The following is a 115,952-nucleotide window of genomic DNA, read 5'->3' as shown; positions in this document are numbered from 1 at the left end:
CTTATGCTGGGTTACGATCACACGAACTTAAACTCATCCAGGCAGCGTGCTCTTCTGTGAATCACAGCTCTGTAGATCATCCAGGACACAGGGGACTCGTGGGGACCTGCTGTCCTGCTTGAGTCTGGCCCTGATTCCTGTCTGAACACATCCAGCAAATGAATGCCATCAGGAACATTGCAGTTTTAGAGCAATATGCGTTAGATTAGGACCTAAGGTCAACTCTGCAGGAGAGAATCATACCGTTAGGAGGAAGGTTGGAGATACCTGGTATACACTACATTAAACTGGCAGTGGCTAGTTCTTGTGTGTCAGACTGTGTTCATTCGGTTACTGTGTAGTATACTGTTACTCTGTTACTGAAACTATATGTTGGAGGCACAAAGACAAATTCAAAATTCGTTATGATTTTATGTACAAACATTGTTTATCTTGAGTACTTCGAGGGTCAGCTGATTCGGCAGGGTTCGTGGGTTAGGCTTCACCAGTGTTCCTAAACCGCAGCCCTGCACCCACATTTTACAGGGCTGCCTCTGTTGAGGGGGGCGTCGGCAGGTCTCTAAATCAAGTGCACAGGCAGCAGATGCTGTTTAGTTGCCTCCCTGCAGCAGTAACACAGGCAGAGATGCTTTTTCCAGCTGTCACAGTTGTTCAGAAGTTACATTTTCGGAGCTGCTGTTTAGCGCTGGGCCACGTTGCACAGATTTCCTTCACACTATGCACTAATCATTTTAGCACAAGTTACTTTCTCATCTCTGAATGGCCTCGGAAGGTCAGACGTTGCTGCTACGTTGGAAAAATTGGCCCCATGGTTTTTAAGTTGCACGGTTAAAGTTAGCATGGCAACCAGCAGAGATGCCAGGAATACCTCAAGCTCCACCATGCTAAAAGCAGCAGAAACAATGACAAATCCCATTTATTTATCCTGGATCAACTCAAAGGGGAGAATGCGTATACAAATAATTAAGCCAAGCACTTTCTTCTTATTTTGTGCCTGGAGACCAAACAAATCTGCTAATTCTTTCCACATGTATGACCGAGGGAGGTGAAGCAACCATATGTGTACCATATTACCCACCTCAGGCCTGGTCTGGGCTCAGTTCTCCCTGTTAGAGTTATAATGTTTATTAGTATGTGAAAAGTAAAAGCTGACAGTAGATCAGTGGTTTATTCAGAGGGGTTTCTGCTTCACAGGTTTCAGATCTGCCACAAACCCAATGAAGTTTAAGTACGTAATTTTCTACACGTAATATTCCAGTTGAGTGTTTACTGGACAGGAAATGGAATATGCGCAAGTAACAGTCACGAGTTTTTTCCCCACAGCGGCCAACAAGGATTACAACACACAAATAAACCTTAACGCATCAGTACCTCAGACCCCAAACCATGAACCCCATGTCGCCAACCCTAGAGCAGATTATTAAACAGTGTGGATGGATGAATAAGCAGACCGTGAAACACACAAACATAAATGACTTGTTTTCTATACATTGTCTGGTGTGAGGTTTAATGTATTCTGGAGTATTTGGAAAACTTGAATATTTTTGAAAATACAGATTTTTGTCATCTTTTGATATTTATAGGATCTACTAACATTATATTGGATTGGTTTATTAGTGCAGTATTAAAGTTTTTTTTTTAAACTGCTGCAACACATTTCTGAAAATGTGCCCCCCCCCTTTTTTTTTTTTTGCAAAAACACAAATTCAAAAACTCAGACTCAATTCACCAAAATACATCTACGTGGCAAAAGCAAATGACCGACCCAAAAGCATGTGAACTCATCTCACAATAAAAACTATGCCTTCAAAACACACAAACGTATCAAATGCAGCCACTACTGACCATTAACCAGGCACTACTGCAATCTCATCAATGCAGATGAGTTGATAACTGCACGAAGGGGGTATAAATATGCATGTTATATCCATATAAAATGTGAATACAGCCAGGCTAGTGCAATACAAAAAAGACAGCCACACTGTAAACTGTTATTTATTTAGATGCAAATGAGCTTTTGAGACAAAAATACAAATCAAACACGGAAGTTCCATAGGAACCTTTTGACAGAAAGAAAAAATGTTGATTAATGAATTTATTTTTTGCCACAATATGCCATGTGTGGACTGGGGCAGCCCGAATAATTTCATCTACATCACAAACAGGCATCCATTCATGCTCGTGAATACTACGATGATGCGAGCACGGCACTCTGGCTCCCTCTGTACTCGTTTAATCCCAAAGACTCCTGAGAAACAGCTGTCATGCTGGCCGTTTTCTCAACAACCTAGATGCTTGACTGTTGGTTGCCATGTCACCAAACACACCAAGATCACTGGAGTCATGGATATCGAAGGACAAACACAATATAAAGTGTCCAGCTGCCAGGCACACTAGTCTGCCATGGTAATGAACCCTCTTTCAAAGTCATTTAGTTCTTTTTCTCTTTCTAGCTGGCCCTGCTAAAGTGCCTGATAAGTGTCTGTTACGAGTCAAAGGAATCTGATCCCGGATCATCCCTCTGATCCCATATGTGCTGCCTTACGCCCTGAGGTGGCTTTAGCATTTTACATGCCACTACACTGCCTGTACCATACACAACACCTCCACCCGACTGTATGTTGTATGAATCAGGTCAATATTGTCTAAAGTTTGGCCCCCAAAAATCCTTTTGGAAATGTTTGGAAATGAAGAAAATGAAGGAAATATTTGTTGAATTGTGTTCAAATTGTGTGTGTGGGGGGGGGATCTGTAACCCAAGGCCATGTGAACCCTGCCATCTAGTGGTTAAGGTTGTCCACTACATGAGAGCTAAGAGTGGGAGACCATGTCCAGTGTCACAAGGGCCCAATATATTTCTGCAAGGACTAGCAGAAGGGGCATTAGAGTGATTTAATAGTGAGTGCCTGAGTGCTCCTATGCTGTTGGTGTGTGCTGGAAGGCGGGTGAGCATGGTCCATGCACTCAGGTCACTGACCTCTAGTGACCTTGTGGCTGGGTGGCTGAATAGTGTATATCTCTGGTCTGACATGGGAAAGCAATAATCAGAGATATTAGGGAGCATATTGAAACAGTCAGTGTATATGAGCCATGTCCGTGCTCTCTATCTCTCTCACATCCCCACACGGGAACTACATTTGCTAAACTTGGACACATTACTGTCTCACGGGCAAACCCAGAACTCAGTGACCCTGCCACTGTTTGAGATAATATGGCCTTAGTCAAAACTGTGTGTGAGAGAGAGAGAGAGAATTTGTGTGAATCAGCAGACATATCCTTGTGGAAAAGTGGAAGTTTTCCTGGTATGTATTAGCTATCTGTAGATGGTCTAATAATACTCTAATATTTTTGGAATATTACGGGAAAATCGGCATCGAAGACATCCAGAGAAGAAGCAGTGGGGAAGTTCTTCTGGGAAATATGAAGTGTCCAAATCATCATCTTCCAGTCTGAAATAAGAGATAATGTGATTCAGATGATAAACTAAACGATACACCATTACAACTATAAATACTTCCACATTGTTCTTTTCCTGAAGTAATTACAGGTTTATCTGCTTTTCTCAATAACAATGAAGAAAAAAGACTTCATAAAATAAAACCATACAGATAGATAATGACAGATAATGATATCTAATATTCATATGTTAGGGGAATACAATAAACATTCTTTCAGTCAATCCACAATCACATGTCTAAAGAAACGGAATACTTTATTTCAGTGTACTTGATTGTGTGACAGTGTGTTTCCCTAGGGCATGAATATGACAAAACACATCTTCGTGGGAGAGGCCAGAGAACTAACAGCAGAATTGGGGCAAGCTATCATTGACTCTCCAGAATCAAAAAAGGCTTTCAGAACCCTATACACCATCAAATATGTGGTTGACAGGAAGAAGGTGCTGCCATCCAGACAGAGCAAGCCTTGAACATAGCTGTAAAAAGAAATGCATATTAAAACCAGAGCATCATAAGGCCCCTAAACTACTTCAGTGTGTTTTTGAGGCACAGGAGCTGATCTGGTGTCAGTGCTCCTGAGACACTGGCGAAGATCATGGGCTTGTTTAGGCCAGCAATCCAAGAGGCCGCACACTGCCTGTCAACGGACTGATCTAGTCCCATCTCAGTGGCCTGACTTAAGCCCTAAATGCCATGTGTGGTCCGGAGGAAGGAAGGGTCCTGGAGGAAGGAAGCTGATCATCTCCCTCATAAGATGTTTGACAGATCCGTAACGCGTTACAGGAAGGCATCCGCTGCTGTTACTCCCTCACACGTAGGAGGCAGCAGGAATGAAGCTGCCAGTAAGCGTGTTGCATTTTCCACCGTGTCAATATGAATAATACTAAAACACAAACAAAAACAAGTGTCCTGTCCCTTGTGTGTTGTCTCCGGCATCTCTCCCAGCAGGATCGCTTCGGTACGTCTGGACATGATCAACTCCTAGAAATGTTGGATCCACTTAATCATAAGGATAATGATTTAGAATAATACATCCCTTATACCAAAATATATATTTCAGCACTTAATTAACTCATTGTTTTAGATTTATTTTTTGATATATTTTAAGGGGGCCAAAAAATGTATATGTTCCACTGTACTGAACTTTGTTCCATGAGTTATTAATCTACAGGATTCACTAATAAATTTGCCAATTTAGACTTCAGTGTTCACTGGGAGACTTAGCCGGAGGTCTGTGTGCCCGTGTGTGTGTGTACGCATGTGGACGTGCGTGTAAATGACACTTGTGGATGAACAGTTTTGATGTGGTTTTTTTTTCTTCTTCAAACAGGCTCCTGTCATGTGTCATGTGTTTGTGTAAATTCCCCCACCCCCCTTGGCCAATAGGAATGCAGATGGAGGGCTTCCAGACAGTGGTCTCTGTTCCCAGAGGCCCACAGCTTCTGCTAAGTGCTCTCCGGACGTGGAGATATGAATTGGTTTTCCCATATCTTTACATGCTGTGACACTGTAGTTTGGGGATGGGATGCTTTCTTGCTACTAAATGGGGGCTCCTTTTAGAGGCAGAGTGCTACACAATGCTGGTGCCATGGCAGACTCCGCATTCTGGGATACCACCCTACCCACTACCCCCTGCTCCCTGGCCCAAATGCTGCCAATTTGAGCTGAAAGAATCACACACAAACAAGAACACAAAGAATAGGAGCGACGAGAGGACAGAGGGGACGTTTCCAGGGCAACCTGCTTAATCCCACTGAAGTCCCATGTTGCATAGCTATTGATCTGTCTCTCTTTCTCTCTCTCCCTCTCTATCTCTCTCCATCTCACCTCCTCTTCCTCTGTGTCTCCCTCTGTTTCTCTGAACTTTGTTGGTTGGCTTGTTTTTGTACATGCCCTGGGCACTATGAGTGCCAGTCTGTGCCAAACGGGCACCAGCCCATCCCCCAACAGCACAGCCTCTGTGCGGGACCCGGGCAACGTCAAGACCAGCGCCAAAACCGGTGAGTTCAGTCTTCTGTTGCTGTTCACCTACCAATGCTTGAAGAACAGCGTAAAGATAAAGCGTGCTTGGCTGGCCTGCCACTAGGGGGCACTAGCAGCAGGTAGGGGGTTCTGCCCCGGTCCTGAATCGACCGAGGAAGAACCCCGTAGCAGCGCCCAGGGCCTGCTGTGTTAAGGTCTCTGATGGTACTGCCTCTTCCCTATCAGTCATACTAAATAAACTTCAGTTAGAGGGGGTGTGGCACTTATACTACAGGGAAAAAGCTATTTCAAAGTTTATTTAAGTATTTAATGAATAAAAACTCCTTTGTTAATTAATATCTGTGTATTCTTTACTTTCTTTTGCTATTTAGGTTGTTTACCTCAACTTCTATTTGATGAATCTTGAAGCAAACTACAGTGTATTAAGGCATTCTGAAACACGTTCTAGATGTTAGGGCAGCACGACTGGGATACTGAAAAAAAGTCTTCTTGAAATGCATTTTTTTATGTTTAATATTTGTCTGTAAGATTTTCACACTTTTAAGAATGCCTGTGAGAGACAGACTGGTCAGATTTAGCCCCGCCCTCTCTCCTGCTGTGTAGGGTTCAGCGTGTTTATATCGCCATCCTCTCATTGGCCTCCTGCATCCTAGCAGCAGTAGCCGTCATCTGCTGCAACCTCAGGAGGCAAGGCAGCATATATGGGATCAGAGGGCTGATCTGCGATCAAATTCCTTTGACTCGTAACACACACTTATCAGGCACTTTAGAACTGGAGTGCTGATGCGAGATCAGCTTCCTCTGGCCTATGTTGTTTGTATCCGTAGGGATTTAAAAGACAAAACCAGTGCTGGTCTCAGCTATGTTTGATCTCATTGTTTATGTTATGTTGTTTCCCTGTACCACTGCCTCCGTGTGTGTGTGTGTGTGTGTGTGGGTGTGTGTGTGGACTGAGATTGATGTTGACATGGCTGGGATCTGTTGGAGCCACTCCTCCTGCTTTACGGGTCACGGCCCCAGGTTCCCCCTCATCACCACTGGGACATCCATGGCGTTAACCTTCCACAATCTCTCCATTTCTTCCTTCAGTCCCAGGTGCTTATTCCAAATTCTCATATTCCTTTAGACATTTCCAGCTGCTGCCACATCCGTATCCATTACCTGCATCTGTGTTCTGCATCTTGCCCACTATCACGACATCCAGCTGCTTCTACACTGTTTGTTTATCTGTCCGGGTCTGGAGGTCCCACAGGATCCCAGCTTTGTTGTTCTCCACCACTCTCTGGGGTTCCTCCCATTCAGACTCAGGAGTCTCTGTCCAGCTCAAATGTCTTGTACATGTTCCTGCGTATGACCGGTGATGCTTGAATGCATCCCTCAGGGTTTGGTTTGCCTGCCAGCATCTTGCGTCCTGTTACTAGGTCGGACAGTGGATCGTACACTTTGGAGGCTCCTTCGCCCTCATTCTGGCTGGCGTAGAGCCTCGGGTGGTGGGTCCCGGGTGGAGCGTCCCACGTGTGGTTTATTTTATGCAGTGCTTATTACTAAATGCATTCTGTCTTTTAAAGCAGATGTGTGTGAATATTTATTTTGTACACGTGCAGTATGTGTGCAGTAAGCAGTGGGTGTTGTTGCCTCATGTCACGTCTCCTGTAGGTGGCGTGAACATGCGGTCGTGTACGAGAGTGCTGTGGCGGGCGGAGTGGGGGAGGAGCTAGTGGTGGTGAGGAGGCCGCGGAGCATCTGGAATATACTGATGTTGCTACGGTGACAGGAGCCACCCGGAGACGTCGCCAGCATCTACTACAACTACAGCAATCCCCTGCCTGTTGGGTGGGAGGAGGACATCGCCTCCGCCCCTCATGCTCTGCCCAGGCTGCCAGATTCCCCCGATGATCCTGACAGTGGCGTTATCCTGGACCCACCCGCATTCTGCATGCAGCTGTAGAGTCAGTTTGGAAGGTTCTATCTGAGACAGGACAGGGATGGGGGGGTGGGGTTGTAAACAATGGCAAAAAGCTCATTTCATTATTCACCTTTGTTTTATTGGATCATAAAAGAAGTGATGTGGATCTGCTTTACAAAGTAAGCATCAAGAGAAGTATACTGATTAGAGAACCAGAAAAAGGGAGAGCGAGAGAAAGAAAAAGAGTGAGAGAAGGAGAGAACCTCATAAGACAATGACAAAAAAGTCACTTTACTGCAAAGATTAGGACTGGGTTAAATTAAAAAACAAAACAAAACAAAAAAAACCACCACCAACTACACTTTCACATGATTGGCTGGGTTTCCCTAATCAGCCAATCCAGTGCCTCCTTCCTGCCCTGCCGCTCCAGCTCTGCTCCAATTATCTCTTGGCATTTTCTGTGGTAATCATTCAGCCAATCCCGCTGGAGGAGAAGAAAAAGGAGAAGTGTTTTTAACTCACTAAACAGGTATTTATCCTTTAGATTAAAACAAGTCATTTTACATGTGAAGAGTTTCTGATCCTACTAGAAATCTAAATGAAGGTGAATGGAATTCACATAAGTGTTAATCTTAAAATTGTTTTAATTATTAAATCATGAACTACAGCTCTTTATAGGTATATCCCAGTTTATACAGCTATAAGCTATTTTATATCTGTACTAATAAAGTGACTAGCTGTAAGCATATAACAGTGAATCAGATTTTTGCAAATAAAGCAGTTTGCTGTACTGTTGTGTTGGGAGGGTGACTACTAGTATGCTGTATTTATAGGGAGGAAGAAGGTTTTGTTGGTTTAGTGTGTTGTACTTAGGAAAATGTATTGGTGTGTGTTTGGGCGAGTGTGTTGGTGTGTGTTTCCACCTCTTTCTGTGTAAGCAACTCAGATCTGATCATCTTCAGCTGTATGGGGACCAGGGTGATAGGCTCAAATGTTAGACTGCCCCTGTTCCTGTAGTTATACTGAGCGGAGGAGGGGAAGGATAACGACACTCTTTTAATGACAAACCAAAGACATTCCCAAAAACATTCCCTGCAACTGGAAATGTGCTTTCCTAACCACAACATGATGGAATCCTAAAAAATGCCAAACTCCATTTTTGTTTGTGGATACAAATGACACAGATGTTGCTATATAGAGTTCTTACTTTAGGCTTTGTGGGAACAACCAGAACAACGTTTTCCAGTCGAATGCCAAAGGAGCCGTCCTCGTAATACCCAGGCTCTAAACACAGTTCACAAAAGAGTAAGATCACGAAATCTTCCCATCATCTTCAAATCAATGCAGTGAATGGGTATTGTTATAATGCCACCTAGTGATGTAAAATGATAACAGCAAGAAACGTTTAATCCCAACTTTGTATATATAATGACAAAAGGTACAAAAGCTGTGGCCAGCTGTGTGTGTGTGTGTGTGTGTGTGTGTGTGTGTGTGTGTAAGTGTATGGTTGTCTCCATACCATCACTCAGTATCATGCCGGCCTCCAGTGGTTCGTCGGCAAAGGTCTTGTAGCTGATTCCACACGGGCCCTCGTGCACATTGAGGAAACAGCCCACACCGTGACCCGTACCGTGCAAGTAGTCCAGCCCAGAGTCCCACAGGGCGGCCCGGGCGAAGGAGTCGAGCAGGTGTCCTACACACGCACGCGCACACGCACAGTTGAGATTAAGACCAAAGAGGGCAGTGCTGTGACCCTCTAGCCAGTCGAGGCTAGTCCAGACTACAGTTACAACCATGTTCGGCTCTTGGAAAGCAGATCAAACAACTGTCTGAAGGCCTGTGGCGATCACGTACCTTTGGTTCCATTAGGAAAAACTGCAGCGCTGACGGCGATGTGGCCCTTCAGAACATACGTGAAGCACTCCTGAAACAAAGCGCAGGAAGTGGAGAGGCCTTAGGAAAAAAAACAAAAACAATGCTCTTGCTGCAATACCTTTATGTTACTGCAGAGGGAGCCAGAGGACAGGGAGCCTTCTAGTGAACGGTCGGTAACTGTTTCTCTGGTTGGAGGGGGTAAGTCTCAGAGTAAAGAGAGCTAATATACTGTTCCTCCATTAGAATCCTTTCATTGATTTCAATGGCAATAACTGATCTTGGATCAGCAATTTTGTTGTTAAAGCGCAACACATGCTACCTCTAGTCTTTTGGTTTATCTATGGTGAGGAATATGTTCACTTGTCCCTAATTAAGTGGAAAAGGAAGTTTCGAAATTGAACTTGTGTGATCTTACAGAAGGGAGAGATCACCACCCACTGTGTCCATCACCCACTCCAGGGGTGGGGCACACAACAGCCCGATTACCTTCTCATAGTCCGTGGGAGTCCCGAAGTGCATGGTGCGGGTCACGTCTGTCGTCCCGTCCCTGTGAACAAGACATGGCAGCGGTCGAACGGACCTCAACAGGCAAAAGACGTCTCTCGGCCCAGCGGTTCTAGAAGCCGTACGCTCTTCTGAGCAAGTGTTCATAAGCACTAAATTATCACCCGGTGTATTATTAAGCGCAAGGACGCTGAAAAAAAAACCTGCTGATGACCTGTTGGCACACAACTGATGGTTTCATTTGGCAAATCACTAACGTATTAACCAAGTGTGAACGCCGTGCCAACACTTAACAGGTGTCTGGAGAATTCAGCACCATCGTGTTGAGTGTCCGTACCATACCAAGCTAATCAGACTCTTCGGAGGATTAAGAGGCCTTACTATGTAGTGCTACATGCTAATAAATGTTTGATAAAATGTGCCCGCGGAGTGGGTGAAGTGGCGTGGGCATACCTGTACTGTGCCCCGGAGTCAATAAGGTAAAGTTCGGTAAGAGACAGAGTCCGGTTGGTCTCCGGAAGAGGCCTAAAATGACAGGGAAGAAGACAATTACCATATAAACAGCATTACAATATAACACTGTATAAGGGCACAGTGGTCCTATAATTTGGCAGGATCGGTTAATCATTTATGACCATTGTTAAGGCTGTAATCCTAGTTTAGATCCTTCAAATATAAGTGCCTCTTGTGGATTAAGGCCAGATTAAGTCTTGGACTGCGTACTAATGCTGAAGTGATTTGGGCTAGGACTAGGATTAGCCTATGTGGGTAGAATTAGTATTACGAGAGCTCACCGATAGTGGATGATGGCACCGTTTGGGCCAACGCTGGAGATGGTAGGAAAACTGAGGCCAACAAAGTCCTTTTGCTGACTGGAGGCAAAAAGGAGTGAAAGGGTTATTTTATCAGAGGGTTTGATTTTGTTTCTGCTTTGACATGGCGAACAGAACCTAACTAACTCTAGATCCTTCTAGATTAGGTTTTCACATCGTTCTCTACATTTATGGACAGTATACATCTTGGTGTGTAAAGAGCAAGTATTTCCTAAATTATTTGCAGAATTCAAAGCATCTCAAACTAAAAATCTCAAATTTAGCCTTAAAATCCAGAGTAAAAATTGCTAACACTGCCTTTAAAGTTCAAAGGTCCCAATGTCTTAGGTTCACTTTTAAACATTTTAGTATTTTGAGGTGGATTATTCCATCTTAATTAAAGCAGGCAAGATACCAAGGGCACTCAGGTGTCATACTGACTATGACCTCTCTAAAAGTCACAGTCCAGCTGAAGTCTGAGTGGTATTGTCCCCTTAAATGAAAACACACCCTCACGTATGACAGCAGCCGTGGTGATTCACCATTGTTTTTAGAGAAAGAGTAACACATGGGCCTTAGCCAGCATGTGACACACCACTCAGATGTGAGTTCACCAGTGTGTGCCACACAACCCAGGTGACGGGCATCCTGCGAGGACACCCGTATGTGATGCACAGCTGAGTTGTGACAGCTCACCTGCGGAGTTCCTCTGCTCTATCTGCAGCCGATATCTCTGTGACTGTGCCTTTTGGAATCTATAAAACAATAAACAAGTACGGGTTCTCAACAGAGTCTACACATGTGCGCACGCATCCCAACACACACCAACATGAACTTTTTAAAATGGTTGATTTTAGATGTGAATGTAATGGTGCTGTTAGAGAGTAGTTATATTAAACCCCTCCCAGCCATCTGCAGTGAATCTAAAACACAGATACTCAACTGCTGTGCACCCAAACTATGGGATTAAGCCCCTGCCCTGATATTTCCCCAGCATTTCAGGACACCGACTGTTAATCTCAAGACACAATCCATTTCGTAAGATACGCTGGTTGTCTTGCCAGTAACCGAGTAAGATTTAGTCTTGCTGATCCCATCATTGTACATTTTGGTGTTTTAACGTCGACTTTTGTGTGCTACGTGTCTTCAATACATGTTTACTCAGATTCGCTGATTACAGCAGTTTGTGTATCTAGAAGCACTTTTCTTGCAATGATGTCCAAAGGTTTCTCTGGGAACCTTGTGTAATACACTATCACTTTATTACCTCTTACTACAGTTATTACCTCTTACTATAGTACACAGCATTTATATATATGTATATATATATATATATATATATATATATATATATATATATATATATATATATATATATAAAAATGAATGAATGAAATACAATAGTTATTATTATAAGTACATGGGTAACTAACTGTTGAGGGTACGGAGATTGGTGTCTAATGTACCTCTTTTTCCAGCCAGGTGAAGAGCTCACAGAGCGCCACAGCATCTTTGATCTGAAACAGGAGTCAGCACAGGACAGAGCACACATGAATGTCACGTTACAGAACACGTGAACGTCAGTCCGCTCAAGTCAATACGCAAACAGCTTGTGCCAGGAAAATCCGCTGGAAGTTGGAATAACAAAGCAGTGGTAGTAATCGCATGCGTGCGGGGGCGTGTGCATGTGGCTGCTTACGTGTGCCATCCGCATGCCCTGTATCTCTGTGGGGTTTTTGACTGCTTTCGCCAAGCACAGAGGAGTGTAGGGGATGGGAGCTCTGTGCATCTGAAAGAGACGGCAAGCACAGGCAAGATGAAGAAGCAGGCTCCTCAAAACCCTTTCCCTGTTTTTAAAAGACCAGTTCTTAATGTTACTGCAACTAAATTAAGTTTAATAAAATATGCCTACTGTGGAAAGTCCTAGCTACTAGAAGAATGGCCATGACGTATGTAAATAAAAGAATCTGAATACACAAAATCTGTTGTTATATTTCATATGGATATGTTGAAATTGAACAGGCTCTAAATAAAGAATTCATAATCATAGCCAGAGTTCAGTCAAGCATAGTCTGGAGCAGGTGAGTTAGTGTAGGAATTAAATATGCCCATCCTATATATCCTATATGTTAAATGTTCTTCTATGATTAAAATTGTTAAATGTTAATGTTGACAGATTTGCTCCTGAGGTTTATGCTCATCTCTTCAATAATTCTTCTGAACGCCTCTGTGATTCTGTTCCATGCTATGGTGCTGAATTTGATGGCGAGTCTCCTGAATCATCATAACACAGTTTCTAACAACTTGGTGCCGTGACCCGGATGGCACACTGAAACCTCTCTGGAGGGTAAACCCATTATTCTGAATCAAGACAAATGTCAGCCACAGAGACAGAGTCAGTATAGGGATTCTCTGGGACTGAGAGAAGACCGGTTGCTTCACGATTTTGTTGTTATAGTTTGGCTTGTTTTCCTGTTACTTCATCATGACTAATGAAGGCTGAGATACAGTGAATTCTGGGAATGATTCCTTTAAACCTTTAAGTACAAAACCAGCAGTTTGGCTGAGAGACAGACAGACAGGTGAATTAGAGGCGAGTTCAATTCAAATGAGGTTATTTAAAAAAAAAAAAAAAAAAGCACCTGCATGAGAGAACTTGCTATTTTTCCTCTGAAGTTCTTTAGCACTGATGGCACATGGAATCTAGATGAGGGTAAAAGACTTAAGTATGCTGTCAAGTGAGAGGCCTCAGAGACTCAGCCTAGACTGTATGCAGATTTGGCTGTATGTGCCTCAACTGAAGCAGAACACTGTCTGAAGCAGAACACTGGTCAGCTGTATTATATCAGAGGGGGATGAATGTGACCATGAATCAGAGGACACTAAAATGATGCTCTCTCAGATGTGACTAGTGAGGTGCACAGTAACAAAGATGGCACTGAGGTAGTAAAATGATATTGTAAGCAGAAAAGTTTGGATGGCTTAAAATAAACTGGGTTCAGTAGAAAAAGGCCTCTGGGCTTCAGTGTGAGGCCTCACAGGGCCTCTGTGTCAAAAGCCTCAGTCTAAGGCTGGGACATCACAGTCTGGCACTGCAAGAAACAATGTTATCACCATGGGCACCAGGTAGTTTGAATGAGATCACTTTAAAAAAAAAAAAAAAAAAAAAACAACTGGTGAGCGTGTTTGATATCAATTTGTATATGTTAAATAATGTATTATTTGGACATAATAGTGGAAATCTGGAACAGTACCATGAAAAAAGAAAAGTGGTTATGTAACTGCCCTTGAAGAAAGTGTATAAAAGTTTATGCCCACCTGAGACCGTTAGACATATTCTGGACTGTAATTTGTGTGCAACATTGAGCTCAACAATAAAATATTGAATTCTCTTCAATTAATTCCTGAGTCTGCATCTTTATTTCTATTTAGTGTGTACTGAGTAAACTGTTGGAAACTTGGGGAAAAAATTAAGGAACCACATTAATTGGTGGCCTGTACCACGGGGATCAATTGGCAGCGGACTCACGCCGTCAGCAGGACAAAACACCAGCTGACAGACAACCCAGAGCTGCATTGTTCTGTGACCGGGGTCCGAATCCACACGCGCACACTATGAAAAGGTAAGCAGAATACCTGTTAAAAAACTCTGCATAGGTGGTATTCAGACCTTGTCCACAGAGTATTGTAGTTGGGTACTGGGGGTCTTAAGGGTGCAGACTGGGAGCTGAGGGAGTGAGAATTGGCTGATAAAAAAAAATATATATATATATAAACAAAAAAACAATCAAAAATAGTTTCACAAAAACTTACTATAAAAGGAAATAGTGAGCAAAAACTGGTTTAATAACAAATGATAAACTAAAGGGTATAAGGGTATGACTGGGTATGTAGATCCATCTAGACATGATTAATAGCATCTAATCATAAAAGCGTACACAAAAATACTAACGTTTCAGAGATCAAAAATAAATGATAGATACGATGTATAAATTCAAAGGGTAAGATTAATTATAAAACTTTGACGGAGACAGTTATGGCAATGGGGTGCGTACAAACTACAGCAGTAGCAAAAGGAGAAGGTAAGGAGGAAATATTACAGGTTTATAAATGTAACCTGTATGAGTGGTGGTTAAAAGAAATGTTAGAAGGGTGAATATGTAATTTACTCAAATAAGCCCTGGCTAAGTCAGCAAGTTAATAGATGGTCAGGTTTAATGAAGGGACTTGGGTTTGAGGGAATAGATTTGTGGTTAAAGTAATCGTGGGTAGTGATTTGTGTGAGACACGGAGTTCAAACTCATTTTTAGCTTGAGAAAATATATAGAAACTTGGCAGGTGTGGAGTGTTGGCGATCGCTAGAGTTAATAAATCTTAAATTATATCAACTGACTGAGTGGCATAACTTGGATGAGGTGGAGGCTGTTTCTCCTCATCTTAAATTATGGAAAAGAATAAGGAGGGTCTGGAAACAGGATCTGCTGTCCGCAGTGCTCAATTAGTTGTTGTCCAGCCCAGTGCCGATAAGAGCAGCAGTCGGACTGGAACAACTGGCAGTGCCTGATGATGGGAGACAGTGTAGAGAACTAGAAATATATGTAGCAACTGACAAGCCAGGTGTATTGGGAACAGGAGCTGGACACCCTGTTGGTGGACAGAGTTAATTCATCGAGTGCTAGACACGGTCACCTGTAAAGAAAGCAGGAGTCTACTGAGAGAAGTAGCTCCAGGTACATACAGAGTTGGGCTGGAATAAAGAGCTGGTTTGTGAATAGGCAACTGCTAAATGATACAATGTCTTGATTTCTTGGCATGTGAACAACTGACGATATAATGCGATTTTGCTCAATATTTGTGTTTCCGAAAGAAAAGAAATTGCGGACATGAGAGAGCGCAAAAGGCATCTGGCTGGTCAGAGACGTGAGACGCTGTGAGGATGAGCTGATAGAAACGCTGAAAGCCGATCCTAATTTGGAGGCAGTTATGCTGCATCATTTCAAACAGGCTGGGTCACGGTGGGAAGTAGAGTCGAGAATACGGCACTTTTTCACCTGGCCTGATACTGGTGATGGTGAAGGAAGATTGTTTCAAATATGGTGTGATGGTGAACTAGTGAAAGATACCAAAAGATGGCTTGTTACCATGGGAGTGTGGTGCAGGTTTATCATAGTACAGAGACGCTATGGTATAGAGTGAAAGGAGAAGCTTCTGTATGGTCCTTTGAGGATCGACATGTGCTTAGAAAAAGGGATTTTTCGCTATGCTGGGAAAAAAGAACCATTACACGATACACTGAGACCTAATCGAGAACTAGAAGTTCTCATGCACATGCAATACTTATGATGTAATTAATGAACATGAACACTGATTGTGTAGCACTCAACATACAATGCATCACGCTTACACTTGTCCCACAACTAACAGGATCAGATTAGAAGTTTATACAAACTGGATCCCATGCAGAGATGCAGCAGATGATGCACATGAATAAATGTTGTATATACACAGCAAATGTAAAGTTGTGTGATTGTAAGTAGAAACTAAAAACTGTTTTTAGTTTTACCAGGGGACCGCAGTAAGCATTTTCTTGATACACAGAGGAGTGAGAGAGAGCACAAGCTGGAGTGGGAACAGTAGTCACACAACCTGCTCTAGTTCTGAACACTACTCCACAGATTGTGCACGCAGCTCCAGTTTCTGTCCCAGCTACAGCTTTGTTGGTGCCTCCAATTACCTTTATGTGAACGGAGGAGGAAGAGGCAGAGGATGAGGAGGACTGCAAAGACTGCTTGGTGTCCCAAATGTAGGTGCCCATCAAGATGGAAGCAACAAAGACCAACAGGTATCAGAAGTACAACAGGGTCAGAGAATAATACACTGCTGGCCATATGGACAAGCGGGACACGCAAGCCGTGACTGCCCGAATAGGGAAAGGTTCTGAGGAGGCCCAGAGGATCCAAGGTGGGAGCATTTGCAATTGGTACCCTCAACCTCAGCTGTAGGGGAGCCCAAAGTGCAAGTTTCAATTAACGGTCAGCAGAATCTTTCCTGGTAGACGCAGGAGCCACCCACTCAGAAATCAGACAAGAAGGTACTCACCTACCCCTCTCAGTGCAAAAAATGCAAACAAACAAGGGTTCTTTGGGAAAACAAACAGTGAAATTTACAGAACCATTAGAGCTGACCATAGGGACACAAAAGATAACAATGCCGTTGTTGTACTCAGAGTCCTGCATTGTGTAAATTAAAAGCAGCTATTAAATGTACTCTGGATGGTAGATAGTACATTTCCCAACTAAAGCATGTCAAATGATATTGACTGCAGTAAAGGAAGATTCAAAGTTACCCAGTCCAACAGTGTATTGGCTGAAACTAAAGGAACCAAACTTACAGAATGACATCACTACACGGAAACGATGGAGACAGGGTATAAGACCAGAGAGCGAAGAAGTGACTGACAACGTGCACTGTACACTACTCTATGATCCAAACGGTATTCATGAAGAGTATGAAGTGACCTGGGAAGAGTGCATGGAGGGAAAATCGATTCTGCCGCCATGCTATCAGAGTGCAGCAGCCTATGCTTATAAGAAAGCAACATCTATAACTACGGGACAAAGTTGAATTATTTATTAGCCATGCGCTACATGCATTAATAACGTCCCCTTCATTTGTCATCACCAGTGCTAGACAGACAGGGTATGATGTTATTTTATCAGCACCTGAGGTAACAATATGTAGATGTACAAGAGTGAATCAAGCAGAAAGAATGATTACTCCAGATGAGGGCACAGCACATAATTGTGAAACTGAAACTAGTGGTTCTTTGAAACCAAGGCAGGACTTGATTAGTGAACCATTACCATATAATGATCAGGTTGTGTGTAGATGGTTATTGCTTCAAAGGACCAGAGGGTAATTTAGCGGAATATTCAGTAATTTTATATTACTTTTATTATATATATATATATATATATATATATATATATATATATATATATATATATATATATATATATATATATATATATATATATAGTAAACCTGATAGTGATCCTGATGAGACTATTTTTAAGACAACTGTCCCACAGTCCTGCTCAGCGCAGCTAGCAGAGATAAAAGCATTAACAACTGCTTGTCACTTAGCAAACAAGTAACTATGTAGCTCCATTAACTTTAATAAACATACTGATACATGATGCTCATGGACCAACACACGTACACAGGAAGGAGGTGATGAAGAAAGTTAAAGATCGGTGGATTTAGTCCCAATGATGGACCATTGTTTAAATAACTGTACAGTATGCATTGAATATAATTAAAGAAAGCCATTAACTGCACCATTAGGGCATATTCCCGTCCCAGATGGTCTGTTTAGACACAGTGATGGACTATAGTAGACACTGTAAAACCTACTGGGAAGTTCAGATATATTTTTGCAGTAGTAGATGTATTCAGCCATTGGGTAGAAGTACAAGCAACAGCGAAAGAAGACTCAATATCAGCAGCTAAGGTTCTAATACAAGAGGTCATACCCAGATTTGGTATTCCTGATAAAATTAGCTCAGACAATGGTCAACACTGTTAATAGAGTGATCAATATTATAACACAAACACTTAGTGTAAGGCGTAGGCTAGGATGTGTCCATCATCCTTAATAATGGTGTAGTTGAATGGCAAAATGGCATTTTAAAAATTAAATTTATGTTAAAAAGTTATGTGCAGATAGCAATTAATTGGTTAAATGCCTTGCCCTTAGCTTTAATGAGTATGAGAATGACCACTAATCATAATAATCTCAGGCCACATGAGATGCAAACGGGACACCCCATGCCTGTTACTTATTTAAAGGGGACCAACTAAAGGACCTAACCTAGAACAACTGCAAGGTGAACTGGGGGAATATGTTAAGTGTGTAACAAAAATGCACAAGGAAATCTTTACACAAGTAAATGGTGCAACTGAGGGATGTAATTAAGAAATTGCAGAAAGACTGAAAGAAACACTACCAGGTGACTGTGTATGTGAAAACTTTCAAAAAAGTTGGCAGGAACCCAGACGTGAAGGACCTTATAAAGTGGTTTTAGCAACACCCACTGCTGTCAAAGTGGAGGGACGTAAAGTGTGGATTCATCTGAATCGTCTCTGGATTTATTGAAGCCAGCGCAGCAGACAGACACACCACAAGCTCCTGCAACTGCCAGTGGACTAGACGATCAAGCTGCTGAGGCAGGAACTTCCAGGCCATGGACTCAGTGGCACGCTACAGACACCACCTGAGAGGCCACCTAAAGACAGCGAGGATTCTGATCAAGAGTCTTGACCACGGCTGGTAAACAGTCATTAAGACTCCAGCGCAGATGACATAGTAAGGGCGTGAGCCAAGTGCCACCTACACTGTCCCTGTTGGATATCCAGTTGTTATTGCATGACTGGATCATCCAGAACTGCGAGTCAACTATGTGGAGTCCTGTAAACATTCCTGGACTGCATGGGCAAAGGGGTATGAACTTTATACTGTGTTTATTTGTTCTTTTTTTGTACTGTTAGTACTATTTGGTTTTCACATAGATGGAACTCAGTTGATTGTGATATCATGCTAATGCACAAATGCAGAGGGCTTGAATCACACAGATGCTCTACATCAACCATACGCAAGGTGCGTATGTCGCAAACGTAGTGTCGCCTCAGTAATGCAAAACCTGCTTGCAACTTTGCGAGAACAGAAGGTGTATACTGCGTCCAAACATTCAGATAATGTGTGGTTGTCTCATGTTAGTTGTACTGCCCGTACCATTACAAAAGACAGCTGCATAGTGTGTGCTAATGGGAAGATTAAACCGACCATAAGGCCTTTTCCTTTCAACTCCACTACATGTGTTAGAGGGCAACCGTGTGCCTTCTGGTGTCTGATGTGCAAAGGCTGCGTCCGTTATGCTTCAATATGTAGGGCAGAATGTAAGCACTTCTTAAATAGCTATAATAGTATCTTTTTGCCCATCCCACATCATTACCTGTAGGGGGTAATGAAACTGAGATAAAGTCAGTGTAGCTTAACACTACAATATTTCCAGATTGATTTTACTGTAAAGGGGGAATTGGTCCAAAAATGTGACATTTTTCAGGGATGTGTGGAAGAATTTGGATTGTGGATCATGCCCACAGTCTTGGTTCTGGTTATTATGTTTCACAGTTCCGATGGCAGTTTTGTATACTTGACGTTGCCCAACCATGCCCAAGCCACCCAGAGCTATGACGGCATAGCTATGCCAGACGTTTATGGGGTATGCGGGCGGAAAAGACTGTTTTCTTGGCAGCCAAATGGACAGACTTATGTGCCCGAGTCATGTTAATTGTGCCAGTCTCCATGGTTCCAGTACCAGAGTCCGCATTAACAGAACCCTGTCATTATATTCATCATAACCATCATCGCATTTAAAAACGTGCCATGGTACCAGGAACTTTCGATGATTAAAAAGTGCACCATGATGCCATTGGAGTTCCTAGGGGGGGTTTCCAGATTAATTTAAGGCTAGAAATCAAGTTGTTGCAGGATCTGAATTCATGCATTTCTGGTGGGTTACTATAAACAAAAATGTTGATTGGATAAATGAAATATTATAACCAACAACGTTTTATTGATTACACTCATGATGCATTATCAGCTGTAGCTGAAGAACTACAGGCTACTTCATTAATGACCTGGCAGAATCGGGGGGTGTTAGATAAGTTAGAAAAGGGAGGTGTTTGTGGTGTTTGGTGAATCCTGCTGTGCATTCATTCCAAATAACACAGCCCCCAATAGCTTCATAACGACAGCTTTATCCAAATAGGAATCCCTGAGACATAAATTAGCTGAGAACTCAGGTGTTGACAAGTGTCACTGGATGGTTTGACTCATTGTTTGGCAGATGGAAACAACCCTAATTATGTCCGCCCCTGACCAGTGTAGTAGTGGGAGTTGCTTTGCTGGCATTATGCGGATGTTGGGTTGTTCCTTGTGTTAGGGGTTTGATCGTTAGGGCAGTTGATCAATCCATATCGTCTCGGATGTATACTGGATATCCAAAACTAACCATCTCAGCTTCATTGCCTTGGGAAGTAGTATCTGCAGCTACACGCGAGACACAGACTGAAACATTTTGATGTTACTAACTGTGTTTAGTTCGTAATTTTAGCCTTGTATGTGATATTATATCTTTATTTGTGAAAGGCTTCCTAGCTCTATAGGGTTGTGGGCACATCTTTTATACATTTTCTTCAAGGACCCTTACAGAACCATTTTTATTTTTTCATAATACTTTTCCAGGTTTCCACTATTGTGTCCGAATCATACATTATTCAATGTATGCAAATTTACATTCAATACTTACACCAACCGGTTCTTGGTACCTGTAACAGGACACCGGCCCGGTCCATATGGACAAACAGTAGAGCCGAATATTAGAGGGATAACGCGGACAATATAGGGAGTTGAAAGACTTATTTTAATTACACCGCAATTAGAGGGAACAAACTTGCCGGTTGCTGGAGTTTTGCAAAGTTATTGTAATTGTCTTACATTGTTCGGGGTGGCCAAATGACTGTGTAGATAACTACTAGAGTTAATGTATATGTGTAGATATAGATAGATTTATTGTGATAAGGTAACAGGAGTTTGGGTTCAAAGCATGTACCTCTGTTTTGTTTAGGGGTTGCAAGGGGACGAGTTAAGAGTCGTGCCCAGAATTGAGGGAGTTGTAGTTTTGGTTCATGTTATTGGAGGTAATTTTCCAAAAAGAAAGGGGGAGGATAAAATTGTGATTAATGGCTCTGTGTTTGAATGTGTGTAGTAATAAACTGTGTTTGAATATGTGTAGTTATAAACATTGGGAAAATGTTTTAAAATGATGGCCTTTTTTTGGAATTATAAGGGAGATAAATTTAATAAATTAGATATCTAGAATGGTTTGGTCTAAGGGGCGAAGATTAAATATAAGGAGGGGCGTTGGAATGCAAGTAGAGAGACACATTGAATGCCATAATTGGGAGCACGTCAAGATGCTTAATTTCCCTTATTGGCATAATTACTATCGGAATCGTCCTCCGTTTGATCTCCCCTCGCTATCCTATTACAGTACTATTATGTTCGATCTGAACTACTACTTTTTTTTTTTTTTTTTTTTTTTTTTTTTTTAAAGGCGGTACTATTTCATACCTCCAGATGCCCATATTGGTTCTTCCGTTCTTCGTTTGTGTGTAACATTGAGCTAAACAATAAAATACTGGACATGCTATTCTCTTCAATTAATTCCTGAGTCTGCATCTTTATTTCTACTTACGGTGTATTAAACAACATATTTGTATACTGGGAAATATTAAGGAACCACAGCATCAAGGAAACCAAGTTGGAAAATGTTCCCTTAAATGCCAACACTTTTGATAAAATATTCAATGTATTCAACCATCTCAGAGAAACCGGCCTTGGTTTGCTTGATCTCATGCAAAGAATAAAACAACTGTACTGGCTATATACTACGAATGCCGTTGCCATAGCAAGACCTGTACTTGATGTTTTAGACAGCAGGGAGCTAACAGAGTACTGGAAGGTTTTTGTGGTAATAGTACAGATACTGATAAAGGACAGAGAGCTTTTAATACATGGATTAGACACAAATGTCACCAAGTTACTGATTGGAAGCAGATCACAAAATATCTACAGAAATGTTTATTTTGGGGACAGTTTGCGCAAACCGTTCTGTGACACTAGTGACAATATTCATCCTTCATTTTGGGCATGTTATAGAGTCTGAGACTAGGTTTTAGGCTACACTTGCAAATAAACATAGAGAATTTGAAGATCAATACAGTCTCCTGACTCATGAGGTAATAAAATGATACTGTAAGCAGAAAAATATGGATGGTTTAAAATAAACAGGTTGCACGCAGGAAAGGCCTCTATAGGTGTCAGTGTAAATCCTCAGGAGGTCTCTTTGACAAGCCTCTAGGGGCCTCAGTCAAGGGGGAGCTTGGGTTCAAGGATGGGACATTCTGGCTTAGCACCAGAAGAACCAATATGGGCATCCGGTGATATAGAATAGGATCGCCTTTTAAAAAAAAAAACAGTAGTTCAGGTTGAACATAACTGGTACCAAGAACCGGTTGGTGTAAGTCTTGAATATCAATTTGCATACATTGAATAATGTATGATTTGGAGAGCAAGAGTGGAACCTGGACAAGTATTATGAAAAAATAAAATGGTTATGAAAGTCTCCTTGAAGAAAATGTATAAAAAAGGTGAGCCCACCTGACACTGTTGGACATTCTCCAGACAATGCCTGGTTTGTAACATTGAGCTCAGAATAAAGACGGGACCAGCTATTCTCTTCACTTAATTCCAGAGTCTGCATCTTTATCTCTATTTAGTGTGTATTAAGTAAACAGTCTTGAACTTGGGAAGATCTAGGAACGACACTCATTGTTGCCAAACCTCTTTCAGTAGATCAGCAGAACCTGGTGTTTTTTTGTTGTTTTTTTTTTTAAATCACACTCATGGAAAATGTAGTTTTCCTCTCTCAATTTAGAAATGGAATGTGGCTGTATGACCTACCTTCGCTCACAACTTTCCCCGCCCCTTCCAGTAGGCGGGCACCCCTCCCACTCACCTTGGGGATGGCCTGGGTGAGGGCGCAGCTGGCTTTGTCGCAGATCCACACCTTGTCTTTGGGCCCGAGTGTGGAGCAGACGGCCTGCAGCTCGTCGTGCACACGCTGGTAGGGGAGGCACTCCACATGCAGCTCCGCCTTGCTGGGTTCAGTCAGCACCAGGTGGTCCCGCACCACCGGGTCCGCCGTGCGTTTCTCGTCCAAAAACAACCTGAGTAATCACCATGGAAACCAGCAACAGCCATCCTTAGGCCATTTCATTACCAAAAAGCCATTTCTAATAATGATCATCATCATCAGGTATGTTTATACAATACAGCAAAGTCACCACCAGTGCATTTATAAGCAGACATCAGATTTAGCTTTTCACCGTAAACAACTGGGTTATGGATGTCATTTATTTATCTTTTCGGCGCCACTGAATACAATTTTAAAGAGACAGAAACACAGTACAGGACACCAGATTCTAACATACAGGAACATACAAGTATGGGGAAAAGGCAACTAGAATAGGATCCACATGTTTAAAATCATGTTCTGAATTTCATGCAATCAATATTGACCTCCATGTTAAATTGGATTTATCACCCTGTGAATGATTAACTTTAACCTCAACGCTAATGCTTACTAAGTGCAAAGTTTTGAAGTTTTATTATTCATTATAATTTATGATTTGATATAGCCGGGGGGGGGCGTTACCGTATGCTGTTCATGCCAATGATGGCGTAGGCGAAGAACACAGGGTTGTACTCGATATCAGAGCCTCGCAGATTAAAAAGCCCTACAGAGAAGGAAAGATCGAAACTTTTACAAAGTTTAAACCAATGGCACAGCAGAAAATCGAGTGCTTCATGATAAACCCTTCCTCTATGAAGACTGACCCCTCCCCCAGTTGAAGCATAACTTATCATTATCTTGCCCACTGGAAATGAAAAGAAAAAAAATAAATGTTGACCCAGTAACACCATCAAAATAACACACATGCTAATCTACCATAAGAGCTTTTAACTGCATGTAATTAGCAGGTAATAGGAACTAAGAGATGGGTCATGTACGCACACACACACACACACACACACACAAAGTGAAGACTCCTGATACACACATGCGACCTCGTCCAGGGCCGTCACCACAAACCAGGAGATCTTCCTTTCTGCCATCTTGGCCCTCAGCTGCATGACTTTATCCTGCCAGCGCAGACCTGCGCGTCACAGAGGCACATGCACACACACCTTACACTAGTAACATCATTCCACTACTAAAAACCTTGTCTACACACTTCTGCTACTTTAATACATTCATGTTTAAGGACCTCAGGTCTAAGTTCAAAAGTGGAAGTCTGCTTTTTCATTGGTATAATAGCTGATTTCACTTCAGCAAGAGGAACCCACAGTGAATGTGAATTTAAGTTTAGGTTTAAATGGTAAATTAGCTAACTTATGAATTCCTCTCATCCCATGTATGAAAGTGTAAAAATGTGTGCATGTATACTGATCAGTAAATCTCCAGCTCACTAAAAGTATGAGTGTTTTCTGAGTGAGGACAATGAATGTGTGTGATATGTTATAAAGAGATTATATTGAACAGCAATACTGACTCTGTGTGTGTGTGTGTGTGTGTGTGTGTGTGTGTGTGTGTGTGTGTGTGTGTGTGTGTGTGTGTATACTGACCAGTGTATTTTAGTCCCAGGGCACTGAGCTGTGTGCTGGGTCTGGCAGGGCGATCCTCCCAGATAGCATCAATGAGATTCTGTTGAACAGCGACAAGTGAGTGGCCAGCACTGCTTAGGGCCTTCGCCAGGGTCTTCCACTGGTCTGAAACACAGCAACACCAGCATCAACACAGCAATTTACAAAAGATGGTAAATTGATCAGATTTGTCATTTAAGGATTCTAATGGAGCATGACGTGTATAGTTAACCAAGATAGACAGATAGATAGTTAAAACGTTATTGATCCTGGAAGGAAACTGCAGATAGAAATGTTTCTGTCCAGTCACAAAGTAGTCACAACCAACTGTAAAGTGAGAGTTTGAAAGTACACTTTCCTGGTCATTTTAACATAGTTAAAAATGTAATTAAAAAAATAACAATTATAAACTTAGATCAACTTAGATCAGCTGTCTTTCATACTCTAACCAACATGATACTGACCGGCAGCAATGATCCAGGGGTCGACCCCCACTTTGGAGTTTTCTGGCAGGACGCTGATGAGCCAGTCTTCCTGGGACAGAGTCTCCTTCAGACCTGGACATGGGCAGGCCAAAACAATAATACTCTTTTAAGGACTTTTTTAGAAGCTTTAGAACATGCAGATTCACGTTAACAGAGACACATTAGGAAGATCAGACTGTGTGTGGGAACGTCTGGAAAGCCAAGTGCGGTGATTTCAGAATTACAAAGTGGTCACCCAGCCACCTGATGGAGTCATGGCATTATGCCAAAAGGATTCAAGGACCAACAGATGGTGACCTGTACTGAACACACTTTGAAGACATTACAAATGGTGGAGGCAGCATAAATAATGTCATGAGAATGTTTCCAGTGGGCCCCTTTGGCATGTGAAAGGAACTGACATCAAATAGAACCACAAACTTGATGATGCTAATGGAGCTTCACCAATCACAGTTTGGGGGTTTAAGGTTAATTATACCCATTTTCATTAGAGTCCAGTTGTTGTCCATCTGTTGGCTGGCCTGTAGGAAGTACCGCCCATCCGTCCACATGGCTGCATGTTGCTCTGTCACAATAGCAGTGCCTAAAAGCAGCCAGCATACACGGAAAGACGTAAATAAGACAGACACCCACACCCACCCACCCACACACACACACCCACACACACACACACCTCCCCCCCCCACACACACACCCCCCCCCACACACACACACACACACACCCCCCCACACACACACCCCTTCACACCCCCCCACCCACACACACGTCTGTCCACATGACTACGAACGAAACTAAAACCAAGCCAAATGGCTTTTCCATAAACCCAGGCCTACGTTTTCAGTGTTATAGCACACTTGATTTTGCACATGCACTTGAACACTTGCACTCAAGAATGTTTGACCATGGAAGACACTAAACTGTACTGTGCAGGGGAACTCTAGTAAAACCCATGCAGTCAAGTTTCCAGAGGTGTGTATAGCTTTGTGCTGCTCTATGTGTGTGACCACACACCACATATAAGGCATTGCAAAACCTGACGTGCATGCAGTCCCATATTTAAATCTACCCGAGTCTAACAATCTCATTTATGGCCTTATAAACTGAGTCACATGAGGTGTGTGTAACACAGTTCCACTGTCATGTTCCATGTCTGGATTATGTTAAGTAATACTTTGTTGTCAGGTGTCAGTGTCACGTAACACATCTGTTCATCCTATTGCATGCGTGCATGCGTGCGTGTGTGTGTGTGCGTAAAACCTGACTACCCCCAAACTCCCTGCTAATTTTGTGCAGTTTTAACATGGTAGCCCAACACGTCAAAGCACTACAGCGGAAGACGTCGTCGTCCAATCAGCCTCTGCAAGTTGAACCCGTGGACACCTGGGTCTGAGTGTAGCACAGCGGACAGGAAACTCTTGGCGTGCACACATCACTCCCTACCCGCCGAGCCGTTGAAACCGCAGATGAACTCCCGTCTGCAGTCACAGGGAGCGATGTATTCACTCTGCGCAGGACACGAGAGAACATAGACACATGCGATGAAGAAAGCGTCTGCAGAAAAGATGGATTACATCATCCACATTTTTACACCTTTACATGTGTATTTTTTGTGTCTCTCAGTGTGAGTTCCAGTTCAAGATCAGGTTCTTCCTTACATTTAAAAAATGTTCTATTAATTATTTGTTTGTTTTGGGGTGAAATTACAGTACCATTATAAACTTTGCAATCAAATATTATTTCTTTGAGAAGTAGAAATAAGAGAAAGAGAGAATTTGTATTCATTTGAGGATTCCAAACTAGTGAGCAATAGTATGTAGGGAAAGATGATAACTCTTATTAAATATCCAATGACTGTTACACTCGTATTCCTTTATAAACGTTAATATGCAACATATCATAAGCTAAAACTGATCCTAGATCAGAGGATGCCGCATGGGGGTCTAAAACATGACTCCATGTTTCTCGTTACTGAGGGGGTGGGGCTAAACTGCACTCCAGGGTTTCTCAGACACCATATAAAAGATCCATGCAGTTTGGCGTTGTGCACCTTTGTGGCACAGGCAGATTTGGCCAATCATAAATCCTGTTTTCTTCCATTAGATGATATGAGTGTGGAATTCTCTGCTTTTCAGTTCATTCCACTGTGGACACTTTAATGATTTTCAGCTGCCACGACAATTTTTTGTTGTTGTCCTGAGTTTAATTAATATTCCATGCAACTGTCCATGCAGAACTAAATGGGCTGATGTATTACTAGTTTCTGTCACGTCACCGTCTTGCTGCAGGTTGTGCTTCAGGGCTCTCACCTGGTGGGCGTCGCCTGAAGGGATGATGTAAGCCTGGATGGGCTCAGCGACATACTTGCTGCCCTTCATCACCTGCCTCAGCTTCCTCAGCAGCTCCACCGTGATCTTGGGGGACATTCCAGCTTCTGCCACACACACAGCACACGTTCAGTACACATTACAACAAAGACAACATGCACACACAGCAGAACAAAAACAACACAACCCCCCTACAAACACACGCTTTAAATGAGCACTTCAACCAAAAAAACCCTAACACCACTAAATGCAAATTAAATCATGCTAACCTGATTGTCACTGACATTCATGGTAGCCTGTCTTATTACAATAATACCACTGTTGCGGAACTGAATAAACAACCCAAACACAATTATAATTAATGCAAAAGCCTGGAAATTACTCACCAAGCTAAAAAATTACAAACATTACCTGAACTCATTTCCTCCTCTCTCTCAGATTCAATACCTGTCAGGTAACATAGGTCTCCAAGTTGGACTGTGCCCTGATATGGAACCTTTAACTTTCATAAAACTGACACTACCCTCCAGTTAAACATTGACTACTGGTAGTTCATCAAACACTTCAGTTCCACTTCAAAATGATGCTGATAGTTGCATTAACTGTATATCAGCTGAGCTGACAAAGAATATTCTTTTTTATAAATGGCCTTTTTTTGTTTAAGAGTTTATTATAACCTGAGTCAAATGTGAAGACCCGTGTATAGACGATAAGTATGAACAATTAAGGGAAATGTTTGTCATCAAAACACTGTTCATTACACAACGTGTGAATGACTTTTAGGCCACTGTACTGTCCAATCAAATCAACGGAAACACAGTCGTGCTCACCGATTGGCTGGATTCTTGCACGATGCTCCACAAAGGGAAAACAACCAAGCTGTCAAATTAATCGCCTCATTATTCGACATCAACTAAATTTAGTACACGCTACTACATGTATAGCTAACATACACGTAGTAGAACACAAACTACTAGCTGGCTACAAGGAGTTGTGCTTGGAGGTGTGGCAAAATCCTTTTATCGTTAACCTGATACTGGATGGTTTTCAAAGAACTTTGTTTTTAAAACATTCGCCGTTTTGCTTTGCGAAACTGTTGCCTGCAAAAAGAAAGCTCACAAAACAATCACAAAATTGCAGCACTGTTCCTAACACGCGGTCTGGCCACATAATATTAGGCGCAGCTGGCGCTAGCCACTCTGCTAAAGACAAGCTAGCAAAACATGCACACGTCCAGCACGCCAGATAGCGCCCAGGCCCGACGCAAAGTCTCCATTTGTCAGTAGAGACTACGTGATGTGATAAAGTAACGCTAAAGATATCGCCAGTTACCTTCGAGATGCGACCACGGATATTATTAGTGAAAAGTAAACTCCACCGTTCCTTGTGTTAATTTAGAAAACAAGAGGCTGCCATTACGTGGTTGACGTACAGCGTCACATGATCAACTCGTGAGTCCAGTCAAGTCTAGCGCGCGAGACTCGCCTTCCTTTATTTGGTAAACTCGGACGCCACGCGCTTCAGCATTCACGGTGGGCCTGCATATACGCTGATTTGCCATCAAGGCCATTAATCTCAGCCAGCTACGTGAAAGCTTTCAAAGCAAAGGCTACTTTTCACAGAACATACAACGATTCCGTAGAGAAGTACACAGCAGTTCATTTCAACCAGGTACAGTACATGAGGGTTTATGAGTACACGAGTAGTTAAAGGATATTGCACTGCTATAATAATAATAATAATAATAATAATAATAATAATAATAAAAACATCAAACAAATTATTATAAAAGATTACCAGAATATTTTTAAAGTTTTTTATTTGTCTTCCACTAAATGTAACACCTAACAGCTGACTTTGGATCACTTTGAGCTCATAACACAATTCTATTCACATTAAAGAAAAATAAAAAATAGTGTTACATAGACTTAAATATACTTGCAGCCTTCAGATAGAGTCAGATTAACATTGTGTGATACTGGTGATTTTACTACACTTCATTATAACATGTGCATGAACCAACTCTAGACCTGTATAACAGATATAGACACTGCTGGTTTCAAATTCCAGGTGATGTTCACTGCAGGGCAGTAGCCTGTAAAGGGTACAGCAGAACTAGTGTGAGGATGTGGACGAGCCATCCGTGGGTCAGTAGCAAGCCAGGGGCACCACCTTAACAGGACAGAGAGAAAACGCTACAGACAACATACTCATAAACAAAAATATTATTAATTCATTCACATTTTCAGAATTTGGCAGATGCACTTACCCAGCTTGATTTACATCACATATACAATTGTATCAGTATGACAGTATGTGTGTGTTTACAAATACGTATCAGTATGATAGTATGTGTGTGTTTACAAATACGTATCAGTTTGACAGCATGTGTGTGTTTACAAATAGGTATCAGTATGACAGCATGTGTGTGTTTACAAATAGGTATCAGTATGACAGTATGTGTGTGTTTACAAATACATAGCAGTATGACAGCATGTGTGTGTTTACAAATACATATCACTATGACAGTATGTGTATGTTTACAAATACGTATCATTATGACAGTATGTGTGTTCTCTGGGGAAACAAACCCATGCTCTGCTAGCACATGCTCTATCTGATCTACCAGCTGAGATACAGAAGCATAAACTTTAAATCCTCTATGGCACTCTAAATCCACAAACCCACAAAGCTCCCAGCAGAGTAGAGACTGTCTTAAGATGCTGCGCTGGCGTGTGTGTGTGTCTGTGTGTCTGTGTAATAGGGCTGTTTCACAACACCTCTTGTAAGACTGAGTAAGGAGTGAGGAGGGGTGTAACAGGTTGGCGTCCTTGTCAGTTTCGACACTGAAGTATTAGAGATCAAGGCTTTGTTTGGAAAATCAAGGCTTTGTTTGGATAGTGCCACCTGGCCATCCTGTTGCGTCAGAGTAATTAGAAGGCCCGCGTTGTGGAGGGGACATTGCTCAACATGACCTCAGATGACACGGTGTGTGTGTGCGCGATTGTGGACATGTGTGCGCGATTGTGGCCGTGTGTGCACGATTGTGAATGCGTGTGCGTGTGAACAGCACTGAGTGTGTGTGGTGGGTTCTGGTTATGCTTACTTTTTGTGCATTCGCTGGACTGTTTGTAAATGCCCATCTTTTGGCTCCCCTTCACAGATTCAAGCTGGCTGTGGTCAACCTGGCCTGGGAGGCAGTGGTGCATTAGATCAGGTGCAGACTTCTAGGCTGGCTTGCGTGTTTGAAAGGATCACATTGCTTTGTGTTATTTTAGTCACTCTGGTTTAATTCATTTGTATACTTATGTGGGTGTTAGACGTAAGAATTTACTCAAATGGATCAATCCTGCTTTCCTAAAATTTAACTAGAAATATCTTTTCATTTCTTTCAGTATGGAATATGATATGATGAGATCTGAAAAATAAAGCAATAATATAAATTAGGTTAAGAGATAATAAGTAATAGGCAATTAGAATGAATGTTTTAAAGCAATCAGTTTTACATCAGTGGCAGCTGGAAAGTTTTTCTGAAAAGACTTTATGCAAAAATGATCAAATTGCATAAACATGATTGTTTGTAAGCTTGTAAATTGCATAAACAAGATTGTTTGTAAGCTTGTAATAATGCTTGGCAGATCTGACACTATGTGGACCATTAAAACAAGTTTGGAGCACAACTTGCATTTGCAAAACTGGTCAGAAATATCACAATTAGATGTTTTTACCAGAATCATACAGCTTTATCTACAAACACAGGATCTGTTAGGGTACCCTCCCCTGAGAACGCAGTGTTTCTGCGTGTCCCTCCAGGGCTCTGCAAGGCTGGCGAAAGCAACCCCTGCACCCACACTACTTTCAGCAAGCATTACCGACTACAAAGACTGATCTGAGCTCAGGTTCTCTCTGTGCCTTTTCATTTGGACATGAAGAACAGAAACTGATAGACCAGTGGGAAAAAAAGTGGAAAAAGTTTCACTGGTGTATACATATATAGGCTCATACATATATATGTATAAGCCTCTCTCTCTGACACACTACTCTCTCCTGTCTCAGGAGGGGTTGGAAGGCTGGACACTCACACACTCGAGCATGTCCTCCGGTTACCGTGTAATTTTCATCTTTTGTGTGTGTGCATGGGTGCATTCGCTGTGAAAGGAGTGAATAGTTCATTGTTTAGACTGAGAGGGGCAACCCACCAGGGAGGAAGCAGAAAGAGAAAGCTCAGAGACTCACATGGAAAAACACACACACACACACACACACACACACACACACACACAAAATAGTGTGTAAACATGCCCAGCTATGCAGGGATGCTCAATTTGTGACAATACCCACTCCCCCTCCACTCCAGAGAAGAACAGGTTCTGAATCATGCCAAGTCTGATTCCTACTGGGCTTTTGCATATGGTCATTCTCTTACCTTCCACACCGATACTGTTCTCCTCAGTATAAAATGGATTTTAACTGATCGTTTTCTTGATTTCATTCCAGTGTGACTGTTACGTGAGTAAGTAACCACCTTTTACCAGGTTGTTTGGGGCTGTATGTCCTCAACCAAACTGTCCCTCTACAGAATTCATCCTTCCACTGTTCACCTGTAAACTACGGCACATTTCAACTGTGAAAACATCTCCTGGTTGGCTTGTTTGTAGCGGCTAAGAGCTTAAAGGATGAGGGCGTGAAGGACACAAGAACTGCATGATGGCTCCACGCCTTTTTGCAAAGCTGAAGGGCAAGCAGAAGTGGCAGCGAACAAGACAAATCCATGCAAGGATGTGAAAAGTCTGCTGGGTTTCATCAGCCAAGCGCCCAGCAGGCTGGTAGAAGTGAACGCGAGTGACCTTTTACCTGACACGAGGAACGTGACCTGCTGACACTTCCCCCCTGCTCTGGGTGACAGCGCTCCAGGCAAGATGGACACCCTGGACAAGTGGACCTCCAGGACGTTAGCCACCCTCTTGCGGAAATCATACCTGACCGAATGATGGAAATGTGTTTTAGGTCCATCAGAAAATGCAATTTCACAAGGTGAACACCTGGTTTGTTTGTTTTTAACTTCCTTCTGTATTGGTTTTTTAACTTCCTTTCTACTGAAATCTAGAACTTTGAAATGCTTCTAAACTCTGTTTGTTGACAGTGAAATCTGCAGTGTCTGTTCTGTTCGATGTGATGAGCAGACATGTCTGGTGCTTTACATCATGCTTCTTGACAGATCATGCATCAAGTGCATGTCTCTATAACTGTCCTGTGGTTTCCTAATACAGGTACCGCAGACATGAGACCACCCTCTCAGTTTCAGTTCCCCTCGAGCTGCAGTGCACATCCAATACCGACCAGCCTGCTAGACAATGTAGGATGCACCCAGCTAGAGACTGCTCAGCAGCGCGTGCATGTTGGAAAAGGTACGGTGTGGTCCTCAGGAAAAGACAATAGGGCCTCCATCAGTCCCATCTGTCTTGATCTCCAGATTTGGGATAGACTAGGGCTAGAGTAGTGTTAGAATGGGGTTAGAGTGGGGCTAGGTTGGGGCTGGATTGGTCCTCTGTGGATGTAGACTGGGGCTAGATTATCCCTAGACTGGAGCTAGAGTGGTGTTAGAATGAGGTTTGATTGAGACTAGAGTGGTGTTTAGCCTCAATCCAACCCATAGTCTGTGATCACCTGAGTGATCACGAATTCTGCACTTAGTAACCTTAATATAAATACTAGTTTATAAAAAGAAGAAACACACAAACCTACGATTGCTACTGTTCCTTGTGTGTATTTTCCTGCACTGACTCCCTGTCTTTGACAGTGCTATAGCTTGATGGACACCAAGACTCTGGCCAAGATGTATTTGCATTAGGACAACTTCCACTGAGACAACCCAACCACTTTAGTAAGTCACGTTGGGCAAAAGGGAAGTTCCAGAACATAGGGAATGTGCTAATGCAGCCTCTTCGAAAAGGCCCACCTGCTAAAGGATGCCACCCTCGGGAAGATTTGCTGAGCAGAGGGTGACTCCGGCAGGATATCAGCACACGCGATGGTCATGTTTCCCACCCTCAGGACCAGTGACCTGTAGATGACTAATAAAAAAAGGAAGTTGCGTTATCTTTGCCTTTGGCGCATTTCATTTTCATTTCATTTTCATTTATTAACTGCTTACGGCTTTACTGTGTCTGTGGAAACAACCTGTGCTTGATCTGAAGTTTGAGTATCCCTCAGCCTGTACTTCAGGCTTGATCTTACAGGCTAAACATTGTTTACAAACTTAACACTCTGTAAAAGGCGAAACACTGTTTACAGTTTAAACACTGTTTCAATAGCTAAGAAGCACTTGGTTGTGACAACACTTATTTATTTATACTTAAACAAAGCTTTAAGGTCAAGATAAACTGTTTTTCAGCTATTTGTAGCTTTATCCCAACTCCAAGCAACAGGACCCATGTCTGAGTAATCATTATGGTGGCTCTCTGCATCAGAGCCAGACGGGGTAACGATGCACCGGCGCACCTGTGAAGTCCCCGGCCAGCTGCAGGTGGCTGTCCGTGAACAGCTGTCTCTGGGTCAGGCCCACGGAGCCGAGCTTACTTGTCAGGTCCCCGACCGCACAGGCCAGGGGGGTGAACTGAGAACAGCTCGAATTCTGTAGGGGGATGGGGTCAAAAAAGAGAGAGAGAGAGAGTTCTGTAAGTTTCTGATGAGGTACATGCGTAAGAGCAACTATATTGCCTTGTAGGACTTGCTCCTCAGTTATTGAATTTTAGGATCAGTTTTACGTGCAAATTTTTCAGCGAAGCACTGAAACTAATGAAAGAGAGATAGTAGTGTGCGAAAGTCACTAACTAGACTAACTACAGTTTATATTCAGGAAACCCTAACTATGTACTAAGCACACAATTGCTTTGGTAAAAAATTAAACCAAAAAAGCTGTCAAGTGGAAAACGTGTTGGTGTCACCTGTGCTGTCATGTTGAAAGGGTCATAGGTCCCTCCTGTCTCGGCACACTCCTCAAGAAGCCCACCAACGCGACTTTCCATGATGTCCCACGAAGCCCAGGTAATCTGACCAGACATGGAGGATCATACCATCACGGTTTGATATCTATAGACGTATACGTGGGCTGTGCCGAGCGGCTTCGCTGATCTGAGCTGAATATCAGAGTTGGTAAATAATTAAGTTCTTAGTAGTTTTGAAATCAGTGGCCATCTGGGAGAGCACATGTGTAATGCTTCGATCAATATGACGGTTGATATGAAAGCCAGTGATGAGGTCTGAGTTACACAGATGACACAGATGTCTGAGTTACACAGATGACACAGATGTCTGAGTTACGCAGATCTCAGTTAGAGCTTTAGGTCATACAGAAGCAGTGAATCATTTGGTACTCACGTTGTGTGCTTTGGACAGACGGAGGTCCACCAACAGGATAGCGTCACTGTAGCTGCCATCAGGAAATCTCTGTTGGGACTGAAGACATGGACTACCATTGGACCGGCACTTACTGCACATCTAGAGTGACCTGTTTGCTTCCACAGCAGAATATTTTACCCCAAATCCCCCTCTGTATGTCTTACTGAGTTGTGAGGGCCTCATTTTGAGGAAGGACTGTTCAAAACCATCTTCACGGCCCCAGGAGCACTGAATATCATTCATGTGCTTCTGAGAGGATTGTGGAGTTTCCAAGGTCACAAAACATGCAATGTGTTTTTCCATATTGACGGCACAAGTGAATTTCACACAAGCTAAAGCGTAAAGCACAGCATGGGTGGTGGAGATCCGTTCTGTCTGTGGAGAGATGGACCTCTTACTGGTACAGCAGGACACAAGAGCAGCCACACACTCCACCCACCGCGCCTCCCAGCTACGCCCGACGTCATCTTTACGGCTAACCCAGCAGGCCTAACCTGCAGACTAACCGTACTAAACCCCATTTTCTGAGTACTGCCCTCCCCACCAATCCCATACTCCCCGAGAACTGCTCACCCCACCAATCCCCACTCCCTGACTAAGCCCCACACCCCACCACTACCTGACATATTGCTCTCACCTCCCACCACCAACATTATATTAGCATAATAACTGCGCCCATGCTGGAATAGCCTGTGCTGGCCTTTGCTGAATTACAGTGGCCTCTTGCAACGCCAGCCATGAAAGTGTGCACCACTGAGTTTATTCGCACACTACCTTGTTACATTATAGCATGAAATCACGCACACTCCAACATTTATAACCTGTTATTCCCAGGGCCTCTCCTGACCTCTCTCTCCCGTTCTTCTTTCACATCTCCATTTATGCTATTTCTTCTCCTCTCCTCTCCGCTCCTCTAACACCAGTTTCTGCTCTGCTCCCTGTCCCTACTCCACAGAGAGAATGCAAACGGCGTCATCTTTTTGTGGCAGGTTTAAAGAGATATCCCTTCTTTAACCTGAGTGAAAGGTACACGATTGCACAAATTTGTTACATGGATATTTACCTCAGAAAAAAAAAATCTATAAATAGTCCCATGTGCATGATGTAAAAATCATGTGTGATCATGACTTTATATGTCCTAGTTAATTTAAAATTTAGTTTTTCCATGATTCTGATCCCTTTCATTTACAATAACGTTCATATTCAAATATGTTCAAATAAGTGTATTTAACATATTCAAATCTTACATATACATATCTTAGAATACATATAGATCTTACAAATACCATAAAAATAGATCATGCAAATATCATTCAAATTTGAAGTACCGTGTATGGTAAAGAGCTGTTTTACATTTAATATGAAAAGTACAAGCTAATTATGTAACATTTTAAAATGTTACATAATTTTATAGGTTTTTGCCAAATATTTACAAATATCTTGCATGTACATAAGAATCATAATGTATGTGTGCAGGGATGCTGAGGGTTAATCACTTTCAAATTTATTCCTACAGGGCACATTAAAGACTGTAATTATACGTTGCTTGTTCGAACTCATGAACACGGCTCATTGAGATTTGTGCAGAGGAGGCTCAGAAGATTGAGCCATAGACTAATTCAATGCAAATTTGTTGTCCTCTATTCTGTCTGGCTCCTAGTTTAATTACAAATAAACACAAACCATTCTTTTTGAAATCATACACATTACCATGGTTACTTCTCCAGTCACGTGGCTGTGGAACGTCGCCTTGGCAATGACCCAGTATGAATCTGAGGTGTTCTCGGGTGTGATGTCAGCACATTGCATTCTGCAGGACATTTAAACAGATATCAAGGCCCATATCTGACTTATTGTAGACAGCATTTTTAAAAATGTGGATTAAACAAATCTGCCTCAGTTTCTCAGAATTTGAGGAGTTACATTTAAGCACATATTTTTGGAACTTTGGATCAAAATGGGGAACCAGAAACTGAAGACCTTTAAAACAGTTTATGAGTCAGGCTGTATACACTATACACCTGCTTCTGGTTTTCTGACTTTTTCATATAAATCAAATCATTGTTCTCTTTTTAAGGTCTCAATTGAAATGTTAGCTGTAAAAATGTTATGCTACACTCATGACTAAACTGCAACCACTCTACTGTGGATCCAGTTAGAAACCATTTTGCCTTCCATTGCCCAAATAGGCAGAGACAGATTAAGCATGAGACAAGGCTGAAAATAATTCCCAAAGATAATTCACCAATGGCACTGCAATTTAATTTAAGACTAGACCATTTCTGAGAAACCAACCCTATGAGTAAAAGGTTTTGTGACCGAAACTAACCTTGATCCGTTCCTGTAGTGGATAACCAGTGAGCGTCCTATGATACTGTTGGGCCCATTCAGCGGCATATTACCATCCACATAATGGTTCTGGACCTGTTCCTGTTCTGTTAGATACCCGAACTTCCCACTGATATCACCGATCTCATACTGATCCACCGTGCCAGTCCCTGGAGCAGGAGACTGTGAAATATTCGTGGCATATGGGTTGAAGTGACCCATGATGCTTTTGTCAGAGCAGGCGTCTGCTCCACTCACCACCGGCAGCAGATGGATGTGGTATCCAGCAGCTCTGGAAGCCAGCCTTGCCAGTGAGATGTGGAGGTTGGTTGGACCTTGCGGAGAAACCTGGTAGAACTGGATGTGGCCATCTGCCGACCCAGGCCCTTGCCAGGGTCCGGACACCGCAGAGGGGAAGTGGACCTGGGTAAGGTTGGCACAAGCTATGCGAACGCTGGCCTCTTCATGCCCATGTATGACTACTGACCTACCAATCATGGTGCCAGGTCCGGACAGCCAGGATGTGGTGTCTGTAAAGAACCTCTTGCTGCCAAATCCAGTGTTTGTCCCTAAATCCAGCAAACTGTGTTTCCTAGACAGGTCTCCAACCTCGCAAGCGAAGGGACACTCCGGTCTGCAATTCACTTTGTAGCTACTTGCACTGCTGTTGATGCCAGAGGGGTTCCAATGCCCTGTAGTGGAAATACAGCAAAATTTGTCTGTGTCTGTCTCTGTGCTGATGGGGTAGCTGTGGATGTGCCAGTGGTGCTGCTGAGTCACTGGCATGGACGGTCTCCCATAAGACAAGTCAAGGAACACAGAGACGTCAGAGTAAGGGTTTCCTTTCAGCTGGGTGAACAGGATGGACCCCACCACTGGACTCTGGAAGAGGGCCTTGGCTGAGATTACCTCCCCAGGGTAGCCGATGCTTGCACAGGCAAACCTGACTCCGTTGGGCTCGTGGAGAACCACTGAACGGCCCACGATGCTGTTCCTCCCAAATAGGGGCAGGTTCCAGTCAGTGACACTGCCCTGGAAGTCACTCATGTTCCCTAGCAACCAATGCCTGGCGCTGAGGTCGCCGACCTCGTAGAAATCATGGGTGGAGTTTGAAGGTGGGGGGTAAACAGAAGCCTGAGTGTCAATGCCAAAGGGGTTCCAGTGTCCTCCAACGTTGTTGTTACTGCAGGCGCTCTCTGGGGGTGACCTCAACTCAGGTGTTGGGAACAGATGCACGTGGTAGGGCCCAATTCTCCTGTCCAGGCCGGTCAAGTTCATTGTAACAGTGGTGAGGTCAAAAGGAGACGGCTGGTGAAAGGTAAGATATCCTTTGACTCCCCGCATATCTATAAGGGCACTGACCACCTTTGAGTCTAAGGTCCGGACTTCAGCACACGAGTACCCCGAGCTGAGGCTGAGCAGAGCAAAACGAAATCCACTCTCAAGGGAGAGGATGTCCAAACGGGATTTTACAGGTTCAAGCGGGGTACCGACCTTCACCTGGCCCAACTTTTTCAAACTGTTGTGGTCCAGGCTGCCCAGCAAGGTTGTACAGCTAACAGCTGAGCTCCGAGACAAAAAAATGCTCACATTAGATACAGGAGAGGTACTCTGATCCACAATGACCAGGTCGGAGAGGAAAACAGCAACTGGTTCCCCTGCGACCTGACGGAGGTAGATGTTCCCAGCCACCTTGGCGAAGAAACGAGCCTGTGACGTGTTGACCCTTGACCTCGATAAGAGACCAGTACATGCCTTCCTGCCATCACAAGTCTCCACCACTAAAGATAGAGCTTCCAGACCAGATATGTTCTGGAGTACTCTGGAGACATTCATGAAATCATGAGTGTGCACAGAAAACGTGGCCACATGCTCTCCTATGTTGGCCGTTTCACATGGCTGGGCCACGTGACCGTGCATCACAGGGAACTCAGTGAGAGTAAGATTGAAAGAGTCACATGACCCTATGCCACTGAGGTTAAAGGTGGCTGTCTTCAGCACAGAGTCAAACTGGACTGAACCGGTGACTCCGGCCATGTTGAAATTGGCCTGAAACTGGCCACAGGTAGCAGAACCTGGAAAATGAAAAGAAACAACTGAATGAGGTAAGAAATATGATAGGAAAGTGTTTCTTACATTTCTCTCTGTGACTATTTTGTGATTTTTAAGATTTTCCAGCGCTTTCCAGTGTTTTCTTGAACTACAGCATATATATTGAATAATAACTTCTGAAATCAGTGCATGCCATTTTTCCTGCATGTAGACAAGGAACAGCATACCGCATTCAAGCATACTGGGAAATTTTGCAACCTGACTGTGTTTCAGACCCATGGCCTTCTGAAGACCCAAGTTTCCTAAAAGGACAAAAATGAACAAACATTCTTGTTCTAGAGGGCTGTTGAGGGCTGTCTACTGTTGTGTGTTTTTTATTTCTTGTTTTTTTTCCTCCCAAAAGCATCTGGTAATGTGGTTTCAGAAACTGGATTGCAGCAAATCTTTTTAAGCCCCCCACAAAGCAGGTAATCACAGTGTTTCTTCATTCTGAAGAGGTGTGACTAACCAATCCCTTTTTCTCCCCTTTCTTAATCCTTTTGGTAGCTTTGGTAACTGTTGGAAATATTAAAGTGCAAACACTTAATGCATATAATACATAAATTATGAAGATAAAAAGATATCATGCTTTTTTCCTCATGTAGGAATTGAGATACAAAGAAGCGCAAATAAATCAGGTTCTGACCTGACCTTTGAACTTATATTTCACAGAAAGTTGCACGCAACCATTGTCTGCCACAGTTTAGGACAAAACAGTGAAAACAGGAACAGCAGAAGAGAAAGAGCTTACAGAGCTGTACACCCCTCTGTGTGAAAGGGGAGACGACAGATTATCAGAGGGTGCAGAGAGAACTCTATGTCACTAGAATAAAGACTTTACAAACTTGGAGCTCTAGTATCGATACCCTTTTCACTTTCAATGCTAAACAACAATAGACCACATCCCGCATTTGCTTACATGAAGTAATTCAACATTAAAATGGTTCTCCCAGGACTTATGATATTGTTTCTACAAACCGACCATGTCATATTTATTTTAGGGTAGAATAAATAAACCTACCTCTGAACAGTAAACTCCTAAAATTAATACAGCAGAGTCACTCTGATCTAATCAAAAGTTCTTTCCTATCCATCGATTTGACTGTTATGTTTGCATAGTAGAAATTTCAAGGCAAGAGTCAGATCTCTTAGAAAACACTTCCATGCTGGAGAAAGAGGAAAGTAAATTTTGTAAATATGCCACTTAGTGATCACAAATACAGTGCATTCCATACACCTACAAAACGTTTATTTCACACAACAACCACACAGACATTCTCATGACTCTGAACTTATAAATGTGAAGCTTAATGTCATCTGATGAATTACTGCACTAGTCTCTCTGATTATATGGATTATGTTATTTTGTCATTAACCTTAATACATATTTTAAGTGTATAGTATGTAGGCAATATGTAACTTTGAAAGGTGATATGAAGACAGAGCTAAGGTAACAACAGTACGAGTCAAAACCTTCAGTTCTTTAGGCTAGTGCATATAAAAGCGGGTCAGACTCACCCCACAGAGTGAACAGGAGAAACGCTGCTGAAAAGTACATGTTGGCAGCTGGGTCCTTGTGTGAGTGTGCGTGCAAGTGTGTGCGAGTGTGTGTTTGTGTGGCTAAGTGTGTGAGGGGAGGGGGAGAGAGATGAACGCAGCCAATGTAAGAGTGATTTCAGAAGGGAAGCCCCTTGTGCTGTGTGTGTGTGTGTGTGAGAGAGAGAGAGAGAGAGAGAGAGAGAGAGAGGTTTTGTTTCTCTGTGTCAAGATGAAATCTGTATTTTCCCTAATATAACTGTAGTGGACAGGTCCTAATTACACTCACACATACACACACACAAACATACACACACAACACTAGTATTAGTGTATTTAGTACTAAACAGTTTGGCTTTGCTCAAAGTAAAGATTTATCTTAGGCACAGTAACAAATCTTTTTCAAACCTTTGTTTATATTATAGAATTAAACAGACTGTTTGTTTAATTCTATAATATAAACAAAGGTTTGAAAATAGTCATGCAAAATAAATTATGACTGTTTCTAGAACATAATGCCACACAACTTTATAGGTGGACATCAAAGAAAAATCTAAAATAAAAAATAATTGTGGGGTATGGGCTTTTTAAATATTTCACTTTTTTTAAACGTGGACCAACAAATTCCAGATTGAAGTAGCAGTTTTGCATTAAACATCTTGATTGATTATTTGAGATTTCTGCGCGTTCTAACACACAATGAATTTTCCACACTCATACCCGATGACTGACGAGCACGGGCACTTGTGTCACGCCTTCAAGCAACTCCACCCCTGTCAATCACAGGCACACACCAATCAACCTGGCCTTAATGTTAACCCCGCCCACCTGCCCGCAGTTCCGACACAATAGGTCAACGTTACCCTTCCTGTCTGTAGATTGAGGATGAGGTAGCGTTGCCAGCCTAACGTTACGTAGAGAGGCCTAATCGGCTAGTTTCATGTTTAGCATGCTAGCTAGCTAAATCTGTGTTGAAAAATGAAGCAGAGTTAGAAACTAGATGCATTAATAACTTTTCCCTGTTTTCTAGTTAGCTAAAGGCAACTGGAATGCATTAGTTGTCCAGGCTATCTAGATATTTTCCATTTTCAAGTCTTCCAAATGTAAGTTTTGATAGCTAGCGTTAGCTATGTAAGGTTGGTTACCGAGAATTAAATTCACGACTACTCTATTCACGCCCATTCTTTACGACTACCATATTAACTAAAAAATAGAATAAGAAATTACGCTCAGAAAGATTAAACTTCATATTCTTTTATACATTTTAATACGTAAAAAACTCGCGATATTTTTATATTAACACGTTTTCTCAAGATTTCATATTCATAAGATCCGTTTTCTATAGATCGTTTTCTTCAGAAAATATAGTTATTACTTATTCTCATTCCACCCTGTAGATGGCAGTAGTACGCCATTCAGGCAGCATTTCATTTCCCAAGCCCGTCCATTAATTCAAAGGAGTTGGAAATTGTGTATCTGTGATTAGAAATATTCTGCTGGAAACCGGCCACTATATAACACTATATTTTGAACTCAGTGGTAGGGTTACACACTATATTAATATATAAGAGTAGGTATGAATTTGTTGCCTGTGTAGTAGAAGCCGTTTACTGTACCATTTACTCAGTGCCTGAATGCTGTTGGAATGGTGTTGCTCCCTTTTAGTGTCTGGGGTGAGGCTTATCCTTAAATGTTCTCTAGAAAAAATATCTTGCATAAAAAATATCTTATGAAACAGGTTTATGAACAGTTGGCCCTGCCTTGAAGTGGGGCAACATTTAAACTAGATTTACATTCACAGCATATGACAGACTTTAAAATGAGTCATTAGTAATTTTCCTTGTTAGAATTATCATAATGAATATTTCCATAATTGATTCAACATCTAAGATATCTGACACACTGTCTTGAGTAACATTTGCCCTAATTCTCTTTGTCAACATCCCCAAACCATAAATGTGCAGTCAGCATTTGACATGAATCATTATGTAACTTGGCAGGGAAAGGTTTTCAAATGTTATCCAGCACACTGTAGCTGCGCACAATCATAGGCTAAACCACAAGAAGAATAAACCTACTGGTTGACTGACATGTTGGCTCGTACTCGCTGTGGCCCCAGGAGAAATAGATGGAACAGCGCCAGGCTTCAATATTGTTTTGTGGCAATATATATATATTTTTAAACAAACATTTCAAACGGTCCTCTGTAAAATGAGATCCGCAAATCAGTTTTCTAGGGAAGTTTGGTGGGGACATTCAGATTTTTCCAAACAATTTGCACCTGTTTCTCTCTGACTTTCAGATCCTTTGGAAATATTTGAAGGCTCACATTTGTACCTTTACCAGTCTTGCCATCAAAAATAACACTTCTCTGACATAGTTTGAAATCAGTGACACTTTGCTAATTATATGGAAAGCACTACCCCCCAAGTTTTCAGGATTGGTTCTTTAGGGCTGTCTGAATCTGTCATTGGTACTCTGAGGTTTCAAAGCCAAAATGCTCAGCTATTGCACTGATTGTTTCACACATGATTTGTCTCCTAGCATATAAAAACACCACATGGAAATGCTACCAGGTCATTTTGTGATCTCTTGTTTTGCTACAGAAAGTTATTTGTTCAGTTCATGTAATAAAAATATATATTGGCTGAACAAGAATTTTGTATTTGTCTTAACAAGATTTCTTAATATCTTGAAGTTAAATTAACATTGATTGAACAAACAAATCTATGTTGTTTAAAGGAGCAATAAGTGATACTTCCTATTGTGAAACAACCATTATACTGACACCTAGTGGCCTGAATGATTCAGATTCTTTACTAACATGTTTTAAACATGATTGGCTCCATATGCGAAACCCACTTTATGTAGCATAAACTGATTCGTTTGAGTACTACAAAGCATGGTAGCATCGCTTTCTAGAAAAAAAAAGTCTCGGCTCATGTTTCAAGTCTGATCCGGTCTTGCAGATTTCTCCTTTGTAAGATACGAAGGATTCAACCCTTTCTCTCACTGGAAGCTGCCCAGGTGCTTGTGCAGTCTCTTGTAATCTAAAAGCTAGACTACTGCAACTCGCTACTTGCTGGTCTTCTTCTAAGAGCCATCAGACCTCTACAGCTTGTCCAGAATGCAGCAGCACGACTGGTCTTCAGCCTTCCCAAGTTCACACGTCACTCCCTTCATTGGTTTCCAGTAGCTACACGCATCAGATTTAAAATCTTAGTGCTCACCTACAAAGTCAAAAATGGACCAGCTCCTCCATACATGAGGTCAATGGTCAAACCCGATCCGTACCTGGAGTACTTCGAACCTCAAGTTTAGCTCAGCTTGAAATACCATGCTTCAAGTCTCATGGAAGACAATCATCAAGACTATTCTCTGTCCTGGCTCCCAGATGATGGAATGAACTTCCACTTGCTGTCTGGACAGCAGAGTGCCTTGCAGTCTTCAAATACAGATTAAAGACCCATCTATTCATGGAATATTTAAATGACTACTGACCCTGCACCTGTGTTAATTAACTAAAATACTTATTGTAGGGTATTGTTTATTGCACTGATGTTGACTAACAAACTCTAGTACTTGTTTTTTGCACTTATTATTGTCTGAGATAGAGCTTATATGTATTTTGTACTTCTAGGAATAAGCACTGATACCTGTATTTCAACAGTATTCTAGTTTATTGGTATAATTGGTATCTTGGGCTCTATCCTACTGTTCTGGCTAGGATACATTCTATGAGTAAATGACAAAGCATTTTTGTAAGTCACTCTGGAGAAGAGCGTCTGCTAAATGCCGTAAATGTAAACAAAATAAATAAATAAACAATCACTTTCATAAATGTCTTTGGCTAAATTTTGGTAGTTAAAAATTACTTATTGCTCCTTTAAACAAATGAATAAAATATTTCTAATTAAGATTACAAAAACTGTTGTTGAGAAAACTCAAAAATCTTAACGCGTTATGTTTAGGACCTTAGTAAATCCATTGGGAAATGTGTTTAATTTCAAAGAATTAGTGCTTTAGAAAATCCATATTTTAGGAATTGTACAAAAGAAGTGGTTAATTTCCCAGCAGTTATTAAAGAACACTTGTTAACTGAAGGTAATGGTTTAATGGAAGCAATGAACACCTTTTCTTGCAGCTTTCTCTTTGCTGAATCATAGTTTATCAACATTGGTCCAACAGGACACTACAACTTGCGCAAATAAAAAAAGCAAACAAACAGGTTTTATCTCTTTTTTGCTTCTTTCCCACCATTTGTGCCATTGTGTGTGCGGGTAGGGGGGTTGCTTTAGGCTATTTATAGAGCCTCTTTGGTCATGGGGTCTTCACAAGAGCTATTTCTGACCCTAATTATACTCTGAAGAGGTGCCCCGTGATGACCTGGGAGGGAGAACAGAACAATGGTCAAAATCAGATGTTTTTTTCCCCAGTCATAGATTAGTAATCCGATTTTCTAGAAATTCCACCAAAATTTGCATTTATCCACCGCAAAAAGGAGAAACATGACAATCCATGGTACTTAAGAGTCTAACATAATTAGACTGTTATTTAACTACTTTGCTATAAGCAGCAAACAAGCACAAACATGCAACTTCAGCGAATTTAACGTGGATATCATTCTGTGCCAGGACTAGCTGTGACTTGTTGTCGCCGAAGGTCACATTTATTTAGCTTCTTGTTCTCTCTTTGTAGTGAATATCTGGATGTTCCAGTCTAGTGGACCTTCGACCAGAAACAGAAATTGTTTTATGGTGTAATATTGTCACTAGAGGGCGATATTTTCTAACAAGTTTGTCTTTTCATGTTATTAATTTGCAAACATCGTCAGCCGTTCAACTCTAATCTTACTGTATAAATGATTACTACAATCAAGCGAAACATTTTATTAGTTGAATATAGTGAAATCATCAACTGATATGAGGACATTTCTATAGTAACTGCATCATCATCGCCGTCGTCCTCCTCCTCTAAAGCAGCTTTAACAGCGATACTCTGCGCTGCGGTTAAATCCAGTCTGAAAAACAGAAGCTTGATAAACTGAAATGCAGAGAATTTGAGTAATTAAATAGTCGTTTTCTTGTCAGGTCTGTAGCATGACGTTTTTAGTAAACGCAAATTGAACATTATGAGCAGTTGCATTAAATGTCACCGCAGTTGTACACCATCAGCTCGTCTTGACTGGACCAGAGGCTACGGTGGTGAGAAACACTTCTGCACCTTTCACTGCCATTAAAACAGCGTACGAGCCGCCTTCGTCTTTTCACGGCTGCGACGTTTTCAGCAACTCCAAGGTGTGGTACGAATATCAAAAGCACATTTAAAACAACCACGTGTGTCCATCTCTACACTCATGCGTCGAATTTCCGCGACTCCAGACACGTGTCTGAAGGTTTCATGTAAAAAACAAAACAAAACAAAAAAACGAGTCGATTGCTCTTATGAATCTACATTATCCGATTTAGCTGTTATTGGGTTGATAATGAGATTTACCGTGCACTTTTACGTGCACGCTGATGCACCGCTCGGCCGCTGCGATCTTTTGCTCCACCTGCAGCCGAACACCGGCGCTGTGCGCACGTCTGATTCGCACGGCATGCGGATGCGCCTGCAGCTGTCCACTCCAGCTCACGTATTTGCCGTACAGATCTGCGAAATTCCCCGGGCAGAGTATCGCGAGATTTGGCCTGGGCTGCCGAGACTCGTGGGATCTGCGGTTCAAAAACGTCCTCGCGCAGCCTGGGGCACTCGGTTCGCCCGCGCGTGGATTGAGCGAGGGTAACAGATTGACGGCTTCACAGCTCTTTAAGGCGTTTCAGGTAATCGGATTATAATACGTTTTTTTTTTCTTTTTTCCTGAATTGGGTGACATCGCGATCGATGTCTTGATCTTGTGCTCCCGCTTCTACGTGAAAGAAAGAGAACTTCGAATTAACAAGTTTCTTTAAACCCTTAGCTACAGATCTTAATGCGCGGTGGATTGATCCGACGCAGGACGCTAATATAAATGCTGCTGACAGATTTAAATCTTGTCGGGAATATTTCCAAATGCTTTAGTTTGCACAGCGGCGTTGTAATCATAGCAACTTGTTGTGATTTGCTTTGCTTTGCTTTTCTTTGGTGCAGGCGAAGCGCGCACACGCAGCGGCCCATGGCAATAGGCGCCTGCGTTTCGGGCTTTGAAAGACGTATCTCCTGTACCGTCGTTGCAGCCTCCGTTTGTAACGAGTGCGCAAAGTTGGTCACGAGCGGGCCGAGGAACGGGCGCCGCAGAACGCGCGCGGTGGACGCCGGTGCTCTGCAGGGTCTCGCTGGGGTCTCGCTGGGTCCCTTAATCACAGACGCGTTTACGAAAGAGCCGTCGTTTGTTTATTTCCTTAAGCGGTGAAATGTTCAAAATATTGTGATGGGGCGCGAGCACTGTTTCGACAGCTTTTAAAAAACAAACTTAAATGAGTTTGTGATTTGAGATAAGAAAGCGGAGCTTGACTGTTTTACACAGTCTGTGAAGGGCCGAGCGTTCGAGGTTGGAGACCCCGCCGTCACATCCAGATCACCTGAGCGAAGACAGACTGTGTTACACGTCTGGTCTGAGTCAGTGCTGGCAACACTTCCCAGGACTCGGGTTTTCTTTTAGAGCGCAAAGATGACATGTTTTCCTTACACTGCACAGATATTCGGGGAAAAAATGTGTTGTTAGAGTCATGGCTGAACAAGTGCTGCTCTGAGATAATGGAAATTTGGGCCAGTGTACTACAGAGTTGCCAAGACAAAATCGATTTGACTTTGGGATATCTGTTCCAGGGTTGTGATTAATATAATTTGCTGGCATTTGTTCACGAATGTCATAGTGCTCTAGTGGAGTTGATTAAGGCACTCGGTGGTAATGCTTAAGAAGGCATGAGCTGTGTGTGTGGAACAGAAGGAGATTAGACTCACTCACTCACACGGGACAGGGGTGTGTCTCGGCCTGTGCTCTAACCCTTGGGGAGGAAAGTACAAGTTCTTACTCACTCCTCCTTTTCTCTTCCTGACTCTCGTTTTTCTTAAGAACTCAACAAGTGATGGCGGCAGCACCTCTAGGCTTGCACTCGTGCTGTGAGCCCCGTGTCTAAAGTTAGCAAGAAACGAGAACGTCTCGCCGAATCCAGCGAAGGAAGGGCCAGGAACTTTGGCACATGCATGGACCAATTCGGCAGAGCTGAAAAATCCTGCACACTGCAGTGGTGACTAAGGCATTTTGCCCGCTGTAAAGGCTCCTGCAGAGAGGGGGAGACAAAAAGGTGATGAGTATGAAGTTCTCGGGGACGCGTCAACCCTTTATTTGAACTTGTCCAGGAAGACAGCATGACTGTCGTCACTGCTTTGGCCCTGTTTGTCAGGATTATCAGAAACACATGCTCACAGCCTCTCCATGACACTCTCACTGCTAGAATGTTCTGGAATGGAAAGTTTTCTTTTGTTATGAGGCTGTGCGCATTAGGGTGGAGGGGTTATTATTCTACATTTCTCTCATTGGCCTTGGTGCTCCATCTGTGTTCGATTGCTGTTTCCTGTATTTGGGAATGATTTCGGACCACTTGGACATGGAGCAGCAGGCGGAGGTGTTATAGTGGGCTTCCTGCTTTAGGACCACACCGTGGCCCATTTCGGCTGTGTTCTGAACATTCCAGTGTTCCCCTTTTGGCAATGTATGCTAGGGAGTATTGAGCAGAGCTGGGGGTGTGGGTGGGTGTTTGCCTCAAATCTGGGCAAGTATTAGAAAAGGTCTTACTGGTCTGGGGTCAGTGTTTGCCTTTCACTGTTTCCTGTGCTGTAGTCAAGAATGACTTTAGTAGATCAATTCCAGCACTGAGCTGCTTTAGAAATTTGGCCTCATGTCCAAAATCGGCACTCCTTCCTGAACACTTGGAGGAACGAACACTCGTGGTTTTCCCATGTATGGTGTGTCCTGATGTTTGAGGGATAATACAGGGTAACTTGGGCGTGGCTGTTATATCAGGAAGATATCGTAAACAATGCAGACTGTACGGTCTTTGCTGACTGCATCAGCCTGATGCTGAAGCCACACACGGGTATCAGTGTAGCGTGGCATATCGGGCGGATGCTGACTCTGCTGTTGAGTATCGGCATGCCCCTGTAGTTGTAGTTGTGTTGAGTGTAATGTGAAGATGGAGCAGGGTGGCACCACCCACTGCCACCATCTTGACCATTCCTGAGCTCGTGCTGTATGAGGTGTAGGTGTGGCCACACCTCCTCAGCTGCTTTGCCCCGCCCCCTGTCCTTCATGGGACTTTTTTCTCGACCACTGACATTCCTTGAGGTTGAGACCATTTGCATATATATTAGAAAGCCTTTGCCATGGTTACCTGAGTGAGAGGCTGGAAAACCAAACATTTTCTTTATCCAAACTGTCAATTTCCTATACTGATGCTATATTTGAGTAACCAAGTGCAGGAAGGGAAATGAGGAGAAATTTTTAATTAAAGATGTTCGTGTTACTAAAGATGTTTATTAGTACTGTATTGGCTAATGTGTTTTTGTTTGTTCAGTATTTAATGTGGTTAAGAGGAGAGCTTTGAAGTAGTTTCATGGTTTAAGTGTTTTTGGATTTAGGACCATGGTGACGTGTGGTATATGCATACAAACACATGCAAGCGCTCTCACGTGCACACACACTCACTGCTAAATGCACTCCAGTTCAGAGGTTCAATGACTTTCATCTCACGTCTGCTGCAAGCAACAAAATGACTTCCAGCTGGGGCTCGCTTGCGCTCTCTCTCTCTCTCTCTCTGTTTCTCTATCATTTTTCTCTTTTGAATTGTGTATTATAAGCAAATTCTTGCCACTTTTGTGTTCTAGCTGGAGCACTTCACATCTTGAGCTACACTGAGCAACAGTCCTCTGTTTTGAATAAAATACAAAAATGAAAAGTTAAAAAAATGTTTTTTTAAGGCTTTACAATATCGTAATCAGACTTGGTGTTTTGTTTTTTTGTTTTTTTTTTAAATTGGGCAATGGTTTGTGTGCATTTGTTAAAACCCACCAAATCCAGTTGCATATATCTAGACTTGTGAAAAGACAGAGGGTGTTAAAAGTCTGTGGATGAGAGCGTGTGTGTGTGTGTGTGTGTGTGTGTGTGTGTGTGTGTGTGTGTGTGTGTGTGTGTGTGTGTGTGATGAGCTGGACAGGGAAAGCCAGACTGCATGCGGAGCTGTTCCGAGTCAGAGAGCACTGGAGGGTCTGTGGAGAAGTGCTCCAGGCTGACTGCTCTCTCTCTCTCTTTCGCACTTTGTGTTTGTGTGAGAGAGAGAGAGGGAGAAGGAGAGATGTATGGTCTGTAAGCCTGCCAAGAACATGGCTTTTCAGTTCTCTCTCTTCATGAAGTCACATCTTTGTGGTATTTAAATGAAGAGCATAAACATGTCAGTGGGGTGAATGTAGCAGGGTTAGCCTGGTCTCCATGGCCACGGCGCATCCAGCCTCAGCCCTGTGGCACACAGGCCAGATTTCCTAGCTTACACTCTTGTTTTGGTGGTTCAGGTCTGTGTGTGCGTGCGTGTGCGCTCACTCGCATTTGAGTGACCCTCTGACTAATGAAGGGTGTGTATGTTGAATCCGTCCTGTGAGGAAATGTGCTGCATCACTTATGAAACAGGCGCTCTCTCTCTCTCTCTCTCTCTCTCTCAATAATGGCTCGCATGCTTGACAGTGTCCCACCCTACTTTTGGTTCCTGTTTGCAACGATTCAGTGCTCAGCAACTAACCAGCTGTAGCCAGTGACCCACGCCGCTGAGATCCCCTTAGACCGGCCTCCTCCAGGCCTAGCTGCTCAGACCACAGGGGGCTCACCTTCCTGGGCCCGGAGCGCGTCCGTCCCACCCGCTTCAGCAAAAACGGACTCGGGATGTGTTTCGGATTCCGTTGGAGGCCCGGGATTTTGCCACTGCGAATTCTGGCCCTGGGCTGCCGGAAGTGTGTGCGAGTTGTAAAACTGGAGATGGAAAGGTGGAGCTGGGCGTTTGAGTGTGACGAGTCTGGTGGAGCGTACATTCCTGTAGCTCACCTGCTAGGGCTGGAATCGCCAAGGTCATGGGTTCAGTTCCCATGGAGTGTGTATGATCCATAATTCTGAAGACGTATGTAAGTCACTCTGGATAAGGGCGTCTGCCAAACGCTGTGGATGCAAGCGTACACGGCAGACATGGTTGGCACTGTAGACGGTCTGACACTGCATAGATAAATGTAAATATGCACGGGTCACCTTGCACCGGCATCCTGTTCCTCTTTCCAAAGTGTGTGTGTGTGTGTGTGTGTGTGTGTGTGTGTGTGTGTGTGTCAGTGTCACACACCCTGTGCGATGCTCATGTTCAGAGGTGGGGCCAGATCAGCTTTACCACTGTAAGCTGAAATGGGATCCCCAGACCTCCGACACGCTGATGCTCAGCTGGGACTGTTTTCCAGCTTCTGCCCAAACATGCGTCACCCCCCCCCCCCAAATATTCCACTATTAGCAGATCCCCCCCCCCCCACACACACACACACACTTCTTAAACGTGTGCACCATATAAAGCTACTGACTGTAACCACAGACCACTGTTATGACACCCATACGGATGCTGTGTTCGTAGAGGTTTGTGGGCATGTGTGTGAAAAAGCAGCACTTCCTTGTGCCACAAAATACAGTCATTTGTTTTCAAATAAAAATGACTACTCAATCCAACCCGCATAGTGAATCACCAGCTCGGCAGAATCAACACACATTGTAAACATAAAGAATCAAAAAGTCAGATTGTACCTCAATGGGTGTAGTTCTACACCTTTTGCCAATTAAAACCCCTTTACTCTCTCCACCTGCTTCACCCTCCAGAACTTCAGCGTTTAGCGTCCGCGCAGCCTTCTGCTGAAGCTCAGGTGAAGTTTTCACCTCTCCAGCTGTATGATGTCCCAGACGCCCATGGCGATGTGTTGCAGGAGATATCCAAGAGGCCCGCATGTTTGTCTCCATAGCTGTACCATCTTTGGTTTTCTTTTCTGTTTCTTTCTTCTTTCTCGCTCTCTGCCAGTAACACTCCTAAAGTGTTCATTTTCTCACTGTCTCACACACACCCCGACACACACCCTGAGGGGTTTTGTGTGAACCCATAATCTTGCTTTCACTTCTCCACGGTAAATCAGACTCTGGTTTGACGTTCTTCTGTGCCATGCGCGAGAGGAGTGTGGCGCTGCTGAAAGCCGATCCATGCATGCAGCCTGAGCCGTTCACCAAGCCTCGAATGCTGCTGTCTCACCTGGGTTCACTTGTGAAATGTTACACTGCAGCACAAAATCTGGCTTTCAGAGTTAAGGGGGCACAATGTATCCTGATACTGGCCTTTGCTGTACAGAAATCTTCGAAATCAATCTTGCAATAGAGCCCTTTAACAAAGTGTGTGTGTGTGCGCGCATGCACGCACGCACGCAGGCTGGCTTGCTGTGAGTTTCTTGAGGAGACTCGGGCGTTCCACATGACTGTTTGGATGTTTACATGAATTACAACACTGATATGATCCAACATGCCCAACAATTTTAGTAACAGTAATGCAGGCCAATCTAGACCCATGTCACAAGTTCACCATTGTTTTTAAATATAAGGGAAACTAACTAATGGCAATAGTGTGTGGTGTGTGTATCACTAGTCATCTTGGGATACACACACAGATACCCTTGGGCTGTGGGTCACAGGCTTATCTGAGCACAGTCCCAACACCATCACTGTTTCCACTAAGGGTGGGTGTGTGTGTGTGTGTGTGTGTGTGTGTGTAAGTGTATAAGAGAGTGACCATTAAGAGTATGTGCTCCTGAGAGGGTCCATCACACACATTTGTCCACAGTGACCACAGGAATAGGAAACAGATTTCATTTCCTCTTCCACTAAGATTGGATGGACAGGAAGTGTCCTTGTTTTTGCATTGAGGAAGGACAGTAATGCTCTCTGGATGCTGAAGGGCTAGTGTTAACCTTTTGTAAGGAGCCTGTGTGTGTGTGACAGCTGTTTTGAAGTGTGTGTGTGTGGGGGGGGGGGGTCACACTGTCTCTAGGTCATCTTATTTGATGTTTTCAAGGCAGGAAAATCCACTGCTACAACCACGATGCGATGCTGTGCTTGAGAAACAAGAGGAAAGAGCTGACCCGGTGATGCCGACTGTTTGTCTCCGAGGTGATAGAAGCCTTCCGGACAGTTCTGCCGGGAGGTTTCGATCACGTGGCGTCCCTAGAGCTGATATTTAAAAAAAAAAAAAAAAAGTTACACTGGGGGGTCAAAAAAGGGAGCGAGGGAGCATTTCCGCAGGCCGAACGTTTGCAAAGCACATCAGTCTCACTGTGTTGGAGCAGCAGGGAGAGAGGGCAACGTTTAAGCTAAGCCTCCCTGTCAGCAATAAGCACTACCCATAGATCAGACTTCAGCAGTCATCATTCATCTGTTGTTCTGGACCTTTCCTATAGCAGTAGAACATTCCCCTCATGTTCTCTGTAGCGTTGCAGGCAGAGGTGACCCAGTCTGCCGTCTGGGGCCGTGTCGCCTGAAAGGTGTGGACCTGCTACCAGCAACAAAGATCTCCTCGTGTCCTGCTGGGATCATGCGTCACTGGCATGTTTAAAAACGCCTTTGATCTTCAGAGACACTCGGAGCCAGGAACCCCACTGTGTGGGGTGTGGACCCTTCTGTCGGGCACCAAGTGGCTGCCCACAAGTGGCGTTTGGCCTTTGTCCGGGCCACGTTGCAGAGAGAAGCCATGCAGAAAGGGAATTAAACACAACTGCATGTTGTGTTGTTGTGCTGGGCCGAGATGAGCACTTATTACAAAGGTCACTCTGTGTTTACAGCTTCAGACGTTGACCTTTTCCCTGACTACAGTTTCTGGCTTCAATTTGTGTAGGTTCGTTAACATGGAGGAAGTTTTATTAACATGGAGCTTTTGTGTCTCCTGCAAGCTGCACTTATGTATACAAGTGAGCGACTCTTCCTGAGGTTTAACCACGAGGTGGTCCGTGAGGCTGAAATTCAGATTTTATTATTTGTCTAATCTCTTTAACAATAGATAAACAGTACAACAAACAGGACGGCAAAGAACCCCTCGCCAGAGTGGCTTGGATATGCTTGATGCAGCAAACCTCACACAGTTTGTTTGGAAAGGTCAGGTCAGGTTCAAGAGTGTGTGTGCGGGACTCTTCCTTCTCCTGTGTGAGTATGAGGAGGCTCCGTCGGTGGAAGTGTAGAGGTCCGTTTCCTCCCCAGTGCAGGGTGACCTGACTCGTTGCAGCTGGTGGCTGTTACAGGGGGCGAAACAGGATTAAAGCCTTTTCCATAATAGCACAGCCCCCTTTTTTCCGGACAACTTGTTTGAGGCCGGAAAGACATGAGCGTACACAGCTGGCCGCATCAGGGTCCGTGGCGTCCGTGCTCTCTGGGGTTCGACCTGCGTTAGCGCCCGTCTGTTTGATTTTTGGGTCACTGCGTGCTGTGACTGTCTGTCTGTATCTGGCATATGCATGCTGCTGTTAGTCAAGATGTTCCTCCTTTAAGCAGAGTCAACAGAAAAGAGATTAGAGGCTTTTAGAGGCCACTGAAGAGAATACACACACCTCACCAAAACACGCACGCAACCCGTGCTATGGAAGGTCGTTTTATTCAAGCACTGAAGCGACATCCTTTAAACACTCATTCTTTGTTGCATTTGTTTGTTGTGTCGTTTACGCGTAATAACCCCCCGGATCTGGTCTGGGACATTTTGGATTTGACCTACACATTTCCTCCTATAGATGTCGTCGTTGCCAGAATGGTTTGTGGATGCGATCGAAAGCGAAGGCCGTCTGTGGGACTGACATGTTACCTGCGCTTTTCTCAAGTTGTTGGATGGCTTTTAAGTGCGAGTGGGAGAGATTCGTATTGAAGCGTTTTAGTGAAAACATACTTGGCATCTACCCACCTCGGCTCAGCGGACTTCCCCTCTGCTCTTTGACGGATAGTCTCTGGATTCAATTTATCTGCAGGATCTCAAACATTTATGAGCAAACATTTATGAGCAACCTTAACAAACGCGCAATTAGCCACGCTGTGACGGGACGCCGTTACCTACTCCGTCGGAGAGGTTGCCAGGCCGTCTTGATGCCTGCGTCTTTTGGTGCGATTTGCCCTAAAGTGCAGCGGTTGTTTTAATTTTGATGTTGGAGAAGAACATTGCAGTCTCCAAACCTGAGGAATGCTGCGGCTGTTTTAAAGACCTTCGTTAGCTGAGTGGTTTTGTGAGCACGTATGTCCCAGAAGACCGTTGTTTTTATACGCGCCTGACCGAGCACCTCCATACACTGCGGGACGCGTAACGTGGGCCTTACCTGTAGCCGTTTGTGCGCGACTGAAGCGTTAGCTAGTGTTCCGCCATACCGTAAGTGTTTTGTGGCTAGTCGAGGGCATATTTGATCCGCATGCCATCAAACGCCAGTAATCTCCGCCGATTCTGACTGCGGTTGATTCTATAAAAGTAGAAATGCGCTTTGTGCCGGTTGCGTTCTTGCCTAATTGGCACAACGGAAACCCAGCGACATTAGCTGTCACAACACTGGTCAGCAGCTCTTATGTAAGCGAAAGGATTATCTAATCGCACCTGACCACGGCTTCCCGACTGTCCGAACTCCAGCATCCAAATCGATCTCATTCGGCAGTTCTTTTTTTGGTTCAGCCAATCAGAAGTCTTATGCTTTAATAATATTTATACGTCAGCATTTTTAAAAAATGCTTCTGACCGCTGCAACCATGTGACTTTTAAGAGATACTTGCAGAGCAGTGCTGGAAATGTCTGCTCTTCCTCGCTGTCTCTCTCATGCCATTGAATGCAGTGCAGGTATGAGCGCTGATCCAAATAAGATTTCCTCTCTGATTTATGATGCTCCCAAACCACCAAACAACCCCAGAACAGCTCTTACCGCTGTTTGATTTGTGACTCAAATCAGCTCGCCTGAATATGGAGTCTTGTGAGTGTTTGACTCCAGGGACTCAGCGCTGCCTCCTTGTCTTTGAAGCCTGGATTTCATGTACTTTTGTTGCAGAATAACAGTGACGCCCATCTTGGCCATTATGGCCCTGCACAGCGTGTTTACACAGATGTTTTTGAGCAGATGACGAAATGGTTATCGTGTGTGTGGGTGTGTGTGGTGGGGGTTTAACCCAGAGAAGTGCTTACAGACTGGGAGCAGAGGGAGGGAATCCTGGCCTCCATCCAAACACCCTGTGGATACCGATGGCTCTTCTGTAGTCCGGTGCTATCGTGCTCATATCTGAGACTTCTGCTCCACGGTCAGCTGAGTCCAGCTGTGGGTTTATAGTCATTAAAACAGAAATGGATCGACTGGATTAGATCAGCGATCTAGAACTGGCCTTGGCTCTCACTAGGGGCCATATGGAGATGAGCCATTTTGCAGAATAGCCTGATGAAAACAGAATTCCTAAACATATGTGGCATTATACTGAAAAGTGGACTTTTTTTGACACACTAACTGTTCAGTTGTTCACTTTAATTGTCTCGCCTGCTGTGGAAAGCAAGCGTGACAGACGTGCGTTGCTATGTGCAACGTCCACACTGTCGCTGTGGAATACGGCAGATCTTGGGCCAGACGAACCATGAAGTGCATTCACAGGAACTTCAAAGTGTTAGTCAAACTGCACCCAGTTTACACTTGTTTACACTGCCCTGGAAAGCAGTTATTTTCAGTTTGCAAATTAATACTGAGAGCTTCAGTTAAAAGTCTTTACTTATGTTTGTCTAAAGACTTCACATCCATTAAACAGCAGTTAGAGAGAAATAAATCAGCAAATAATAAAAACGGGGGGAAAATTTGGAAATTTGGTGAAAAGTAACAGAAACTGCAGGACTGAACTGTAAACCTGAAGATGTAGAGGGATGGGGAGCCTTGAGTCGGAGTGCTAGAAGGAATGTTCTGGATATCTTTCCTACTTCTTTTATCTTCGAAACTAGTGGGTCATAGACACTACCTCTCTAACGTGCGCGCACACAAGGTTTCCTGTCCCTAAAGTGCTTATTCCGAACCCATGTGTGGCATCTTGTCTCCATGTTTGTACTTCATGTTCTGAAGTGCTTGCTTCTAGCTTCCATGTCTAGCATTCCACAGCCTTGGACAGATAACGTGGTGCAAGGCAGCTCAGACTGGGAGGGAGACGAGGCTTCCTTCCATTTTGAACATTCCACTACAGAGCCATATGATCGGGTGGAAATTCCACCTTTCCCCTGATCGTCGTTGTTGTTGTTGATGATCCTCTCTGGCCAGTAAGACTCCAAAAATTGTTGTACATGGGTGAAGAAGATCACGTTTCCATTGCCAACACGGCATTTAAAGCATCAGCACACATTTCTCACCAATTATTCATTCATGCTATATTACTCCTGTGGATATGTGATTTGTAAATTGACCTCAGAGATTGATTGATGGTTTTGACCTCAGAGATCTGAACCCCTTGTGAACTGACTACATTTCTTTCCTTGTTTGTTTTTGTTTGTTTGTTTGTTTGTGCTTATATATTGGTTTGTGTTTGCTTGGTTGCAGGTGAGACAGCAGTGGAATTGCCGCCCCCTCTCAGCAGGTAAGGCCTGACCCAAGGTCAGCTTTTCTCTCTAGTCCAAAGCAGAACAATTAGGCCCATAAGTGTTGGACCTGGTCCCAGACAGACCCTGTTCTTCACACTGGCTGAGGGGTGGGTGGGTGGGTGGGTATGTGCGTGTGTGCGCGCGTACGTACCGAGGTGTTCTGCCGTAAAGCTGCTTCAGACTTGACCATTGGAGATTTGAAGCTGGTTCGGTTCAGTGATGGTGAACCACGATGTAGTGTGTATGTGGTCTCAGTTCTGGCCTCAGGTTTTAGTGTATGATGGTTGCTAAGAACGACAGTAAAGGTTTAATGGACTCACTGGTTTTCATACAAGTGGCCCCAAACATGAAAAGTCCAAACTGTGGATTGAGAATGCACCAATTGTCTGCAGGGCCTCAGTGTGTTTGCAGACACGTGTTGTATGCAAGATTGTGACTGACTGTCATATGCTTTGCATATATTAAATCGCATTGGTGCATCTTTGCAGGGATGGTAGTTGAACCTTGGTCTGTATCATCTAGATAAATTATTTGCTTGTTTTTCACTTTTTTTTTTTTTTTTTTGGGTTTCATGCCAATTGATCAGCACACCCACCTGGAGTGAGTTTGGTGAGGATGCCCACAAATTAAAGGGTTGGGGTGCTTTGAAGTTTATTTGAACATAAGAATTGTAATAACAAGTTACAAACAATGCATTATTCCCCCCTAATCATTAGATGCGGATGTTGCAGGAATGCTGGTGGTGCTTGAGGACAGAACAGAGCGCTGAGTCAGTGTCATGATTCACTTGTCTGCTTTTTGGATTCTCTCCCTCTCACACACACGCACATCTTGGATTAAGTGTTGTTGAGCTGGCAAGATGATTTACACTGCATGAAAAGATCTAATGGCACTTCAAATGATCTCTGGCTTTTTACAAACTTTCTGAGTTATTTCCATCAGTACCACTTTGATTGCTCTCTCTCCTCCTGAACCGGAGAGTGATGGCTCATGCATTACAGATCTGCGTTAGCATGGCTTAGCAGTCAGGAAGGAGCACTCCTCTCTCTGACCCAGCTGCTTGGTTTTGTCCCCGCCCCCTGTCTTTATGGTGCCCCTTGGGAGGCTCAGTAAGTACCAGTCCAAGCCCAGAGCCAACGAGCTGGTTTATATGGCAGTCGGAATGGAGAGGTGTAATTTATTGTTTGTTATCCCAGCAGGTTTCACTGGATTTTTATGGTTCCTGCTCAGCTCTATGGTCTGGCGCGGAACAGATATGAACAGATCCGACTGGCTGCAGAGCATAGCTCCCGCCAAGGTGGAAGGGTACGAATCCGATTTACTTGATTCATGCATGGCTGCTCGCCAAGAAAACGCCTGGCACCTGTGGATGTGCGCGCGTCTTCATGTGCGAGGTGTACTGCCTGTTGAATGACCCTTCGGTTACGGTTCCTGAGCCGTGGGATACTTCTACGGTTGGGTTTCATTCCCCGGCTCACCCCGTCACTGCGCAGCACGCACTCTCCAACCTGCCGCTGTCCTGCGTCCACGCCCGAAACGATCCGCTCAGCTCCCGCCGCACGTGAGAACAGAACGCTGCAGACTCGTGCAGATCTCCAGCTAACTCGCAGAACAAACGGGCTCATGATTTAAAGTGGGTTTGTGATTTGTTCTCTCGCTTCGGCGTGGCCTGATCAGCTCGCTGGCGTCCGGTGTTGTTAAAGTTGGGGGAGGGAGGGGTCAAACTCTGTCACTGCTTGGCTGTGGGTGAGGGTGGGGGCGTAGCGGCCCCGGTCCCATCAGAGACAGAAATATGAGAGCGGAGGAGGGAGGCGGAGCTGCGCTTCTTTTTTGTTTTTGAGGGGGTTTTTTTTTGTTTGTTTCTTCCCCTTTTTCACGCGTTTGCTTTTCCTCATGTGGAATTCTAAAGCGATGATGCAAGTTACCAGGCATCTCACTGCAGCCAGAAAAATAGCTAGAGTCTGTGTCCTAAAAGGCACACCTCTCTCTCTCTCTCTCTCTCTCTCTCTCTCTCTCTCTCTCTCTCTCTCTCTCTCTCTCTGTCTGTCTCAGCATTTCTTAGATCAGTCAGAAGAGAGGTGGAAGGAATGAATCAGCCAGTGACAGACAGACAGAGGGCCAGGAGTAGAGGGTAGGAGTCCTTCCAACCCTGCCTGGGAGTTTTGTGCCTCAGCCAGTGGACGGTTGGGAAAATGAGAAGTCTGGAGGGGAAACCGCCCACGCGTGATTGCTAAAGCTTTTAACAGCCTCAGCCAGAGCAGAGCAGAATGGGCCGCCAGCATCTCCGGATTGTCCTCTCTTGGATGTCCATAATGAGCTTCCCAAAGTCCCTCCATGTCTCCCGCCCCTTCCCGATCTTGTTTGTGGAGCCTCAGGTCTCATCTGTGCTTTCGTGCATAGCATGTTGTCAGCCATGCGGAGAAATTCCCCGTTGGTGTTGTAATGCAGGCAGTGACCCCAATGATGTGGCCAGACTTGAAGGTGAAAGTAGGTGGGTGGGTGTGGGGGGGGGTGCGCACGCACGCACGCGTGCGAGTGAAGGCAGCTCTGTGGAAACTCCTGCTCAGATTAATCTACAAGGTGCTTCTCTCTGGCTGTGGTTTCTCTGAGCTTCATAAGGTGCCGATCTATATCTGCAGGGTCCTGTTCCCGTCATGGGTAAACCTCTGTAGGGAGGACTGCTATATTGTGTATACATTCTCATGCCTACACACCATCAGGCGGGAGAATGTGTGTATGCGTGTGCCTGTATCTCCATCTGCTCTGTAGACGCTAATCTCATGAAAACAGCCTATCTGCACAGGCTGGATTACTAACCAGATACACACACACACACTATCGGTCGGTCGGTCGGTTGGTCTGTCTGTCTGCTGATTGCTATTGACGCTGATGACATTCATGCACTGGGTGGGGACTCTGCAGCTGGATAACGAGTGGTGTGGGGGTTTGGGGGAAGCAGCCGGGGCGTGTGGTTGTAGTTGAGAGAAGCTTGGGGTTCGCTCAAATCATGTGGCGTCTAGTCTCTCTCCAATGGTCCTTTAGTCATTTCGGTTCTCTCTCTCGTAATGTGATAACGGTTGTGCACTATGACTGCTCTCTTCCTGGACACTGAACTCCTATCCATAGATTGACTTCCCTCTTACAGAATGCTCCAAAATACAGTTCACGCTCTCGTGTGTGTGTGTGTGTGTGTGTGTGTGTGTGTGTGTGTGTGTGTGTGTGTGTGTGTGTGTGTGTGTGTGTGTGTGTGTGTGTGTGTGTGTGTGTGTGTGTGTGTGGGGTGTAAATAAATATCCAGCCTGTTTGTGTGTGTTAACCAGTGGGTGTTCCCTTGATGAATAACAGCTGAACTGACCAAGATTTGTCATGCGGTTACTTTAGTTTAAGAGGGTTTTTTGTGCAGCGAGTGTGTGTTATGCATGGAGCTTTTCTTCTGAATGAAAGAATCCTCTAGTAAAGTTAGCGCGTGTGTGTGTGTGTGTGTGTGTGTTTGGGGCCCTGTACAGCCCTGAGCACACCAGTTCTCTTCCTCTTATTTAGGGTTTTGTGCACACACTCCTACTAAAAATCCATTCAGCACGGGGCAGATGCCTTTTGACCTTTTAACCTTTTTGATGGCACAGACTGTGTGGCGTAGACCTCTCATTGGCTGCTGGAATGGGCCTCATCTCGCCCATCACATCAGTGTTGGTGGGAGGGGCTCTGGACTGATTGGGAGGAGCCTGGAGAGAGACGAGGCGGAGGGCTAGAGAATGAATGTGTCTATGAATATCTGTTGCATGCAGTGAAGGAGGTGTGTGTGTGCGAGTGAAGTCCTGATGTCCTGAATGTCTGCCTGGGTTGTCTCCATCATGGGCTGACTCTGGCAGGGGTGGTGTGTGTGTTTGTGTTCAGTGGTGTTGCCAGGCAAGGCCTAGACTGAGGAATGCAGCTCCTCTCAGCGATGTCCGGCCCTCTGGAGCTCTGTGCGGTCTTTCTGACAGAAAAACAGCCCGCTGTCTCACTCTCCCCTGGCACCGGCGACGGCTCCGCCCCCTCTCGTGTTTGATTCGCTGCAGTGCACCGCCCCGGCACCCAGAATTCCTCCAGAGGCATAAGTCAAAGCTGAGACAGAGCTGAGAGTGCCAGGAGGCCTCCTCACATTACCAGCCTCATCAGATTCTCCGCCTCCCCCACCTCGCCTCGCCTCCTGTTTGCTTTTGACTCAAACGTTTCTCACAGGCCAGAGGCTCTGTTGATCTGTATCCACACATGCCATACAGTACACATGGTGCGCTGAAAGGTGCCTCTCTTACACACACACACACACGCACACTGATTCTTCGTTCTGTAAATTATGTCGAGAATTACAGTAGCCTGTGGTTGCGTCCTCATCTGCTGTGCAGATAAGAATTTCCCTCTTTCTGCCAAGAATCAGTCTGGCTGAGTCTGGCTGCCAGTCTCCCAAGGCCTGGGTCATCTGTGGGACTGTGTAACCCCCTCGTCACCCCTAAATCTGACGCTCGGTCGGGACGAGGGTCACAGGAGATGTGGACGCTTCAGAGCTCTTTATGCGTTAGCTGCGTTCATCACGGTGTGATCACGGTGGGTATAATGGCACCATTACAAGGGCAGCAGTGCAGTCTGGTGAAGTTATCGCTCGCCCTGCCGCACATGTGAGCTCGTCTAGGCTCCGCCCCTTGCCTAGCCTGCTGGTATGCGCTCCGGTGGGGGTTTCTAGTGCACTTCCTGGAAGCGGACCAGAGGGGCACGCCGACGTGTGCACTCGGGGGGGGGGCATCACCTGTAGAAGGAGAGGCTGCTGTTGAGTGTGTGGCTGTGGGCTATGAATTGAATGGCTGCTTTGAAAACCAAACCACCTAATCCAAAAAAAAAAAAAAAAAGGTGGGACCAATGTGCAGCTTAAATTGTTTCCATGCGTTTGATGTCATGTGCTAGCTTGGGGTGGGGTGTGTGTGTGTGTTTGACACACAGTATGACAGGAGTGTAGTCACGTAACATACTGACACCTGTGCTCAGCAAGCGTCTTTTTGCGTCTGCATGTCTGGGCTTAAGCTCATTTTTCACCACACCTCTGGCTGCAGCTCTGGAAGCCCATGAATCTTCCCGTTTACACGCAGCAATCTAACGTGACCTCGCGGTGGAACCGGGCTCTGCCTGGGAGCGTCCGCACTAAGGCATTTCTATTGCCTTTATCCCCTTGCCGCAATTGGATTACTCCGAGCTGGAATATTTGTGCTCCTTCCAAAACCGCCTCGCTCCGCACCTGCCCATGGAGGTTGCGTTTGGGTGCGGACTAGGTGTGTGAGCGCAGGAGCGGCGCGTGCGCTTCTTCGCGTGTTTTGCCGTCTGTCGTATCTGCAGCTCCGGATGCGAAAAGTTCTAGACCCCAGACCCCCTAAACACCCCCTGCAACAGCTTCCTACGGTCTCTCGGGGTCAGTAGGATTGTAAACTCCTGGCGCTCTCAGCAGCCCAATCAGACATCCCAGCATGTGCACCTGTTGCTATAGAATGTAGAGACTGTCCAATCGATACCGATGTTTGCTGTTGTGGTATCCCTTGCACATGGGCCTCAGTAAAGGGCTTGTGTGTTTACAAATCTTCCCTTAGGAAGATTGGTGAATGCTGGGTTGGTGAACTGGATTTGGATGCAGCTGAGCCGAGGGGAGTTGTGGGTTTGTGAGGTTTGTCTGGTGCATCTCCCCCAGTGTTTGTGCGGGATATGAGGTTTGTGCTGGTCTTTAAAAGGCCTTTTAAGAAGTGGCTTTGGCTAGTGCGGAACCTTCACTGGTGCTAATGCTAGCTTGCTGAAACGCCTGCACGCGCACACACACACACACACACACACTCTCACTCTCTCTCTCTCTCTCTCTCTCTCTCTCTCCCTCATTTATTTTAAGCAGGTTCGTGGAATTTTCTTGGCAGACTCATGTTATACAGGGCAAAAAAACATTTTTTTTTTTTTTTTTTAAACATCTGAATAGTACAAAGCTCACAGCTTCTTTGAAAAAAATGTGCTGGTGTGTGTAGTAGCTATTTCTCACACGCACAAGGGGCCTGCGCTACTCGAGTTCCGCTGCCGATCCCTTTGTGTTCCTTTCCGCTCCTCTCTTCTCCACTCTGCTGGACAAGCTCCAGAATCCCAGCTTCTCCATTCTCTGTATCCCAAGCTACGGATTCCCTAAAGTCTGCTGCCGGAAATGGAATACCAGAGCCCAGGCGCGCTCTGCCGGACCACGTGGCCACGGCCCCCGCTGTGCCAGCCGGACCGCCTTCCCAGGCTGATTAAGCGATTACAGATCGGTTTTGGCATCGGTCTTGGCACATTGACCTCGCCTCCGGCCTCAGCCTGCAAACATGGCCATGTTTTTCCACTCTTATATTTATCATTTTGGCCATTTTATGTCTTTTTTTTTCCCCTCCCCCTCTCTGGGTGAGTACAGCTAATCTCAGCTCTGTCTGCCACCCCCCAATTAAAAAGCCATCATAAAAAGCTTGCATCAAATCTGTCTTTAAATAGTATCCCAGACCAGATTGCTCCACTGGTATGACTCTCTCTCTCTCTCTCTCTCTCATACACACTGTACTGCCATAAAGGCAGTGAGATCAGCTACCTCTCCACTGGTTTCTGCTGGGAGAAGAACTTCTCTGGTGAGGGAAATGAGTGCCTCATAACATGTGAGCAGCTTTGGGCAGGAACACCGGCGTGGTGGGAGTGACCAAGCACGGAGGCTAAAGGCACAGGGCCATACACGTGTGGGCACCTTGGAAGAGTGTTGGGGGGTGGAGCTTCACCGCCAGGCGTTCCCTTGGTAACACATGACCCTATCCCTGGGCTTACAGTAAACCTCAACCTTTCAGTCAACGGCTCGACCCCATCAGGAAACCGCCAAGAGACCGCAACAAGCTAACAAGTGAGATTTGACTGGATGAATTTGCGAGATTTTGAGGATAGTGGTAGATCCCGCTAGACGGCTTTTTTTTTTCTTTTTCTCCCTTGCAGTGCATTTAGTTTCTGTAAATAAATAAGCTCCGGTGACAGACTTTTAACGGAACGATGTGATTTTGGAATCGTGCGCTCAGCAGCCCTGAGGACCAGTGAGGGCTAGCGTGGCTAATGGAGGAGAACGGATGAGGCGGTAACTCGCCCAACATGCAAACAAGGGGGAAACAAAAGACCAAAGAAGTGCGGCGGGAGGCCGCTTTGAAGGAGGGCCATTTTATTTATGACCCGCAGTGGTACGTAAACGTTACACTCTCTCTCTTTCCCTTTCCCTCCCACACACACACAAAGCAGGAGATTCCAACCTGAAGTGGCCTACTCGAAGTCTCTTTAGGGAGGGCTTTTGAAACAGGTTACAACGCTGGTCTCTGGTCAGTCTTTCTCCACGAGACCCAGGCCATCTCCCTCGGCATCAGTGCCTTCAGGCTGTTCTAGGGTCAGTTTTTACAGCACACAGCTGGGGCTTTGTTCTGGTCTGCCGGCTGCTCGTTGTTCAAATGTAGGCCTTTCAGAGCTGGGTGAATACCACACCAGAGAGGGAGAGGGGGAGGAGAGAAATGGGGGGGGAGAGGTGGGCTTTTAAAGTTAAACAAATTCCTGCCTTCAGTTATGAGGGAGAGAGAAAGGGAGAGAATGAATAGATGGATGAATGAAGGAGCGAAGGGAAGGAAAAAAATGAGAAGCTTGAATTTTACCCAAGCAGAGAGAGGCAAACCCCTCTCTCTGGCCTCCGTATACAGCCGTCCTCTTGCTGTCTGAGGAATCCATGCAGCACGTAGATAAGAGGTCAGTAATGTATTGTGTGAGTGTGTGCAGCTGGGCCAGATAAGGCCCGGGGGGGGGGGGGGGGGGGGGGGGGTTTGGTGTGAGAGGAGAAACGGAGAAGCGGTGCATGGGAGGACTGGGAGGGAGGGAAGGCTTGTTCCACTGAGGGGGGGAGAATGGCCAAACCCCCAGCACGGTGCAGCGTTGGAGGTCAGGACGTTCTGAGATCGCTCATGCCCCTGACTGAAATTGCGCTGGAGGCTTGGGAGATGGCCAGCAGCCCGGACTCTGATTCGTGACGCTTTCGTTACAGCGGGGCTGGAGAGCTTCTACCAGCTTGCTGTTCTGCTCTGATTCATGACAGTCGCTCATCAGCTAAACCCGAAGGCTCTCGGACGTTGAGTAGAGCCTTTTTAGAAAAAGGGTGCTCCCCCATAGCGTTCGCCGACACTGGATGTTGCCGTGTCTGAGCGCACTCTCTACAGGTCTTGCTTAGGCAAACAGAAAACAAAAGGTTGAGTATGAAGACTTATAGTTATGGGTATGATTTAGATTTGGATGTCAGTATTGGTGGTGGTTCCCTAGCAGGTCACATGATTCAGGGGAGAGTAAGCTGCAGGCTTTGATCATCTTGTCCTGCGGCGTCTCTGACTGCGCCGTCCCGCAGAGTCTCTAATCGTCTGGGACAGCTGCCATCACTCTGTGTTAATCCATAACTAATAAAGCAGATAGTTGGCGACTGGCAGAGAGCCCATCCTGCCATACAGGATGCGAGAACACTTTATTGATCCTGAAGGAAGCTGCCGACAGGAAAGGAAAGCCCACTTAGAGAGGCGGGGCTTGGGGAGGAACGGCGAGGGAGAGATGGGACCAGGGAAGGAGACGTTACTCAGCATGACCACTAATCACCTCACGTGCCCAGAGCGACTGTCCTTCCTCCCTGTCCCCGCATGCATGCTCACTGAGTGCAGCTCTCCGGTCAGTACACAGAGACGCAGTGACCTCGCCAGCTCCACCTCGGCTCTTGCTTGACCGTTCGACCTCCTCCACCCCGCCCTTCTCCTCCAAACGATTAAACTCGCTCGCATCCTCCTCCGAGGTCGTAGACGCCACGGCGCGCCTTCACGGAGGTCTGCAAGGACCCTGAGAGTCACGCGCGTGTCGAACCGACAGGCCTGGAGTTCCTCACAGCCTTGTACAAGGCTGAAAAGGTACACTTGAGGAAACTTTTATTTCTTACTCTGGTTTAAATAAAAGCAAAAAGGATTCTCATAGCAGCCTAAATAACACTAATAATAACGCTGAACTGTGTGTAGTGTGCTGCTGTAGTGATAGGGGGTGTGTGTGTGGAGGTAGTAGTAGTACTAGTAGTGGTGGTGGAGTTGTGGCATATTTGCTGTGTGTGTTGGCACGCTCCCATCGCCTGTGCGTGCATGCAGATTAATTACACTGGTGCCTGTATGGACAACAGTCTGTTGCTAAGCGGAACCAAATGCCTTTGTGCCACTACTCTCGGGTGGACTTTGAAAGGGGCGTGGCCTCAAGCAGCTCTGGTGGAGGGCTGCAGATGTTCAGTGCAGTGCGATCAGCACTCCATTGCCAGCAACATGCGGAAACCATTTGTCACTTGGCAACACCATGGTTCTGTATCAGAGTCTGATCCGCCTGAATGGTGGTTAAATCCTTGGGGTGGATGTGTGTGTGTGTGTGTGTATGTTCGTGCACGTGTGCGCAGCCATTTGGTTTTGATTTAAGCTGCTTTTGGGGGGCACCACCCCTTTGTCTGAAGGCCGAGGTTTCATTAGCTCCACCCCTCCGATCCACTCATACAGCTCAGCTGCTTTGGGTTGTGTAGCGCAGAGTCTCTACGCTAACGGGGCGGAGAGACGGGACTGCGTCCTCTCCTTAAAAGTCTGAGTGGAGAAAGATGGAGCGAGAGGGAGGAGCCAGGCGATGGTGGGCTGCAGGAGGAGAATGGTACGATGGGCTGTTGGGATGTAGGAAGGAAGATGCATTACTCTGCATTGTCTGCCTTTGTGAGTTCCTGTGACGTGAACATCCATTGTTCTACGTCACTAGACCCTGGGCCTGTGGTCTTCAGCTCAGGACTATATGGAGGACGTCCTCAAAGCTAGTTTACTCTTTCTTGCTTTTACACACGGAGCCTCGGCCCTTTCCTTAACGTGTAACTCCTGACTGTGTGTTTTTGTCGCGTTACTCCAGACTATCAGACTACTCACAGATTTTGTCCCCTCTCTCTGACTGTGGTATGTTCTGCTATTTTAACCCGTCTGTGCTTGTGGGCAGCGATGCCTGCTGTGCTATGCTAACCTGTTTTCAACATTGTCATCAACCTGTTGGTTCTAATGTTGTCATTTCCTGTCCAGCTGGATGTGGGGGTAGGGGGTTGGTGCAGCGGAGGTTGGAAAAGTAAACGTTTTCCCAGCGTGCACTGGGCACTCCTGTGTCTGCCCCGTGATGCTTTATTCCTTTCCATTGCTTATTTGCTCTCTAGACGCGCTTTGTGCTGTAGGAAAGCGTGAGATCATTTTCAAAGCCGTGGTAAGTAATCCTCATAACACCCCGGCCTATTTGACCCGGTGCTGAACTTGTCGGCGGAGGCCCTGCTGTTTGCTAGGTGGAGTGCACCTGGGTGTGTGCTGCGTGGCCTGCGATGGAGCACCGCTTGGGTTAAACGGCGTATCCGTCTCCCCACAGCTGGGCTCACACTGCGGCCAAAAAGCCTGTCCCTGAAGACCACACACACACACACACACACACACATTCTCTCCTCTTCTCTCCCTGGCAATCAAAGCTCTAGCTTATTCTCTCTTTAATACTCCTTTGTTTCTCTCTCTCTCTCTCTCTCTCTCTCTCTCTTTCTTTCTTTTTTTTTTTTTTCCTTTTCCGGTAACTCCAGGCTATGAATCATTTAAAGGACTTCCCAGTGTCCTTGGACGGTACTCTGTGCCGCTCTCTCCTTATTCACACAGCCATTAACAGAACTTGCTTTTGGCCTGGTGCCACTGGAGGCGAGGGGGCAAAGGTCACGGACAGCCAATCACACAGTGCGAGCTAAAGGGTCTTGAACAGGCAGTCCAGCGCTTTACCTGGATTTGTGCAAATTGATTAATTAAGCGATTTGAATGAATCGGTTCATTAGTTTGTTTATATGTTGTGTTACCAGCCATTGTACAGTTTGGGTTTATTCCAGTGCTCTAACTTTTAAAGTTCTTACCATCATGTTCTAAGGTCCTTGACTTGTAATTGGAAGGTTGCCGGTTCAAGTCCCACCTCTGCCAATTTGCCACTGTTGGGCCCCTGAGCAAGACCCTTAATCGCTCAAGTTGTACTCAGTCATAATTGTAAGTCGCTTTGGATAAAAGCGCCAGCTAAATGCCATAAATGTAAATGTATTTTAGAGGCCTGCCATTTCAGTCTATTTCACAGACTGAAATAAAAGAACTGTTTGTTTCTTGTGGGCTGTCAGACGTTTCAACTGTTCACTTCAGATGAACAGATTTGACTCCCTTGTACGCTAGTGTGAGACCCGTACCGTACCCGTACCTCTGCGAAGGGGAGCCAAGCGCCGGACCCACTAGTATTATATCACAGCTAGGAGCAAGGCACGGCAACATCTCTGTTGGTTGCACAGTGTTAGGCTAGGAGCTGGTATCAGAGGCTGAGCTGAGTGGATGAAGTTTAGTTTTTAGGGTGGTGGGTTTTTTTGTTTTTTGCTGTTTAACTAACATTACCAGCTGAGATGATATATGTAATATATTAGCTAGATGTAGTTTTCTAGAAAATGTTTGGCTTTACTTGCTGTAAGATAAACAACATTAACACTATTAGATCGTTAGTTCAGTGTCTGTAGGTAAGACGAATGTCATCTTATTAATATTTGAATAATGTGGAAGTAAAGGTTACAAGTAGAAATTGAGCTTGCTAATCAGGGGTTCATGATGTTTGCATCCTTCAGGGGGAAAATTTGCATTGTGTCCATACGTGATTTGGTAGGGGGGGGGCGCATTATGTGAATGGTGGTCTTTCAGATAGACGTATGGAGAGCCAGCATTAGGGGTTACTGGAGTTTGTTCCTGACTGTTGAACAGATGGGAAGGTTCTTGTGGTGGCTCAACCTTTGGTTCTGGAACTCGCTTTGTTATGCTGGTTAAGGGAAGTAATGAGTGATGCTCTATGCCATGTTGAATTGTGATTGTGGGCAGTGCTAACCTTGTTATGGTTCTAGATATTGATTGGCTGTTCCATGGCAGGCTAACCTCGTTATGGTTCTAGATATTGATTGGCTGTGCTGTTCCTTGCTATGGTTCTAGATATTGATCTCCTTACTATGCTAACCTCATTATGCTTCTATATTAGTGCGCTATGCAAAACTGCCTATGGCTAACTTTCTTGTTGGATTCTTGGCAGGGAAGAGCCATATGTCACCATCATCTTTATGCCAAACCTTATTCTGTGGGGCAAAAAAACTTTGAACAAACTTGAATCAACTTTGAACTCATTAAAGTTTTTCCATGCTTGTGAGTCTAGAAAACTCACACAGGATGTCGGCATGAAGTCCTGAAGGGTGTGATTTCTGTGCACGTGTGAATACTGGCAAACCTTAGTCCACATGGATTTTGGTTCACTCGAAATGAAGTGGTTTTTGTGCGAAAATGCGCCTTTGTCCGTGCATGCAGAGATTGGGAAGTTAAGGTTCCAGCAAAACATGCATTCCTGTATTTGATTATTCCACATATGTGCAGCACTAGAAAGAATGGAATGTCAGAGAGAGAGAGAGAGATGACAAGGATGAGCGAGTGACACAGTAAGTCCCGGGATGAAGGGAGAGGTTCAGCGATTGGAAAAAGAAGTGATGGAGTGAAAATGCAGCTGGAGAACTGCTGGAGGGGGCGGATGTAGAGAAACCGATGGTCTTATTTCGCCTGACCCCTCCTCCTTGTGAAGTTGGGCTAAACCACTGCACAGGCCTAGGGGGATGTTTTTGTGATGGGAATGAGGTGAAAAGGCGACGTGGAGGGAAGCAATTATGAAGAGGGGGGTCTGAACTCCGTGTTCTGCCCTGCTGTGTCGGGGGAGAGTGAGAGAGAGCACAGAGCAGCGGGCCAGTGGGTTGCGTCACTTCAGCGCTGATGTGGCCCAACGATGGAGAGTCCGGCGTGGGACGAATCGAGCTGCAGTACATCCGTTGTGTGAACGGTAGCGCGACCCGACGAGTCCTCCGCCCACGTCAGCCGCGGCACCGCCCTTGCCGGAAAATCCGGAATTGTTGAGACTAAATGATCCGTAAGTGAAACTTTCGGAAATGTCTCTGCACGTAGCTGAAAGCGAGCTGGGTTAAAAAGCGAAATGCGATGCCCGTTTTCCATTCGGGCTGAGCACTCGAGCGGAGGATTTGTAATGGCCCGTCCTAGAACGTGACGAGGACTCACCGATCACTTCTGTCTGAAAACAAACGCGGAGGAAGAGTGAGGTGATCAATGTGTGCGGCGCTGAGACCCAGTCAGAACGGCAGGTGGAAACGCGCCTGTGCGCTGGGGCGGTCCCGATCAGATCACCCATCACCACCACCACGTGTAAATCGCACTGAGGAGAGTGACTACTCATCATAGATTATTTTGTACACGTTTCAAATACCAAGAGGCAGAGTTTTAGCAGTTTAACAACTTAAATACATACAATAAAAATAACAGTACACCAAAAACTTTGAACCTCTCTCTCTCTCTCTCTCTCTCTCTCTCTCTCTCTCTCATATCCCCACAAGCCAGTCACCATCCTCCCAGATCACACACAGCCGTGCTGGTCCATCGCCAAGGAGACTGGCAGTTCTCAGCAGACGCTCCCTTTTAGCGTGCGATTTCTGCTGCAAGCCCTGTGAAAGCACGGCAGGAGGGCGCGCTGTCGATTCAAAGACGCGTAAGGGCACATGGGCCGGGTTGGCACGGGCATTCTGGGTAATCTTGGGGCTTGGCCATGTTGACCCAAGCTCCGTTAGGTCTTTAACCAGCGCTGCAGCCTCGAGGAGCTGTTTACACTGGGAATACTGTGGTTTTTCCCGCCTACAGCTGTTGGAAGAGTGTCCAGGCGGTGAGACAGTACGGGACCGCGTGGCGGCATTAAAGGTGTTGGATGGTCCGCTGTGGGAGGAGGGGAGGCACCGCCCGCGTCCTGAGCGGCGCTGCACCCGTCTGATGATCCTTTGTTCCCGTGGCCGTCGGCTGCGAGTGCTGTGGGCACAGCCGGCAGTGAGGAACAGCTGTTCCGCGTCCGTCAGCCCGTGACGGTGGGAAGCCGCTCTGACGTGCGTGCGTGCGTGTCCGTCCTTTGGGACGGTCCTGGCCACTGGCGCCGTGTCCTGCTGCAGACTCGTCCACATCCTGTTGGAAACTTGTGCTGCCCTCACCGGGATCTCTCCCTCTCTCTGCACTTCCCCCTCCTCCACGCCGTGTGAAGTCCTGAGGAACGGGGCACAGTCCCGCCGTGCTGACCCTCGCCTCTCGCACGCGGGGTTCCGGATGTCTCCAGCCCGGCCGGGACAAGGAGAGACCGGCTGTGTGTGTGTGTGTGTGTGTGTGAGAGTGAGTCTGAAATGGAACAAAAGAGGGAGGGAGGGAGTGAGAGTGAGAAGTAGAATCAGATGGTGTTGGAGACCAAGTGTGAAGGACAGTAGATTGAGTACTGCTGGGTGTGTGAAAGAGGGAGGAAGTGAGCATGGGGTGTGCGCATGTGGGGGGGGAGCAGGAGGGTCAGAGACTGCGTGAGTGAGCCCAATCCACAGCCAGTCAGAAATAGCTCCCGAGGTCACTTCCTGTGACCGTGTGCCCAATTCAGATTCTCTGTCTTCCCGCAGACTTTCCCTGCCAGAATGGAGCTGCGGTTTCTTTCTATCTGCTGCCAGCCAAGCAGCAGTTTTGCTTCAGTTCCAGTCTTCCGCAGCGTCACTGCTGAGGAGGGTTCGGGGTTTTGTGTGATCACCTTGACTTGGCAGCACTGGATTCTGTCACCTCAGCATCAGTCTGGGATTGTCTGTCGTTTTCCCGCTCCCTCTGGTGGTGGGACGTGTCTCGCTGTTGCTCTGGATTTTGCGCGATTCCGGTGTCAGGTTGCAGAATCCAGCCCTCTCGCTACAGTCTGGCTGGGACCCCCCCACCCCCACGGATTGCTGGTTCTCCTAGCCGACTAACATCCAGTGTGTGCCCCTTCATTAGCTTGTTTCTGAATTCCCTTTTAATTGCGCTGTTTATCGTGCTGTGGGAGCGTCCTGACCGGTTCCGGTCGTTATGAGCCAATTCCTGTTGATTCCGCTCTATTCCTGGCCTGCTGGCGGTAAGGGGGGGGCGGGGCAAGTCGCCTTGATTGGCACCGAGTTCAGCTGGACGGACTTGCAGGGGTGATGACACTCTTAAGAAGTTCCCCTGTGGGTCGTAAACTCCACCCTCGCCTCTTGCATGCTGGGGGCCTTGGGTCAAGGTCGCGACCTCATTTCTGCCACGCCATAAGAGGGAATGGACTTGGAGAGCGTTAACCCCTGACCCCCGTGTGTCTCCCTGCATGAGGCTTTCAATAGCGTCTCTATTTGCGGGGTGTTGTACCGGGATGCTTTACGCTACAGTTTAGCACGTCTGACTGCAAGACGTGACGCAGTACTTCCCTTTGAGCGTTGGTGTACAAAACAAAAACGAAGCCAAACTGAATCTGTCCACCGTGAGGGAGAAACTGAGAGACTGAGACACAGAAAAATGCAAAACCATACCTGTAAGGCCAGTATAATTATGGACAAGCCTCATTTAAGTGACTAGCCTTGTTTTAATGAGCTAAATGTTTGTCCGTAATGTAAACACACTCCTCTGACAGTGTGTTTGGGAGAGATGTGTGTGGAAAGGGGTCCCATACAAACAGTAAAGGGAAATGTGTGCTATGTGGGGGGGGTGTGCTGACCCCTCTCTGAGTTTTTGGGAGGAGTACCAGTGCTGTTTATGTCTCCTTGGAAGCCAGTGATGGCCCAGCAAGAGCAGAGCCGTGTGTGCGTGTGTGCGTGCGTGCGTGCGTGCGTGCGTGCGTGCGTGTGTGTGTGCGTGCGTGCGTGCGTGTGTCTGTGTGTGTGTGTGTGTGTGTGTGTGTGCGTGTCTCTGTGTCTGTGTCTGTGTGTGTGTGTGCGTGCGTGCGTGTGTCTGTGTGTGTGTGTGTGTGTGTGTGTGTGTGTGTGTCTGTGTGTGTGCGCGTGCACACGCGTCTCTGTATTTGAAAAGAAGTCGCACACTGGGCGTGTGCATGTGTTAGAAAGTGTACTGCTTCCTGCAGTATTACTTCATTCACACACTTCCTGTGTTTGAACACTGCACAACGCACTTTTCCAGGAACCCACAACCTCACCTTCCCTCTTTGTCATGAATTCTTATTGGCATAAATTGTAAATAACAGCTGTTGCCAAAGCAAGTAAGATTTCTTAATAGTGATGAGAAATAAGGAACTAAAATGCATGTATAACCAAGATTTGTATATACACAACTGTAGCCTCACACACACACATGCTCACACACACACACACACACGCATAGTGTTTGTTTGTTTGTTTGTTTGTTTGTTTGTTTCTGGTCCTTTCTCTTCCTCTTTCCATCTCTCCCCTTCCCCATCGTTCCTGAGGCGTTGTGTGGTGCTCCCACGCCGTCTCATAACCTCACTGAGTGGACGACAGATGAGAACGTCGAGCCCAGTGGAAATGGAGCGATCTGTGAATTAAATTTGTTTTGGAACTTGAACGTTGCTGCTGGTATCTGGATTTGAATCTGACTGCTGCGCATACAACCCTCTGCCTGTCTGTGTCTCTCTCTCCGTCTTTCTTTCCGTGTGTCTGTCAGGAATGTGGCAGGAGCTTTTTCCAGGTGGTTACCATGTTCAGCTGAAGGTGGCATCTGGTCGTCAGCGTCACCTGCCTCAGTTCCGACACCGAGGGTCACACAACGCCTTGTAACGTGGTTCAGCCCCCTTAAACCGCTCGTCTGGATTACAGATCACGCAAACCTGAGACGCACGCTCGTTATAGACGTTCCCACGACAGGAAAGGGCTACAGAATAATACCCAAGTGTGTGGGTGTCCCAGGGTGCACTGCTGGAGCAGCGATGAGGAAATGATCCACACGATACCACCCCTCGCTCCCCAGACATGGCCGGCCCTCAGACCTCGGTGTCGGAGCGGGAGGGGGGACGCCTGATAAGCCACAGAGAGGCCAGCAACGGAGCTCTGCATCCTACTCAGACAACCGAAGCCATTACGAGGGAACGCATCTGGAGTTTTCCAGAGAGCATTTGAGTGACCCGGCTGAACTGTGGGATAAGTTGAGAATCCACAAGTGTCGTCCAACCAACTTTAACAAGCTGGAGCAAGTCGGCCGCAAAGAACGGGCAAAGAGGTCTCATGGGGCGCGAACCCGAGCAGAACTCGAGCCGCTACTGCGGCGAAACGTGGCTCTGCACGTCTTGCCTACGCCGGCCACGTCTTTCAGATCTGCTGACTTAAAAATAACAGATTTACTTGAAGAGGACATTTAGTTTGCAGTAAAAATACCTTCTGGAGTGTCGTGTGTAATCCACACCAGTCTGATGACTAAAGAGGGTTGAGCGCGTTTGCAAGGTGCTGTCAGTAACCAGGAATGTGAAGGCCGGGCCTCTTCACAAGAGCTGAGCTGAGGCCAGATTAATGGCTCCTGTTGGATTTGAAGCATTTGTACATGAGCCCCTTCGCTCTGCAGCTGAGCCGTTTGGTTTGAATCCGTCCACGCGCCGTCCCACGCGCACCTCCGTCCAGAGGTGTTTGAGCTCAGGCAGATAATGCTGCCGGGGTGGCGAAACCCTTCGCGCCGTCCACACACACATACACACACACACACACACACACACACACACACTCTTGCTTCTGGGTTTCATAACATGGTTTCAAATTTGGAGGAATGTTATCTGTGAGGGAGGGACTAGGCGGGAGGGGTACACGATGGTCTGCTCGTAAAATGCCAGTCAGGCTGTGTGTAGGTGCTGTGTGCTGAGCCACAGCTCACTCCGGCGACCCAGAAGTAGTGAAGTATTACTGCAGTAAGGCACGGCAACGGCCGGGCGGTGGAGGCTACGGAGCACCACACCTCCGTTTTCCGTTTGTTTGTGTCCGTTTCTGAACGGAAGTCTCTCTATCTGCATTTGTATGTAGGCATCGGAGAAAACAGAAGCTTGTTAGTGGGCAAGTGTGTTTACAATAACTAACGTGCAAGACTAGCTGTGTGAATCAGTGCAAATTTCATTCTCTTGGTCTGCGTTGCGTGGGTGGTGCATCTATTTCAGGGAATCAAGATTAGTACGTGATATTGGTGCACAATTTAAAACGCCAATTTAAAAAAAAAAAGTCTGTAAGAATCTGTAGTATAATTATTAAATGCCAGTATCGTGATGAATTAACAAACGATATATCGGGCTGCCTTTTCCCCACTAAATTGGACCTAAATTCCAATGCTCAGTGCTGGTCTCTGATCAAACAAAGCGCTGTTGAGTGGAGGTTGACTGGGCCGCACCGCCAGTGCCAGTGAGAGGTTTAAAGTCCGTTTCATCTTTTCAAGTTTCTCGGCCTCCGTTCTGGAGGGTCAGGAGACTGACGCCCTCGTTGAGTTCCTTAAATGGACCATTAGAGAACTGCGGGGGTGTGGACCCCCAAGGGGGGCTGCTCTCATTCCTCAGTACAGGCTCCGCCGGGCACAAATCAGGCCTGAGGGTACGACTGAGCCGCGTCACGAATAACACAATCATTACTTTACAAGTACTGAAGGATTATGGAATGGGATGAACTGTGCGATTGATTTTGATTTATCGATCGATATAACAGGAAGTGTGAATGGAAATAACAGATGTTTTGACAGGATGCCCACATCCAAACGCCTCTGTGTACACACACCCTCCTGTTCCACATGTGTACCGTCTGAGTTCAGCTTAGCTGCAGGTTAATGTTTCCCTGTGTGTGTGTGTGTGTGTGTGTGTGTGCGTGCGTGTGCATGCTTCAGTTTGAGGAACAGCAGAGTCAGGGCAGGTTAAACATTAGCTTTTACTCACTGTGGTTCTGATAAATATCACACCACTTAACAGTGATGAGAGGAGGACCGGTGGGGTGTGTGTGTGTGTGTGTGTGTGTGGAGAGGGAGAGAGAGAGGAAGTCAGCGACATGTTGCAGAACCCTGTGATCAGGCAGTCTCTCTCGTTGGACATCGTGCTTGAATAATCCATCTTTTTCACTGCTTATAACACAACAGCCTCACGTACACACACACCCGTACCCACCCCATAGAACCCCTGTGTGATTGCAGTAGACCCCAGGTTTCCACTACACACGCACACAGCAAAGCAGTGGTGGTATTTGCAGTTCACTTCAACTCCACTGTCGTCAGGAGCCTGGGATTAATTACTCGACTGTTTGGTTTGTTAGTTGTTTGTTTTGTTTTTTTGCAGACAGAAAGCATAGCCAGTAATGCGAAAACTGATCTGTACTGAATAGGAGGGTGTGGTGAGGAGGGTGTGGCTAGAAGTGGGACGTTTTATGAGAAGAGCGCGAACAAAGGGAGAGACCCAACGAGTGAGAGATGACCGAACGCGAGGAGGGAAAAACCATTAACGGTGGGAGAAAGATGAATAAGGGACGGAAATGAAGAGAAATGATGGAGGGAGAACTGTTTACAGAGGAGTGCTCAGTTCGAGGAGACAATTAACAGAGCCACACACACAGTGGTGGTGGGTCATAAGCAGATCAGACGTGTGGCTAGGGGAGCCAGAACAGACTGTATGCTTGGACAGTAAGCACACGGCTCCGTAATTACTGGCCAGCTGCCCGGAGAGCCAGCGACTGTGCGCTGCAACACTCGCTCAGCCGAGCTGTGGCGCGGGATCACACTTCTGCTCCTGAACGACCTTATTGACTGTGCGGCTAGGGGTGGGTGGGTGTGTCTGAGAGGAAGTCAGAGGGCTTGGTGGGTTTGGTGCCTGGGACCATGCCGGTGGTGGTTGGAGATGGCACGACGTTGGCAGGCTGCAATTTAGTGTGTGTGTGTGTGTGTGTGTGTGTGTGTGTCTGTCTGCACGGCATTCAATTCCCCTGCAGTTGGTCAGCAGCGTGCCAAACTGTCATGTGGAATTTCTGCGGGCTGTGGGACCCAAACGGCCAGTTTTCCAGACAAGCCCAGAACTGGACTAAAATAAGGGATTCGGAAAACTGTTTGCTGAAGCACAGCTTGGCTCCATGACCGGGTGTGACTCGCCTGGAAAAGGGGTGTGTAGTGCCCCAGTCCGGCTCGGAGTGCTGGGCCCTGCTCTGCTGGGCCTTTGATGGCCTCCACCAGCCTGGCTGGATCCAGAATGGAAGAACATTGGTGTATGGGATGGGGAGGCCAGATCCAGGCCAGCTACAAGGGGAAGCGGAAAACCGCACCAGCATATCAGCTACACGTGTTGGCACTGCGTGTCACGTGCACACATCTCTGTTGCTGACAGTGAAGTAAGTGTGTGTGCGTGTGTCTATTTATTGTGTTGGGGAGCGTATGTTGCGATTGGGCTTGAGATGAAATGAGCTTGAGGAAAAGATGACGGTGTGAGATTAAATACCCACATGCCATGGTGCCATGCACACAGATCTGCTCTACAGTTGGCAGGGCAGAAGGAATAAGACCTGTCCTGCTTTGTTTGTAAAACAGTTAGGGGTGTGTGTGTGTGTGTGTGTGTGTGTGTGTGTGTGTGTGTGTGTGTGTGTGTGTGTGTGTGTGTGTGTGTGTGTGTGTGTGTGTGTGTGTGTGTGTGTGTGTGTGTGTGTGTGTGTGTGTGTACGTACACGTGCACTAACTCAATTCCTGACATCTGATGTCCATTTCATTCCCTAAAGCAGCTCTTCCTCACCGCCCCTGTGGGATATCCACCCCCCACCCCCCTTTAGGAGTCATCGTTACCGGGACTCGTTAGAAAGCACGTGTTCAGTGAGCTCTGATCATATTGTCCATCTTGGTTGGAGTGGAACCACAGTAATGGCTGCCTAGAGCCTCTCATTAGTCTAAATGGTTATGAGGTGGAAAACGAATCCCAGACACACCTGAACAGCGCTCCACCATGGTGGAAGCAATCACCTGGAGAGGCTAAGGGTCCTCCTCTTTGGCTGTTAAAATCTTTACCTGGCAAGACTCCTGATGCCTCAGTCGACCCCACACTGACCAAGTTTTCTGGAGTTTATAAAGCACTCAACGTGGTTTGGTGATGCACACGTGACCATTAAGAACTGTCGGCTACGTGAACCTTAGCAGCCACGTTCTAGGTCCCGGAGGCCCGTACGCCAGCGCAGATGAGAACGGGCCGTTGGGTTCAAGCCTTTTATTGACACTATTGTCAGGTGTTGCCATAAATGCGCATACAATGGCTGAGTGTGTAGGTTAGCAGAGAAAGTGCAGCCCCCACTTTCGGCAGTGAGTGTCATATTCCTCCAGACAGAGAGAGAGAGGGACGGAGAGGGGTTTTTGTTATTTGGTCATTGTACTGCTGCATCCTGATGAGACATCTTAACTGACAGGTTTCAGGCAATATAATCCATAATCAGAAAATGCTGATGCAGAACCAGTTTGACTAAATGGTTGTGAAAGGCTTTTGTGTAATGGAATACTGTAGTAGGGGTGTGTGTGTCTCACACACATACACACACACACTTGATCAACTGTATGATGTAGTTGTTTTATTCTTTGGACTTGAATTGGACAAAAGCAAAGCTCATTACAGACCCGCTCTGCCCGTTCTTATTCTTACATGCTGCAATAAAAGGCTTCAACAGAACCCAACACTCCGCTGAGGTGCAGTTTTTACGGTGGCCCGAAAAGCACGAGAGTGTTTGTGGGAGGAGACTGCAGCAGATACAGATGCAGCGCGCACAGACCGTAAACGGTGACCTTTAATTCTACTTGCTCCTGCAAACGGAGGCGGGTACGCACGCGGAGCTGCGTTCCGGTTGGCTAGCGCGGTCGCACACTCGGGGGGCGGGGATTAGCCAGTCACGTGTCGTCTTTAGTCTCTTCCCGTGCGAAGCGGACGCTCGCTCGTTCACTCTAGCGCGCGCAGTGGCTCGTACGTGCACGGTCGCTGAAACGCGGAGCTTTCGAAGTTCTTTTCTCGCGCCGCGAGCGGCGAAGGTCCTCCGGGAGTCTCGGCAGTCCGCCGGCTGCGTGCCACGGACGGATGTATAGCGCGCGGGGGTAAACGGAGCTGCCGTCCACGGCGAGCGCGGTACCTTCTGTCCCAGGACTCTCGCGCGGAGGGCAAGCTATGCGGGCGCTCTGACTGGAAGCTGCTGCCGTGTGTTTTCAGGAGAGCTGCCGCGACATACGCAGGTGGGAGTTTGGGGTGGGTTGGTTGGTTTTGTTTTTGTTTGTTTTTGACTAAATATTGCCTCAGACGTATGATTGAGTGAGTCCTACTAAATCGCCCGGTCAGTCCCCGCGCTTGGTGCAAGTAAAGAAGCTCTTCGCATTTACATTATTAGTCCAGTGACTTGTATCACTGCGGGACTGTGCTCCGATCTGGGCAGTAATCGCTCAGTGCCAGGCGTGTTTTTAAGGAGTATAGCTACTGTTGCAAAAAGTTGTAAAAGGTTTGACTATACAGCAGCGGGGCAGTGCGACGTCACGCCCGTTCTTTCCTGCGGCTGTGCGCTCGCGTATTCCTGCACGCGTGCGTGATTTCCGAGTGCCTCGCGGACGGATCGCTATTGTTAGCCGCGATTCTTTCCTGCTATTGTCGGAGCCGAAACCCGAGCCGTAACCTCGTCGGCTATTAATACCCTCGCCGGGGTCAAAACCAGGCATCGCCGCCGTGGAAGCGCGCGAGGCATGGGACGTCTGCGGGAGGGCGCGTGGCGTTGTCGGGAAAGTTTTGCGGCGTGGCGAGCCCGTGCTGGTGTAGCGAGGCGTCCGTGGGTGTCGCCGCGCGTGGCCGTGACCTTTTTCCGGTTGTTCGGGATCGGTTGTGCTGTCCCATTCGGAGATCAGGACGGTGTTGGTCAAATGCGCCTCTGGAGGTCCGGGGCATATGCGCTTATGATGTCCTCCGTTAATTCTCGAGCCCGTGATGAGGTGAAAGTGTTTTGAGAAGGGACAACAGCAACGGAGTGTTTTTTTTTTTTTTTTGTTTTTTTGAAGCACACGTTAGTGTGCGGCGACGTTTTTGAAGTGCTTGTAGCCTGAATAAAATTGCAACGCGCGATTCTGTAGTTAGCGTGACAGTCACACACTACTGGTTGAGGGGGTGTGTGTGTGTGAGAGAGAGAGAGAGAGAGTGAGAATCCTGTCCCTGGGTGAAGGGGACTACACAATGGTGCATTGACTGTCTGGACACTGTGTGTGGGTCTTGTGACTGTGCCATCGTTTCGCGGGTGTGGGGGGGGGGGTGTGTGGCTGTGCATTGCTACTCCCCTACATTTGTTCCCCACAAGTCAAGGCGGTAAAAGCCCATGCCATCCAACCTGAGACTGTGTGTGTGCTGTTGGGGGGTGGTTCAAGAGAGAGTGAGACAGAGCAGATAATAAAAGAGTCTGTAGACTCTGCAGCTATCAACAGCTCAAAGTTGTCCACAATGCGTTCACTCTGTCTGTTTTCCCCCTTCATGTCTGTCTATATATGCATACAGTGTATTGTAGGACAAGACAGTATGTGAATTGTTAATTGTTACTGTTATCCACCTCTGAAATACTGACTTCTCAAAATACTACAATATGTGAATGAGCCTTTAAGTAGATCCTTTTTAAACTGGGAAAATTCAAGTTCACCCCTGTGTTTTATATATTACAGGATATCTTGCTGTGGAGCAAACTGATCACAATAAAGTTCTTGTTCATGTTCTGCACCTCTAACGTGTCAGGATCTCTATAGGGTGCGGCTGCACGTGCGTATGCGTCTGACATGATTTGCGGGGCTGTGTAAGGCGCATGGCGATGTCGCCCTGGCTCAGCACGCCCGCGTCTTGCGGGGTCTGACGCAAAGTCCGAGCACACGGCACGGAGTGAAACCTGACGTTGATGGCCGCAACCAGGACCGGTCAGTAGGTGGTCAGTAGGCCCACGTGACAGTCCTGACCTACGGAAGGGTCGGAGTGCTGACAGCAGCTCACCTGTTTTAAACGTGTTGTGGCTTAAAATGCTAAAGAACTTTGGGGATCTGTCTTAATCGATTTTGTGTTTTTGAGATGGCCATACAGCTGATACCATCGATTCATTTGCATCTCTTGCAAACACGTGTTTGTGAGCTGTTGCTATGACAACAAGAGAAATGTATTCGCTCGCAGCCCCATAAGACCTGCCCTGTAGGCAGTCACAGGCAGCTAAACTCAGGAATTTGAAGTGTGTGTGTGAGAGAGAGAAATCATGTGTTTTGCGTTGAACCTTTTTCATTCCTCTGTATATTCCCCGCTGTAATCTGAAATAGCCGTCCTGTCTAATCTAAGTGCTTTCCACTGCTGCCCACGCGTGTCACTGCCAGACTAAGCCATGCTTGACTAATCTGAACATCTTTAAAGTGCCATTTGGCATGAATGAGCAGTTTAGGGAGAAAAGAACGACCCCCCCCCACCCCCGTCAGTCCGGAACAAAGAGGGGAGCAGGGAGAGATGCTATACTCCTGTGGCCCTGTTAGCTTGCACTTGTTTTCTGTGTGTGTGTGTGTGTGTGTGTGTGTGTACTACTCTGCTGCACTGGCTTAACCTTTCAGAGCACATGCGCACACAGTACACTAGAGATGCCGATTATACATATCAAAATCAAGTTGGAAGCAGGAAATGCTGGACCTGATATTGGGAGAGTGGGTTTGTTTAAGGAAAACAGTCCACTGCTGGCACAAATCCAGCCTGAAAACCGCACACCAGTGCAGTGGCGTGCTACAGGTCCCGTGGTAACCGCTTGGTTAGTGAGTGCCGTTTATGCACAGCTGTAGAGTTGAACTAGAGTTCTCGTCACATTAACGATTAAACCTATTATGTTCAGATGCGAACATCCATGCGCTTGCCTGCGTGTGATCACGTGCATTGCTGTCATGTAGTTTTGATAACCCAGTATGGGGAACAGGTTATCTGCCTTCTGGTGAGAGTATTCAAATGAAGCAGAATAACATCCCAGCGCTGTTTACCACCCAGTTGCCGACAGCGACAGTGATTTATTAATCTGTGTAGGTGTGCCTTTTTTTTAAAAAATTTTTTTAAGCCATTTCCAGTTTAGCTCTGAGAAGGGGGGGGAGCCCCAGGAATCCCACAGAAACGGCCAATGAGCGAGAATAAGTGTGTTCAAACCACATGAAAAGCATAAGGAGGTCTGAGTTTGCCATTAGTCTGCTGAGTTAAGGTGGACTGGAAAATTTGAACAAGACCCTGGACAATAGACTAATTTAACATGACTCCCTGAAGAGACTCGTAGTAGAGGGAGCCTCTCTGTCGGCTCACCTAGCTCCTTTGTGGGGGCGGGCGCAGCAATTTAGACGTTCACAAGAAGAATTGAGGTCAATATTGAGTTGAAGGGGATATTACAGCTCCATTCAGTAATGCGGAAATAAAGTGCAGCCAACCTGTAGTGTACATTTCAGGAGCTGGAGTGTGGCGCAGCCGTACTGAACTGTGTGTGTGTGTCGAGCAGATGATGACCAAGGCGATTTAGTATTACCTCACCAAGCAGTGGAGTGTGTGTGTGTAAATGCTTTAGTCTTTAACCGAAAAACTTTGCTTACATCATTTTATTTGTCCTATATAAAAACAACAATCTAACTTTCATCCAAACAACTGAACCACAGTTCCAGTCGTATTAATGAAATTTAATCAGAGACGTATCAATATCACGTGAAGTTCACACGGAAGATCTCTGGATCGGTGCAGAAAATCTGGTATCGTGTTGTCTCTAATATGTACACACACACACGCGTGCACGTGGGCATATACACACAGTCATGGTGAGTTGAGTTACTGTTAGCTGACCTGACCCCACCCATCTCTGTTGGTGTGGGAACTCTCGATCTGCTTTCCCCAGCCCTCATAGTTTTATTTCAAAACACATTTATGAAGGCAACCCTGTTTTCCTGTCATCCACGTGCAAATTTGCTTGTGTGTTTTCCGTGTGGTACAGGTAGGCTATGTTTTGCCTGCCCAATAAGCTCTTTTGAAGGTCACGTACTCCGTGGATCCCTGTGCCCTCTCGTGTTCTTCCACACGGCACCATGCACCTCCCCTACCCCAAACTAGCACCTGCTGTCGCGTGCCAAGGCGTGCGGAGTTCGCCGCCGCAGTTCTGTCCGGCAGCATGCAGTGGGTTCACTCTAAGCTCCGCTTCCTGTAATGATGCGTTAGTAGGAGCTTCTGGCAAATGCTGGTAGAAAATGTTTGGAAAAAGCTTTCGCCTAAGAGTAACAGACTCTTCCTTCCGTCTTTTCTCTGTGTCTTTCTTTGCTTTTCTGTCTGCGTGTGTAGGTGCCGTGTAGTGCAGACGTGTTACTGAGATGAGCAGAGAGGCGATTGTGGGCGTGGTAACCACGCCTCCCAGCGCCGGTCCCAGGGAGCGCTACTTCGATCGGATCAACGAGAGCGATCCGGACTACCGGCGCGCCCGCAACATGTCTCCTGACCTTCGGCAGGACTTCAATATGATGGAGCAGAAGAAGAGGGTCACGCAGATCCTGCAAAGCCCTGTGAGTGTGTGTGTGTGTGTGTGTGTGTGTGTGTGTGTGTGTGTGTGGGTTTTGAACGTCATGAATGCGTGGCTGTGGAGGTCTTGTGGCTGGATTGTTTGGCACTTTTCTCGGGCCGGACCTTAAAATAGCAGCGAGTTACGGCAGTGCAGTTGGAAAGTGGGTGCTTGGCGGAGGGACGTCTGACGCGTCTCCGCCTGTCCTGGCCCATTTCCCCACAAAATGATAAAACTGGGTGTTTTTTATATGCACTTACTCATAGCAAATATCTAGAGAAGTGGTGAAGGGTCCGTGGGTTGTTATGCACATAAAGTGCATGTGATTTTAGGTTTTAGACTACTGTGTTTGTTAGTGTTGTGGCTGGCTACAGTACTGAAGCAGATGGTGTCTGGGTTCTGTACACTACTGAAACAGATGGTGTCTGGGTTCTGTACACTACTGAAACAGATGGTGTCTGGGTTCTGTACACTACTGAAACAGATGGTGTCTGGGTTCTGTACACTACTGAAACAGATGGTGTCTGGGTTCTGTACACTACTGAAGCAGATGGTGTCTGGGTTCTGTACACTACTGAAGCAGATGGTGTCTGGGTTCTGTACACTACTGAAGCAGATGGTGTCTGGGTTCTGTAGATGGTATCTACTGAAGCGGATGGTGTCTGGGTTCTGTACTCTACTGAAGCGGATGGTGCCTGGGTTCTCTACACTACTGAAGCTGCAGCTGTCTGTTCAGCTGCAGTTATTTTCTGATTTATTTACATGTTGGAAGATGTAACACTTGCAAACACAACCATAAACCCAGTATAATCAGCCTTACCACACCCAACGGACACAGAGGCGCGCGCACATACGCCCTTTCTCCCCCAGCAGGTGCCTGCACTGTGTCTGGGCTGCAGCACATAGTGATTTACTGAGACTGCAGTCTCACTGCTGGGACCTGCTGGAGGGGGGACAGTGTCTCACTGCTGTGTGTGTGTGTGTGTGTGTGTGTGTGTGTGTGTGTGTGTGTGTGTGTGTGTGTGTGTGTGTGTGTGTGTGTGTGTGTGTGTGTGTGTGTGTGTGTGTGTGAGTGAGAGAGGGAGCCAAAGTAAAACTCATTCTCAGACTGTTTTTTTGCTTTTCTGCATGGCTGGCTGAGGAATAGGGCTGGGTGTTGCTAACTTCATGATATGTATCATGATACAGGCATCATGATATGATCCAACACCAATGTGTTATGGGAACAATTCTTATGGTGAATATTGCCAATAATCAAAATATTAAAGAATGCATTAATATATATATTAACAGGGAGAGTAAAGTTAAAGTAATAAACTCTTTGCTACTGAAGTAATAGCGCTTTGTTAACAGGAAATGATTGCCGAACTTTGAATATTATTATAACTGGCATGTTGAAACAGTTTACAACTTTTGAATGGATCATTCCACCCATGTTTACTCAGAGGTCAGGTGACTCAAGCAGCTTTTCCGGGGTTTTCCTAGACAAATGCTTTGATTTCTTCCTAAAGCCACTTGGTTTTTGTCTAACTGAGGTGCCACCTGCTGGATTATTAAATACTGCATCTAAACTGGAATGTTGAACCTGTTTCACATAATCGTTCATGTATCGATAAAGCCGTGAGTGTTTTTATGATATGACATTGATGTATTGCGCATAGCCCTAGAGAAGAAACTAGTCCAGCTCTCATGTGTTGTCTTGTGGTGTTTTGCCATTTTGCGGTAGCAGCAGCTCACAAAATGCCACCCCTGCAATTCCAAATGCTGACAATCTCTATGGCTTCACCCTGTGCGTGTGTGTGTGTGTGTCAGCTTTTTGTGTGTAGTGGTTGAAACAGTGCTGTCTTAATTACATGCCACCAGCCATTCCTGTGTGTAGGCTATAGTTGAAGTAAACAGAGCTTCACAGCTCTTGGAAGTGTGTGTGTGTGTGAGAGAGAGAGGGAGAGAGAACAGCTGTTTTGAATGTTCACAGTGAGTGTGTACTGATGGGTGTTTTTATAATGTTTAGTCCTCATCATGCTGTTTTTATGGAACTCTTGCGTGAAAAGAGGCCAGTGTGTAAAATGCAGATCTGAACAGACCTAAAGTGAAGCAAGTTCCCTGCAGAAGGGTAGGGCACAGAACTAGCCCAACATTGATCTGTGCTCTGTGTAATAGTAGATTTTATTTTTTTCCATCTGTGGTCAGTTCCCCCCCTCCCAAGTGACTGTTACTAAGCATCATCAGCCTATCCCACCGGATCCTGCCTGCACACTGACCTCTGATGACCTTGCTGGGTAGGGTCAGGAGGGGCCGACCCCAGCTAGCCCGCTAGTCCAACAAGGAACAACTTTCGGAGCTTTGCTGTGGAAATCCCAGCTCTGTGCTCTTTGGCCGTTGCCATGCAGATACGAATCCCATTATTCTGGTGCTGGACAGTTCATTTGTGTCTCGCTCCCTCTGAATAGGCCTGTTAATCTCTCTCTCCCCCCCAAAGGCTCTTAAAGTTTGTCCTGAACTAAATTGCCATTAAAGTTGTAGCTCCCTCTTTTTTATGGTCGGCTATGATTCATCTCAGCAGACTCCGTCGTAGTTACTAGAACATACCGTCACGCTCCCTTGCCCATCTGGCGGCCCCTGCTGTTCCATTGATCCGGAATTCACTGTGTATCCCTACCGGTGCGGTATGTTTTCAGTCACTGGGATCTTGCAGGGTCTAGCTGGACGGTTTTAGCAAGGCTAACTCTGTAAGCCAGCTTTGATTCCCTAACGGTTGGCAGAGCGGGTTGAGGTTGGCTTGGTGTCAGCCAGAAGGCTACATGTCGCCTCCCAAGTCATTTGGTTCAAGTCATTTTTCTCTCTCTCGCAAGGTGTATGTCAGGTTAACTTCTGACTTATTCAGTGGGCCTCTGTTCAAACAAAACAAGCCCTGGGCCAGTTTGACTCTCTGCCTGCTGTGGTGTTTACATCATCTTAGATTAAGTAATAAAGATGGCGTCAGATGCCAAACCTGTTACACACACACACACAGCTGTGTTGTTTGGATAACCCCACCCACCAGCAGGCTTCAGCGCAGCCCTGTTCAGCAGCTTCGCCTGCTCTAACCTAACGCACCCAGTTCAGATTGCAGCTGATGGTTAAACCTGTGCCACTCCGAGCCCGGCCCACACACAGACAGAACTAGCTGAATGCTGAAACCTTTCAGACCCGATTAATCGATCTACGACTGCCAGGCTGCAGAAACTCAGACACACCCCCCCCCCCCCCCAGCCCTCCCATGGCCATTGCCATGGGAACAGAACCACGGGCCAGGCAGAGAGCAGCTTGGCCCCAGAGATGCCCCCATTGGACAGTTTCCATGGAATGGTGGTTCTGCCAAGCCCAGCGGTTGCCTCCGGCGACTGGAGACTGGCTGGCTGACGGACCCTGCGGAGCCTAGCCAACAACAGCCTTTTCGTTCTGCAGGGTTGCTGCGATACTTGAACCACAATACAATTTAGAAACCTCGATACGTGCTCCTCGTGCACGTGTGGGCGTTGCTTTCCTAACATCGTGTTCAACTTCATGGTTGTTTTGACTTGTCAGCCTACAGGTGGTAGATGCAGGAATGTGTTTGTGTGGTTGCGCTGATCTTTGTCGTACATTATAACTTGAACCTGATGTACGCTTGCATGCTTCTTATGGGGTGCTTGTCTGTGTGAACACGCACGTCGGTTGTGACAGGAAGGCGGTACTGATCTAGAAACAGCTCACCTGCATCCTTGTCATCGTGTGTGTGTGTGTGTGTGTGTGTGTGCAAGAGAAAAGAAAACAAGTCCTTTCTGACAAAGTCTGGCATTTAATCTTTCTCTCTCTCTCAGGCATTTAAGGATGAGCTGGAGGGACTGATCCAGGAACAGCTGCATAAGGGAACTGACCCAGCAGGCCTCATGGCTTTGCGCCAGATTGCTGACTTCTTCATGGCCAGTTCCATGGCAGGCTTCCCCACCTCCCCCCTCAGTGAGTAAAGCAGCGGCCTCCCCTCCTCTGCAGCCCCTATGCACTGGCCCGTTCTCCGTCCGAGCTAGGGAACGCCGCCCACTAGGTCCTCAGACTAGGAGTTCCCAGCACACGTCAGTTCAAAGGGAGCTCTAGAGTCCAAGCTTGGTGGTCGGGGCTCCGGCTTCGCCCGGGCCGGTTTCAAGGATGTTTTGAAGAAGTTTGCTGTAGCTGAAATCACAGCAGATGTTGGGATGAGGTTGCTGTCGCGCATCCAGAACGTGACTCAGGCCAGCCGTGCTCTGCCTCGCGACTTCAGGTCGGAGCAGTACAAACTGCTTTATTGGTTTGTGGGTTTGCCTGTAGCCATCTGGCTCTCCATACCACACATGGCCAGCTGTTAAGAGCCTGTTCCTTAATTAGATTGGTACCGATGGGTTTTCTCAGGACGTTGGAGACCCAGGCCGTCAGGTCGTGTCGTGCTCGGTCCTTTAAACGATTACACGTTAAGCGGGTCTTTAACTAACCGGGTGTCCAAATCGGTTATGTGAACTCGGCAAAGAAGTTTTTGTGTTGTTTTCTAAGACGTGTTGGTTGTGAAGTCCTGAACCCTGCTCACCCCCTCCCCAGGTCTGGGAATGGTTTCTCCCATCAACGACCTATTCGGTGCGGACTCCGTGACTGTCATGGTGAAGGGGGAGAAGCAGTCACGCTGTAAGCTGGCGAGCCTCTACCGCCTGGTGGACCTCTTTAGCTGGGCGCACTTCGCCAGCTCCTACATCACCGTAAGTGCCTGCCCGCTGCATGCCGGCCAATAACGCCGCTGGGATGCACACTGCGGAGAGAAAACGATCTGACTGTGTGTAGGTGCTCGGCAGGAAGTGACGTTACCTGCTTTATTTAGCTGTGGAAAAACACAGCTGGGCGTGGGTGTTCTTAGACAGACAAACTCCTGTGTGTGTGTGTGTGTGTAGGTCCGGGTCAGTAAGGAGCAGGACCACATCCTCATCATCCCCAGAGGGTTGTCCTTCGCTGAGGCCTCCGCGTCTAATCTGGTAAATTTTGTTATCGTTATTCCGTTTCCCAGAGGGCAGGAGAAGGTTGGGGGTGGGGCGGCCCCAGCAGTGCTTCACCTTCACCGCGCTGGCTGCACTAGCACGCTTGGCAGCCCGCCAACGAGGCCAAGCACCAGTGAGTGACCTGGGAGAAGCCGGAGACCCCACTGACCCCTCCCCCCAGCACTGTCCGGCAGGCATGCTGGGTCACGACTGCTGGCTAGGCTGTTGTTTACAGTGCTGTAGCTGTAGTGGATATAGTGTAAAGGGGTGGGGTGATATCGCCATAGGTAACGTCTTGGTAAAGTATACACAAAGTGCAGGTGGAACAGTAGGGCCTCATTTAAACTCCTTCATTTGTTTTAAAGATTTCAAACAGTTTATTTAGTGTTTACAGGAATAAACAGATGTAACTGTACAAGGGAAAGAAATCAAAACAAGCCCAACATCCCATCAGGCCATGTTTCCGATGGCTCGTGCGACGGCACCCGCAGAGTCACCGCACTCTCTCTTCGTCCCGCGCGCCGCTCTATCCTGCGCGCTCCTCAACCAGCCGTGGCCACGTTTTCCTTTTTAAAAAAACAAAAACTACCCACCCAGTTTCGACCCATTAGCAAATCAGTTTTGGGTTTTTTTTGCAACGTCTTTAAGAGTGCAGATAGATTCGGAGAGAGCCGTTCTTGTACAGGTATACTTATTTCAACGTTTCCTTGCTATGAAAGGGGCAGTAAAGGCGCCGTTGAGGGACTTGGAGTGCATGAAGCGTCAGCCTCTAACCTCAAATTCCAAGAAACGTGACGGCAAAGAGGTTTTACTCGGATGGATAATTTTACAATAAAGTGTTGCTAAAAACAGAAAAGTAGGCCACGTTATTGACGCTAGAATTGCTGAAACGCTAACGCCAGCTAGAATAAAATGAAACTGACGGACGCGTGCTCGCCCGCGTGCGTGTTTGGGCCGCGCCGCTAGGCTGCTCGCGCTTTCTTATCTTGCTCTTTATCTCAAGGTTCCGCTATTTTGCCGTCTACTAACCGCAAGTGCGTGCCACTCTCCCTGCAGACGAACTGGGAACACTTTTGTTTAACCGCACGGTTGTTGATGATGATGAATTCTTCACTTGTTTCAGCTTGACCAACGTTTCATTTCAAGTCAACAAAGCTGGTGATGTGTGACTCCTGACCGTCACGCGGTGCGTTCAGCGCGCGAGGGACCCGCGATGGTGGCAACCACACAACGCTCGCGGCTTTTCCCCCGCGACCGAACGTCACTCTGCGCGGTGGGATGTGTGGGTTGTTACACGAGTCGATTATATAATCAAATTTAGAAAAAAATGCTTGAGCGCAGTAGTGGACTGAACGCGAGCTTGTTAATGCTGCAGCTGTTTTGGGGAAATTCTCTCTCGTCATCAGCTGACTAGCAGGGAGTGGGAGAGCGAGTGTGTGAATGAGCGTGATGAGTGCCCTCAGCCATCAGGTTTTGCCCCTGACCGAGGCATTTGTGATGTTCACACACACAGCAACATTCGTGCTAATCTAATACGGCGAACATGAGAATGGAGTGTGTTTGGGGCCTGTTGCTGTGACAACAGTGGGCGCCTGCTATCCAGGCAGCCATGTTGACATCCAGTCTCGCGCCGATGAGGATGAGTGGAGCTCGGAGATGGAGCTTGTGTCCTCACAGCCACTTGCCAGCCTGCTGGGATATTTAAACAAAATGCGGGACAAGTTGGGCCGGTTCTTTGTCTCGTGTCACATCTGGTCTGAGACCGACTGTATCGGCCATGGTTAGTCTGCCTGCCTGTGAACGTGTGTTTGGAAGCAGCTGGAGTTCACTTTCCCAGAAGGCTTTGCTGCAGGCTGTGTTGCCACAGGCAGATTGGACGCGTGCTCTGCCCTCTCTACGCCATGCGGCCTGTCACACAGCTGTACACACTACTGCAGTGGGCAAGAGTTTGAACCGTGTGTGTGTGTGTGTGTGTGTGTGTGTGTGTGTGTGGTCACTCGGCTCCCAGCGCACACTGTAAGGAAGAGCCTGCCTGGCGCTCTCCACCAGGAGATAAACACCCCCCACCCTCCTTCCCATAATCAGTAGTGTTCTCTCGTATCTGATCTCTTTGATCTGAGGATTCTGGCCCTGGCCGGCAAGCATCTGAAGTTTCCTGCTTGCTTTGTGTCTTCCAGCAGCTTCTGGTGGTGCTGAGAGAGACCCGTGCTGGTGTGGTGCTCACGGCAGGGCAGGGCCTGAGGCTGCCGCAGAACCCGCCTGGCCTGGGGGCCGCTGAGTGCCGTGTCTTACATAAGCCGTCCTGGTTCATCGACAGAACCGCATGAAATTGCAGCTGTGAAAATGTGTGTGTGTGGGGCTAATGGTTATTGACGCCTTCACAGCGCATTAAAAGCGAGTTTTAGTTTGTCGATTATGCAGTCATTTAGTCAGACAGACGTGTCCAACAGTGCCTCTCACTCTTCTCTCTCACATACATGGTGGTTGTGTGTGAGAGAGATTTAGCTGTGGACCGAGCTTTCCTAATTCTCTCTCTCTTCCCCAGGTGAAGGTGAATATTCTTGGTGACGTAGTAGACCAGGGCTCCACCCCCCTGCAGGTGGATGCGGCTGGGTTCAGCCCCCACGCTGCCATCTACTCCATGCGGCCGGACGTGCGCTGCATCATCCACCTGCACACGCCTGCCGTCGCCGCCGTGAGTACCGCTGCAGTGCACGCTGGGAAACGCGGTCCCCCAGGCCTCTGACGTGGGCGGGCCTGTCTCTCGCTGCAGGTGTCCTCCATGAAGTGCGGACTGCTGCCGATCTCGCAGGAGGCGCTCATCCTGGGGGACGTCGCGTACTACAGTTACCGTGGCAGCCTGGACGAGCCGGAGGAGAGGATGGAGCTGCAGAAAGCGCTTGGGCCCACGGCTAAGGTACACACGCACACGCACGCACGTACGTACGCACGCTCGCATGCTCACACTCGCGCACATACGTGCCCAAACACACACATGCATGCATGGCCCTGATTGTGTGCTCTTTGTGTTGTAGGTGTTGGTCCTCAGGAACCATGGTGTGGTGGCTCTAGGCGAGACCATTGAAGAGGCCTTTCTCTACATTTATACTGCCCAGTATGCCTGTGAGATCCAGGTTAGACACATCGGAGGTGGGGGTGGGGGGGGGGGGGGGGGTGTGTGGCCAGTACATTTCCTGTACGGCTCCTTTCCTCAGTCTCTTCCTGTCAATCCGTAAACACTCACAGACAACCCCCAGTCTCCACATCAAATCGTTCCCTCCGCTCTGTGTGTGTGTGTGTGTGTGTGTGTGTAGGTGAACGCGTTCTCCTGTGCTGGGGGACTGGAGAACCTGATCGTGCTGGATCTGGAGGAGTACAAGTCCCGCACACACGGCGTTGCAATGAAAGGGGTCAACATGGACTCTCAGCAGAAGTGGAAACCGGGAGAACTGGAATTCGAGTCTCTCATGAGGATGCTGGACAACCTGGTGTGTACTCGCGCAGCCACTTTGCGATGGAGAAACTGGTGGAGTGGAAGGGTGAAGGCCAACCTCTCCCGTCTGTCTCCGTGGCGACAGGGTTACCGGACGGGCTACACCTACCGGCACCCGCTGGTGCGCGACAAGCCGCGGCACAAGAGCGAGGTGGAGATCCCGGCCACGGTGACGGCGTTCTCATTCGACGACGACGAGGCGCCCCGCCTTCCGCTCCGCCTCCTGCAGCAGCGGCGTGAGAAGACGCGCTGGCTCAACTCGCCCAACTGCTACACCAAGGTCAACGTGGCGGACGCCGCCGGCGACGAGATCGCCCGCATCAGGACCATGGTGGGTGCACGCGTTGATCAGAGATCAGGGTGTTTGCATATGATGCAGGTGCCACGATGTGATGCGTGTCACGGTAAAGAGGCCCCCATGCATTGCAATACAGGGGGCCCGATACGATACATGATAGGGAGGGCATGACATGACATGAGGTATAAAGTAGAAAAGGAATATTGTAATCGTAAATAGAAATCCTTTCATACGACCATGTTCAAGTTTCGCCGATGCCGTTATTAACCACTTCACCATGTGTTAGGTCGTTAGCTATAGAGGGCTACCTATGCCACAAACTGCAGGACTGTTTAACCTTCTAAAGTAAATGGTACATGAGCACACGTCTGAGGACAAAATGTCTTTAAAACTAAAACGGCTACATGCCAGTGTGGACGTTACAGAATGGGTATGCGTTAAAGTGTGGGACTGAGTCATGACATGGCGCGCTATCGGTGTTTTGAGCGCAGCCCCGTGCGTGACGGGAGATTCTCGACAGCAGTCCCGCGCCTCCGTTGGAAACGTTTGGGTTGCTGCTGCCCTCTGGTGGCCGGTTTGTGTTTTAGTGACGAGCCGCCGCGTTTCTTTCTCCTCTTCAAGTGGATGAAGTCGGAGGACGCCAGTACAAGTATCCCCATCCGCATCGAGGACCCCAACCAGTTCGTCCCGCTGAACACAAATCCCAGTGACGTTCTCGAGAAGAGAAATAAAGTAGGTCATTCTCTCTCTCTCCCCATTCCAGCTGTTCTGTATTGGCCATGAATATAAGTTCTATTATTTGCAAAACAAATTAATCTAAACAAGGAAGGGGGAAATGGGAAGAGGACGAAAGAAAGCACGCTGTATGCAAAACAAATTGTAATGAATCAGCTGGCCAAATGGGGCAGGAGGCGTTGTGTCTCTGTGTCTGTCTGTCTTTACCCCTCTCTCTCACCCTCACTGGACTCCATGCCATTTTTCCACAGTGGCTCACAGTGTGCTTGTTCTCACACAGTCTGAGGCCGTTCGTTACTTCCGTTTCAGATCCGAGAACAGAACCGCTACGATATGATGTCAGCCGGTCCGCGGTCTCAGAAGCTGGCCGGAATTGTGGTGGAAAGACCGCCGGTGAGTGACACCATCCAGAGTCCCTGTGTGCTCTCTCTCACTCTCACTCTCTCACACACACACACACACACACACACACACACACACACACACACACACACACACACACACACACACACACACCCCTTGAGCTAGTGTGGATTATGGCATTAGGTTATGTGATTGTAGTTCTTGTGCCCTCCACCAGGTGGAGCCAAACTCTAAACTTTCAGCAGTGATATTACTGAGGAATTGGTCTTTCTGTTAAGTTCTGGACTTTGAATCTAAACCAAGAGAATGATGCAAGCTGTGTGTCATCATGGGCATGTGAGAGTTAACGTGGCTGTGTGTTTTGCCTTTAAGGAGAAGCAGCCAGAAAAGGTAACGTGGCTGTGAAGTGTTTTGAATGTTGCCAGCGGTTTTGTCCTTTTGACCTGCACCGAACCTCATTGTCCACATCTGAGTTCTAAGTCCTGAATCAGGAATTGCTGAAATGCGGAGGCCACCGGTTCCCGTTCACACGGCTTAGCAAACTCCTCCATTTCAGCAGTTCCTGGAAGCGCGTGGCGAACGTTCCCGTCGTGTCCTGTGAAGTTCCCTTGCTCCCGTTCTCCTGCCTGCCGTCCACATCGCCTGCACTGGGCTTTGTTTTGGGTCGCTGCTTTTCGTCAGTAATTTCTGAGTGATCCATTTTCCGTTGTGTTCCCGTGGTGTGTCTTGCGTTTCATTTACTCGTGCGACAGGTCTGGTTTGTGATGCTCAGAGCGGCATGCCGGGACGCTCGCTGGACCTGCGGGGTGTTTGGATGTGCGGTAGCCGCATCGGGCATCCTGCAGAAATGCCATGAGAAGCCTGGATTGCGGTGCGTGGTGTCTAACTGTTTAATGTGTTGTTGTTGTTGTTGTTGTTTACGTGCGCGCGCACAGCCGTATGCAGGTGGAGATGAGGACCAGGAAGTGCCCCTCCCACCCAACCCTTTCAGTGAACTGATGGAATCAGAGAACGAGGACTACAAAAGGCGCCAACACCTGGGACTCCATGGTAACGCGCACGCGCGCACACGCTTCTTGCAGTGTTTCCTCATACAGACCCACACATTCTCTCTTACGTATTCACTAGTGCAGACAAGGCGCACACACCCGCTCCCCGGTCACAGTTTCGTACACACCCAACCGCACACCTCTCCCAACCCCCTCTTACTCACCTCCTCGGCTGTTGCCGCGGTGACGCTTACGCGTGACTCACCCGCTGCCTCAGCCGTCGATGCTAATTACACACCTGCCAGTTCTCAGTGGCCAGAGCAGGCGGAAATCGATATAGCAGCCCAGAGCTTTAGCTGCTCCGCCGCGGCTAATCCGTGAAGCCTGGGACCATGGGGATACCTTTCTGCGTGTGCACGCACACGCACACAGCCGGGGCTGCGAGTGATTATCTTGCGCCCCGTGGTGCTTCTGTTAAAGCCACAGCTTTGGAACCCATCGACGTTACTGTCCTGTCCCAGCATTCCGGCGCAGGTCGGGCGCGGCGACGCAGGGAGTCGCCGCCGACCCCCGCAGGGCGGGATAAGTTAGAAGCAGCAGCTTCCGGAAAGGCATGTCTAATTCTGACCTAACCTCTAACTCTGTCTCCCCCTCTAACTGTCCGTCTGTGCATGTGTCCGTCCGTCTGGCTTGACTAATCCCGCACCCCAACTCCCGTCAGCTGAGGAGGAGCAAGACCAGCTAACGTCCGACGAGGCTTCCACCTTCTCCCCGTCTGCGTCTCAAACGCATTCACCACTAAACTCGCCTGCGAGAGAAGGTAGAGCTCATGTGTGTGTGCACGCGTATGCTCAGGGGTGTGTGTGTGTGTGCGCGTGCACCGACGATGGATGAATGAATGGCTTGCTTCCTTAGGCAGGCTCGAGGCTCAGTTAATGAGAGAATGTGTGCGTGAGAGAGAGTGTGAAGGATGTGGGCAGTGCAGTGAAGGTATTTCTGTCATCAGTCTGAAAAAAGCGACGCACAGGAACGGCTTCCAGTATTGGAAGAAGTGTTTCCAGTAGTGCGTGGAGCTGTAGGCGCTACAGGAAACTAGCCTTCTCCCCACCTGCCCAGAAGCCACAGAGCCGTTTTCACTACAGGAAACCGTTATTCTCCGTACTAGGACCGAACGACGGCTATAAAATAAAGCCCAATGGCGCTGCAGGGAAGAATACCAAGCAGAGCCCCTCTAATATTTAAAGGACAACTGACACTGCTCCCTTATTGACTGACCAATTTAGTACTTATTGTAGGGTATTGTTTGTTGTTTAACAAACTAGCACATATTGTTTATAGCACATCATTGCTTGATAGACCTTGTGTATTTTGCACTTCTAGGTATCAGCATTCATCCCTGTATTCTACAGTATTCTAGTTCATTGGTATGTTTAATTCTAACCTACTGTACTTGGATGTATTCTATGAGTAAACGACAAAGCGCTTTTGTAAGTCGCTCTGGATAAGAGCGTCTGCTAAATGCCGGAAATGTAATATTCACCCTCACACACGTATACACGTGCACACACTCGTGTGCGTATGCATACAAACATGTTCTGCGAGTCCATCATCCAAACAAAGGTTTCTGACTAGCAAACAGTTTCATGTTGTGCGTCTGTATAGATATCGGCGAAATATCGGGCGCTGTTGTCCCGATGTTAACTTCTTATAATTGGGCCGTAAAAGACACTCGCATGTGCATACTCGCACAGACCAACTGGAGAATAGGGTCAAGAGCAATTGTTCACTATAGAGACATTGAGGTGACCTAGTAAAAGTTTATTTAAAAAAAAAAAAAAAAAAAAAGACACACAAAAGTAGGGTAGTGGTGTGACGAAATCTTTTTGCTCTGTTCGTTCTGTTCTCGTTACATCGTTATGAACAGTGGATTACGCAGCGTCACCTGTTTAATGACCCAGACGTGAACTCTGGAAGGGTTTCTACATCTGTTCCCAATAAATTCTCCACACCGCAAATTTTTCTTAACTTTAGCAATCCTTATATTTAAAAATAAATACATAGAAACATGACAAAACGGCTCTTAAGCCAACAACTTCGGCTCTTGGTCCTAGCTGAGAATAGACTGGATGGGGTCCTAATATTCGAATTAATACACTTGATTAACAACCTGCTGTCATACTCACAGACTATTATGCTACTCCAAGCAGATCTGGAGATAATGGCACAAGAGAGACTAGAGGAAGATGGTGTGAACCTACCCATGAGAACTGCGCTAATAATTCTACACTTCCTTCACCTGATGAGTCCCGTTCACAGATGACAGACTGGTAGCGGTGTTATGTTTTGTACCAGGGAGAACACGAAACTATGCGCTTAGATACCAATGACTTGTTCTGTGGGTATTAAAAACTGCATAGAAGTCACTACGAAACATAGGCTTGTTGCTTGTTAAACTGTTGCTTGCATCTGTGCTAAAAGGGTTCTCTGTAGAATTCTAAAGAAGGCTGTCTCTGCTGCACAACAAAAGCCTTTTTCAGACTTGCTAAAGGTCGTTAGTGCCAGTTCTCTGACAGATCTTTAGTTGTGGCTTTTGTGAGTCTGCCCAGCTTCTGCCACGGCGGGCGAATATGATTGATGGCGTGTGAACGTCCGGGTTTCGCCTTGATTGTCCTCTCGCCCCACAGAGAACCACACGAACGCTCTCCTGAACGGCAAGGATGACCACTGCAACGAGGAGGATCTGAGCAGGGCGGTGAGCCAGCTGACCACCGGCGGTGAGGGGGTGGAGATCTCCACCATGCGCCCAGGCGAGAAGATCGAGGAGGCGCGTTCTCCCGAGAGCTCGCCCTCCAAGTCGCCCAGCAAGAAGAAGAAGAAGTTCCGAACTCCGTCTTTCCTGAAGAAGAATAAAAAGAAGGAGAAGGCAGAAGCTTAGGTCATCAGGAGGGGGCGGAGCTACAACCCGTCTCTGCGCCTGCCCCGTCTCTGTCTGTCTCTGTCTGTCTGTTCTTTTGTGTTTGTTTTAAAGGTTTTTTTTTTTAAAATAACAAGTCGTTATTGGGAAAAAAAAATACTTAGGCACATGTTTGGGAAGGGGGAAAAAGTTAATGAACTGGTCACGTGAGAAATGACGCACGTTTACAAAAGTGGGTCACGTTTCGCAAGATGTGGAGAGAGAAGTGGGCTTGCAACAGGAGAGATCCTAGGAACCTTTCTCGAATCCATCTCACATTTTGGCACGCACCCCAACCTGTACACACCTGCTACACCCTCATCTTTGCCAAGCAAGCCCTGCATTTGGCTCCGCTAAATAAAAAAAAAATTAAAAACCACCCCATATTTACATATGAAACCTCAGAGATCCATTTTCGTCCATTATGTTTCATAAGATTCAATTCACTTAAACAAGAATGAAAACTGTTTCCAGTTTGGTTTTACTACGCTTAAACCACAGGATGGACACAGAAGACATGAAAGACACTGGACCCTTGGGCTTTTCTCTGTCTGTCCCTCTGTGCGGTCTGATCCTGGTCAAAGCCGCGCCTCTCTGGACAGCTCCTGCCACACAGTCCAGGTTTAAAACAAACAATCACGTTTTAGTGAAGCATAATCTCATTCTCGTTTAGTGGAGTTCACCTTTACACATCAACTCATCTCTTTTTGTTGTTGTTTTTTTTAAACTGAAACATTTGGTATTTGTCCACTCAGTTTTGTACTCATTTCTGTACTTTTACAAAGATATGAATGTTTAAGCATGGTCTCTTTTTTTCTGATACTATCTAGGTTCCCACAACTGATAACGTAGAAATTATTTCTCAGATATATTATAACTCGGATTACTAAAACCACGTATAAGAGAACTGGATGAGTGATGTAATGATATATTTTATTTTTGTGCTGCACTTTTATTGTAGTGTATAAAAATATGTATATATTAAAAATAGATGAATTTAGCATTAGACGGAGCCTGCGAGAGTGCAGAAAGTTGGAAATGAGTGGCGTTTTGGAGCAGGTCGTAGTGTAGGCCGACAGTGGGCAGAGGAACGCAGTAATGGGTCTGTGTCATGCTGAAGGACTTGCATGTGTAGCTTTTATTACAGGTGACAGATCCGCTTCCCAGAGCAAAACGAGAGCGTTTGACAGACATGCGTTTCACGATCTAATCCCAAGGCGAATGTTTACTTAGCGGTCCTCCTACGTGTCGCCCTGCCACGCTCCGCCAGGCCAAGGGAGGGATGCGTTTGATTTGCCTTGGCCACCATCTAGGCGCAGGAGCCGTTTTTTAATAGAAAAGTCGGGGGGGGGGGGGATTGGACCAATTATTAATTTTTATTTTTATTTTTATTTTTTTACATGGGGGGGGTTTAATTGTGGAGGTGCTGGAGCTCTCTGGGGAGCCCGTGACGCGCTTTTGGAGCCGTTAACCTTACCCTGAACTCTGCCGGCCAAAGTGGTAGTCCTGTCGCCGCAGGCTGCAGTCCCGGAGCAGTGCCGTCTCTCGAGCAATCCCAGCGAGCAATGTGAAGCGGCCACGGCCGTGTAAATAGCGCGTGACGTCGGACAGCGCGCGGTTTAAGCCTGACGATGTACGGTGGTGAGAAACGGATTAGAAACGGTGGAGTGGCAGTTTAAAAAAAAATAATAATGAGTTGCTCAGACGTTTAATGCTTCAGTTATGCTTGTTTCGTTTTCATATTCGTTTTTATGCAGTTTTGTTTTTTTTCCCTCCTCATTGTATCGCAGTAATTTTTTTTATTTTATTTTTTTTAACGTTTACAGAGATCTACACTTTTTATTAACAGTTTCCAACTGGACGAATGTGCATTGCGTCCTGTTCCTCTCCCTCTGACCGTCAGCACCGTTTAAACTAATGCTTCTTCTCTCAGTGTAGTTCTCCCTTCCAGAGGAATTGTTTTACTTTGGCATGTGACTGTGAGCCAAGCCTCGTCGTGACCTGTGAAAACGTATATAAATTGTAATCTAACGGATTTGCCTTAGACTGTATTGCTAATCAGTGTAAATTCACAAATAAAAAGCTATTTTGAGGGGAAAAAGTGCTCTCAATCTTTGGTACTGATGGCGTTCCCTCAAACGTGAAGAGAGAAGTGCTGTCTAGTGCTCTGCCTAAGGTGGTTCATTTGGGCTCCGTTTCAGTTCAACAGTAGTCTATAATGCATGAAATTTTAGTTTACATGTACACCCTTGGCCATCCTTTTTATGATGATGAATATTTATATTGTTCCTCTGTATAAACATCCAGAGGAACAATATGCAAATTATTAAAGCAAAGCCAATTTTAAAAAATTATTCAGTGGCATTTTATTAAAAAAAAAACTTGGTGCACTTTTAATATGTAACTGAAAGCGTCTACCCGTTTTAGCACGTTACCCCCAAGTCGGGCAAATTGGTGAGAGAGAGAAACAGACAGCCATCTGCACCATGACGCGTGAGTGGGGAGTGCACACAGCACCCCGGGAATATGCGGAGACCTGGCTGGAGTGTGTAGGAGTTGACCAATCGTGGTTATGCCAACCATCTGATCTGGGCTCAGATCTGATCTGTTGCTATGACTGTCTTCATCAGGAAACAAAGTTCAGCACCTGGTCCTCGATCAGCCCCTCTGTAGTAGAAATACTTATCTGGTAATTCTCTTAATGCATTAGTTACCATGGCTTTGTCTACATTTCTCATACTTTATTCCCAAAGCTATCCACACAAGATTCCCATAGGTATTAGCTATTATCTAGGATCAAGTCCATGTGAAACTGATGCTCTTGGTTAAGCATTTAAAAGGTTGAATCTTGGTAAACGTGATTGGCCTCATCCAGTTGTCTCTGTGTTTCTGTAATTTTCTCTCTTGATGCTTTACACACCGATGTGTTTTAATGGTTCTGATATTAAAAGATGATCTGTGGGGATTTTTTTTTAAAATTGATTTTGTTTAGAGCAGGGATTTTGTTTGGCTGATCCAGGTCAAAGCCATCTAGCTCAATTTCAGTGTTCTCCCAAAACGCAAATATTTTCGGACAAGCATACATGCGTTAGAAATGTCTATGGCTGAACACAAGAACGCCGGGCATACGGTATGAACACTGCCCCAGTGGAGCATTTATGAATTGCACCCTCGTGTTGAACTCCCTCCTCACCACAGCCCAGGTCAGTGCTAGCCAGCCACGGGACCAAGGGGAGGGGGGGCCCCCCGCGCCCTGCTACCCGCCGAAGACTGGAAGAAGCGTGGGGAGCTGGCCGGCGGGGTGAACCACGGTAGCGCATACAATAAAGCCATTGAGAGGCAGGGCCACGCAGAAAGAGAAGAACTTGTCTTAGGCAGTGTTTTGTAAAGAGGCTGTTGTGAGTGTTGAGATTGGGAGAGTGAGTGCTGTTTTGTCCTGGTAAGGGATAGAGCGCGAAGGCCGTTGTGATGATGATGATGGTGGTGGTGGTGGTGGGGGAGCTCTAAACAGTCTCACACTGTGATTGTTAAAACAATGAAGCAGCTCGTGTGCAGACGGAGGCGCTGCCTGCGGGGGTTAACCGGGAGGGGGTGCACTGGCTCCCCCTACAGGCGGAGAAGAGGCCAGCATGGTGCACAGCCTTGGCAATGGCGATAATAAGGACACAACTCGAGTGCCCTCTAATCTGTCCAAGGATGTCCAAATATGCCTTTAATGTGAACCCGTGTCACGGAGATGGGTGCTGACTCTGCGTGCAGGGCCTGGCTCCTGTCACAGCAGACGTGTGGCGGTCATCCATCTTCCTAATCTCCAGCAGCTCGCTTCCAGGATGGAAGCTCCAGCTACTGAAGAATCCACTAATGCCCAGGGAACCTTGGAAAGGTTTCAAATGGTTTTTAAAGACACAAACTGAGTTTAATGCATCTTTTGGAACAGTCAGTGGGGATTACAGCATCTGTGTGTTTAACTACTCTATTTTATCTACCCGCCCCAAGGTTTATTTTGTGTAAAACTGTAACTTGGCTCACTTTAAAATTGTAATAACAAATCGCTTGAACCGCACCCCCTCTCCTCAGTTATGATAATATGCATAACCAACATGGGATTTTAGGCATTGCGTGTTATAATGCTTCCAGAAATCCAGGTTTTACATGGGTTCAAGGTGACAGGTTTTCCTGGCAGTATACCAGTTACTTACACATTACAACTGGATAACTACTGTACGGAGGCTATACAACTGATATTGTAACTAGCTGAAACACAGCCTAGAAAACATACAACATTAAAACACTCCAGCAAACATATAATATATTAACATTATAATGTACTAGTGAAACGCGGGCTGCCCTGTACGGGGAGCACCGCAGAGGGCTGCTAACAGACACCCCGACCGCCCAAATGACGATATCCAACAGTACAGTGTTGCGGCTTGATCTCGCTTAGAGAGAGAAGGAGGTAATCGTGCTCTCGTGTTATTTCATCTGCTGGTCAAGGATGAGCAGACCCTTGAAATAAACAACTTTTTTCCCCCCGTCTTTTTTTTCTATCTCCCGCGTAACGCAAACACCAAACGTGGGCATCGCTAGAAACGGCGCGGTAGTGAGCGAGGCGTGAGTTAAAGAGCTCGGAGGCGCCGCGGCTATCTGATGGCCGTCTGCTGTGGGCGTCTTATCTCACACGTGCGGTGCCACGGGGGCTTTCTCTCCCCACACGCGTGCCCAGGACGCTTGGCCCGGTTGCCCAGTGGGTCACCGTGACCCAGGCCTCGGCTGTAACCTCCGTTGAGCTCAGGAAACCGCGCTCCGCTGCGTGTCGACTTCGTCCTGCCGCGTGCTCCGTGCTTGTTTGAGCTCAGCTCCAGTGGCCAATGATAAGATCTCGATTTTACTGGAGATTCAGGTCGCTTTCGTCTCACGGTCAAATGCAGGTTGTTTCTCAAACAGACGGGAGGCACCCGTTGGGAGATGAACAGCACAATTTGACTCTACATGAGCGAAATCCAATTAGCATAGCGATGGCTAAACCACGTGGCAGGCTGATGGCTGCACAGCGTTACTCACGTCAGGAGTTTTCGCTTGTCTTAAAGGCTTGTGGCCGGTGAGGGGAGTGGTCTGGCCACACTAGAGGACACTTTGTTGCACTTGGTCATCATGAAACTATGTTCTGTGGTATTAAGTGTTCTGAAGTCAGTGCAGATCTGGGCACAGATCCTTTGTTGTTTATGTAGACTAGTGAGGCTACAAAAATCAACAACCGACCCGAGTTCCTCCAGTCCATTTCTCTGGAGCATATGGTGCGCTGGCTGGGTGCGCGACAGCATAGACTTGTAAGTGCAACCCTATAGATGACAATACAATGCAACACAATGGCAAAGGGGACAATACACTCACCCGTGCACTTGGTTGGGGGGGTTTAACGGACAAATACTGGGGGTGGGGATGACTGAGACGTGAGACATTTCTCAGCTTGAAAACGGGTCAGAAGGTCAAAGTGAAGTAGGCAGAGGAGGAGGCTTCAAGCCGGTACCAGATTCCAGCATGCAGTCCAGCACAGCCGGCCCTTCAGAACCGGAGCGGTTCCAGGTGGGTTAACTTCGGCAGGTGCGGCCTCCTCCGCCCCAGCAAAGCCAGGCTCACTCTTTTCGCACCATCGGTTGTCTGATGGGCCATGATTTATGCCGCTATGCAAATAAGGTCATATGCTAACTGGCCTGTGGTTCGCTCTCATTGGTCTGTTTTGGTGCACTTTTTGGGCTTTGTAGGTGCCAACGTGTGCCTGTCTGGGGCCAAGAGCGTCTGGCATATGCAGCAGTTATTCAGGAAGAGGCGGAGCTTGTGCTCCTAAGGCCAGAATTCTGCTCCTATGAGCTGCATTTGAATTGATCTGTTGACACAGCTGACAGATCTGAATGTGACGTGGTAAGAGTATATAGGCTTTGTGTGTGTATGTATGTATGAGAGAGCGCAATTTAGCTTATGGGCATTGCGTGTGTGCTTATACAAGCTCGTAGGGTATAAGGGCTCTGTGTATGTGCGTATCACGTAGGTTATACGGGTTCTTCGTGTGTGACTGTACGGGTGGAAAGTGTATAAGCTACATGAAGTATGTGTGAATGTACACATTGCGTGTGAATGTGTTTTATAGTGTCAATGTTTGGCTGGGTGTGTGAGTGTGCGTGCGTGCTCTATTCGGCTGACTGCGATCACATTGCTGCTGCTGCTGGGAATCCGGTGAGGTAGCGTCTGTCCTCACTGGGATTTGGCTCGTGCTCTCTCTCTCTCTCTCTCTCTCTCTCTCTTCACTCCTTCTCCTGTCCTTCCCTCTCTCCCTTTGCTGCTAACCCTGATATTAAAAGGGGATTAACATGCAGAAGGAGGGATGGCGGGATGGAGGGAGAAAGCCAGGAGTGGAGGGGCATGGAGTAGCAGAAGAGTCTGTGGGCGTCTGCTGCCAAGAACCTCAAGGGACGCGGGAGTGAAGGAGGGGAGAGACGGATGAAATGTGGACAGTCGGCGTGTGTGTCGGGGGGGGGGGTAATTGAGCTGCTTGTGGGCAGCAAACTTCCTCATGGTTAATGAGATGAGGGTTAAGGTGTAGGGCTATTATTATTCACCTCCAATAGTGCACGAGTCAATGAAAAGGAGAATAATGCAAGAGTGTGTGTGTGAGAGAGAGGTGCGAGGAATACAAATAAGATTATGTTTAAGTTAAATTTGTACTCTGCAAAAATACAGATACGAACTCTGATAACGTGGAGCTGACAGTGTTCACGACCACCACATCAACTCTGATCCTGCAAAGACTTTCATTGCGTTAGTTATCACTCATAGCGCATAACACACACCCAGTTCATAACACACAAAGTTCTCTCTACCCCTGTCTTACACCTCTCTCTCTCTCTCTCTCTCTCTCTCTCTTCTTTCCTTCTTTCCTTCTTTCTTGTAATGCTACACTGTGAGAGTAACCCTGTCCTCTTCGCTCTCAGGATACCTGAGCCAGTACGCACACAGACTGCACGAGTCGTCAGGCAGGTTCAAGCCAGAACGGTGTCATAACACAGTCCCTCATGGTCCTTGATGTGAGATTATATAGGCCAGGAGGTCACACTGACCTCCATTGTGCTGCGCTACTAGTGAACAGGGCATTGATCGGTAACCTGATTCCGTCCCACGTAACGTGTCGCTGGCTGCCGGGCTCAGACGGCACGGCCGTCTGTCCGGACGTGTGAGTGGGAAGCAGTGGGGACGGACCTTGGACCCGCAGCGGAACGGCAGTCATGCGTTCAGCATTCTAGTCCACCAGACTGACCCATATGCAGAGAGAGCCAAAAACAACACACACACACACACACAAAACAGCCATATTTCACCGACAACCACACAGAGAGATTAGTGGTATTAAGTTGCCTGAGTAGAATCAGAGAGAGGCTGAGATGTAAATCTCCAAACTAGTATACATTAAAATGTGATGTGTGCATTGTAGGGAATCGAAATGTATCTTTTTTGTAAAAAAAAAAAAGAAAAAAAATTCCCCAGGGTTTAGTGAGGCTGACATTAGAGATTTAGGTTAGTGAGGTTGAGTTACAGCTAGGCTCGAGGTTGGTGTTAGTAAGGTTGAGATTAAGATTAGGGTTAGGACCTTCTCTGACCACGGTTATTCCACTCTCCCTGCTCCAGTACAGAAGGTCAGGGGCGGGATTTAAACAGAAGGAGGTAACTGCACCCCCACGTCCAGGGCATCAGACAGGCGATGAAGAACATCAAGCTGGAGAAACTTACATGAGCTCTCCATGACACAATCTGCTACTAATTAATAAACTATTCACATAGTTCCAGGCCAGATAATTAATAAACTATGAACTCATATCTCTACTGAAGACATGTCTTATCTATATTTAAATACAGTGTAATGCACAAGGATGTTTGTTTTTTGTTTGTTTGTTTGTTATCTGTTTTGGTTGTTGTCTATTTTTCCATATTCAGTATTCCTCCATCTTCTTAAGTTTTATATCCTATCAAAATGTCCTCTCTGATAACTGGAAAAATCTCTATAGTGCTTACAAAACTACACACAATCATACGCACACAAACGCACTGGGAGGCCATGCTATCTCACGCTCGTGCTTTCTCTTGCATGCTCTTTCTCTCTCCCCCTCTCTTGCGCTTCACACTTGCCCAGTGAAGCCCATCTGTGGGCTTTGTTTGGCAGAGGGGACTGGGAGGCATCACCCCCCCCCCCCCCCCATACACACACACACACACACACACTCGCAGACAGATGCATTCTGCCATTGGGAGGGGGCAACTATTCCATCCCAGTGGAGCAGTGTTGAAAAACGACTCGGAGCAGTGCAAGCCCTCTGACTGCACAAAGCTCAAAGAAAATCAAAAATCCAGACTAAAGGAAAGACCTTTGTCTCCCTCTGAGGGCCCTCCTTCACACACACACACGCACACACGCACTCCTCTCCCCTGTCCTTTCGGAAAACAATCCCTGCTTGTGTGGAACGGAGACTGTTACCCTCCTGCAGTACAGGGGGAAATTTGCACAACGTTGCCATACTGTTGTTCTGGGAGCCGTTGGGAATTAATTCACCAAGATTCAGCTCCAGTGGTTCGCTAGATTGTAGTCTGCAGTATTTATCAAGTGCTGTGACGACAATAATAAATCCTCCAAGAATTCAGAAGGAAAAAACATACAGGCATCATGACCTTGAGACGGCTCTACAACTTGTTGGACAGAGAGTACAGTTTTCACCTTATTTTATTTGAATTATTTACTTATTTGAATACGTTTTGACAAAAAGGTTTTGTAAAGAGGTTTTTTTATGAGAGTGAGGGCCTCTCACCAAGACCTCTTGCTAAGTTCAATGACATCATTAGCGCTGGTTCGGCTTTAACAATCACCGATTGGCTACGCTGGCTAACATCAGGTGTCCGGCAGCGTCTGCCGACAGCCCAACCTCGGTGCTGCCCTCCCACCTGTATCAGACAGCTCGCCGGCGGCTACGCAGCTGCCCACCTCCGCTTTGAGAAGGGGCAACGCCCACTCCACACCCCAGGTGCTTATGGCTGCAGGGGGGCAGGGCCCCGTCTCGGGTGGGGACCCTAAGTGTCGGGGTCAGTCTTCAGATGTCAGTCGCCGCGTTCCACGCTGCGCCGCTTCCTGGCCCCGCCCACGGCCTTGCCCGCTCCTGGCGAACTTTCACCGTGGCCCCGGCCCCCGGGTGTCGGGGCGAGGGGGGGGGGAATTGTGAGTAAAAGTGGGGGTGGAGCTCTGGGTAGGGGTCGAAGGGCAGCCTATTGTCTCCCTTGGCCGTGGAAGTCAGGGGCCCGCGGGAGGGCATAAATTTGAGATTAGACAGCAGAATGATGCTATTTTACCCTGTGTGTGTGTGTGAGAGAGAGAAAGATATGATACCTATGGAACAGTGTAACTATGTTCCACTGTGGAGGAATGTGACCACTCGAGCAGGCCCTGTAAGTGATGAAGGGCAGTCCCCACCTGCCCCCGCTACGTCACGGTCTACCACCAGGATGGTTAAGATGACACTTTGTTCATCTCCAAAGGGGAATTAGAGGCATTAGAGTTAGAGCCCATCTGATAGCTTATCTGTGCAGGGGAGCAAGGACCTGGTTGCTAGCCACTGAGGTTACCTGCTGAGGGGAGAGGCATGCACCTTTGTGTTTGAGGTGGTGTGGGGGTGTGGAGGATCTCTGTGTTTGGGTTTGTGATAGTTGTGCTAAGTGGGGTGCTTAAAACGTCACACAAATGATTTGGGGTGAGCTAAAGGCCACTGATAATGATGTCACTGTTGTTAGTTGTCTCCCACACACAGACAGAGACGTGGTTTTCAGCCAGGGTTGATTAATAGAGGTTTCTCTTTCTGTTGGCTTGCTGCTGGGGGGAAGCTAACAGCGACTGACACTCGCTCAGATGAACACGAGTCGTTGCTTACAGTGCTGCGCTGACAGCTGAACTTGAACAACCACACTGCAGCTATTACACATCAACTACATCTGCGTTTCCCTGCTTATATGACCACCTGCTAATTTTATGGAGTTAAAGTGTAAATTTTGCACGGGAGGTCTGTCTACCTCACCCACCTCACCCCCTACAAAGTGCTCTCTCTCTCTCTCTCTCTCTCTCTCTCTCTCTCTCTCTCTCTCTCAGTTCAAATAAAATCTTTTTTTGGCATAATAAAAGAAATTTATCGTCACAGCTTGGTTTGTAATAAAAACAGTAATCCGATAATACTACTGGGGTCGTAAAAGGAAGTTGTATGTCATAAAAGAACATCACTATGGAAACAGACTGACAATGATCCTTCATTAAAAATGTCAGCAGTAATAGGCATTAAATAAAAAAGCGTCATTGTGCTCTGGTGCTCGTGGTGTGTGTGTATGTGTGTGTGTTATTGCTCACACACAGATGTGCTCAGCCTCCCCCCACCCTCATCGGGACACGAAATGCATGACATAGGCCTGGTTCCCGTGCCGAACGTGCAGCCAGAGTTCAACGGTGGGTCCCGAGCCCAGATCCCACAAACAGGACACAAACAACACAGGAATGCAGCATGACATCATCCCGGACAGAGTAACGAGCGCAAAGAAACAACAAAAACCAAAGCGGGTCGAAGAACAAAGCACAGAAGAGAGGGAGCAAGGACAACAAAAGAGAAAGACTGGAGGTTGGAGAAAAAAAAACCAACAACAGAACACGAGTGAAGGAGAGTCCAGGAGGGGGGGAGGAAAACGGAGGGAGGAGATAAAGAAGAATGGTGTAGGTGTAGGTGTAGGAAGGAGCGGTGCTCCTGTGAGCAGTGCGGCTGGGCTGGGGCCCCCGCTAACAGCAGGAGGGGGACATTCTCCGCGTGGAGCGGGGGTTGTCGGTCACGTCCGTCGCCCAGCAGCTCTGCTCCTGAGCTGTGTTCCTGTCACCGTGGCAATCAACAACCACAAATCAGAGTTTGTGTGTGCGTGTGTGTTCAAAGGAAGGAAGTATGAAGATAGCTGGGTCACCACCCCATCAGTTTCTGCTCTATAAGGACCATCCTCCCTCCCTCTCTCTCTCGCTCTCTCCCCTCCTCCTTGATCTCCCTCTCTGTAATCATCTCTCTTCCTCCTCTTTAATTGTCTGCGAGGACCCTCACGTCACCAGCCCCTGGGCTGCTTTGCTGTCCCGCCCCATCAAAGAGCCGACAGCGGCTCGTTTACCCGGGGCACCTGCGGCAGGCACGCTGTGTGTGTGTGTCTTAGCCTCCCTGTGTCTGGGGTCACAGATAATCACAGCTTAGCCATTCAGCAGAGCCAACAGGCCTGGCGTGAAGGCTGTTCCTCAGACCCGATGGAGTGTAGGTGACAGACCATGAGTCAGCCCTTGCTCCTGCTCTCTACCACACCCCACACACTCCATGAAGCTCCCTGCCCTTGCTCCTGCTCTCTACCACACCCCACACACTCCATGAAGCTCCCTGCCCTCGCTCCTGCTCTCTACCACACCCCACACACTCCATGAAGCTCCCTGCCCTCGCTCCTGCTCACTACCACACCCCACACACTCCATGAAGCTCCCTGCCTTCGCTCCTGCTCTCTACCACACCCCACACACTCCATGAAGCTCCCTGCCCTCGCTCCTGCTCACTACCACACCCCACACACTCCATGAAGCTCCCTGCCCTCGCACCTGCTCTCTACCACACCCCACACACTCCATGAAGCTCGCTCCACCTTTCTCTCTCAATTCAATTCCATTCAATTCACAAAGCTTTACTGACATGACGATATTTATGTACTGGTTCGCCAAAGCTGTATTAAAACAACACGAATGAGCATTTGTGATATTAAGGAAATGAAGACCTCTACTATATTTCAATAATAATTAACATAATTAAGAGCTCTAATTAGCTTGAAAGAATATCAGAAGTCAAGATGATAAAAAGAAGAAGCAAAAAGAAAGGAGAGGAGGAAAAATTAAACGGAGCGATAAAGGGGTTTACACACACAGGGCGGCGCAGGTGAAGGGGGGTTGGGTGTGAACGGGCCACTCGCTGTCTCTCGTGTTGTGGCAGACAGACAGATGTCAGCGAGCTAAAGCGCTGCCTGCTTCTCTCCTAATAGGTTGAGAAGTGTGTCCCTGGTGGATAGACAGCAAAGCTTGCGGTCTATTATCTCAAATCCAGCAAAGCAAATTTGGTCAAATCGTTCACTTTCAGTCCGAACGTGTCGTTGTCGTCCTGCGGGCAAAAACTCTGCTCTCTGGGCAGACGTGATACTGGCCGGTGTGTGCAGCCAGGCTGTGTTCACCGAGTCTGGACTTTGTCAGCATGGCTCTGGGTTTAATATCGGTCACTGGACGCAGGTCGTCTGCTGTGGTGCAGTGTCGTTTTAGGGCCAGGTCAACACGGCATTTTGCTTTGCGTTTGTGTGTTGCAATGGGGTTGATGTAGTTTAGTTTTTGAAGTGCTGTGATGTGGTTTGGTCTGATTTGGGATTGGTCCCGATGTGGAACAGTGTTTGTGTTTGTTAATGAACTCAGTGTCAGGACCAGCTGTGTGACAGACTCTTCTCTGCTCAGCTCTTGGCATTACAGGGCTTTGTAGTGGTAGGAGTGGGGTGGGGGGGGGGAATCATTATTTTTAAAATGCAGCCAGTACAGTATTATAATAATCCTTTACAAAAGTTTGACTAATATTGGCCTAATTTGGCTCTACTCATTGTTTTCCTGTGATACTTCTACAAAATTCAGTGTGCAGAATTTTGGCTGGGTGTTCATTCCAATGTTCCAAATGATGATTTGAGACTGGCCCCCATGCCTCACAACCATACAGCAGAATTGGTTCTATAACTTACTGAAGTCATTTGAGCAATTGGTATCTGAATGTGAATTTGACATTTAATGGCATAGAATGCCATTATTGGGAACATTCTGGAACAATACACACAAGGAACATCTCCTGCATGTCTGACAGGTTCCTCTTTTCCCTGCACACTAATTTGCATGCATGTGTGTATCTTTCCTACAGCCTCATGCTTGCCACAGACATAAACAGGCCATGCACATTCACCTGACACTTTTATCCAAAGCGACTTACAATTTTGACTGAGTACAACTTGACCAGGATCTTGCTCAGTGGCAACTTGGCAGTGGTGGAACTTGAACCAGCAACCTACAAGTCAAGGACCTTAACCACTGAGCTACCACCACCCTGCCAATAGTGTTTACATCCCAACAAAACAGTCCGAGAGTCAATTCTGTGCTGGAAGTGTTTCTTCAAAACTTTTTTTCTTTATCTTTTTCTTTTTTCGCTTTGTACTTCAGAGATCAAGAGCGCATGCAGGCATGTGTGTGTGTGCTTTGAAAAGAGAGTGTTTGTCTTTGTGACTGTGTGTATGAAGGGAATAAAAGCTTTTTTTTAATTTCAAGTCCAGTGTAACGGCGGTGTTCAGGATGGGGGCTGGGGGATAGGGCTGCTGTTGAGACTATATCTTGGGAAAAGGGTGAGAATAGCCGGCTTCAGATAACATCCAGGAAGCCCTTCCCTACCCTGGGCCTGCCCTGCGTCCTGGAGACCACTGACCAAACAAAGGAGACACGGAGTGCCATCAGATAAAGCTGTGAGACAACATCGCAGCCCAGAGGGGCCCCAGCTGAGCTTCACGGCCTGTCTCTCTCTCTCTCTCTCTCTCTCTCTCTCTCTCTGTCTCCTTCTGTGTCTGCTTCTTTCTCACTCTTTGTCTGTCTGTCCATTTGCAGGGTTACTGTAAAGAATCCTTACGTAACTTTCAGAAAAAAAACGCATCATCTGGAGAAATGGCAAAACACTGCAGTGGAAAATGGAGAAAGGCAGAGCACTGCAAATATACCAAGTAGATTTTTACACGTCCAACAAACCAGCGCGTGAGTGCACTGTCCGCCTTCTTTCCCCCTTGTACCTGGATCAAATGTGAGAGCGTGCTGGATCCAGATGTCCTGGACAAGGTCTTGGCAGTTGGGGCTTGCTGACACCGCATGGTAAAATCCCCAGGGTTGAGACGACGCCTTCGGCGACCACGCAGGCTCCGGCGTGACACAAATGCCCAGTGTTTGCACCGGCGCAGCACCGTAGGCGCTAACTCAACACTGAGGACTTTTCTGCGCGGAAGGCGGCCGCGCGTGGTGCAGCCGGGCCACGGGTGAGGCAGAGCCTACGCAGAGCAGGCCGGTCAGGACAGATGATTGGTCCCGATGGTTTGGGCTCATTGGTCCCACTTGTTTGGGGACCGTGTAGGCAGAGTCACAGCGCAAATGCGAATGACTGTAGCCATTGTGGCTTAAACAGCAGACACTGCGGGGGAATTTTACGCCATGGTTATAATGAAGGGCGAGCTCAGAGATTAAACACATACACAGTGTGGAAAACACACACACACACACAGACAGAGACAACACACGCAAACATAAACATAGTCAGTGCAAACAGATCAAATGAGCCAAACAAAGGCTGTGTTTCTTGGACCCACACACACAAACAGAAAGGAAACACAGACTGGGTGGTCCATGGTTACAGTATACATCACTTAAATGTCTTATGTGGCACAGACAGCAGAGAAGGAAGGATGTCTGTGGTTCATCACACACCATCACAGGGTTTCACACAGTGACATTCGACATAACGGCTGAGCACATGGAAGCCTGCCGCCCGTCTCACCGTCTAGACCCGCGTCACACTGCCTTGTGGGGCACATCTGGACACATCCCAATCCGGATTCAAGGGCTTGCAACCAGATGAGATCATTGAGAGCTTGTGAAGTTGCAGGGAGTTAATGACGGCCAGTTGCTCTTGTACTTCCAGTGACAGTATTGCCCCTTTTCTATATCTCTCTCCCTCTCTCTCTCTCCCTCTCTCTCTCTGTCCCTCTCTCTCTCTCCCTCGCTCTCTCCCGGAGGCTTCACCTTCAACCTAATTACTCAGCTTTCCCTGCGAATGATGCACGATCGCAATATTTACGCCAGTGTTTGTGCGTGTTCGTGTATGCAATAGCAATGTGAACACCAGCAACACGCATTTGATATCCTCCAGGGCCCTAAAACACCACACCTGATGGCACACACGCTTCTTTGATGCCTCCGTGGAGATGCGCATCATATGCGATAGTGTCTGCTACTATGTGTGGCTCCCAACGTGACGGAGGAGAGCCATTTAGGCTGCTGGTGGGAGTTTGAGCTCAAACTGAATCACTCTATTAAATATTTAAGCAGGTTAAGTAGGCCGGGCTCCGTCGCCATGGTGCCTAGTCAAAGCTCAAGGAATGAATGTCCACCAGTTGGGCTCCGGGACCCCAGTGTGCTTGTGGGGGGGCCTGGTTGGTCATTTGACCTTTGTGATGCCCTGTGCACTCCTGTACACGAGCGTGGCCTCTTTAATTAAACTGAGCACTTAAAAGCCTGAATAATGGGGTAGATGGCATGGGTGGGAATGGTCAACCCTGTCGTAAAATGTCATTAGTGTCATGACACACCTGCTCAAAGCACAAAGGATCAATCGCTCACACACACACACACACACACACACACACATCTAGACCATCTCTCGCGATCACAGCATGACTTTTCTAAGGCCATGCCATGTGACTGGATGTCAGTGAAATGTGATCAGGCAGATATTCAGAATACTCGTGGTATATGACAGTACATTCACATTTCACATTATCGGCATTTAGCAGACGCTCTTATCCAGAGCGACTTACAAAAGTACTTTGTCATTTACTCATAGAATACATCCTAGTACAGTACAGCAGGTTAGAGTCCAATATAACAATGAACTAGAATACTGTAGAAATACAGGGATCAATGCTGATACCTAGAAGTGCAAAACAAGTATAAGATCTTTCAGACAATAATAAGCGCAATAACAAACAACATCAAACTATATGTGCTAGTGTTTCAGTTACCCAAGAGCAGTATGAATTTCATGGGTACAGGATCAATGGTCATCTTAAATATTCCACAAATAGATTAGTCTTCAGTTTGAACACTGCAAGAGACTCTGCTGTCCCAACAGCCAGTGGAAGTTCGATGATACAGATTTATGACAGTATTATGGTATATGACGATATTACAGTATGTGATAAGGTTATATACTATATTACAGTACTATATGTATTATGCTATATGATACATTTGATCCAATTATGCAGTAAAAATTGTCACCATCAACACCGACACATGTTAATATGTCTTTCTTTTCCATTTTGTTCAACCAAAAGTGTGTTTAATGCGATAACAAGCAGCAGTTGGGTATGTATAATATATCAGATATATTCTAATTGGCTTTTGAAAATGCGCAGCATGATTCCATGGAAACGACCTGTTCAGCCTGGGCAGAGCAGTGGAATCTCCGAAAGCAGCATGTTCACCATTGTTTGGGTTTAATGGGTTTTGGGTTTAATGATATGGGTGTAAGTCTATTACGGTTTATGACAGTATTATGGTATATGATAAGGGTACATACAGTATTACAGTATATGATATGAGTATGACAATATTGTGGTATATCAGGTATAATATTCTAGGTGAGTAACTGCAGAGTACTGTAGTAAGAGATGTAGAGATATTCAAAATTGTAGTAAAGTGCACAGAGTTCCCAGAGAAAGAGGATGTTGCAGACAGATCCTTCATCAGCTGTTCAAGCAAGTTCTACTCAATTAGTAGTAGGACTATTATGGTATATGCTACGGGTATAAGACAATATTATGGTATATGAGACAGGTGTATAAAAGTATTACATTATATGATACGGGTATATGACGGTATCAAGGTATATGAGGGAAGCATGAGCAGCTCTGCTATGGTGGGTTTAGTCTCTCTGTTGCGCATATTTAATGGGTGCCTCACTCACCTCAAGGACACACAGTAATTCCCCTTTATCCTCAGACCCAAAAGAGAAGCGCAGCCAGGTGGATGCCCACCATACACACACACCTACACGCTGCTAAAGGCCACGGAGTTGTTTTCCTCCTCCCTTTGCGAAGTGGGAGCTCTCCAGATCTCTCCACCTCTTTCATGCCGTCTGTGAGGTGCACTTCAAACGCCCGTGCGAAGGCTTTGAAGCGCCAGAGGAGAGTGCACCCCCGCTCGCCAACTCATTCGCTTGCCTGCTGCGCCGCCCCCTCGTCTCATCCACCCTCTCGTGCAACCCTCTGACCCGCCCTCGTTCTTGCCCGCTTCCCTGCAGCTGAGAGCATGACGGTGTCGGGGGGCTCAGCTCTGGCCGAGCCGCCCGTCTGAAGCACCTCCGCCTGCCGGTGAACACACTCCAAAAGGGAGCTCCTCGCACTCATGCCTTCTGCTTCTGAGGGGGGTTTCTGAACACCTTCAGTCTGAAATACTGATATTATTTTTAATGGCGAGAGTTTGAGGCTTGTATGGGATTTTTAAAGGTTTTGGGTATTTTTTAACCTTTAGAGTGCTTAAAATGATAATGTTTTTGAAGTACTGTTATTTGAAATTGTTTCACTTGCTGGAACAGGTCAAGCGCTCCTCCAGAAAAATGTATTAAAGTGTATTAAAATATATTTAATCCTCTCACATTTCAGACACCTGCCCGCCAGTCCAGCCTCTCATTTCTCACTCTTGTAACTATATGCCTTTACTATTGGTTTCTGTGTAATAACTGAATAATTCATAGTAGTTACTAAATAATATGCCCCAAGATCAATAAAGAGTTTAAGAGACTACAGGTACCCCCTGAACCCCCACTCCGACGTCAGAACTTTGAATGCTAAAACACCGGGACTATTTTCACGTGTAACCTAAGTGCTAACTACCTTTGAGGGATATGGAGTAGAATATGGGTTTTGGACGCTAAAAAAGTGAGGTATAATAACGGTGTTTATTGAAACTCAGGGGCTCTATATATGTAGCAATGGTAATAGGTTAAGGTACT

The 115,952-nt window shown here is 46.5% G+C and overlaps 3 protein-coding genes and 1 long non-coding RNA gene across 20 annotated transcripts; 1 reads left to right on the top strand and 3 right to left on the bottom strand.

Moving 5' to 3' along the window:
* Window positions 1-7,464: 7,464 nt before the first annotated feature.
* On the bottom strand, window positions 7,465-29,139 carry xpnpep1 (X-prolyl aminopeptidase (aminopeptidase P) 1, soluble). 2 transcript variants are annotated; one of them, XM_027015409.3, is made up of 21 exons: window positions 29,013-29,129; window positions 28,511-28,535; window positions 27,663-27,787; window positions 26,797-26,860; window positions 25,834-25,938; window positions 25,335-25,427; window positions 24,853-24,996; window positions 24,288-24,383; window positions 23,882-23,963; window positions 23,183-23,393; window positions 12,238-12,327; window positions 12,005-12,055; window positions 11,235-11,293; window positions 10,521-10,598; window positions 10,180-10,251; window positions 9,709-9,769; window positions 9,202-9,271; window positions 8,867-9,040; window positions 8,555-8,631; window positions 8,271-8,369; window positions 7,465-7,831 (listed from the first exon to the last, which is right to left on the bottom strand). In XM_027015409.3, exons 3-21 carry the CDS (start codon window positions 27,777-27,779, stop codon window positions 7,712-7,714), a joined length of 1,863 nt encoding a protein of 620 aa, XP_026871210.2. In that variant the 5' UTR covers window positions 27,780-27,787; window positions 28,511-28,535; window positions 29,013-29,129; the 3' UTR covers window positions 7,465-7,711. The 2 variants fall into 2 exon arrangements, with proteins under 2 accessions (XP_026871210.2, XP_026871209.2); XM_027015408.3 differs by lacking the exon at window positions 28,511-28,535 and having other exon boundaries at window positions 29,013-29,139.
* Window positions 29,140-29,482: 343 nt separating this feature from the next.
* cusr (Copper-only SOD repeat protein) lies at window positions 29,483-41,140 on the bottom strand. 5 transcript variants are annotated; one of them, XM_081706122.1, is made up of 11 exons: window positions 41,019-41,077; window positions 40,522-40,666; window positions 37,411-39,484; window positions 36,792-36,891; window positions 35,061-35,138; window positions 34,628-34,732; window positions 34,182-34,314; window positions 33,640-33,754; window positions 32,535-32,659; window positions 30,787-30,870; window positions 29,483-29,852 (listed from the first exon to the last, which is right to left on the bottom strand). In XM_081706122.1, exons 3-11 carry the CDS (start codon window positions 39,444-39,446, stop codon window positions 29,758-29,760), a joined length of 2,871 nt encoding a protein of 956 aa, XP_081562248.1. In that variant the 5' UTR covers window positions 39,447-39,484; window positions 40,522-40,666; window positions 41,019-41,077; the 3' UTR covers window positions 29,483-29,757. The 5 variants fall into 5 exon arrangements, 2 of the variants coding, with proteins under 2 accessions (XP_081562248.1, XP_026871176.2); XM_027015375.3 differs by lacking the exon at window positions 40,522-40,666 and having other exon boundaries at window positions 41,019-41,140; XR_014119536.1 differs by lacking the exon at window positions 40,522-40,666 and having other exon boundaries at window positions 29,788-29,852; window positions 30,787-30,916; window positions 41,019-41,140.
* Window positions 41,141-45,909: 4,769 nt separating this feature from the next.
* Window positions 45,910-46,565, bottom strand: LOC118240460 (uncharacterized). Its single transcript, XR_004775432.1, has 2 exons — window positions 46,260-46,565; window positions 45,910-46,056 (listed from the first exon to the last, which is right to left on the bottom strand). It is a non-coding gene; the product is annotated as an uncharacterized LOC118240460 (long non-coding RNA).
* A 191-nt stretch (window positions 46,566-46,756) lies between these two features.
* add3a (adducin 3 (gamma) a) lies at window positions 46,757-100,126 on the top strand. 12 transcript variants are annotated; one of them, XM_081706101.1, is made up of 20 exons: window positions 46,766-46,858; window positions 57,639-57,675; window positions 58,266-58,288; window positions 58,396-58,448; window positions 58,681-58,788; window positions 58,879-58,984; window positions 83,963-84,180; window positions 88,019-88,157; window positions 88,767-88,921; window positions 89,111-89,191; window positions 91,740-91,889; window positions 91,968-92,111; window positions 92,230-92,328; window positions 92,509-92,682; window positions 92,773-93,018; window positions 93,607-93,717; window positions 94,030-94,113; window positions 95,019-95,133; window positions 95,794-95,892; window positions 97,757-100,126. In XM_081706101.1, exons 7-20 carry the CDS (start codon window positions 83,992-83,994, stop codon window positions 98,005-98,007), a joined length of 2,037 nt encoding a protein of 678 aa, XP_081562227.1. In that variant the 5' UTR covers window positions 46,766-46,858; window positions 57,639-57,675; window positions 58,266-58,288; window positions 58,396-58,448; window positions 58,681-58,788; window positions 58,879-58,984; window positions 83,963-83,991; the 3' UTR covers window positions 98,008-100,126. The 12 variants fall into 12 exon arrangements, with proteins under 12 accessions (XP_035376687.1, XP_081562227.1, XP_035376690.1 ...); XM_035520797.2 differs by having other exon boundaries at window positions 58,876-58,984; XM_081706103.1 differs by lacking the exons at window positions 58,266-58,288; window positions 58,396-58,448 and having other exon boundaries at window positions 58,876-58,984.
* Window positions 100,127-115,952: the final 15,826 nt, after the last annotated feature.

The sequence above is a fragment of the Electrophorus electricus genome, chromosome 23 (assembly GCF_041902795.1).
Source record: "Electrophorus electricus isolate QZ-2024a chromosome 23, ASM4190279v1, whole genome shotgun sequence".
Taxonomy (NCBI): domain Eukaryota; kingdom Metazoa; phylum Chordata; class Actinopteri; order Gymnotiformes; family Gymnotidae; genus Electrophorus; species Electrophorus electricus.
This window is presented reverse-complemented; position numbering and strand designations above follow the sequence as displayed.

Coding starts and splice junctions, on each gene's coding strand:
- cusr (XM_027015375.3), bottom strand. CDS start 41,058: ATGTACTTTTCAGCAGCGTTTCTCCTGTTCACTCTGTGGG. Junction 32,660..33,639: donor AGGGTGGCATCCTTTAGCAG/GTGGGCCTTTTC, acceptor TCATTCGGTCAG/GTATGATTTCCGCAAGAGGG. Junction 30,871..32,534: donor GGTCACGTTCCTCGTGTCAG/GTAAAAGGTCAC, acceptor ACTGCCTCCCAG/GCCAGGTTGACCACAGCCAG.
- add3a (XM_035520794.2), top strand. CDS start 83,992: ATGAGCAGAGAGGCGATTGTGGGCGTGGTAACCACGCCTCCCAGCGCC. Junction 93,019..93,606: donor TCGCCCGCATCAGGACCATG/GTGGGTGCACGC, acceptor CTCCTCTTCAAG/TGGATGAAGTCGGAGGACGC. Junction 95,134..95,793: donor CCAACACCTGGGACTCCATG/GTAACGCGCACG, acceptor AACTCCCGTCAG/CTGAGGAGGAGCAAGACCAG.
- xpnpep1 (XM_027015408.3), bottom strand. CDS start 27,779: ATGTCCCCCAAGATCACGGTGGAGCTGCTGAGGAAGCTGAGGCAGGTG. Junction 12,328..23,182: donor TCACCCAGGCCATCCCCAAG/GTGAGTGGGAGG, acceptor CGTCTCTTTCAG/ATGCACAGAGCTCCCATCCC. Junction 7,832..8,270: donor AGTTGCTTACACAGAAAGAG/GTGGAAACACAC, acceptor CTTCTCCTCCAG/CGGGATTGGCTGAATGATTA.